At 41.3% G+C, this 142,150-nt stretch overlaps 3 protein-coding genes across 5 annotated transcripts; all 3 read right to left on the bottom strand.

The window, feature by feature from the left end:
- Positions 1–29,105: 29,105 nt before the first annotated feature.
- slc7a5 (solute carrier family 7 member 5) lies at positions 29,106–73,359 on the bottom strand. The gene is made up of 10 exons (XM_034205912.1): positions 72,519–73,359; positions 66,811–66,936; positions 38,528–38,633; positions 37,954–37,998; positions 37,725–37,848; positions 36,504–36,607; positions 33,904–34,000; positions 32,310–32,459; positions 30,905–31,082; positions 29,106–30,810 (listed from the first exon to the last, which is right to left on the bottom strand). The coding sequence occupies exons 1-8, from the start codon at positions 73,117–73,119 to the stop codon at positions 32,337–32,339; spliced, it is 1,326 nt and encodes a 441-aa protein (XP_034061803.1). The 5' UTR covers positions 73,120–73,359; the 3' UTR covers positions 29,106–30,810; positions 30,905–31,082; positions 32,310–32,336.
- Positions 73,360–89,681: 16,322 nt separating this feature from the next.
- On the bottom strand, positions 89,682–106,052 carry ca5a (carbonic anhydrase Va). 3 transcript variants are annotated; one of them, XM_034205903.1, is made up of 8 exons: positions 105,556–105,631; positions 101,895–104,084; positions 101,564–101,761; positions 100,356–100,474; positions 95,893–95,988; positions 95,724–95,786; positions 94,714–94,872; positions 89,682–94,245 (listed from the first exon to the last, which is right to left on the bottom strand). In XM_034205903.1, exons 2-8 carry the CDS (start codon positions 101,938–101,940, stop codon positions 94,081–94,083), a joined length of 846 nt encoding a protein of 281 aa, XP_034061794.1. In that variant the 5' UTR covers positions 101,941–104,084; positions 105,556–105,631; the 3' UTR covers positions 89,682–94,080. The 3 variants fall into 3 exon arrangements, with proteins under 3 accessions (XP_034061794.1, XP_034061792.1, XP_034061793.1); XM_034205901.1 differs by lacking the exon at positions 101,895–104,084 and having other exon boundaries at positions 105,556–106,050; XM_034205902.1 differs by lacking the exons at positions 95,724–95,786; positions 101,895–104,084 and having other exon boundaries at positions 95,845–95,988; positions 105,556–106,052.
- Positions 106,053–107,575: 1,523 nt separating this feature from the next.
- Positions 107,576–123,792, bottom strand: uba2 (ubiquitin-like modifier activating enzyme 2). Its single transcript, XM_034205932.1, has 17 exons — positions 123,492–123,792; positions 122,613–122,696; positions 122,399–122,469; positions 122,246–122,310; positions 122,044–122,144; positions 120,364–120,485; positions 120,128–120,195; positions 119,877–119,998; positions 118,131–118,230; positions 117,260–117,408; positions 116,997–117,090; positions 116,715–116,827; positions 113,970–114,125; positions 112,692–112,788; positions 112,030–112,135; positions 111,758–111,900; positions 107,576–108,735 (listed from the first exon to the last, which is right to left on the bottom strand). The coding sequence occupies exons 1-17, from the start codon at positions 123,630–123,632 to the stop codon at positions 108,506–108,508; spliced, it is 1,962 nt and encodes a 653-aa protein (XP_034061823.1). The 5' UTR covers positions 123,633–123,792; the 3' UTR covers positions 107,576–108,505.
- Positions 123,793–142,150: the final 18,358 nt, after the last annotated feature.

Below are 142,150 nucleotides of genomic sequence, written 5' to 3'. Positions count from 1 at the left end.
AGCGACAAAAAGAAAAGTCTTCAGCCTGGATTTAAAAGTAGTAAGAGTTGCAGCGGACCTGCAGGTTTCTGGGAGTTTGTTCCAGATATTTGGAGCATAATAACTGAATGCTGCTTTACCATGTTTAGTTCTGACTCTGGGGACAGAAAGCTGACCATTCCCTGAAGACCTGAGAGATCTGGATGGTTCATAATTTCCATGTAAAAAAAGTCACAGTTTGTTTTAAAACTGTTGATATATAAGACTATGAAAAATACGCAACTAGAAAGATTACAAATCCCAGAGTCGCGTTACACATTACATTCGTGTTACTCACCGAAACCTTGTAAAGCCGGTCCCGCATGCTGGCTCTTACGGAACCGACTAACTCCCCTTTTGTGTAAGTACAGCTCTCAACATGGCCAGACTTGTAGTGATTTTCACATTTTTTAATACTTTTCACTTAATTCTGAAAGAAAGAGGTGAAATTTGCTAACGTGACAGCCATCTTGGTGTTGGTGACGTATGCAAGACCAGAGATGTAGTTCATTGAGTGCTTCACACAAAAGAATGTGTTACTTCACAGTTTTACGACACATTTTTATTTTTTTGACTTGCAAAATTATCTTTTAAATTGACAAACATCATATTTGTAATTCGTTGCACAATTCAAACGGGATCAAAAGATAATCTTTCTCTCTCCATTGACTTCAATACATGATTTTTCCGAAATAAGGGCCCTTTCTCATTTCATCAAATCCCCCTCCTCGACTCCTCGGTCCTCCGGTAGTGACCCGGAAATGAATTTCAGCGTGCCATGTTGAAGGACATCTCATTTCTCTAAATGCACTTCGAGGATCGAGCGTCGAGGAGGCTCTCTGGAGGAGCTATAACCGAGGATACACTGATGGGTCCTCCACGGTCCTCCACGGCTCCTTCGTGGATGCATTTCCGGGAACAGAGATGTTTCAAAGAGTCGTGATGCACGGCCGGACTTATCTCAGCCAATGACAGCTCTGCATGCATCCCCTGGATATTATTTTATTAACTGCTTTCATCGCGTCATCCAGTCTCTGATAGTGTTACGTTATTATGAGAGTGCTCTGTTTGATTCTGAAATTGTATATATTTATATAAATATATACATATGTGTGTGTGTGTGTGTGTGTGTGTCCGCATCTGTAGCCTGTTATTGTCTCATTATACCGCACTGTGAATGAATTAAAAGTAAATATATAAGTCGTCATGAACACATCTGTCCATCAGACAGAGTGCTGATGTGCCTCCTGTCATCATTAATGGACGTCTCTTTAAAATGACCGCTCAGAGGAGAGGAGTTCTCATTTCTCTAACCGCCTGCTGCTTCCCCTCCTCTCTCCTCGGTCCCCCTCCTCGGCTCCTCGGCTCGCATCTCCTGTAGGCGGGACTAAGTCTTGAGGATAGGAGTCGAGGAGGGGAGTCGAGGAGGGGAGTTAGAGAAATGAGAAAGGGCCAAGGTCCCATCGAGGTCCCCCGGAAGGGGAGGGACTACGCCACTCTATAGTATCATCACTGAGCGATCCGAACTCGCTACAGGGGAAGCGAACACAGACATCACAACACGTAGGCTACCTTTACGGAGCTTTTACGTGACATTGTCTCACCATAGCTGTCAATCTGATCAAAAGACGTGTTCAATGGCATTAAAACGAGAAAAAACGCGGCTGAATCGGTTAATCCATAGGTTGATATTGTGACTGTAGCTTTGAAAAAATTATTTATAATCCATAATTCAATTTGTATGTAAAAATCGGAGAGTAAAAGTTAGCTGCTAATGGTAGCCACCAGAGTTATCGCAGCTTCCGGTTTTGGCTATGCGTCACTCTCACTCCTTATTTGGTAATGTATGTGTGTATGTGGGAGTTCCCCTCGATTCCATTGGCTTTGACGGTTAGAAAGAGATGTCAATCAGCAAAATCGACCAAGGGGGGCCAGAGATATGGAAAATCCACCCAAATGACCCCTTTTTTTGCTAAATCTCTCTAAAATGGTCAAATTTAACTTGTTTTGTATCAATCTTGATACAGGGTACTTATTATATGTTGTAGTTTGGATTCCTAAAGCTTTTAGACTACCATCCCATCATTCAAAGCTGGTTTTCACTATAAGTAATCTTTTTTTTTTGGACGGACACAATCATTTACATTTTTTTACTGTGTTCAATCTGAATTTACTTTAAAATAAAAACGTCTATATTGATTCTGACACTTCTACATCCAACTCACAGATGTAACGTTGCTTTGAGAAATAATATTATTAATTTAACCCTTTTAGAAGGGAAGATATGGTCATTTGTTCTGGGAATGTCATTTTCGAGCCTGAGACCTGAAAAACAGGCTCGGGCTTAACAGGTTAAAAGACAGAAGATGTGCTGTGACATGACAGTACATTACTTGCACTGCAGAAGGGGTGAACACATATCACGATTTGAGTGTACTCTCACTAGCAATGACTATGGTTGGTTAAATATTTAGTTACAGGAGGTATTGGATGTTAAGCACTGATGAATTTAAGGGAAAGGGGTAAAGAAAGGGTTTCTGCTTAATCTGAATACAAACCCCTAGACGCGACCTACAATGAGACGAACAGTATGAACCAGATTAAGTAGAAAGAGTGGGGGGAAGACAGGTAGAGGGGATGAAGGGGTGTAAGAAAGAGGGATGAATGGATGAAGCAAAGTAGGGAAGGAGTGATGGAGGTATGGAGGGATGCCTGAAGGCTCGTTTATAAAGTACTTAACCTAAATACATAGCAGTAGCATACCTATTTATTTTGATCCACAGCCTAATCTTTTACCTAACCAACCAAGAACAGTGTTTCAATTCACAACGTTAACAACGGTTATTTTAATCTCATAGAACTGATGTTTCCCTCTGAAGGTCATGAATGGGAACTTCCCTTTTAGGAGAGTGTTTTGCTGTTTTGTGGTTACGGCTCGATTTTGTTGCCTAGATTTCAGTTTATTTGCAGAACCACATTGTGACTTATCACAGTAAATGTCTTTCTGTATCACAACAATGAGTTTAAATAGGTTCTATAACAAAATGTTACTTACCAACATCATCTTAAATGAGTTGGATGGAAAACCTGTTGTATTACTAGTGTTGGGGTAGTAACTCTAGTTACATTACTTTTTGATTACTGTACTCTGTAATATCAACTGAGATGAAACATAAATCAAATGACAAATAACAATATAAAGTTAAACCTAATTTATGCCCAGATCAGCACAAATCCTTAATTTAATAAGGACAACACTGTACACAAGACCCCTGTTACCGCTCTTTGTTTGAACATCATGTTTTCTTTAGCTCAGTTACCATCCCAGCATAACACTGGTCCAGACATCCATGAAGTCTTGAGTGCAAGGCAAGGCAAGGCAAGTTTATTTATATAGCACTTTTCAACACAAGGCAATTCAAAGTGCTTTACAAAAAATGAAAGACATTAAGAAATAAAAAGAAAAGCTAATAAAATAAACAATAAAATAAAAAATACATGGATAAAAGTTACAGTGCAGTCTAAGATATGAATAGTTCAATTAAAAGCAGCGACAAAAAGAAAAGTCTTCAGCCTGGATTTAAAAGTAGTCAGAGTTGCAGCGGACCTGCAGGTTTCTGGGAGTTTGTTCCAGATATTTGGAGCATAATAACTGAATGCTGCTTTACCATATTTAGTTCTGACTCTGGGGACAGAAAGCTGACCAGTCCCTGAAGACCTGAGAGATCTGGATGGTTCATAATTTAGCAGGAGGTCAGAAATGTATTTTGGGCCTAAACCATTCAGTGCTTTATAAACCAGCAGCAGTATTTTGAAATCTATTCTTTGACACACAGGAAGCCAGTGTAAAGACTTCAGAACAGGAGTGATGTGATCCACTTTCTTAGTGTTAGTGAGGACTCGAGCAGCAGCATTCTGAATCAGCTGCAGCTTTCTAATAGATTTGTTAGTGAGACCTGTGAAGACACCATTGCAGTAGTCGAGTCTACTGAAGATAAAATCATGGACAAGTTTTTCCAAATCCTGCTGTGACATTAGTCTTTTAATCCTAGATATATTCTTTAGGTGATAGTAGGCTTATTTAGTAACTGTTTTAATGTGACTGTTGAAACTCAGGTCAGAGTCCATGACTACACCTAGATTTCTGGCTTTATCTGTTGTTTTGAACATTGCAGACTGAAGCTCAGCGCTAACTTTTATACGTTCTGCCTTGGCTCCAAAAACCATTACCTCAGTTTTATCTTTGTTTAATTGGAGAAAGTTCTGACAAATCCAGTCATTGATTTGTTCAATGCACTTACTCAGTATTTGAATTGGAGCATAGTCTCCTGGTGAAATTGTTACGTACATTTCTGTGTCATCTGCATAGCTATGGTAACTTATTTTGTTGTTCTTCATTATCTGAGCCAGTGGTAGCATGTAGACGTTAAAGAGAAGAGGCCCCAAGATGGAGCCTTGAGGTACCCCACATGTCAAAGATAGCGCAAGCTCCCGTTATGCAGATATATATTAAAGTAACAAGATCATTTCATGCTCAGTAACTGTAATGTGATTCCTGCTGAACCAAGTTACGCGTTACACTACTGCGTTACGGACAAATGTATTCTGATTACTGTAACATGTTATTTTGTAGCGCGTTACCCCAAAACTGTGTATCACAGATATTATGTTCTACTTTGCATGTGAGAAATGTTTGTGGACCTTAAAGTCCCCTATGTGCACAGTCAGATAACATGTGTTTTCTCTGCTGGGCTCTGAAGAATGATTCAATGTTTACTTATTCACACAGAGGCGCTGACATTTACAGAGCCTGCTTTATCTCATCGCAGCTTGTTTAACGGCGAGCTTGTAAATCAGTTTTGTTTTATTGGTGGCTGTATTCAGACTAGGCTTGAGAGTGAGAGAAGGTGTATTTCTTATTGTGTTGGCAATGTGTCAGTCATTATTATTATATTAATTGTGTGTGTGTGTGTGTGTGTGTGTGTGTGTGTGTGTGTGTGTGTGTGTGTGTGTGTGTGTGTGTGTGTTATGGAGCTAATTTCCTGCCAAAACGTGCTTTATGATTCACTAACAAACACAGTGTGGTTTTGCAGGAAATTAGCTCCATAGTGTGTCTCGTCTGCAATCAAGGAGATGTGTACACCCACGTGCGTTTATCTGCCAATAACACACCTTGAAGTTAATTATACAAAAATATGAGAGCAAGACAAAAAGATAAATTGGAGTGGTGATCATGAGTTGAACTACTAGGCTCAGATTCCCAATAGAAAACTAAATGCTCTAATAGTTTCAAACTGAAAAACCAGTCACACATGTTTTGTATTATCCTTGAACATGTTTAATCAGTGTTAAAGCAAAATGGGCAGAACACTATTTAATGATATATCTTGTCAAATGTAACTACTGGTCAAAGATGATCCTTTATAATAGCTTAGTATGTCTTGGAATTGTCTGCGATACAAGTTCATTTAAGTTCCTCAGCTTGTTTTCTGTGATTTAGTCTTCCTAATAAAAGTGGAGGCCTTCCTCTTTCATCGCAGACAGATTTACACGCCTCGTCTCACTGACCAAAGAAGCAATAAAACAAAAGGCCCATGTCTAAAGGTTCAACTGAGTTCAAAATTCAATAAGAAAAGTTTAACCGAAGATGGATTTCACTGAGGTCCAACATTCTCTCATAATTTTGTTAAAACTGTGGAATCCAGGTTAAATTCCATGCTTTATTTACCGTTAACAAAACAAAGAAGATCCAATAATGACTCCAGCTGGATCCACACAAAAAATCCAATAAATTCAATGAGTGTTGGATTGAAGCCAATTTGAGTTGCACCTCCACACCTCCACATACAAACACATACACACAATGGTATTTCTCCAACAGCAGTCTCATGATCAACTTTAACACAGACTTACTCATTACTGTAACGAGTCTGAAGCCTCTCTGTGAAATGTTTCAACAACATGCAACAACCTCCATGAAACGGAGATCCAAGAAAAGCAATTTCTCAAATACTTTGTTTTGTAGTTTCAATTGTTTCTTTGGGCTATTCTTAATGTGAGAGCTTTAATGGTTTATTGTGACATCACTTGTAGGTTTTTTAAATTTTATGAATGGTAAACAGTTTTTTAAAGGGTCATTTATGCCGTTCGTGGCTGGAGCCATTACATTTTTTTGATTTTCTGTTTGTTACATTATATTTTAAATGTTAGGGTTAGGGTTATCAGAAATGCTTTTGTTAATTTCTTTAAATTTGGCATTAACCTACACTTTGACTCAAAAGTTCAAAGGTCAAGGTCTCCGTAACCGTAATTCTTCTGAACGCAACATCTAGGTCATGTCAAAGGTTAAGTTCACTGTTTTCTCACTAATCAGTTTCTTTGGACACATTACAAACTCCTATGCTAATTACGACAATTTCCCACAAATGTGCTGGTGGCATGAAAGTTAGTAAGACCCAACGCAGAACAAAATGTAGTTATGTATAAGCAGTGTTGTGCTAGTTACTGAAAACCAGTAACTAGTTACCATTACTAGTTACTTCATTTAAAAAGTAACTCAGTTACTTTACTAGTTACTTACACCCAAAAGTAATGCGTTACTGTGAAAAGTAACGTTTTCGTTACTTGAAAAAAGGTCTCCCATTAATGCCCTTATAGCCTTCATTTCAGTACTGTTATTGCATTGGAGAATAATACAATCTGTTGATCAACTTCACATGCATTATATGCAATCTGGATTGCATCGATATTAGCTGGCTTTCCATTTTTGTATATTCTTTCTCCAGGTAGTTGGAAAAAGTTTTCCGTCCCATATGCCGTGTGCCGCCCGGACATGCTATCATGCTAACTAGCTCCCTGAAAGCGGGTGACTCCACTGTAGCGATAGCCTGCATGTGTTCTACAACATACTGTGCAATGGCTTCATCGACTTTTCCCTGGATAGCAGTCCTTTGGTTAAAATCCAGCCGCTGTTGCTTAGGTGGAGGTGGAGTGGCGTCGGCTGAGTCTCTGTGGTCTTAGCTACTAGCTTCGTCCCAGCATGTTGTTTTTGCAGATGTTTTAAGAGATTTGAATTACTGGTTTGGGCAGTAGATAGGATCTTTGACCCGCCAAGACACAACTTACATTTAACTAAAACGTTCTTTTCTTTGTGCTCGACAAAAGTGAAATAGTGAGAATATCTCCAGGTGGAGAAACTAGACTTGAGCTCCGCCGCCGCCATGATAGTCTTGTTAGTAAACAACACAAACACGCCCACAGCCCGTCTCCGCATGTGACACAGGAAGTATCTAAGTACATTTACTCAAGTACTGTACTTAAGTACAGTTCTCATCTCTGTTCGCCTGGCTGTTGACTATATAAAAAAACTAACGTAGTAACGCACCATGTAGTAACGGTAACTGCGTTACTGAATTTAAAAAGTAATGCGTTAGAGTACTAGTTACTGCCAAAAATAACGGCGTTACTTGTAACGCGTTAGTCCCAACACTGTGTATAAGCAAGCTATAGGTAAAGAAAAAGATGAGGAGGAACAGAGGAAGCAAATCCAAAAAGGAACACATAGGTTAAAGTCCGTCTTTTCCTAATCTCTTTTCCATAACCTCAGTGAAAAAACGTAATGGAGTTAAGGAAAGATATGGAGGATCATTTATCAGGACTTAGGAAAAGACAACTGTGGTGCTAAGAGAATCTGACTGCACTTACATTGGGCGACGCAATTAAGACAGGGGGTGCTCTTGATGCCGCAGGGAAATGCTATTTCATCCATCACGTTAAATGTTGCAGTCCTAAGGTATATTGGGACATCATTTTTTACTTTCCCTTCATAACGGTTGGTCCAGGAGAGGATAAGGGAAATGCGTATCAGTTAATATACAGTGCTTATTGTTAAGCCCCAAGGTCCCCCTCGGCGGGTCCTTTTTTTTACGACACTGTGTCAGGGGATCTTAATATTTAAGAATCTATTAATGTGTTATACCAGATTAACGGGAAGAATCTCAGCTAACTGACGATTTAAACCATTTTTACCAAAACAAAACACAAGTCTCATAAGAAGCATCTAAATGACCCCTGAGCGAAAAATGCTAACGCACTTTGGCAAAGAACTCAAGATAAAAGATACCCTTATTACTTATCGTAGCTGCACATACAAGATATCCGATTAAAGCTGAGGTTCCACAGATTATTTAGGTATATATATCATCACTGAGTGATCCGAACCCGTGACAGGGGAAGCAAACACAGACATCACAACACATACCTTTACGGAGCTTTTACGGGAGATCGTCTCACCATAGCTGTCAATCTGATCAAAAGACTTGTTCAATGGCATTACAACGAGAAAAAATGCGGCTGAATCGGTTAATCCATAGGTTGATAATGTTTCTGTGTAATATTTTTTTAATTTATAATCCATAATTCAATTTTTATGTAAAAATCGGAGAGTAAAAGTTAGCTGCTAATGGTAGCCACCAGAGTTATCACAGCTTCCGGTCTTGGCTATGCGGCAGTCTCACACACACACATTACCAATTAAGGAGTATGTGGGAGTTTTCCTCGATTCCATTCGCTCTGACGGTTAGAAAGAGATGTCAATCAGCAAAATCGACCAAGGGGGGCCAGAGATAGGTCAAATCCACCCAAATGACCCCAGAAGTGGGTTTATTTTTGCTAAATCTCTCTAAAAAGGTCAAATTTAACTTGTTTTGCATCAATCTTGATACAGGGTACGTATTATATGTTGTAGTTTGGATTCCTAACGCTTTTAGTCTACCATCCCATCATTCAATGGTGGTTTTCACTATAAGTAATCTTTTTTTTTTTGGACGGACACAATAATCTATATTTTTTTACTGTGTTCAATCTGAATTTACTTTAAAATAAAAACATCTATATTGATTCTGACACTTCTACATCCAACTCACGGATGTAACCTTGCTTTGAGAAAAAACATTATTAATGTAACCCTTTTAGAAGGGAAGATATGGTCATTTGGTCTGGGAATGTCATTTTAGAGCCTGAGACCTGAAAAACAGGCTTGTGACCCAAGATCGTGATGAAAAAGACCACAACATTCTAGAGAGTTTAGGAGAACAACAGTTTGATGATAATTCTCTGTGTTTTTGTCACATCAAACACCTTTCATAATAAATGTGGAAATATAAAAGTCTTGATTATAGCACTTTTGGCACGTTTCCACTGCAGCGGGTAGCTCGCTTTAAGCGTGCCGAGCCGTGCGGGGCCCGTTTTTGGTTGCGTTTCCACTTGGCCTAGTACCGGCTAGCGGGTCCTAATTCACAGTTTTTCTGGCCCCATAAAATCGTGGTTCTAGGGCCAGGAACAACCAGGCTGAGTTGGGCTGAGTATGCTAAACTAGAGAGAGAATCGCTGGCAATGGGGCTACAACTACAACAAGATGAACATATTTGACCGTGATTTAATTGTAATACACGTTTCAAAATTATGCCGAAGTAACAACAAACTGATACCGGTACTAACCGGTATCAGTTTGTTGTTACTTCGGCATAATTTTGCAGGCGAAAAGCCCTTTTAAAATGCGGGTTTTCTAAATGGAGCTTGGCTAAGCTAACGTTATATATGCTCCGACCGTCCACACTCACAACAACGGCCTATACAGACATAAATAAACCAGCGACTGTATTCGCCATGACACAGGCAGTCTGTGGTTTGTACTTGTTTAACTTTTGTCTAGTTTCTGAACAGATATGAAGAGCTGTGAGCTCTGAGTGCTAAGAGCTAACGGCTGTGTTGTTTTTCTGGGGCGCTCATTGAAGATGACGTCACGGCTCCGCCTACACTGCGTTACTATAGGAACTACCCCAGTTCCTAAACTGTAATGGAAGCGCAGCATTAAAGTGAGCCGGGCCTAATAAGGCCTAACCAAACCGAGCGAGGCCGTGCGCCAAAATGGCGCGTTGTGTCCAAGGTTTTTGGCTCAAATCTGGCCAACTCCACCTCATGACGTAGATCAAAAGGTATTGAAAGCTCCAGACAAAACACAAGAATAAGTACAAATGGAGACTCCTTTGTTGAAGATGTTGACCCAAGTCCAAGAACCTGCGTCAGGCCAAGTTAAAGATTGCTTCTCTGGGTTGTTCAGGGTTCAACATCCCGATCCTCATACTTTAACGTTACCATGTGGCTGTAAGTCTGACCTGGGTTCAGTCAGCCGATGCTGCACTAGATGCTCTGAATACTTGAGAGGATTAGTTTGTTTGATTCTTTGAACATTCATCAGCTGTGTCCCATGTTTACCTCAGCAACCGCCCTCACAGGGTCTGCCCTTTATCCTGCTCGGTTCACGGCCAAGACATGATCACATGATTGTTCACACTTAACAGCAATACTAAAACTCAATGAATGAAACACTGCTTGATTTTTGTGGGTGGGTATTTATGGATGTATTCATTTAAATTGATCCTATGAGGGAAAAAACTGTTTATTTTGGTCCGTCTTGATTTTCTTCTTTCCAGAATAAAAACTAAAAAGACATACAATGATCAGGAGGAAATAAAACATTTAAAGCAGCAATGTGATTTTTTCGGCCTTCTGAATGTCTCATCTAAAATTACAAAAACAGCCACTGCACAAGTCAGAAGCTCATTTCACATCACTGGAAGAAAACAAGCAGTGTTTGCTATCATCTCTACTAACTATTGTGTGATTAAGTTATTGGAAAATATATTTTGTTACAATGGCAACATCTGCTCAGTCAACTAACTCAAAGGCTTTGGCATTCGACATCCATTTAGTTACAAGCTACAAGTGGGAACAAAAGTGGGATTCAGGAATTTTCCACTGCCTGCAAGTCTTTGATGAATACTAAAGTACTCTCCTATCTGGAGCACTGAGGAAGAGGAGGAGGAGTGTGAGAGGAGCTTGTGAAGGCAGAGTAATGGTGCTTTTCCATTGCAGGGCCTCGCTCGGCTTAGTACGGTATGGCTAGGCCTCGTTAGGCCTTATTAGGCCAGGCTCACTTTATGCTGCGTTTCCATTACAGTTACAGTAGCTGGGGCAGTAACTATAGTAATGCAGTGTAGGCGGAGCCGTGACGTCATCTTCAATGCGAAACACAAAACCAACATCAGCCGTTAACCCTCAGAGCTCACAGCTCCTCATATCTGTTCAGAAACTAGACAAAAGTTAAACAAGTACAAACCACAGACTGTCTGTGTCATGGCAAATACAGTCGCTGGTTTATTTATGTCTGTATAGGCCGTTGTTGTGAGTGTGGACGGTCGGAGCATATACTGCGTTAGCATAGCCGATCTCCATTTAGAAAACACGAATTTTAAAAGGTGTTTCGCCTGCCGTCTGTCTGCAGACTTGTCAAAGCATTAATTCATGGTTTTTACTAACCGGTATCAGTATGTTGTTACTTCGGCATAATTTTGAAACGTGTATTACAATTAAATCACGGTCAAATATGTTCATTTTGTTGTAGTTGCCAGCGATTCTCTCACTAGTTTAGCATACTCAGCCCGGTTGTTGGCCCGGAAAGAACCTCGATTTTGGAGAGCCAGAAAACTGTGAAAAAGTGCCTGCTAGCCGGAACTACGCCTAGTGGAATCGCAACCAAAATGGGCCGGGCACGGCACGCTTAAACCGCGCTCCGCGCTGTAGTGGAAATGCACCATAAGACTTGAAAAGAAAAGCACTTACAGCAAAGTGAGGAGGGGAATTTTACAATTTCAACTTTGTTTATTCATTAATATGGCGCCCTTTGTTTATGTTTATTTAGGATCCCCATTAGCTTTTGCTCTTGACAAAAGCTACTCTTCCTGGGATCCGACACTTAAAACAATACAACAATACTCAACACAACAACATTCAAGACATAAGTCCTGACATCATTAACAACATCACCAACATAATCAACAATCTCATCCACTTTCAACATCAAACTCAGCTAAGGATGAGTGCACACACCAGTACAAAGCATGACATTAATTAGGGTTCACAATTCACAAGGGGTACATGGTCATTAGTAGATGGCACTTCAATCTCTTTTTGAAAGAGGCTCTGGACTCTATTTCAGCAAATTAGTTAGGCAATTAGTTCCATTCCTTTATACTGTAGCTCTACAAGTCACAGAAGAATTCAGAAGATTTATCCTGGGTTTAGGTGCCAGTAGATGGCCTGATGTAAGGCAAGGCAAGGCAAGTTTATTTATATAGCACCTTTCAACACAAGGCAATTCAAGGTGCTTTACAAAAATGAAAGACATTCAGACAAAGGCATTTAAAAACAGTAAAAGATAATAAAATAAACATTAAAAGAAAAAATACATGAATAAAAAGTTACAGTGCAGTTTAAGATATGAATAGTTCACACAGAAGTTCCACTTTACTGATGAACACAACGGCTCAGTTTCAATTAAAAGCAGCAACAAAAAGATAAGTCTTCAGCCTGGATTTAAAAGTAGTAAGAGTTGTAGCGGACCTGCAGGTTTCTGGGAGTTTGTTCCAGATATTTGGAGCATAATAACTGAATGCTGCTTTACCATGTTTAGTTCTGACTCTGGGGACAGAAAGCTGACCAGTCCCTGAAGACCTGAGAGATCTGGATGGTTCATAATTTAGCAGAAGATCAGAAATGTATTTTGGGCCTAAACCATTCAGTGCTTTATAAACCAGCAGCAGTATTTTTGAAATCTATTCTTTGACACACAGGAAGCCAGTGTAAAGACTTCAGAACTGGAGTGATGTGATCCACTTTCTTAGTGTTAGTGAGGACTTGAGCAGCGGCGTTCTGAATCAGCTGTAGCTTTCTAATAGATTTTTTAGTGAGACCTGTGAAGACACCATTGCAGTAGTCGAGTCTTCTGAAGATAAAAGCATGGACAAGTTTTTCCAAATCCTGCTGTGACATTAGTCTTTTAATCCTAGATATGTTCTTTAGGTGATAGTAGGCTGATTTAGTAATTGTTTTAATGTGACTGTTGAAACTCAGGTCAGAGTCCATGACTACACCTAGATTTCTGGCTTTATCTGTTGTTTTGAACATTGCAGGCTGAAGCACAGCGCTAACTTTTATACGTTCTGCCTTGGCTCCAAAGACCATTACCTCAGTTTTGTCTTTGTTCAATTGGAGAAAGTTCTGACACATCCAGTCATTGATTTGTTCAATGCACTTACTCAGTGTTTTAACTGGAGAATAGTCTCCTGGTGAAATGGTTATGTAAATGTGTGTGTCATCTGCATAGCTATGGTAACTTATTTTGTTGTTTTTCATTATCTGAGCCAGTGGTAGCATGTAGACGTTAAAGAGAAGAGGCCCCAAGATGGAGCCTTGAGGAACCCCACATGTCATATTTGTCAACTCAGATGTGTATTTACCTATAGAAACAAAGTTGTTTCTGTCCTTTAAGTAGGATTCAAACCAATTTAGAACTGTTTCCGAAAGTCCCACCCAGTTTTCTAGTCGGTCTAGTAATATATTGTGGTCAACAGTGTCAAACGCAGCACTGAGATCTAATAATACCAACACTGAAGTTCTGCCACTGTCTGTGTTTAAGTTGATGTCATTGAAGACCTTTACAAGAGCAGTCTCAGTGCTGTGGTTTGGACGAAATCCTGACTGGAACACATCCAAACAGCTATTTAAATGCAAGAAATTACTCAACTGTTGAAAGACTACTTTTTCAATGATTTTACCTAGAAATGGGAGGTTTGATATGGGCCTGTAATTGTTCATTACTGAAGCGTCTAGATTATGCTTTTTTTAAGAGCGGTTTAATGACTGCAGTTTTCAGGGCCTGTGGAAAAACACCTGAGTGAAGAGACTTGTTTACTATATGAAGTAGATCTGAGGCCATGCAAGGAAAAACATTTTCGAAAAACCCTGTTGGAATAATATCAAGGCAGCAAGAGGAGGATTTCAGAAGTTGTATAATGTCCTCTAGGTTTTTATCATTAATCTGATGGAATTGTGTCATGATGTCTGAATTGATATTAGGTGGACACAGAGACAAAACATTTGCTGTTCCTGATGCAGAGGCACTGACTGCTTGTCTGATTTTCTGAATTTTGTCAGTGAAGAAGGAGGCAAATTCATTGCACGCCCTGGTGGATAGAAATTCAGAGGCTACTGACACTGGGGGGTTAGTTAGTCTGTTGACGGTAGTGAACAAGGCAGGTGCGTTGTTTTTGTTTTTGGCAATGATATCAGAGAAGAAAGACTGTCGGGCAAATTTCAATTCCAAATTATAAAGGCCAAGTCTCTCTTTATAGATTTCAAAGTGCACCTGGAGATTTGTTTTTCGCCACCTGCGTTCAGCTTTTCGACACTATTTTTTCTCTGTTCTCACGGTCATGGCCTTTCTCCATGGAGATATTTTCTTCCCAGTCACTTCCTTTACCCTAGTTGGAGCAATGGCATCTATAATTTTTTTTATTTTTGAATTAAAATGATCTACTAGCTCATTTACTGAGATGTTAGCAGGGGCAAGTGTGGAAGAAAAATTCTGAGTAAACATTTCCCTAGTGTTTTCAGTTAAATATCGCTTTGTGGTTACCTCTTTTTGAAAAAAATTGTGAACAGAAATAGAGCTCTCAAAGAAAACACAGGAATGATCAGAGAGTGCAACATCAGTCACCACAACCTCAGAGATATTCAGACCCTTTGAGATAATTAAGTCCAGAGTGTGCCCCTTATTGTGCGTGGGCTCCGTCACATGCTGAGTCAGTCCATAGTTATCAAGAACACAAAACAGTTATTTTGCCCCTCTGTCCTGGGGGTTGTCAACATGGATGTTAAAATCACCAACAATGACTAGACAGTCAAAGTCAATACACACTATAGACAGCAGTTCAGTAAAGTCATCAAAAAAGCTTGCACAGTATTTGGGTGGTCTATAGATATTTAGGAACAGAGCTCGAGAGGAGCATTTCAGCTGAAGGGCCACATATTCAAAAGAAGCAAAGTTCCCATAAGATGTCTTCCTGCATTGAAGGGAATTATTGTACAAAATAGCAACTCCACCTCCTCTCTTATGCATTCTTTCCTGACTCATAAAACTCAAGTTGGGAGGGGTTGATTCGATAAGAACAGCTGCACTGTTATTTTGTTCAATCCATGTTTCCGTTAAAAACATAAAATCGAGATTGTGCTCAGTGATAAAATCATTGATTAAAAATGTTTTACCTGCCAAAGACCTGACATTTAATAAAGCTAGTTTAAGTTTGTTGAACACACTATCAGTCAGGTTTTTTGTAACAAGCCGTGGCTGACATGGAATCACTGCTAAATTTAATAAACTCACACAAACGTTTGAGCGCTTCCTGTGTCTAAGCTGATTCACCGCTCTTAATCTATTACCTATCAACACAGATATCGGCAAAGCTACAGGCAGGCAGGGCCCCGGCATGTCCTGGAAAGAGTTGAGAGTGCCATACGCCCTTGAGCCTGGACCCAGCATATATCAGTCAGTGTTTGCGTTTTTTACACACACATCCTTATCAGGCTTCGGAGACAGCAGTCTTGAAGGATGTTTTGGTCCGGATGAATGTGGTAGGCATGGTGACGGGGGTGTTGGTGTGCATCCAGGGGGAGGAGGTGGTTGACGTAGGCACGGTGACGGAGACGGGGGAGGTGGTGCGCGTCTCTGCTTCAGTGATTTTGATGGCCGTCGTTGAGGAGCGGGGGTAAAGGCCATGCTGCCAGCCCTGCGTATCGCCCTAGTTTGGTTATTGAACTCCAGGAAGGAATCGGTGCCAACCCTCTGTATCTCCTTCATGTGTTCAGCGATCTCCAGGAGGGTGGGCGAGGGTGAAAGGGTGAACGGAGAGTAGAGAGAGCTGTGGGGTGAAGGAAGAGTATCCTCAGAGGTGATAGGGGGGTGAAGAGCGGTGGAGACTCCTCCATTTGTCTGCCATAATCAAGACATTCCTCAGGCGGGTGCAGTGATAGATTTTCAAGGTTTTCTGAGCGATGTGTTGTGTCTTTCTCTTGTTTTGATTCCTCTTGTTGCTTGTCCTTGGCAGAGGGAACAGATTGATGACGCAGGCAGTTGAATATGTTAGAGATAAACAATTTCACTCCTGACTTGTTCAGGCAAACTCCATTTGCCTTAAAAAGATGTCTGCGGTCCCAGAAAAAGTTAAAGTTGTCAATAAAATGGACAGAATGGTCAGTACAGACAGTTGAAAGCCAGGTGTTCAGTGCAAACAATCTGCTGAATCTCTCCACTCCTCTTCTGACTGGCGGTAGAGGGCCACTGATGAACACCTCTGCATTTAGAGAGCTGACCGTTTCCAACAGACATTTAAAGTCTTTTTTCAGCACTTCTGACTGTTGTTTCACAACATAATTTGTTCCAATGTGCAGTACCACATTTGTTACAGTCTGATGTTCAGCCCCAATATGCAGGATCTTCTCAGCCAAGTCAGAGACCTTATCCTTGGGAAAACAGAGTACTTTGGTGTTGTTCTTACTACACAGACTTTTTACATCTCTTACAGCAGAGTCACCCACAATCAGAGTTTCAGGCCCAGTCGTTAGCTTTCCCTCTAGCCTTTTACTTTTGGAGTAGCTATTGGTCCTTACCCTGCTGTGTCAAGAGGACAGGTTATCCAGGTCATCAGATCGATAGTTACGGCTGTAACTACGGTTCTATGAGTCCCGGATGACCGACAGAGGCGGTGCTTTTAGCACTGGATATGTCTATCGCACGCATGTGCAGTTCGAGTACCTAATAACAACAAAGTCACCTGTGACCCACGTGACTACGGCTACATAGGCCGGCGTCACTAGTGGATCGGTTCCCAGAATCTTCTCGCGAGCACACAAGAATTCTGAGTGACCGGAAACTCTGGCGGTCATCCGGGACTCATAGAAACGTAGTTACAGCCGGAACTATCGTTCTATTTCGTCCCTACTGACCGCCAGAGGCGGTGCTTTTAGCACTGGATGACTATACCAACCATGTCATGAAGAATCCGAACACTTGCTTACCTAGCTGGAAGCAGCGGAGCTCGGCAACAGGACCACACCCAAAGGATGGGGAGTGGCGACATTGACCCGGTAGAACCTGGAGAATGTGCCAGATGATGCCCACGACGCCGCAGCGCAGATGGTCTCCAGGGACACCCCTCTCAGGGCAGCCCAAAACGTTGAGATGCTCCTTGTAGAGTGACATCTCACCCCTGATGGTGGGGGGCGGCCACTGGCCCCACAGGCATGTGAGATTGTATCCACAACCCAGAGGGACAGCCGCTGCTTGGAAAGAGCACAGCCCCTTCTCGTGCCGCCATGGCAAATGAAGAGCTGCTCTGACTGTCGTATATGGGCCGTAGCACCAATATACGCCTCTTGGGCACAGCAACTCAGGCGTGCCGTTCTCCTGTGGGACGTTAAAGCGCGCCAGCTGGATAGGCCGATTGGAGTGGGCTAGTGGAAGCACCTTGGGCAGGAACGCCACGTTCGGCCAGAGGGCAACACCCGAGCCATCGGAGTTCCACCTCAGGCATGTATCGCTCACGGAGAGGGCATGTAGCTCTCCAACTCGTCATGAAGTCATGGAAAGTAGAAATGCTGCCTTTAAGGACAGCCACTTAAGCTCCACCTGGGCCAGGGGCTCGAAGGGAGGAGATGATAGGGCATCCGGCAGCAGGGGCAGGTCCCAAGCCGGAGCCCTCGGGGTGCTAGGGGGATGCTGCCGTAAAAGAAGGACACCGACCTGTGGCACCCCGCCGTGGCACCGTCGACCCGAATATGTCGGGCAGAAATAGCAGCCACATAAATTCAGAGTGGAGTGAGAACGCCCACTGTCTAGAAGGGACTGCTGTCTGGGCAACAGCGTACCTGCTGTCCCAAGGAACACGCACATTCTTGCCCCCCAGTAGGGGTAGAAAGTGCGTGAGTGCAAGCTGCACAGCCTGAAGCTCTAGCACGTTGGCATGGCGTGCACCCTCCTGGGCAGACTACTGACCCTGAACGGTCCTGCCCTGCCGTACTGCACCCCACCCTGAGAGACCTGCACCTATGGTGACGGTCTCCTGGCGGGATGGGATGGCGCCCATGGGCACGCCCATCAGGAGATAGGCCCTGCCCCTCCAGTGTGACCGAGAGTGGAGGCAATGCTGCGACACCCTGACTTCCCTGCGCCTGTGCCACTTAGCGTCCAAGTGAAGGCTGTTCAGCCACATCTGCATGGGGCGCAACGCCAGCGGGCCCAAGGACCCAATGGCCAAGGCAGCCTGCCCAAGGGCCGAAGGAACTGAATATAAGGCACCATGTTGCCCGGCCCACGTGGAAGTAGGCATCCCTCAATTCCACGACTGTGCATGTGCTGTGGTCAGCATATAGAGTGGCAGCAAGATCAGGCCAAATCCGCCGACTTTCTTGCTCACGAGAAAGTACGCCGAGTAGAACCCCCTGGGCTAAGCAGAGGGTCTACTGGCTCGATTGCGTCCTTGGACAGAAAGACAGACAACTCTTGGGCCAGAGCTAGGGCCTCTGCCAGATCACTGACGACTGTCATTTTGGCCCGGCCGAAGGCTAGGGGCCGGATCTGCGGTTCGTACCCCTGGGTTAAGGTGAAAACCACCCAAGGGTCGGAAGTACAGACAGCCCAGTAACTGAGCTGCTGCTGGGAAAGCAGCCGACGACCGTCCCCGAGAGTCTCGGGGACGGTCGTAGGCCAGACCTGGCGACGAGTCTGCACCAATAAGGACATAACTCGTCCCCATTCCCTAGACATTAGGGCAAAGGCTTACAGTGATGCATCACTGAGGCCCAGCAAAGAAGGCTCAGCCGGCGCCTGCGTAAGAGAGGTAGAGAAAGCCAGTATCAGATGCGTGCCGCTGTGTCGTAGGCCCTACAGAGCAGCTCGTTTGTGACCCTGCACTGAGGTCGAGGGCACCTGGCATCAGGAGCCCGAATCGGCCCTGGTAACTCTCCAGCCTGCATGGAGCTCCCTCAGGTACTCCTCTGAAGGAGGAACAGTGGGAGTGAAAAGGGGCAGGGTTATGGCTGAAAAAGGCGCTAGCCTGAGCCGAGTCGGCCTGCGGAACCTGAAGCTGCAAGCGTACCAGGGCTACACGAATAATGGCCGCCATGAAGGCGTCCTCCGTGCCCTGCAGAGAGCTCTGAGCAGAGGAGTGGGAAGCCTCCTCCGGGGTGAGCGGGGCCCCGCCCCCCCCCCCCCTTCATAGAAGAGGTTTGTCCGGAGCCGCTAGCGACATGGATCAACAATCAAGCAACCAAGTCAAAACACAATGTTAAGACCAGATAATTAGCTTCTATGGAATAGAACAGCCCGCATAAAACCGTAGGCCATGGTCACAGTAGTAACCATGGCCAGTGCTTACATGGCCTAGGACCGTAGTTACAGTAGTAACTATGGCCAGTACTTACCTTACTCTCTGTATCTAAACAAAAAACGGGCAAAATATGGCACACTGGGCTTTCCATACTAAATTGAATGAGAGACGCAGCTAAAGCTGGGACTCAAATGCTAATGATAGCTCGGGCACAACGCCACAAGCAGAACTTTCAAAATAGCATAATAAGGGCAACTTTATGGGAGAGGAAGCGGGAACACTGCGTCGTCACCAGAAAGTCTAAGCCAAACAATAAATAAGACAGCAATCAGGACAACTTAGCTGGGAGAGGGTGCGGGGACACAGCCATCACCAGCAACAAGTTGACACAAACCTGTCCGTCGAGGCTCTGCACAGCGCACAGCCGGCCACAGCTCCTGGAGGACGCGTTAACAACCCTTAGCTCCGACTGTCAGTCGCGAAGCTGCACGCGGCCAGCTGCTTGCAGAGAAATCCCTCAGATCAAACGTTCAAACCTGAACGCTGTAGGCTACAAGAATGTAGCCGCGGTACTCTCGCGAAGCGAGAAGATGAAAAGGAACCGATCCACTAGTGACGCCGGCCTATGTAGCCGTAGTCACGTGGGTCACAGGTGACTTTGTTGTTATTAGGTACTCGAACTGCGCATGCGTGCGATAGACATAACCAGTGCTAAAAGCACCGCCTCTGGCGGTCAGTAGGGACGAAATAGAACTCCGGTTCTCGGTCAGCGGAGCGTATCTGTTCTGGATTGGCACACTTGGTGGTTTAGGAGGGTTTTTTGTATTTCTCCCTTTAGCAGCTGTCCACGGCTGTTTCCTAGTATGAATAGGGGTTGAAGAGGCGCTCTTGCTGGGTGATAACAAGGCAGGCCAGCCGGTCGCATCACAGATTTCAGAGCGCTGGGCTCTGATTGATTGATTGAAAAGTTTATTAATAGCTTGTATATTGGGTACAGTACAGTACAGCTCAAAACATACAATTGTTAAGGGGATGCAGACCAGAGAAAGACTTTCGTCTTGTTTACATCAGGGTCCCCCATTTCCAATTCATCATGTCATTTAAGACATATAAGACATATTTGACATACAGATGGCTTATTTACAATTTACATACAGGTGGTTTTTTTACATACAGATTGCTTATTTACAATTTTCATTTTAGATTTCGTTCTAATACATCCTAACCGGACATTTAAGACATACCAAGTCTACAGATATACAGTTAGTAACAGAGTCTAAAATGCGAGTATATACATAGATGGGGGGGGGGGAAGCTGTCCATTGAACGACAGGTTGAGATTTGTACCATTACCGGGGCCAGTTTTGCAATGCTCTCCCCCGAAGGTGCTCTTTAAGAGAGGTTTTGAAGGTAAGTATAGTTTTACTTTCCTTTACAGTTGTGGGAAGAGCGTTCCACCTTGATGTGGCATAATTGCGATACGTGTATTCCCCCTTTTTTGTGCCAAATCTGGGTTTCACATGATTTGTGGAGCTCCCTCTGGTGTTATGATCATGGTATTCCTTGACCTTTGGGAAGAATTTTGACATGTACATGGGTACCATAGAGGTGTAGTGGATCTTGTAGACCAGTCCCATTGCAAGTAGCTGTACTCTGTCGTCTACTCTAAGCCATCCTAGGTTGTCAAAGTGGGCAGAGGTGAGGTGGGTTCTAGATGAAAGGTCAAGCAGTAGTCTGACCAGTTTATTTTGCGATGTTTGAAGTTTTATTTTTAGCGCCTTGGAGGTGCTATGGTACCATGACGTGCAAGCATAGTCATAGTACCCTTGAATGAGTGCTCCTGCCAGAGTTTTCAGGGTGTTTTTGTTTACCAGAAAGGAGATCCGGTATAGGAATCTAGTTCTTTGATTGACTTTTTTTATTACATTGGATGCCATTTTGTCACAGGAGAGGTTTGCCTCAAGAATAGATCCTAGGTATGTAATTTCCTTCTTACTTGTGACAATAATGTCACCCACTGCAACTGAGAAGTCGTCGGATTTGCTGAGATTATGTTTCGAACCGAAGAGAATGGACTCTGTTTTACCCAGGTGTAATGATAATTTATTATCGGCGAGCCAGGTGCAGATTCTGCCGAGATCGGAGCTGAGGGTTTTTTCAACCTGCAACCTGTTCCTGTCAGAGACCAGCAGGGCTGAGTCGTCCGCGAACAGGAACAAGTTGCAGTCACATGCTGATGACATGTCATTTACATAAATTAGGAACAGTAACGGACCTAATATACTTCCTTGTGGAACACCACAGCTCACTGGGAGGGGGGGGGGACAGAGTACCGTTTACCTCCACCATCTGTTCTCTCCCCTCCAGGTAGGATTGCATCCAGCTCACCGATAGTTTATCAAAACCAATTGCTTTTAGCTTGTCAATCAGAATGGGGTGATTGACAGTGTCGAAAGCCTTTTGTAGGTCCAGCATGACCATGCCGCAGTACTTGCCCTCTTCCACCTCTTGTTTGATGTGGTCGCTCAAATAAAGAAGGCATGTGTCAGTGGAGTGGGATGTTCTAAAGCCAGATTGAAATTCATAGATTAGTTTATTTTCCGCAAGGTACTTTTCGACCTGTTCATATACTATTTTTTCCATGACTTTCGAGATGGAGGTAAGTATAGAAACAGGGCGGTAGTTGCCTGGGTCCAATTTGCTGCCCTTTTTGTGCAGGGGGGTTACTCTTGCAATTTTGAAGTCTTTGGGTACTTTTCCCTGTTTTATGGAGAGGTTAATTATGTGAGCTATGACTGGTGAGATGGCGGTTGCTGTGTCTCTGAGGAATTTGGAGGGGATATTGTCGTGGCCAGTGGCCTTGTTAGGTTGGAGGGCGCTCAGTTTAATGAGTACCTCTGCTGTTGTTACCCTTGCTAGACTGAAATCATCTTTGCGTACCCCTAGGTTTTTGTAGTAGGTCATGATGTGATCTACTCCAAAAAGCCCTGAGTGGGAGGGTAATTTATTTACAAGAGTTGTGGCTATGTTTGTGAAAATAATGTTCAAGTACTTGGCCACATCCAGTTTGTCTGTGATGAGCCTGTTATCTGTCTTTATGTTTAAGTTAGAAAATCTCGTTTTGAGTTTTTTACTGCAGCCAAGCTGGTTATTGAGTAACTCTGCCTGTTGTTCGTCCTCCCAAATCCCATGGAAATGATTTACTCTTCGGCCTTGCACCCAGAGGGTTCCAGGGAGGACTACCACTTGTAGATTTATAACCTGTAGATATATTACCCGGTACACAGCCCCCCTGTTCATTGGAATCCTTGTAGCTGCTAACTAGCTTTGAGTTAGCATGCCTTTGTCCATTATTTTGCAACACTGGTAAAGTGGTGTCATTCCAACCAAGTCCATTCAGTGTAGCTTGTCTAGTCTTATGGTCATGCTCGTCTCTTGTGTAAACTATTTGATCATAGAAATACAGTGTTTTTTGACATTTATGAGAAAAAGTGATAACACGAGATTGCAGACGTTTCTCAACCGGAAGCCATGATATAATTATATGCATAACTCCAATATGAGTGCATTTCGAACAGTGGAGAACTAGTCTGGCAGTCTTGTTTTGAGCTATTTGTCATTTCTGTATATTTGTTCTTGCTGCTGATGACCATTTGACCGGACAGTACTCAAGATGTGACAACACCAGAGACTGGATGACTTGTTTAAAAGTGGTTGGTGTTAGATACTTTGTACATTTCCTCGTCATAGCTATGCTCCTTCCCATTTTTGTTACGATACTGTCAATTTGCTTTGTCCACTTTAAACCAGAATCAAGAACAATGCCAAGCAACTTAGTCTCGTGTACCTGTTCCACTGGCTGACCAGCCAGTGTCAGGCTTAATTGAGGATTGCTGCTTAACATATGTCTGGATCCGAAAACCATTGCTTTTGTTTTTGCAATGTTTTAACCAGTCGTCAGTCGTCATTTGTGCAAGTGCTGTACTTGTAGAGTGACCATCTCTATATGCATGTTGGTAGTTCGTTGTCAGATTGTTACTGGAAAAGTAGTATTGAATTTGGGAGTATACTATTTTTCTATTAATTTACTTAACACTGGGAGGAGACTTATAGGTCGACTATTGGAACCAGCAATGGTTTTTCTTTTATCCTTGGGTAATGGGATAACCTTGGCTTCCTTCCAGATCTCATTTATCAAATGAGGCAATACAAAGTTGATATGGGTAAGACAGTAAAGACAGAAGGAACGGACATCATTTAAGGTCTGTTGGTGAAGCTAATATTACACCTGCCAATGTCTAATATACATAGAGTGATATATTAAGGACAACAAGAAACAGATTCTCCAGAATCCAGGCTGGGTTAACAGCCAACGGCTGTTTGGCACAAGTCCAGGGTTGAAGGAATCAGGATGTGGCAAGGTAACTAAAAATGACACAGTTGTTTTAGTTCATGTTTAATGCTTGTAATCTTTGGCACAGCACCATGGGAAACTAGTCAAACTTTAGTTTGAAGTGCCAAGTCCTGGGGCACAGCTTTTGACAATGACATTTTTAATAATTCAATAATAATTTAAAAGAGTAACAAGGTTAAAATAACTTGATTTCACTTAATTGCACACGTTTTGCGCAAATACATAGAATGTACAGGATGGCACATTTTATAGTGAGAGTACCGGTGCTGAATGGCGCACACTGTTGCAGGGAACCAACAACTTCGTTACCATGTATACCGAGTGTGTATTATATTAGTGACAATAACAAATCATGAATCCGGAAATGGATCCAGACAAACATGGATTTTGTTGTGTAATTTCAATAATTCAAAAATGGAGGTAGAGACTTTAAAATTGGACAACATAACGTTTTTGAGAAGTTCCCAAACCATAAAAAGCTGTCTGTAATAGTTGGTGCAGTTGTTGTATTTACCAATTTTTTCAAATAATGAATTAGAGAAAAAAAATGTGTACAGACTTAGGATGTGAAATTAAGGACATGTTTTGATTAAAGAATTCTACCATCTTTATCAAATCTGTGTTAATAAAAGCTAGATATATTCTTTGTTTCTGGCCACTAGGGCGCAGTGCATTAAGCTGTAAACAAACTGTTGACATGTGTACAATCTTGTAAAGCAATATTGTCTTACATGTGAAAAACATTTGCCTATTTGAACATGAAGCCCATCAAACATTAGCATTTGGCATTCTACTTTCATTTAACTTTTAAGCTGCTAAATGCTATACTGTGGTCCTTAGCTAGTAGCTATCTTTTTCAGTATCATGTAGCCTACTGAGCAGTGCCCTGTAATACGAATCAGGATTTGCAGTTAGCGAGGTAACTTCAGGGTTAACTCTAGGTTTCCGGTCCTGCGACGCTGGTTCACTTCTTACCGGGGTAGATCTCCATGGTAACTTATGCTGAACACCAAACCTGCTCCGGATCAACTCAGTGAAAGCACCTGCCACAACATAAGTAACCGGATCAAAGTAACATTACGTACAGTCCGCGGCAATGAGTGCAGACGTGAATGTGTCCCATTATCATTCATACAGAAATTCGAATCTGTCAATAACTCAGCTCAGAGGGACGTGCATGTCCCCTCGCTCTGAGTGTTCTCTTGAGGTGTCTTTCACTTATGTGAAACCCGTGCCTAAAGATGAGAGTAACACCTACGTCACTTCCGGGCAAAATGTACGGCCCTGTGTCAGTACCAGATGTGTTCGGGGTGTCACTGTCCAATCTGCAGCTCTGCCCGATCTGCAGTGCGCATGTGCGAGATGGTCCGCCATATTGGACAACTCCGGAGGGCAACCCAAGATGGACACTTGACACAGTGGCTTTTAGCAAAGCTCAAAAATAAAACGAGAGAGAGATGAGTTATTGATATGAGTTATTGTTATTACAACGTGACTTCACTATTATTTAACAACTCTTTTTATGGGGTTCTTTTATTTGGGGTTAAGTACATTGTCAGAATAAGTGAGAAATGAATTTAACTTCTGTTAGACAGCTATCATACTGAATACATATTTACTGTGAATGTGTGCAAAAATGTATGGCATATAGCTGTCTAACGGCCCGTCCACACAGCGGCGTGCGTTGAAGCTTCCAACGCTTCTGCCCATTCACTTTGAATGGGGTGACGTCACTTTTAGCCTAACTGCATCGTGGGAAGCGACACGGAGCGTCGCTGGCGTGACTCGCTGCAAAAGTTGAGCAATGTTTAACTTTTGACGCCTCGGTAGAAGCGTCAGCCAATCGAATCATATGCCAGTACAAGCTCTAGCCAATCAAACCGCTGCTTATGTGTCAGGGGCGGGAGATTCATGTGATTGGTTGTTGGTCGAGTGTCAGACACGCCCGCCGGCAAGCGTCAACGCACGCCGCTGTGTGGACGGGCCGTAACAGAAGTTAAATTCATCTCTCTCTCGAGTTTTCCATTTGAGCTTTGCCAAAAGCCACTGTGTCAATGTTGTCCTACTTGGGATGCCGTCTGGCGTTGTCCAATATGGCGGACCATCTCGCACATGCGCACTGCAGATCGGGCAGAGCTGCAGATCGGGTAGTGACACTGACCAAGCCCCCAGGAAGTGCGCCGGACTCAGATGAAAATATTCGTGCTGGCCAAACGGCGGTACTACACTTCCGTTTGGTTGCCAGGCCCGGAAACACTTTTTCCCATTGACTTACATGGGGAAAGAGTGGTCTGTAACTCGTTGGATAATTTTTTTTAAACTAAATAAACTACCCAGTATGAACGTTTGTATATCCCTTATTAAAAACATTCGTTCCTCAAGTTGTAAAAATGTGCTAATAACGTTATTCTGAGAGTTATTTCCCTCTGCATTATGAACGCGCATCTAACCCACGGGACCGCGCCGCCCGGCACATTCATGTTACGTGTCCCGACCAATCAGAGCACACTGCTCACAGGGAGGGTGGGGGCTGGAGCTATTGGAGCTATTGGAGCTACAACGAGCCGTTAAAGGCAGAGAGTGAAATTTAGTGAATACACGTAGTTTACAGAGATGCTGTTTGAGAAACCAATGTGAGTTGCGTTTATCTTTACCCATGGATGCACAATAAGAACGGACCCATATCGTCTTACTGCCATTCCACGGAGCTGTAATAATGGATATATTGCACATGTTTGCTGTAATTCATTATCATACTACATGGGCTGTATGATTAAATCTTGTACCGTAAATGTTGTATTAAATAAAGTTAATATTACCGACATTATTAACGTCCCTGTAGCTTCGTATTGCACTAAGAAGCTTATTGCACTGTATATAAATATATATATATATATATACAGTGCAATAATTATTTCATGCTAAATGAAGCTCTGTTGGATATCACTAGATCCTGTTACAGCGTAATATAAGTACATAACGATTGATGTGTACATTAGCATCATTACTAGCTAGCCGCTAGCTGCTAACTGCCGCCTCGTTCATATCAAATCCATGATAACAACAAGCCATTACCATGCTGTCATGAACGCGCGGTGCTGTTACGTGTACGCAAATTGACGTGCTTGATGTGAACGAGCATTTTGGTTAAAGTTGCGCATGCTCTATGAGTGCACATACGGGTACTTCTCAGGCATGCTGGGTAATCTGTGACGTTTCACTCTCTCAAAAGTTGGGCCATTTTATCATCATTCGCTAATGAGCAGCTCTCATAGGAATGAATGAGGCCCCGCCTCCCACGCTGTATCCATTTCTTATTATACATCCATGGTACTGACACTTTGCCCACTTTTGGGGGAAAACAAAGCTGTCATTTGAATGGCGGTCAATACAAATACTGAAGTTTTTGCCAATCCGATCAATTTTTTTTGAAAACCGTGGATTTTTTGATCTTCAAAGAGCTCGATTACGATGGCCAGTCAGGCAAACAATTACATTCGATCATTGGAAATCGACAATCGGTCTTGATATATGGTTAAATTAAAATCAGTAGGCGAGGCTGTAATTTCTCCAGCTGTTACTCGAGGAGGAACATAATAGTTGTATCATGCCAAAAAGCTGCTGTGTTGTTTATTGCACCTCAAACATTAAAAATAATCCAGAGTTCAGTGTTTCTGTACTTCCTCTAAGAAGAAAGGACAGTAAAAGAAGAGCTCTGTGGCTTCAGGCTTGATCGCCGTTCAAATGAAAGCGTTTCCCCCAAAAGTGGGCGGGGCCGTAAAGTCACGTAGATGTTACTCTCATCTATGAAAATCGATAGCCTACTGCTATATTTAACCATATATCGAGCCCGATCGTCGATTTCTAATGGCTTAATGCAATTGCTTGCCTGTCTGGCCATAGAGAACCGCAGTGACTTGTCCTAAAACCCGGAAGTAAGTTAGCATTTTTACCACGTCCGGCTCCAAATAAGGTCTGTGTTTGACACAAATTGAAGAGACAGATCACGTTTTGTTCTACGACATTAAATACATCAGCAGTGACCCCGCTGGTGATTTTTGAAGAGTTTACGTGTCTGAAAAACGATGGTTGTTAACAAGTGGCTGAATAGGACTACAGAAGTTGTCCAGGCCGTTTTACATCATTACACCGAACACGTAAAACACTCCCGCTAAGTTTGTTTGCCCTGTTCTGCTTGAAAGCAAGTACCTGCCTCCTGCAAACTGTTCAAACAAACACTTCAACTTGTACCATTTACAATCTGTATGTTTGAATATGGATCTTAAATTGGCGTGACGTTGAAGCAGCAACCCTGCTGTAGTTCCTTTATAGCATTTAGCTTCTTGCGACTAGATGTATGCTTCGAAAATTATAAAAGTAGGATAGACATGTGGATATTATCCGGCTGAACAAAACGTGATCCGTCTCTTAAATGTGTGTCAACCACAGACCTTATTTTGAGCTATTTTCCCAAATTCTATGGAGAAATTGCATTGCGTTTTTGACGAAGGAACCGGAAGGAGTTTACATCCGGGTTTTAGGACGCGTCACTGCGGTTCTCTATAGGAATCGGGCTCTTTGAAGATCCAAAAATCTCCGGTTTTCTTAAATTTCTGATCGGATTGGCAAAAACTTCAGAATTTTATATTGACCGCCGTTCAACTGACAGCGTTGTTTTCTCTCATCTAATGCCAAGCACTGATGTTATATCTTTATATTTAAGGCCAAGCTCAAAGTAAAATCGGTGAACCGCTCCATTGTTGTGGTTTCTGTGTTGCCGTAGCAGCCGAACTGACCAGGAAGTACATTGAGCTAAATGAAAAGTTTTGTGATAGATCTCGCAAAACATTTTGTATTTTATTTTTTTTTAAAATACATTTGTTTTTCTTCTCCATGTCCACTAGGGGGCTTCGTAAGATCTCGTTTGTTAGAAGCCAGATAACTCAGAGATATCCAGGGTCTGTTGAACTGGATTCGTAGTGCAGGCCACTCCACTGGTCAGGTAGTATTCAGCATGTTTATCTCATCTTCTGTACCAAAATGAACAAATATACTGTATGAGCCACGGGCCTGAACTGAAACGGATAATAATGTGGGCCATGAAACCAAAACAAAGAGCTAAAAGAAGCTAAAATACTTAAGGGAACTATAGAGTTTGCTAATGCTTGTTTTTGCTGGTTTGACACGAAGTGATTTTCATCCATTGTTGAAATTGAAAATAAATTATTTAAACAGCTTGAACTATTATTCATAACGATCACTACATTCTGTATTTTTTGCTTTTTGATTCTTATGCTGATTTTTTACTTGGTATGAAGCCACATTTTACATTTTAAATAAAGGGGAACAAGTGAGACAAATTATCCACCAAAAACAAAAGAACACAAGAGTTGGAAAAAAAACTTAAAGATTTATTTGTAAAGCACTTTTCACAAAAATGCCCTTTAAACAAATTAGAGGGACTAATAACAATAAACAACAAGTTTACTAAAAAATAAATAAATAAACTTTCTACAGTCCTATTCGGGTTAGTGTCCCATCCGCTCTGTGCGATGGCTGGAGTGTTAGAAAGGCTCTAGCTCTAAAACATACACATTAACCCCTCCTGCATCCACCTCCACTGCAGTCACTACGGAAACAGCGCCGCCACGGTAATGTGTACTTTTGGTCCGTTGCCAGGAGGAGGGTCGACATTAATAATACAGCACTAACCTTGTTATTGTAACTGTTATTGTGTGTGACAAAACGTATGAATGAAATAAAAAACTAGCAGTTCATACGAGGATCTGTAAATGTAGTGTGCTCCTTCTGTTCTTCACCCCCCCCCCTAAAAAAAGAAAGAAACATATCCTTCCTCTTTTATCTCTCTTCATTGACAGCAGCTTGTAGATGGCGCAATACAAGAGAAACTGACTGGGCCCACAATGTAACAAATCCCACACACACACACACACACACACACACACACACAGTAAGCCGGGCTCAGTACGCTCAGATATTGATCCCATACTGTAAGTGAAAATTAGATTGGTGATCCAAAAAATAATCAACAGCAGCACAAAGACCACATACTTTGAATTCTGACCCGCTTTTTGTCACAAGTCATGAAACAATTTTCCCAATACTGGTTTATGCACCTCTTTCAATCTGACCACATGATGATTTAAAGAGCAACCAGTTAAAAAACTGCATTACCCAGGAATCCTGTGAGGTGACATCAGTAGACTGCACATAATATGCTCAGGTTTACCAAGTTATGCTGTAGATAAGTTGGTAATGAAAAGGCTTTGAACAAAAACTTCTATTTATAGTTATTCTTCCTTCCTCTGAGGGATTTAGATAAGAAAACTAAGTATTTTTAATGTAAAAATGTGAAACTTCAAAAATCTCCTACAAGATGTGTAGTCAACTTCACTCTCTCCCTACAGCAGCATATAAAGGCAGACTAGAGCGCAGAGCTAAAACTCAACAGACAGACACGTATAGTGACAGACATGACACACTGTCGACAGAAAGCTTCATGAATATCAAACAATATTCAACTTCTACAGTACTTAAGAGCAAAAGTTGGCTCAAGGAGATTATAAGTGGAGTCTCGTTAGTGTTTATAAAAAAGTTCCTGGTTGCATGGATCTAGATGTATACATCTGTTTGTAGGTTAATACCACATCATGATCTTCGTGGCCACGTAAGGCACAACTTGCTAAAAACACGTTTCTGATGAGGGATGATATTTTACATGAAAAAAACACAGTTAATTCATTGAAATGCATAAAAACCTACCATAAAAGGAAGTTAGTGACAACAAATATCCGCATTAAAAAAGTCAGCAACATAACACAACAAAAAAAACGTTTAAGACAGCAAAGACACAGTAGCCTCAGACACTCGTCTTCATCAGGTCCTTATCAGCACCCTGCAGAGGGTGTGTGTATGTGTGTGTGAGAGGGAGAAGGAGTGGGTTGAAAGGGGTCAACAGAGGTCATCAACTGTGATGTCAGAGCCCCGAGGTCACTGTTGGTGCATCCGGAAATTCAGTTTAAGACCTCTGAGGAACTACCTCCATCACCTTCTGACACAAGGCTGTGGTCGAGACTGCAAAACACACACAAATGAAGTCGGCAATTACACACAAGTCACAATTTTCACAGTGTTAAACGTTCACAGGTGGGGAAGATGTTATACTCACAGATTCCATTCAACATCCACTTGGGTTTGCCCTTCCACCACACACCGACGAAGTAGACGGGAACTCCGGTGGCGATGATGCCGAAACCGATCGCACACTCCACTGGAGTCTTCCAGAAGGAGACGATGATGAGGAAGAGGCAGGCGAGCACGAAACTCACCGGCAGCAGAATATTTACCTGCAGGGAGAAGAGAGGGAAGACATTTCTGACTCTTCTCCAATATAATAGAACTAGATGGCACTTGACTAAGAGAAAGAACATGTATTTGATCATCATCAACATCAATGTATTTTTCCTGACAATGTATTGGCTACTTATAATAACCAACAAACCATGTTGTGAAGACTTTTATATAGATATTTAATTTCTACCAAACATCTGCCAAGTGTATTTCTACTCACTGTGTCAAAAAGCTTCTAGCTTCCTGCTTTTTGGACAGATAACTCTTATTTAACTATCAGTAAGAAAGAGAGTATGAGTATTTACCAACATTTTTAACTATTCCTTTTACAGCTACAAAGAGTGTTTGATCCATGGAGCTGTTCATCCTATACTGCACATTTTAGTTTTCTCTTTAAGAGAATGAATCCACTAGATTCATGATAAACAGATACTTTTAACCTTAAACTTTTAAAGAGATGGATCAGTAAATCTAATTGGGTGATTGTCTGGCATCTCGGCTCCAGATCTGTTAAACATCAGGAATGTGACAGACAAAGAAAGGAGAAAGAAATAGAGTGGGAGAGTGAAAGAGAGAGAGATGGATGTCAGCAGAGAGACAGTGCCTCCACTGTCCCACCACACACAAATACCCGTGTTCCCTCCTTGTGAGGCCCAACCTTTTTCAAACCAATAGTGGGGTTGTCACACATATAGTCACACACACGCCAATATAATAATCTATCCGTTTCTTTCACTTCACTGCCTCTGACAACACACAGTGTCGTGCCAGGGGGCAAATTAGTAGAATTAGGACAGCTATCATGCTCTGAAAGGACACACACACACGTGAAAGCTCACACACTTACATGTGAACAAAGTGAAACAATAGCACAATGATGTTCTGTGTTTTGGGGAGTCCTGCAGCAACTGGTTCAGTCAGGAGGCATAGTGCACTTCCTTTCCACACACACACACACACACACACACACACACACACACACACACACACACACACCACACACACACACACACACACACACACACACATCACACACACACACACACACACACACACACACACACACACCACACACACACACACATCACACACACACACACACACACACACACACACACACACACACACACACACACACACACACACACACACACACAGCACACACACACACACACACACACACACACACACACACACACACACACACACACACCTTTTCTCACCTTGATTGTCTCTCCAGCTCTGGCTTCTTATAAACGGAGCCACATCATCCCAACGATCGCCATGGCGATGCAGAGCCAGTTGAAGAAGCTGAAGAAGTTAATGACCGAGAAGATGTCGTTGGAGAAGGCGTAGAGCAGCGTCATCATGCACTGTAGACACAACAGGAAAACATTTTATTTAAATAACGGCTGCACGATATTGAAAAAAACTGACATCGCGATTTCCCCCCCCCCTGCAGTATATATTGCGTTTTTTTAACCTGTTTAAGCCCCAAAGTCCCGGCGGGTACTTTACTTTTTTTTTTCACGACACTGTGTCTCAGGGGATCTTAATATTTAAGAACCTATTAATGTGTTATACCAGATTAACGGAAATAATCTCAGCTAACTGACGATACAAACCATTTTTACCAAAACAAGACACAAGTCTCATAAGAAGCATCTAAATGACCCCTGAGCGAAAAATGCTAACGCACTTTGGCACAGAACTCAAGATAAAAGTACCCTTATTACTTATCGTAGCTGCACATACAAGATATCCGATTAAAACTGAGGTTCCACAGATTATTTAGGTATATAGTATCATCACTGAGTAATCCGAACTCGGACAGGGGAAGCAAACACAGACATCACAACACGTACCTTTACGTAGCTTCTAGGGGAGATGTCTCACCGTAGCTGTCAATCTGATCAAAAGACGTGTTCAATGGCATTAAAACGAGAAAAAAACGCGGCTGAATCGGTTAATCCATAGGTTTTTTAACGTCTCTGTATAAAAAAATGATTTCATTTATAATCCATAATTCCATTTTAATGTAAAAATCGCAGAGCGAAAGTTAGCTGCTAATGGTAGCCACCAGAGTGGCTGCTGCTTCCGGTCCTGGCTATGCGGCAGTCTAACACACACACATTACCAAATAAGGAGTGAGAGTGACGCGTAGCCAAAACCGGAAGCTGCATACACTGGTGTCTACCATTAGCAGCTAACTTTTGTGCTCCGATTTTTACATAAAAATGGAATTATGGATTATAAACAATTGCTTAAAAGCCACAGATACATTATCAACCTATGGATCAACCGATTCAACCGCGTTACTCGTTTTAATGCCATTGAACAAGTCTTTTGATCAGATTGACAGCTACGGTGAGACAATCTCCCGTAAAAGCTCCGTAAAAGGTACGTGTTGCTTCCCCTGTTGCGAGATCGGATCGCTTAGATACTATACTTAAATAATCTGTGGAGTCTCAGCTTTAAATCAGATATATTGTATGTGCAGTTTAGATAAGTAATAAGGGTATCTTTATTTTGAATTCTGTGCTAAAGTGCGTTAGCATTTTTTTTAAAAATGAATAAAACCGCACGTCCCTGCGGTGTGAATATCACGCATGCGCATATCGCGGTTATCGCCATGACACGGTATATCGTTCAGCCCTAATTTAAATAGATATCTACACATATCCCACAGAAGCATTAATGTATGCTTCATCACAGCTGTACATGTGTCTTGTGGTGCCGTTCTGGTTTAAAGAGATTTTTTCAAATTGTATTCAACTTGTGCTGTAAGGTATTGGTGTGAAAAATAAGGGTACATACAGTGAAAATGAGTGAGGGCATCGGGGTCAGCAGGGTGGGGTGGATCATGGACAGCAGATTGGGCAGGTGACCCTCCCGGGAACCCACGAAGAATAACCTGAGAGGAAGGAGAGGCATGCTTACTGAGTAGGAAGAGCAGGTGTCCTTATTTGAGCGTGCACAGCATTTTTGCAAACTGAGACATTTGATAAACAGTCGTCCTTTCGTGGCTTGATCCAATGGGTGTGTAGGAAGCTAGAGAGGGCTATCATCATCTCAGAAGTCAGTGAATCAACACATGCGGCTGGGTTCAAGGGTTTGCCAACCTGTCACCATTCTTGTTGCCTATATAACCCTACTGGCAAAAAACAGTACAAGCTACAGATATGACAGAAAGTATGACAAGCAAAAGAAGATGCAGCTGCAACAGAGTCTGGGAAAGGATTTACTCTCTGGTGAAGTCGGTGGAGGGCTTTTACCAGAAAGGTTTGTCAAATTTGAGGGTTTTTTTCAACTGCACATGGGGGTGAATGGGATTTTAAACAACACACAACATGAAAACAAGAGTACGTCTGGCTCATAAGGAACAATGTCGATCTAAAAGATAAGGTAACAGCAGCTAAAACAATAAAAGTCGCAACTACCTCAGTGCAGATTTGATCGGCATCAATATAAAGATAAATGAAAAGCTATAGGGGATTGATGTCCTGTCAGTCTCTTGGTGGACGAGTGGCAGGCAGCAAGCTTACACTTAAACTGGTATTTTCAATGCAGCATTGTCACTACTTTGACGATGAATGTTAACCTTATTATCATCACAATTTGGCTGTGACGAAGTGTTTCCCTTAGACGTACATGTATTGACTGTCCGGGATATCATCTTATTAAAAAAAAATTATTCTTATTTTCTTTTGCTAAAGTTTAGAAAATCGAAACTTAGATATTTTTTTGTTTGACGTGCAATATGTCACTTGGTAACTTTTAGGCATAATAAAAAAAAAAAAGTGTTCTGGCTGGATATGATTCTTTGTTTTCACCAGAAACTGGGCGGGGTTTATCTTTTGTGGTTAGATCAGGGGTGCCCAACCTTTTTTGAACCGAGAGCTACTTTTAAAGTTGCCAGTCTGCCGAGATCTACCAGTCCAAATAGAGAGGCGTAGCCATTACTGACAGCCTACCACCAGGTAAATACACAATTCTACTATAAAACTGACCTTTGTACGATGAATACTTCATAAAATACTGCAGATCCTTTATCTTACCTCTTTCTAATCTACACACATACAAGTATTTAACTGAAGTTACACAACAGTGTTGTTGATACAGAGTTGGAGTTTATTCACACATCACATACTACAGTGGGTAATGTTTTCAAGAAACATTGAACATTGCTGCCACATATAACACAGGGAAAAAAGAAAATACTCTGAACCCTTTCTTTGCCATTATATAAAAACAGTGTTGCTACAAAAGTATAAATTAGGCGTACTAATAAGACAACTCAGATCTGAAGCTACACAGGAATCTGCAGCCAACGTGCAATAAAAAAGACAACATTAATAGAATCAAACCCTTTTTTTGTTGCATTTTAGTAGATTATAAAAAGAAATGCCTTTAAAATAGGATGCAAGCAACACTAGTTTCTTAACCTGAATTGATAATAGACCATAATCAATTTAAACAGAACAGATCTTAATGTTTGCATTCTTATACCATGTTGTACAATAATTATAATGAATTAGTTCAAACAAACTAAAACTTACAGTTGATTAATAACGGTATCTAACTTGAGTTTTTATTATATCAAAAACCTGTTGAAATGCTACTGTTATTTTTACTGTCCCCCAAAAGCGCGTCGGCAGCCTCCAGGAATGCTTCTTTCACAACTTCGCCGTCTTTGAAAGACTTCATGTGTTTCGCAAGAACGTGACTGACACGATAAGATGCTATGGTAGCAGCCTTGCTCTTGTTGTTGGGCCTGGTGAAAATGGACTGCTGCACTGTTTTGAAATGCCGCTCCTAAATGACCCTTCTTCGATAAAGCCACGCTCGCATTGCAGATGAGACAGATGGACTTTGAATTGGAATAGATACAAAAATAATCATCCTCCCACTCGGAGTGAAAATTATATATTTTGGGCTTTTTTGCTTTTTTACTGTCACTCCTGTTGACACGGACAACAACGTCAGCGAAAATAGTGCACTGCCCACCAGCCACGCCCCGACACATGGGGTCACGCCGGCCAATCACAAAGCTTTGATGCGTTCAAGTGCATTATTCTGGCACAGGAACATTATGTTACAGGACATTAATGATAAAACAGAATGTTGTTGTTCTATTTTTAGACACATCTCGCGATCGACCGGTCGATCGCGATCGACTGGTTGGGCACCCCTGGGTTAGATGGACATTATATCGAAATCTAAAGAACCTCTCAGTATCACGGTAACATGTCCCACACACACACATATTCTGTCTCACATATTGCTTGTTGGCACTTGATCACTCTTGTATGAACAGATAAATGATTACAATCATCTTTTTGTAATATTCTGTGTGTGTTTATGCAGGTTTGTTAATCAATTCCACAAGCCTGGTTAGATAGTGTGAATGTATTTACCTGGATGATGTGAACAGAGAGCCGTTGACAGATCCAAAGCAGGACAGACCTACAAACACCGGGATGATCCACGCCATGGGACCCAGGTGCTTGTTACCAAAATCCTGCAGGACACACACATAAGTTAAGTAACAAGGTGCCACCTACTCAGGGAACATTCACACACATTTAAACATCATTTGCCATGTCATCGGAAGCAATTTGGGGTCAAGTGTCCTGCCCAAAGGACACATCGACATGTTGCCTGCAGGGAGTGGGGATTGAACCACCGACTTTCTGACAAAAATCTACCTCTTAATTGTCAGCCACTTCAGCAAAAATCATCAGTAGATTATACCCAAATACACCATTTTCATATTTGAAATATATGTTATGTCATATATTTATGAACGGATTACTGAATGGACTGAACATAAACACGCCCAAAGTGTCACGAACTACGGTGGTTGACAGTTGACAACACGTTATAACGGCCCAAAACATTTGCATTAGAAGAAACGCATTGCACTTAAAAAAAAAATAATAATAAAAATAATAATAATAATAAAAACACCCATTTGCCAAAACACATCTTCACCAACTTGACACACATGCGCATAAACAAAATGCTGATGCAAAAAAATGCTAATTTCCCCTCTTTGGTACGAATAAAGGTTTTCTGATTCTGAAAACCCTCAAAACACAGTTGGCCATCACGGTCACTAGAAACGTACCTAAAATGTTAGTTTTATCGGCTTATTTTAACAATGTGATTGCATGATTGCTTCCGATATATTTGAAGATCTGCTGTAAGCTAGCTAGCTAACTAAGTCATTTAAAAAAATACTGACAAATAAGAAACAGAATAACTCTGTGACAGTGTCAGATGGCCAACTTTACACACGTTTCTCCTAATGAAAGTGTTTTGTGCTGTTGTGGTGTTTTTGCACATGTCGGTCACCATACATTTGTCTCTATATGCTTTAATATATTTTTCCTTTTTATTCTTACATTTTTTTATATACCTTTTTTTCTAGTTTTTTGTCTATTTTACGCTTCTTAAGCTGTCATTGTGCTGTTGAAACAACTTAATTTTCCTGCTGGGATAAATAAAAGTAATTTAAATAACTGATATGTACATTTATCATTTTTACCAGCTTTAAAAAGGTAAGTTTATAGTAAATATCTGGAATATGGCATACTTTATACAGAGTAAGTAGCAGAAAGTAAGGGTGTACTCACCACAGCCACGGCCTCTGAGCCGAGCATCTCCTCAGGGGAGAGTGAGGTGAAGTATGCCAGGTTGGTCAGAACGTAAACTACGGTCACGATGGGCAGAGAGATCATGATGGCCCGGGGAAGGTTTCTGAAGAACATAAGCAAACATTCTTAGTAAAAACTCCAGGCTACTAATCAATGTTCTGCAAACAAGCCTGTATTTTATCATAAACGTATTCTTATGGATACCCACTTGTAAGGCTCAATCATTTCCTCAGTGACAAAATTCAGGTAGTTCCTGTAGGCAGAGCAGACAAAATGTTGAGATGCGGCCAAACAAACATAAAGTAAGATTACTAAACATCCTACCACCAAACATTCGCTACCTATTGCTTAGAGGTGTTGACACAAAGTCATGTGACTGTGATGTAGTTTGTTTATAGCCTGATGTTATGTTTCTATTTCCGACTATTGCATTTACACTTCAAAAATCATAAAGTGTTTTTTGTCGAGAGAGCCCTTGCATTGCTTACTTCTGGGTCGACCTACAAGAATATGTCATTGCTGCACCACTCAATGTTAAGTAGGCTTTTAAAAAAGTGAAAACTTTTAAAGACTAACCTATTTAGGCATGAATTGTGTTAAAATCAACACTTGTCTGCAAGCCTGAACACTGAATTGTAAAACCAACTATAGAAAATGTCAATTCGATATTTCGTTCTTACTGCCATGTGTAAACATTATCAGGACGTGGGACACTGTATAATGAACAGGGCAGCACAGTGGCTTGCATCCTGATAACACAGGTCCATTGGTGTGTAACTCACCATCCGCCGTAAGCAAACAGACCGCTGTACAGGGCGAGGCCGATGCTGCCAAACTCGTATTTGGACCCCTCAAAGGAATTCTCTGGAAGAAGACCGTCTGTGCCACCTGGAGAAGAACAGAGAGGAAGAGAATTTTTTTTAACACAAGATCAACTTTTAAGCTTTTGAGTAATATATAAACAGAAACATTGAGCTATTTATGTGATAATGTTCTGATGATGGGCTTCAGCTTTTTGCACTGAACCTATGAGCTCACTCTCCACCTGTAGTGGGCGTGGCAGCTGAGTATTCAAATAGACAGAGGAAGTGTTTGTCTTTGGGTTAAAATTGTTTATTAGGATTTTTATTTTTGGAAAGTTTACCAGAGTTTATTCTTCAATAAATCATTTTTGTCTGTCGAATTGAACAACATCTCCGTGCATGCTTTTTTGGAAAAGTGTGTCAGACATCTTCACATAACATCAGGTGGCTTCATAAAAATAAAAGATGAGGATTTGCCGGTACATGTAGTTCTGTCTGCATTATTGCTCTGCAGGCAGGTTTACCAACCAATGGGCCAATAAATGAACACACACCACACAGCCTTTGGGATTGAGCTTAAATCTGTCTGGGTATGTGGATCAGGAAGGACTGTAGAGTGAAATGAAGTTAAGACAGGCTGAGACGCTCAAAAAGGAGCCAGACTGTGGATGGACCTGAGGGGAACAACAGATCACACACGAGGCAAACAGAAGGGATGTTACACTAAATGTCATATATTTAAAGCTTTTACCTAACGCAACTTATAACAGGAATCCACTATGAAGATACAAACTCAAAACAACAAGAATCCTGCAATCAGCTGCCAATAAGCCACATCATTTCCGTGCTACATGCATGCATATGTTTTGGGGCTGCTCTGGGATTCTTTTTTCTTTTTGTTGTGTTCACCCGTTTTTTTTTTTTAACTTATGTGTTTCTTTCATTGCTTTTTGTGAGTATACTTTATTTAGAGAGACTACTCTGGATTTTTCATTTACCATTTTGTACTGTTCACCCGTTTGTTTTTTAAATGTATGTATTTCATGTTTGTTTGCATGTTTTATTTGCTCAGTCAAATTTTGCTTATTCGGTTTGAGCTCATATATTTCAAAAATATAATGTAGTGACAACACTGGAATGATCCTTAGCTTTCAATAAGCCAAACCATCTTAAATATATATTTTTTTTAAAAACAGTATGTGCTTAAATATTTGCTAAAATAAATGACAGATTTATGGTGTAAAAACTGAATACAAATGTTAAAATAATATACTAAAAAACATTCTTTAATAAAACAATACAAATGTGTATGAATGGGCTACAAGATATAGGTATTGCCTTGCTCAAGGGCACAGCCTCTGAGGATTTATAGCATTTTGGTCCCAGCCCCTCACATCACTGCTGGTTTGAGGGGATCTGGGGCCTCATTTATAACGCCGTGCGTAGGATTCACGTGGGAAGGTTGCTTACGTAGTAGAAATCCAAAAAATAGGTACAGAAATGTTCCGACATTTTCCGATTCACCAAACATTGCGCACCGGCGAGGAAAGTGCGTACAGCACTTCCTACGCCGGTTTCCCTTTATAAATCACAACCAACTCGAAATGCGGTGCAGCTTTTGCGGGGTTCACGTAACGACCATATTTGCCTATAAATAGTCAAAGAAACGCCCATTCATTCATTCATTCTGACTGACTGCGTGAAGAAGATCGCAGGAAATGACGACAGAACAGCTAAAAAAGACATCTCACACCGTGTCAGATTTTGGTTATTTTGGGGAGGTGGAGATAAATTATATTGTTTGGTGGATGCCGTTTGAACCAGAGTAGCAGCATGGAGGTCGGATCGTCACCAACATAAATAAATAAGTGGTCCGAAAAAGGTTCATGACAAAACAAATACACATAGCCTTCCTCAGGCAGTGTGTTTGTACCGGGGACAGGAGACCCCCCTTGATGAGAGACTGTAAGAAATGAAATGCAAAACCGCATCATTTATGAGAAAACATTTCATAACATTAACACAACATATTCGAGGTGGTTTTAAATAACATATCCGTATTTATTTATTTCTCCAAGTTATGTTTTTGAGTGCACTGAGGAGTCGCAAACAGGCGTTTGTTTAATCATTTTAAGATTATGATAAATGAGAGGTAACATTTTATTTATGGTATTATTTCCACACATCTCTCCATTCTTCCTTCTGCCAACGGTGTCGCAGTTTCTCGTCTCTCCCGTGTTTGTGCTTAGTGCGTACGCATGGGTTAGAGTTTGCGTGGAGGACCGCACATTTTCCCGTCAAGTTAGTATTTTATAAATCGCAAACATTGCGTAGAAACTGGCGTACGCCATTTTTTGAGCGTATATCCCTTTATAAATGAGGCCCCTGAGTACATTTCTACTGGAGCTGCCCCCCCTCCCCCCACAACAAGCTCCAACATTCTCAGACACAGCGACGGTTGCTAAACCAACACCCTGGAGCAGTGTTGGTACTGGGAGGGTTAGCTGTAAGCTGGTGTCCATGTGACTGCTGTCCTCACACCGCGGCCACAGCATCCCAACATCTGCTCAGTGCTGCTGAGCACAACAGATCTAAAATAACTTCTATCTGTCTTTCTTATGTTGTTCCTCTCATTTTAAAAATCACTTAATCATAATTATGGGATTAAGTGATTAATGTGCACAATCAGTTATTTTGCACAATAAGAAAAACAACTGATTGTGATTATTTTGCAATCGTGATAAAATATATTCAAATGACCATGGTGTGATTTGTACCAAACAAGAAATATGTGTAAAACAGGCATAATTCATATTCAATTATAGTTGTTCCTATTTTTTTTTAACATAGATTTTGATATTGCAATAGTCCATATTGCAAATTTGATACATTTTCGATTAATCGTGCAGCTCTAATTCAATAGGCTGCCTTTGTTGTTTCATCATGCCTTTATCCTGGGAAATTGGTTCAAATGTATTTGTCTGAAATAACAATGCAAACTTAAAAAATTACAAATTCACAAGGTTATATTCACAAAAATGAATGAAATCCAGATAAATAGGTAAACTGTATTAATAAACACTTTTTGGAGAACATGGAGAAATGTACCGAACTCTTACTTTTACATCTCTTCCAGACGGCGGAGTTGATAGAACCAGAATTATTTGTAACCACTGCTAAGTTGAATGTAAGTAAGTAAGTAAAACTTTATTTATATAGCACCCTTCTCAACACGGATGTACAAAGTGCTTTACAGTACAGTACACAGGACACAATTCAAAGTACAACTATAAAATGTAGAATAAAAGGCATAAAACAGCAGCAGGTAATACATAGGATAAAACATACGACAAAACACCAATAAAAAAGACAGCCACTAACTCACCTCCTCCGACGACCCAAAGGCCTGTCGGAACAGGTGTGTCTTTAACTGCCGCTTAAAAATCTCTATTGAGGCCGAGGTTTTTATTATCTGGGGGAGTTTGTTCCAAAGCCTTGGGGCCACCACCTCAAAGGCACGGTCACCCTTAGTCTTTAGCCTGGTTCGGGGCACCCTTAGGAGGCCTTGCTCAGAGGACCTCAGGGCCCGGGTTGTGATGTGCGGGTGGATAAGTTCATTGATGTAGGTTGGGGCTTGGCCATGGACAGCTCTATATGTGAAGACCAGTACTTTGAATTGGGTTCTGAGATGGACAGGGAGCCAGTGCAGGGCAGAAAGAATCGGAGTGATGTGGCATGTTTTTTTGGACCGAGTCAGTAATCTGGCTGCAGCATCTTGGACCTGTTGTAACCGGTTTATTGATGTTTTGTTGAGGCAGGAGAACAGAGCATTACAATAATCAAGCCGGGATGAAATAAAGGCATGGATAGCCATCTCCAGTTCTGCATTGGATAGAAAGCCCCTGAGCTTGGCAATGTTCCTGAGATGGAAAAAACAGGTACGGGTCAGAAGAATGTTCTTATATCTGGACTCTGAGGGTAACTTGTTCTTCTATAACAAACTAGATAACATGTTAATGCCCTGGCATTGGCAAATAGCTTTATATTTGATTACATTAATTCATGTTTAGGTTGAGATTTCCAATCAATATTTTAACTGCTACTGTGTAAAGGCCAATGCTGCTGTTAAGAAACACCTAATTTGTTTAAAGTGTTTGCAAACCAAATGTTATTGCACCTTTGTTCATATAGCAGTACTTTAAAGTGAATTAATTAAAGTGAGCAATACAATACTTTTGAATTCATTGTTGAATTTTGCGCATAACAAAATCTTGCGATTAATTGATTAATCGCTGCCCAGCACTAAAAACAACATAATGGTTTAGTTTGTTTTTCCTACACCACAGGTTTATTTACACACACACACACACACACACACACACACACACACACACACACACACACACACACACACACACACACACACACACACACACACACACACACACACACACACACACACACACACACACACACACACACACCACACACACACACACAACACACACACACACACCACACACACACACACACACACACACACACACACACACACACACACACACACACACACACACACACCACACACCACACACACATCACCACACACACACACACACACACACACACACAACACACACACACCATCACACACACACACACACACACACACACCACTAGGCTTGAGCTGTGATTTCAACGTAACCTTTGAAGCTTCTCATCATGGTTAAAACATTTATTGATGAGAACTGTAAGAACATAATTTAAGGCCAACCAACAATTCATCTCCTTTGTGTCACAGTAAGAGCCTCATTCCTTCTGGTGCTGCTTCCAGATCACCACAGTGGTCAGAAAACACTCAGATCCAGCCGGTCACATGATACTGGTGCCAGGCGTGAAAGTGAGACACCAACACGTGATGAAATATTTATGCGCCGTTCAGAACACCTGCACTCAAAAAGTGCATGTACTACGAACACAGAGTGAATGAAATCGACCGGAGTCCCCCTTTCGAGTATGTTCCAAGGAGTACAAAATGATCTTTTGTATATCGATATCTCACTCCGTGTTACCTTGAATTCTTTAAGATAACTTTGTTTTGTTTGCTGCACAGAAAGAACTGAGAAAATTCTTGATGATTTAACAGATTTAAGATTTAACAGATAGACTATATGAAAACATTGGATATTTGATTATTGTGAGTTTGTAAGCAGATGTTCGTTATAGTTTTGTTGTTTTTCACGGCACTCACACACTTAATTTGCACTCATCAGTTTAATTCAGCAAGACTTTTATTCTTTTACCGTTATTTAGATCATTGTTTATCCTAGAGCCATTTAAGAAAAAAACGTTTTCTTCCAAAAATTCAAAGTTACTCGGGATGAGTAATTCATATACAAATGGTTCAAATACTCCTTTAGGTTAGGACTGGTTTACTAAAAGAGACCGGGAGGATTAATGGAGTCAATTTGCTTTAAAAGTATGACTGTGTAACTCTGGATCTGTCCTAAACTTTAAAAAATACTCTTAACCTTAGGGATTACCATGTTGTTTATTGTGGGATTTGACAAACACAGAAATGATTGGTTGTTTAACCTGCCTACTGTGTCCTGAAGGAAAGGTAAAGGCAAAGGAATAACTTGGTGTGGCCTTGCTCTTGAAGGAAGTTCTCCATGTGTCAGAATAATAACCAAGAGGTCTGTTTTGGAACATTGTACAAACACACCTCAATGACGCTGCGCTAGTGTGTGACTCAACCAGCATTGAAAACTCACTTCAACATGTCAAACAGGACTAAAACATGAGGTAAGAGGTGTAACTGTGTGTGATTAAATAAACCATGGATATTGGATAGATAAAGAAGTAAAAGCACACTTGGTGAGCGCAGATCTCTGCAAGGGCCAATCATCTCCAAAATGTAGTAGTTTGTAGCTATTTCTTCTTGGCCCATGCAACACCCTTCCACAAAGTTTCATTAATATCGGGACAGGAGTTTTCCCGTTATCCTGCTGATAGACTTAAAAAACAAAGCAAAAACATAACCTCCTTTGCAGAGGTAATACAAAGGAAATCTCTGCAACACATATGGACTGTGACAGGGAGAAACTACAGTTAATTGGAGGTAAATTCAACAAAAGATCAGTGTGTGTTTTGTGTTACACTGTTTCTCAGTGCAGTGTTCAGTCAGGTTGACAGATCGACGGTTTACCGCAGATAATCAGATTACACTGTTCTCTAATCTGAGACAGCAGCAGACTGACTTTATGGGCCACACAGATAGCTAACGGTTAGCATCAGACTAACACGAGCAGAGTGTGTGTTGGGTTTATCTTTAATAAACTCACATCACCATGGTGCTAAAGGTGTAAATGATTGTATCCCCACAACATTATTCAAAATAAGAGACTAAGTGATTGCTTAGTTTGACATCATTAATGAAAGGGTCTCCTTAAAGATACTGGTACTAAATGTTTTAATAATGTCTATAACTCAAAGGGGACCTATCATGCAAAATGCACTTTCGTACGTCTTTTAAACATGAATATGTGTCCCCGGTGTGTCAGGGAACTCACCAAGTGTCAGAAAACACAACCCTCTCTCTTTTCCTCCGTACCCAAATCTCTAAAAACGGGGCTTTAACGGATCTGATTATTATTTGAATTTTTCTGACATCAGAAAAGGGGTGCTCCGCCTATAAGGGCAACTCTCCACCTATCAGGGGAATGAGAGACCGCTCGAAAGCGCTGGAGACGCTGTAGTACATATGCCAGGCCTGTAGGTGGCGCCAGGCTTGGAATTTCGTCATTTTAGGGGCAAGGCCATTTGGCCTTTGGTGTCACAAATGTTTTCAGGGCGCAAAGGCCACATGCCAGGGGACAAAGGCCATTGAAGGAAACATTTGGATTTGGAGCTTACAAATAAATAACTTCACTTTTTGATAAGAAAAATACACGAATGACATGGAAAACAAATCACTTTTTAATATCAATAATGTCAAACATTATATCATCCTATAGGCCTATGCCTCCTTAGTATTACCATATATAAAATAAAATACTCTACTTTGAATAATTACTGTTTGGTATGTTTTCCATCTACTGTGTCCCCGGTAGTGTTGTCACGATACCAACATTTTGGTTTCGATACCAAGTCAAGAATTGCGATTCCGATTCTTTTTCGATACTTTTCTTAAAAAAAGGGAAACAGTCTTAAATGTAATTATTGTGCTTTATTTCACACCAGAACCAGAACCATAACACAAACTTTTAAACAATGAGAACAATAAATTAAATAAATGACTAGAATTTGTATTAAATACAATTAAGCATCATCTATAAACAACTTTTTTGTTTTTCGCTTCTGGCGTCTTTTTTGTCAACAAGCCGAGGCGCAGCGGCAGTTGCACTCCCACTTGCAGCCATGCTTCTCGCTTTCTCACATGCTCTGGCAGCTAGCGCTGCACGAGAGAGGGGAGGCACTTAGAGCGTGCTTGAGAGGGGAGGGACTGCAGGCACGGCTGCAGTGCAGGGAGTGGAAGCAGAGCGCTGAACACACACGGCTCTTATTAAAACTGCGCTTTCTCACCGGAGTACTTTTCCCCGTCATTCTTAAAGTACCGATACTAATGAAATGGAGGAATCGTTTTTAATGGCAGGGTATCGGGGCTGCAACGGATCTGATTCAGACAGATACAGATTTGAAAATAGTCTGACGTCAGGAACGAGGAGCTCCACCTATATGGGCAACTCTCCACCTATCAGGGGAATGGGGGGTTGCCGTGGCATGGTAACAGCATGGTAACATGACTCTCGTAACTCGGCCCCCCTCGGCGTGGTCAGCTGCAGCTCATTTGCCACAGAATCAGCCCTTGTGAAGACAGGGCTGGAATAGAGCAAATAGCGAAAAGAGGCATGGCTAAAATGCATGATCTGTTTGGTATTTTGAAAAAAAAACTTCACAGACATGTTTTATATAGGTATGGCCCTACAATATATTATTCAAATATAGCATGATAGGTCCACTTTAAGTGGTTAAAGGCAAACAATAGAACAGTCTGGTAAGATAAGGAAATTACTGTATGTCACTTGCAATCTTTAAGACCAGGAAAAGACTCTTGCTCAATGATAGCCATAATCTGAGACTGTACCTAGATTTATATCACAGATTTGTATTTAACATTGATAGGACACTTTTTTAAACATCTTAGGTAACTAAGGTCATCATAAATCATAAGGTCCCAATTAGGGGTGTACCCGAATATCCGAATATTCGTTCGTTGGAATACTATTCGGGTTTGAATTTCGTTATTTATTTCGTTTTTGATTGAATTTATTGAAATCTCCAATATCAACGTAAGAGCTTGTGCCTCTTCGGGGGGTGCTAACACTTAACCATAAACTTTATCGTTTACTTTCTCTGTCTTTATATGTAGATATTACTTTTTCTCCATTAATCTCCGTCACGTTGCTTCCATAGCAACAACAACTTCCTGTCAACAGCGCTAATTCTCCTTCAAAATAAAAGCATGTCCATACAAAATAGGAAGCCAAGCCAAATTACACTTAAGACATATACAACTGCAACGAAAGTAACACACACAATGCAATATCCTTTTCAATTTCAAAGAACACAAATTGGGTTGTATACATTAACAAATAACTATAAAACAACAATACTGTAGAATAACAAGATGAATGCCATGAACAAACCGAAATACACGTGTTGAAGCGGTTCGCTGCTGATTACAACCCCCCCCCCCCCCCCGAATATCCGAATATTCGCTGCTGATTACTACCGAATATCCGGAGCCCGAAAAATGGTATTTGGGACGTCCCAATACGTAAATAAATAAAAAAGCAATGCAAGTCTGTTCTTTGTTGTTCAAATCTATCAGGTGAAGATATTCATGATAATTTAATAATTTAAACTGAGTGTTTTTTAAGGCGATCCCTGATCAAATCCTAAAACAGACCTGTGAATCACTCAGTCACCTCCCTCCAGCTGCTAACAGCAGCCGGAGAAGACGCCTCTCAGGTGAGTGTGTTAGAGTAATCACAGCCACACACCCAGTCTTTGTCTAAATCCAGATAATCTGAGGTGTTTCAGATAAACAGTTATTAGAGGCAATGTGGTGAAAAAGACTGGTGTTAAAGATTTAGAATTACCATGATGCTAAATATGTTAGCAAAGCTCCCTTTTTGAAATAGCGCAGTAAAGGACTAGAATTACAAATGAGTTGAACTCCTCTTTAGTCTCCAGCAACACACCCCACCCGTATGAGAGGAGCAGGGTTAGCATTACATTGATATGGATTAAGGTGAGTCAGAGAATAAAAGGTGGATACATCTCCTGCTTCTCATGGAGAAATAATTACCAGAGGGAGGATCAGGTGGAGATGATGAGGTTCTAACTTGATTTACTGGAACTGCAGTAAAAGAAGATTCAAAATAATATAAAAAGTTACACCCATTCTTCATGGGAAAATGAAAAATGTAGGGATGACACAAATAAGAAGGCAGTTTGTTATATTGTCAAAAGGGGCCAAAACTAAGGATTACCTTTATTAAACTGATAACTCTGCATTAAATATAGCCAAAACAGGTTTTAGGATTATTTTGAAAGTCACTACTATGATGAACATTGGCCATGAGGTAGACTGTAGATGTATAGTATGTGATTTTAAGAACTCCAATTGGATTTGTTTTTACTTCACCAAACTCCAATAATCCACTTTATCGGTGTGTTAAAATCTCTGACATTAACTTTAGAGTGGTGGAGGAATGAGTCATAAAACCTGTGAATTAATTGGCATTTTACCACTTCCGGTAAAGTATCGTCTCGCCACTAGGTCTGCAAAAACAATCGAAATGTTATCGAATTGCAATATTGACTGAAATTGCAGGAAGCAGAATAGAATAGCTGTACATAATAGCTACACACTGCTCTTAATATCAGGATGGGTCAACTGTAGAATCCTTAAACAATTTCCAAACTTGAGATGAATGAAATATATATCTAAATCATTGCTCATCACATTAGTTACAGACGGTTTCACTTTGATCTTTGTTCCTGTGCTTCTGATCTGTGAAACCACATCCTTCTATCACTCTATCTCTCCTTTTCTCTGTGAACAATACAAACCTCCCTCCCTCTCTCTCTCTCTCATCCCCACCTTCCCTTTCTCTCACTTTCTCCCTCCCTCTCTTTGGTCCACTTCTGAACAATTCTAGTCAGTGTTGAGCTCCTGTTTGCCCACCAGTCAGCTGATGAGAGACCTGTGGCCTCTGACATCCGCACAAACAAACCACAATGCGACAACAGTGTGTGATGGAGGACTGAGCTTGGATTTTGCTTTTTAATCAAGCATTTACTTCTTTTGTCTTTTAGCCCTAATGGGTCCTGGTTTGTATAATCTTAGTGACAAAAAGAGGGTACCATCACATTGAATATAATGCCAGCAGCAAGCTAAACGTTGTTTCATATTTTAACAAAACAGGAAGGTTTTAGGAGAGCAAGAAAGAATTAGAGAACTTTTAATGATGCCAGGAATTAAATGATGGATTACAGAAAGCTGACCTACTTCTGAACATGCAGCAGTTAATTAAAGTTCTGAAACAATAGACACAGTAGAGACAGTAAAACTGCCCTAACTATAAAACAATACTTGTTTGCATTACCTCTGTTCTGTATAAATCATGTACATTAATCATTCAATCTTCAAATGCAAAAGTAAATAATTTCCAATTAGTATTCAGTACTTGAATACTGTTTTTGTAAAGAGGACATATTATGCTAATTTTCCGGTTCATATTTGTATTTAGTGTCTCTACTGTGAGATGTCTCCATGCTTTAATGTTAAAAAGCTCTTTATTTTTCTCATACTGCCTGTGCTGCAGCACCTCTTTTCACCCTCTGTCTGAAACCAGAGCCCAGTCTGCTCTGATTGGTTAGCTGGCCACCTTTGTTGTGGTTGGTCATCTGCTTAGAGATGTCCCGCCCCTTAGCGTATCATGTACAATATGTTGGAGTGCTAGCCAATAGAAGCACGAATGTTACATACTGTGGTGATGTCATTGTGTTAGAGAAATCAACAAAGGAGTCCAATGGAGGCGTTTCAGGCAAACGCCTTTGTGTGTGGGAGAGAAACTCCCTCTAGAAGGAACATTTGGATTTTAGCCTTTCTAGACCGTTTACATGCACAAAAACCTATAGAACACACTACAGGGAAGGGAAAAGCCCCAAAAGCCTAATAGGGCCTCTTTTCCCTGTAACTGTTTGATGTTAAAGTGAGTGTCTCAGGAAAGCAGAGGATTCAAGTGGAATCTCACAGCTCGGCTAGGGTTAATGTCAGGTGTAAGGACAAAGGGTAAAAGGTCAAAGGGGAAGTCAGTGCTCCAGACATGAAATGTCTGAGCTCTACAATCCATGCTCAGTCTGTGGTGAACTCACCCTCAGTCTGAACCCAGTGACTCCTCTCTTTCAACAACAAATTAGTTTACTGTTGAACAAAAATACATCTCCAACTCTATTTGCTTTGTGAATATACTCATTCTGCAAGTCTTTTGCATCTCATGCCGACACATGTTGCTCAACAATGTGCTTGTACACTTCCCTTTTACAGCAGCTACACCCCAGCAGACAGGAAGAGAAGCAGATATAGGATGACAACTTGGCTTGGCCGTGCGCGCACACACGCGCGTGCACACCAGCGACGTGCAGTCAGGGGAGTCAGGGGAGGCAGAGCCTCACCTGTCATACTCCAATGTAACGGAAAAACAACTAAAGAAAAACTAAATAGTAATAGTAATAAAATGTCTCCACTGATCTGTGTTGTAAATGTGATTTGTGTATGATTCCAATCGCTTTTTATAGTCAAAATCAGCAAATTGGCCGAGCTCCGCTACAACTCCTACATGGGAGCGATGAGGAGTGAGGCAGGGACGAGCTCTGCCTCACGTAAGCCCACAGTAACTGGCTGGAGCGCGGGCACTAATGTAGCACGGGCACTTATTTTGTGAGCGCGCTCAAGCCAGTTACTGTGGGGTGAGGTGAGGCACAGATGAGCTCTGCCTCACCTCAGAATGCGTCACCCCACAGAAACTGTCTGGAAAGCGGGCCCTAAGCGCATGCCTGCACCATCTCACTGTATGTCACCAATGTAATGTTTGTAGATCCCTTTATTACATTTATCCTCGCCATCCATAGTCTCTAAATAACTTATTTCACGTATATATGATATTTAGGCCCGCTGGTCTCATCATACAACGGCAATGAAAAAAGCACCAGGAGAGGCAGCCATAACCTCTGCCGCACTGAAGGGAGCGCACGTGAGCCCACAGGTTCTTGTTGCTACTGTTATTCTACGCAGACGCAAACAACAAGCTAGACTTTTGAAACTAGAGGAAGATAAGGAGGACTTTTACAAAAATGTAATGGAGATTGTTGTCCAGAAGGATAGCATGGACTTCATCTTCAAGTCAAGGTAAGACCACAATTGTAATGAACATGGAATCTTACTAAGAAAGAACAATCCAATTGACCTATTGTGCCCCTGTTTCTGGACTAATTTTACTTCTAAAACTGAAAATTGAAATTTAAGTGAATATTTCACTGTTTATGTAAATTATGCCAATTAAAAAGAAAATAATGTAGGCGGAGCTTAGGGTTCCAAGAGGATTATTTGTAGAGCAGGTCCTCCCGGATATGTGTGCAAAATGTCAGGTAATTCGGAGTTACGGTGCGACTTTGTAAATTTATTCCGAAATGGGATTTTGATAGGTGGCGCTAGTGAGCAGGTTGGAATATTTAACCCATTGACTCCAGAATGTTGTAATTTTTACCGGTTCGGGTGTCCGTGCAAAATTATACAACTTTGTAAGCGTCCTCAAGCCCTCAAAAGCAGGAATGATGGCGACTAATAAGAATAAGAATTAAAACTGCGGTCGCACTTGTGCGCGCAGTGATGAGCGGGCCCTCGCGTCCGTGCGCCTGTCGGGGAGGGCAGCCGGTCGTCCCGGCGTCAAGCAGACGCGCGCGAGTCCTGGGAAATGAGCCGTTTGTCATTTCTATAATTTTCGCGTCCCAGACTCCCAGGTCCTCCGGCAGCGACCCGGAAACGGATGTCGGCGCGCCGTCTCGAAGGAAAACAAATGTCTCTAAAGCAGGGGTGGGGAACCTCCGGCCCCCGGGCCGTATACGGCCCGCGAGACAATTTGATACGGCCCTCGAGGTAACACACGCAAAAAAGAAAAAAAATTAAGAAATCTAGACCGCAAAATAATTAAACAAGCGAGTGCGTGTTTTTCCTGGCCAAGGTCAGGGTCCTTGAACACAACACGAGCCTAATGTGTCATCACGTGGTATATGTCTCGTCCGACAGGGGTTTAGAGCTGCCGGAGAGCAGAGCACCAGAACGCCGCTCCGGGCCGGGACTTCACAAATGTCAGTACCCATAAGGAGCCGTACACATGCCGCAGTTTTTGCGTGTCTGTGTCTTTAGTTGTAAGCCCAGTGGCGATCTGTTCATCTGTCATACTGATCATACAGTCAATAACTTTGTTGTTATTAGCATCTGGTTAGCTAGCTATGCTAACGAATATAAGAAGCTTTTTCTCCAACCAGTGAGGTTAAGGCACATCTTTATATGATCATTATAGTTATAAAAAAATAAGAGAATAAAGTAAACGGGTATAAAATACTATATGACAGTAAAAAAAAGTTGTTATGGGAGTGATTTGTAAAATATCCATAAAGAAAAAGAAAATCTGCTTCCAGTTCTGTTTCATATGGGTGTTGAGAGATGTATCCATAGATCTACTAATGTTGCTCTCAAAGTGCACCAGATTTATGCTTTTAACTTCAATATTTAAAAATATATATTCCCGGGGGAACATGCCCCCGGACCCCCCTAGAGGAGGTTAGGTCCCCCCCACTTAAATCATGTTCACATGGATAGGAAACTAAATTGCACACATCTTGTGTCCATATCTTTCTGTTTTGGTGGTCATGCCACAACTGTGCACGTGCATGCATGCGCGTGTCATGGTAAAATATCTGGATTAAGAGGTTGCTTTTTCTTTGCACAGCATGAAAGAAAGGCCAAATGAATGGGCTGTGATTTTAGTATTTTTAAGCAGACGTCAATAATTTGTACGGAGGATGTTGAAAAAATTGAAATGGCCCTTGAGAGGAAAAAGGTTCCCCACCCCTGCTCTAAAGGCTCGTCGAGGATCGATTATCGAGGAGGCTGTCTGGAGGAGCCGTAACCGAGGATACACTGATTTAGAGGAGAGAGGAGTGTCTCTAGAGGAGCTATAACCGAGGGTACACTGAAGTATTCTCCTGAGACGATTTCAGCCAACAGTGATGTTTAAAAGAGGTGTGACGCATGGCTGGACTTCTGTCAACGAAGCACAGCTCTGCAAACTGTTCCCGTTGTGATTATAAGTTATTTGAGATGATCAAATGTGCATCAGACTTTCTGCCCTTTACCGTTTGTTTACTCACTAATCACATGTCCCCTGGATGTTAGGCTATTTTTTTTCTCAACACAACTGCTTTCATTGTGACGCGATGTTTACAGTGAGAACAGCTGCTGAGGTCAGTGCAGAAAGCAGAACAGTGTGTATAATATATATCGCTCAATAACAAATGTAACAGGCCTACATTTCACACTTTATTTGTAGGCTTTAGGAGATATCTACAAATAAACAGTAGGGTTAGGGTTAGGGTTAGGGAGTGTCTTTTGTAATGAATATGCCGCCAGCAAAGGGCGTTGTTGGACTAACAGTAGGTGTGTGTGTGTGTGTGTGTGTGTGTGTGTGTGTGTGTGTGTGTGTGTGTGTGTGTGTGTGTGTCTGTGTGTGAGAGTTGATGTACCAGGCAGACAGGCAGGTCTCAGTAGCTTATCTGACATATAATTGGTCAAAAATGGTATATTCTCCGTTAGCCTACGAGCTCCCCGTTTGAGCGAAGGACTATTCCTTCTCAATGTAGCATGACATTGGATATGCGCTGAAGTTGTCCTGGATTGGAATTTTTCCGATCATTCCCCTAGAAGGAGTTTGCAAGAATGTGCTTAAAATGCATGAAAAACGCACATCCGACTTCCTGGGGGGCGGGGCTAATGGAAGGCAATTTGATATATGTGTGCAATCATAATAGTAATGTGTATACAGCGTTTCGTGAATATTGGAAAAACTATATGCGAGCAGTTTGGAGCAATTTGCGCCATGTGAATCGTCAAAAATGGTGTATTCCCTGTCAACCTACGACCTCCATGAGTAATTTTTCAAAAATGTGCTCCTCAATTAAGTATCCTATTGGATAGGGGCTAAACCTGTCCTGCATTGGATTTTTTCTGATCATTCCCCTAGGAGGAGTTCGCAAGAACGTGCGTAAAATGGCTGAAAAACGCACATTTTTCAAAATGTCCGACTTTCTGGGGGGCGGGGCTAATGGAAGGCAATTTGAAATATATGTGCAATCATAATAGCAATATGTATACAGCGTTTCGTGAATATCGGAATAACTATATCCGAGTAGTTTGGAGTAATTTGCGACATGTAAATCGTCAAAAATGGTGTATTCGCTGTGAGCTTACGAGCTCCACGAGTAATTTTTCAAAAATGTGCTCCTCAATTAAGTATCATATTGGATAGGGGCTGAACGTGTCCTGGATTGGAATTTTTCCGATCATTCCCCTAGGAGGAGTTAGCAAGAACGTGCATAAAATGGCTGAAAAACGCACATTTTTCTAAATGGCCGACTTTCTGGGGGGCGGGGCTAATGGAAGGCAATTTGAAATATGTGTGCAATCATAATAGCAATATGTATACAGCGTTTCGTGAATATCGGATTAACTATATCCGAGTAGTTTGGAGTCATTTGGAGCAATTTGCGCCATGTGAATCGTCAAAAATGGTGTATTCCCTGTCAACCTACGACCTCCACGAGTAATTTTTCAAAAATGTTCTCCTCAATTAAGTATCCTATTGGATAGGGGCTAAACCTGTCCTGCATTGGAATTTTTCTGATCATTCCCCTAGGAGGAGTTCGCAAGAACGTGCGTAAAATGGCTGAAAAACGCACATTTTTCAAAATGGCCGACTTTCTGGGGGGCGGGGCTAATGGAAGGCAATTTGAAATATGTGTGCAATCATAATAACAATATGTATACAGCGTTTCGTGAATATCGGAATAACTATATCCGAGTAGTTTGGAGTCATTTGGAGTAATTTGTGACATGTAAATTGTCAAAAATGGTGTATTCGCTGTTCGCTTACAACCTCCACGAGTGATTTTTAGAAAATGTGCTCCACAATTAAGTTTCATATTGGATAGGGGTTGAACGTGTCCTGGATTGGAATTTTTCCGATCATTCCCCTAGGAGGAGTTCGCAAGAACGTGTGTAAAATGGCTGAAAAACGCACATTTTTCAAAATGGCCGACTTTCTGGGGGCGGGGCTAATGGAATGTATTTACAAATATATCCGCAATTCCATGAGAAATGTCTGTGCCAAAATTCGTGAAGTTCTGAGAAACTATATGTGACTACCACACAATAGGGGGCGCTAGTGAGCAGTTTTTTTGAAAATGTACGTTTTTTTTTTTACATTCTCGAAAAGGTCCTGGGCTCTGACGTGTGTCCAAAGTTTTGCGTCCGAAGCTCATTTTATGCTATCGCAATTTAAAAATAATGTATAGGCCACGCCCACATTCTGCATTTGTTTCGACACTTTGAATCTAAGTTCGTAGTCGCCCCGAGAGTATGTGTAAAAAAAAAAAAAAAAGATTAGTCCATCCGCTCTTGAGTTATAAATTGGTGGTGTTTATAGTCCAAAATGAAAATGCTTTGGTGTGCATATTCCCCAAGACAGACTGAACGTTTCCACCAAAATCTGTGATGTTTGGATACATTGTTGATGAATGATGAGCATTTCTTTCTAAGCCCCGCCTTTTTGCGAGTACGTTTTAATTCATGGCGGAAATATTTATCGTTTGAACATGCTCATCTCCTAGGGTAATGTGTCGGACCCTCCACCGATGCTTTATACGAAGTTTGGTGTTGATAAACTGAAAATGTAAATGTAAGTGAATATTTAACTGTGTATGTAAATTATGCCAATTAAAAATATATATATGTAGGCGGAGCTTAGGGTTCCAATTGGATTATTTGTAGAGCAGGTCCACCCGGATATGTTTGCAAAATTTCAGGTCATTCAGAGTTACGGTGCGACTTTGTGAATTTTTCCGAAATGGAATTGAGATAGGTGGCGCTAGCGAGCATGTTGGAATATTTTAACAAATTGAGTCCAGGATATTGTAATTTTCACCGATTCTGGAATCTGTGCAAAATGATACAACTTTGTCAGCGTCCTAAAGGCCTCAAAAACAGGAAAGATGGCGACTAAAAATAATAATACCACCAATAACAATAGGTATCCTCGCACTTCGTGCTAGGACGCCGTTGGGTCCTAGCGCTCCGTGCTCGGGCCCTAATAATAATTGTATAATTAAGACATTATATATATTCTAACGGTTTTGCAATTTTCTATCATTTGTCATTGTTTGTTTCTTTTTGTGTGCTATGTTCAAAATAAACGTTTTGCCAAGTAAGATCCTTATTGGAAATGCAGCTATTACACGCAGGAGACTGTTGCACAACATGACAATTTTGTTAGAAGTCTACACTGAAACTTCATTTAGAGCCGGAAACACAATGGACTTAATCAAAATCGAGGGATCCGTGAATCCAGGACAATGATCGAGAGAGACCAGTAGCCTACGAGTTAGTCAGCGGAACTTCACAGACTCAGATTCGCAAATCCTGACTCACTGTGCAAAACACAGCAGACTCGTGCGGACTCAGAGCCGTAACCATATGGCAGCAGATCCAGAGATCCAGCAGACTCGTCCTCATGCACGAGTCAACAGCAGACTGAGATTCGCAAAATCGCAAAATGACCCTTTTTGTTTATGATCAACATTTTTTATTTAAGCAAAAGACACTGTGTAGCGGAGGTTAATGTAACGTCAGTTTAATATGCTCGTGAAATGCAACAAGTTTTCGGTTTCACCGGTAGGATTACTCTCTCCGTGGCGCTGTACGACCAATCATCTGAGCCGGCCCGGCTAAAGTAACTGGATGGCCTACCTGCCTGTCAGCCTTCCATCTGTGCACAAACTTATCTCGTGCCCTCATTGGTCATGTGCGCATTCGTGAGTGTGGGCTCTGTAAGGAAGTGGCAGATTTTTTCCGGTTGTGTATTTTCAAATTCTAGCGCACTCGAGCTGGTTTCTCCAAAATGACCTACCCCACCTTTAAGTACTGTTAATATCTTTACAGAAAATGCTGAGGTTTTTCATTTCACTCCTCTTTTAGCTGACATTTTAGCAGCTATTCATACTAAATCAGTTGTCCCTCCCCTGGTGCCAGGACCAACAGATCCATCTTTAGGCTCCGCAGCCCTGACCCCCCATAAGGCTTAACAGTCTTGCCATGCTGTCCATTGAAAGCCAGTTGGCTAGAAAGCTGGACTTCAAGGACTTGATCAGTGACTTTGCCTGTAAGAAGGCTAGGCGCTGGGGCTGGGCTCTTGGTGAGTATGGCTGAGCCAGGGCTCGTAATAACTGTTAAAGGGCAAGGCTATGGTAACGATATTGGATCACTACACACAAGATGCATGATGAGAAAAATACTTTTCATTTCCATTTCCGTTTTGTTGTCCGTTTACACTTTAATAGCCGCTTATTTTGTAGTTGGTATGTATATTTAATTAAAAAATCTGCTGCTTATGTTTTTTTTTTTTTATAGCATTTTATAAATTATAATATTGGTGTTAATGTTCACTTTATTTTTATTTAAGAGGTCATGTATATTTAAGTTATATTTATTTAGATTTTTGAATGTTCCATTCTGCAGCAGAATGTTGCACGTCTGCACAGTGTTATATGTTCACCACTTAGTGTCAGTAAATATTGTGCAGTTAGTATTGGACTACAAGATAGATGCAAGCCTGTACAGGTAGAGTTATTTAAAGCATAAATGAGTGGGTTGGGTTCTGGAGGTGTGGTTACAGCATTGTGCTTGGTTGGCGTGGCCTGGGCCTGGTGGTGGGGCCCAATGTGATATCTTTTCATGGGGCCCAAAATCCCTGGCGGCGCCCCTGCTCACTCCTGATGTTTTCGACTTTATAAAACAGCTAAAGAAAACCTTCAATGGTCCGACGACTCAAAGTGAATGGGCCGCGAGTCGTTGCTTGGTCAAACACACTGCTGGAGTGTTTGTGTTTCTAAAGCGTCTTGCAATTTATAAGTAGATTTCCAGTAAAAGCAGGCTGTGTTCTGTTGAAGAGCTTTTGTCTGCTCTCTGTGCCGTCCTCCAGTCATTGGCTACACTCCACGACATCCTGCGGCCCTAATGAGAGTTGGGCCCTGCTCCAGAGAGCCAAACACCGGCCTCTCCGCTCCCACTGATTCCCTGCTCTCTTCCAACAAAGACAACATTCCCTGTTCAGATCACACTGCCAAACTTTGATCAGATAAACAGTAAAAACAAGGGTTCAAATTGGCATCAAAAGTGCCATCATAGCCTTCTGGATTCCTATAGTTAAGGACATTTATAAAATAAATAAGATTTCTCTTTTTGACTCCTGTGTTGTGTTTGAGACTATTGCTTCCATGGTTAAACTACATACAAATTAGTGTTGTCACGATACCAACATTTTGGTTTCGATACCGATACCAAGTCAAGAATTGCGATTCCGATTCTTTTTCTATACTTTTCTTAAAAAAAGGGAAACAGTCTTAAATGTAATTATTGTGCTTTATTTCACACCAGAACCATAACACAAACTTTTAAACAATGAGAACAATAAATAAAATAAATGACAAGAATTCGTATTAAATAAAAATTAAGCATCATCTCTCGTGCCCTCATTGGCAATCAAATCATATGACGGTTTCTACACGGACCACTATTGCGGTAAGCATGTTGTAACTTCCGGTTGTTGTTGTCATCTCCGGGTATCCCGTGTGCCTGTTCTGTTGCTGATAGCTTATTATCTTAACTTAATCGATCGTTTTAAAACTCTTGATCACGGCAACTGCCTGACGTTGTAATCACACGTTACTACGGCTTAAGCACTCACAACTCTCCTTCTCTTAGCGACTGTAACTCCACAGTTGCCTACACTCTTTTCGGGTTTGCTAACGGTAGCTACTTTAGCTTGATCGTGTTATTTCCTGCTCTTCCTGTCTCATGTTTGGTTACTTCCCTACCTCCTTTACTGGTACCGATACATGTGTTAAATGTAGTATAGTTGTTAGGTTGGAGGCGGGAATCATAGCCATAGAAGCCCGGCTCCGCATCTTAGAAAGTAACTCAGCTACAGTAAAGCCCATGTTAGCATGTGCGGACCGGCAAAAGGTAGCTCCTATTAGCCGTCCCCCGGCAACTCCCGAGCAGCAGGGAGACTGGGTGACTGTTCAGAAGGGGCATAACGCGAAACCCGCAGGTCCCCAACAACCCGTTCACGTATCTAACAGATATTCCCCACTCAGCGAGACACCCGCTGAGAAGCCAACTCTGGTTATTGGTAGCTCTATTATGAGACACGTGAATTTAGAGACCGAAGCCTCCACAGTCACATGCATTCCAGGGGCCAGAGCGGGCGACGTTGAGGCGCATCTTAAACTGCTGGCTAAAAATAAACGTAAATACAGTAGGATTGTTATTCACGTCGGTGGTAATGATGTTCGTTTACGCCAATCAGAATGCACCAAACTGAATGTGGAGTCGGTGTGTAGTTATGCTAAAACAATGTCGGACACCGTAATCTTCTCTGGTCCCCTCCCCAATCTGATCAATGATGACATGTATAGCCGCATGTCATCATTTCAGCGCTGGTTGTCTTGGTGGTGCCCAGCAAACAATGTGGGCTTCGTAAATAATTGGACAGCCTTCTGGGGAAAATCTGGTCTGATGAAGAGAGACGGCATTCATCCTACTTTGAAAGGTGCAAATCTCATTTCGGCAAACATTTCAGGGCTCTGTGGACTTAATCCATGACAAACTGGAGTTGAGACCAGGAGGCGGAGTTGCAGTCTTACACGCTTCTCTGCGCTCTCTCCTAGGCAGTCATCCATAGGAATCCCGAACCCAATAAAATACCCAATATTAGCGGTGTGTGTGTCTGCCCAAGGACAATTTAAGTTAAAACCTAATAGAGGTGTCATACATAATAACCTAATAAAAGTAAATGTAACAACTACTACAGTGCAACAAAACAGGAATATTAAATGTGGTCTCTTAAACATAAGATCTCTAGCATCTAAAGCAATATTGGTAAATGATTTAATATCAGATTATAATATTGATATATGCTGTCTCACTGAAACTTGGTTGAGACATGAAGAATATGTCAGCATAAATGAGGCCACTCCACCCAGCCATATCAATACTCATATTGCCCGAGGCATGGGCCGAGGATGTGGAGTTGCAGCAATCTTTGACTCAAGTGGACTTCTAACAGAACTGCTCGGGTCTTGATAGATTGAGTGGGGAAGTTCATGAGATCTTTCTAGAGGGTTATCAAGAATAACTTTTATCCAATGACCTTTTCCCTCTCTGTCTGTGTCTGTGTATTTTCTTGTTCCGATTAACCCAGCCAAATCTTTTTTTCTTGTTTTGTATCTATATCTACGCCGGGATCCGGAGTCGAGGCTGATCCTCTTGCTGTAGTCCTGTGTCTTGGATCCTCTATCCCGAGTTCTGGATTAAGTCGTGGACGTTCGGGTCATGGCTGAACCTGTCTCTGCGGTCCTGCCTTGGGTCTCGCCATGCTGCTTCCCTGATGGCTTCCATAGGATTGTAGCTGACATCCTCGTGGATTCATCTTCTTATTACAGACACATGCATTTCCTAACATTCGGTCTATATGCTGTAAAATGTATTATCTCTTCGATTTACACACGGCATCTATTGCACGTCTGTCCGTCCTGGGAGAGGGATCCCTCCTCTGTTGCTCTCCCTGAGGTTTCTCCCATTTTTTCCCCTTAAACTGTGGGTTTTTCTCTGGAAATGTTTCCTTGTACGATGTGAGGGTCTAAGGATGGAGGGTGTCGTTTTTTCTCATACTGATATTCTGAACAATCTGTGCTGTTGTATTTGCTGTAAAGTGTCTCTACTGTAGGCTATTTTTATTATATGTACAGCACTTTGGCTCGACCATAAATCGTTTATAAATGTGCTATATAAATAAAACTTGATTTGATTTGATTTGATTCTTATCAGAATTCTCTGAGTTTGATCAACTTTGGTACTTAAAACAGATAAAGTAATTATCGTAGGTGACTTTAATATTCATGTTGACGATGATAAAAATAGCCTTACTGTTGCATTTAACTCTATATTAGATTCTGTTGGTTTTTGTCAGAGTGTAAATAAACCAACCCACTGCTATAATCACACTCTCGACCATGTTCTGACTTATGGTATTGAAATTGAGCAACTATTAGTCGAACCGCATAATCCTGCTTTATCCGACCATTTCTTAGTAACTTTTGAAGTACTGTTACTAGACTACAAAGCATCAGTCAAAAGCTCCTGCAGCAGAAACCTATCTGTTAGTGCTATAGCCAAATTTAAGGAAGAGATTCCACCAATACTTAACTCGATAGCATGTCTGCATGTAAGGGAGGAAACGTATACAAAATGTACACCACCCCAAATTGATCATGTTGTTGATAGTGCTACAGATGCGCTGCGAATAAAATTAGACTCTGTTGCTCCTTTGAAAAAGAAGAAAATAAAACAACATAGATTAGCTCCATGGCATAATGCTGAAACCCGCAAAATAAAGCAAAAGTCGAGACAACTTCAAAGGATATGGCGTTCCACTAAACTTGAAGAATCTCGTTTAATTTGGCATATTACTCTCAATGAATATAAGAAAGCACTGCGTAAAGCGAGAGCAGCCTACTACTCTTCATTAATAAATGAGAATAAGAATAATGCAAGATTTCTTTTCAGCACTGTAGCCAGGCTGACAGAGAGCTATAGCTCGATTGAGCCTTCTATTCCCATAGCACTCAGTAGTAATGATTTTATGTGCTTTTTTAACGATAAAATTGTTACTCTTAGAAACAAAATTAATGACCTCTTGCCTTTGACCAGTATAGTGTTATCAACAGCTCCCGGAAACGTAAGTTCTAATATTACACTAGATAGTAAACTAGAATGCTTTTCAGCCATAAACCTTGAACAATTAAATTCAATGATTCTCTCTTCTAAACCATCAACATGTATCTTAGACCCAATTCCAACTAAGCTGTTGAAGGAAGTTTTTCCATTAATTAGCACTTCTTTATTAAATATTATGAATATGTCTTTATTATCAGGCTATGTTCCACAATCATTCAAAGTAGCAGTGATAAAACCGCTTCTTAAAAAGCACAACCTCGATCCAGAGGTTTTAGCCAATTATAGACCTATTTCTAATCTTCCGTTCCTCTCAAAAATTCTTGAGAAAGCAGTCACAAAACAGCTGTGTGATCACTTAAAAAACAATGATTTATTTGAAGATGTTCAGTCTGGCTTTAGAACACATCATAGCACAGAGACAGCTCTGGTTAAAGTCACAAATGACATTCTAATAGCCTCTGACAAGGGACTTGTCTCTATTCTTGTTTTGCTCGATCTCAGTGCTGCATTTGATACTATCGATCATGATATCTTATTGCAAAGACTAGAGCACTTAGTTGGCATACAGGGAACTGCTTTAGGCTGGTTTAGGTCCTATCTATCTGAACGCTCTCAGTTTGTACGTGTCAACGATGAATCTTCCACGCAAACCAAAGTTAGCCATGGAGTGCCACAGGGCTCAGTGCTCGGACCTATTTTGTTCACATTATATATGCTTCCGTTAGGCAATATTATAAGGAATCATTCTGTAAATTTTCATTGTTATGCGGATGATACTCAACTATATTTATCAATCAAGCCTGATGAAATTAATCATCTAAATAAAATTCAAGACTGCCTCAAGGACTTAAAAACGTGGATGACCTTAAACTTTTTGATGTTAAACACGACCAAAACTGAAGTTATTGTACTTGGCCCGAAGAATCTAAGAAACAAATTATCTAAAGATATACTAACTATGGATGGCATTAATTTGGCCTCCAGTGAGACTGTAAGGAATCTTGGTGTTATATTTGATCAGGATTTATCCTTTAACGCCCACATAAAATCAATTTCAAGGACTGCCTACTTCCATCTACGTAACATTGCAAAAATCAGGTATATCTTGCCTCAAAACGATGCAGAGAAACTAGTCCATGCATTTGTTACTTCAAGGCTGGATTATTGTAACTCTTTATTATCAGGGTGTACCAAGAAGTCAGTCAAGTCGCTTCAGCAGATTCAAAATGCTGCAGCTCGTGTACTAACCAGAGTTAGGAAAAGGGACCACATTACTCCTGTTCTGGCTGCCTTACACTGGCTCCCTATAGAACACAGGATATAATTGAAAATTCTTCTTCTCACCTACAAAGCCCATAATGGGCAGGCGCCATCTTACCTTAAAGAACTCATTATATCCTACTGTCCTATTAGGGCATTGCGTTCCAAGAATGCAGGGTTGTTGGTTGATCCTAGAGTCTCTAAAAGTACAATGGGAGCCAGAGCCTTTTCTTATCAAGCTCCACATTTGTGGAATCAGCTTCCAGTTTGTGTTCGGGCGGCAGACACCCTATCCGTTTTTAAGAGTGCGCTTAAGACCTTCCTTTTTGATAAAGCTTATAGTTAGGGCTAATTAGATTCAGCCCCTAGTTTTGCTGATATAGGCTTAGTTTGTCGGAGGACATCTTACTTCTTCCTTCTCTCTGTCTGTCTATACCTGTGTACTCTCATGTTCCGATTAACCCAGCTTGCCCAAATTTCTTTCTTTTTGGTGTCTATATACGCTGGGATCCGGAGTCATGGATGATCCTGCGGTCCTGTGTCCTGCATCGCGAGCCCTGGATCTTGAGTCGTGGCTGTGGTCCTGGATCATAGGTGCTGGATGGATATCCTTGTGGATTCATCTTCCTATTATACACACATGCATTTCCAAATATTTGGACTACCTATGTTGCGAATGTATTATCTTTTCAATTTACACACAGCATCTATTGCACGTCTGTCCGTCCTGGGAGAGGGATCCCTCCTCTGTTGCTCTCCCTGAGGTTTCTCCCAATTCTCCCTTTAAAACTGTGGGTTTTCTCCGGAAGTTTTTCCTTGTACGATGTGAGGGTCTAAGGCAGGGGTGCCCAACCAGTCGATCGCGATCGACCGGTCGATCGTGGGGAGATTCCCAGTCGATCGCGAGATGTATCTAAAAATAGAACAACAATATTCTGTTTTATCGTTAATCTCCTATAACATAATCTTCCTGTGCCAGAATAATGCACTTGAACGCACCAAAGCTTTGTGATTGGCCGGTGTGACCACATGTGTGGGGGCGTGGCTGGTGGGCAGTGGGCACTATTTCGCTGACGTTGTCCGTGTCAACAGGAGTGACAGTCCGCACACACACAAGACCGCAATTATGGCAGAAGCAAAAAAGCCCAAAATATATAATTTTCACTCCGAGTGGGAGGATGATTATTTTTGTATCTATTCCAATTCAAAGTCCATCTGTCTCATCTGCAATACGAGCGTGGCTTTATCGAAGAAGGGTAATTTAGGAGCGGCATTTCAAAACAGTGCACAAACGCTACGAGACGGAATTCCCTCCTAATTCTGCCCTACGCTCCCAAAAGGGGAGGGGCCTGAAAGGACAGATAAATGCACAGCAGTCCATTTTCACCCGGCCCAACAACAAGAGCAAGGCTGCTACCATTGCATCTTATCGTGTCAGTCACGTTCTTGAGAAACACATGAAGTCTTTCAAAGACGGCGAAGTTGTGAAAGAAGCATTCCTGGAGGCTACCGACGCGCTTTTTGGGGACAGTAAAAATAACAGAAGCATTTCAACAGGTTTTTGATATAATAAAAACTCAAGTTAGATACCGTTATTAATCAGCTGTACGTTTTTGTTTGTTTGAACTTATTCATTATAATTATTGTACAAAATGGTATAAGAATGCAAATTTAAATTGATTATAGTCTATTATCAATTCAGGTTAAGAAACTAGTGTTACTTGCATCCTATTTTTTAAAGGCATTTCTTTTTATACTCTACTAAAATGCAACAAAAAAAGGGTTTGATTCTATTAATTTTGTATTTTTTATTGCACTTTGGCAGCAGATTCCTGTGTTGTTTTATTAGTAAGCCTAATTTATACTTTTGTAGCAAAACTATTGTTATATAATGGCAAAGAAAGGGTTCAGAGTCTTTTCTTTTATCCCTGTGTCATATGTGGCAGCACTGTTCAATGTTTCTTGAAAACATGACCCACTGTAGTGACGTGTGAATAAACTCCAACTCTGTATCAACAACACTGTTGTGTAACTTCAGTTAAATACTTGTATGTGTGTAGATTTGAAAGAGGTAAGATAAAGGATCTGCAGTATTTTATGGAGTATTAATCGTACAAAGGTCAGTTTTATACAAGTAGTAGTGTGTATTTACCTCGTAGTAGGCTGTCAGTAATGGCTACGCCTCTCTATTTGGACTGGTAGATCTCGGCAGACTGGCAACTTTGAAAGTAGCTCTCAGTTCAAAAAAGGTTGGGCACCCCTGGTCTAAGGACAGAGGGTGTCGTATTGTCATACTGATATTTTGTACAAACTATGAAGTCCACTGAGACAAATGTAACATTTGTGATATTGGGCTATATAAATAAACATTGATTGATTGATTGATTGATCTCAAACAACTTTTTTGTTTTATAAAATATAATTTTTTTCATATTATATTAACATGTACATTATATTACAGTAATATAAATAATTATTGACAAAATGCACAAAATAAATTACACTTGTTTGACTTAGATTTGAGGGCTTGAGCATGATGTAATTATGTTATCCATCACATTCGCTAACCTGTCTGTCTTTAAATTCTTTAAACAGCTAAGTCTGATGTGTTGGCTCCCTTGGTTTGCAGGGATCTGAAACATTTCTCACAGACAGGCCTCGTGGTGTCCGTAGGCTTGACCTCACTGTCAGAGATATAGCTGAAATACTTCCAAATTTCGCTTCTGGCGTCTTTTTTGTCAACAAGCCGAGGCGCAGCGGCAGCTGCACTCCCACTTGCAGCCATGCTTCTCGTTTTCTCACATGCTCTGGCAGCTAGCGCGTGGCCGCATGCACGAGAGAGGGGAGGGACTTAGAACGTGCTTGAGAGGGGAGGGACTGCAGGCACGGCTGCAGTGCAGGGAGTGGAAGCAGAGCGCTGAACACACACGGCTCTTATTAAAACGGCGCTTTCTCACCGGAGTACTTTTCCCCGTCATTCTTAAAGTACCGATACTAATGAAACGGAGGAATCGTACCGTTTTTAACGGCAGGGTATCGCGGTACCTTTCAAGTATCGGTACACCGTGCAACACCATTACAAATAATTTAAAAAAAGGTTTTTTTTGGGTGAGTGATGAATAAAGGCCTTTAACTAACAAATTCCTGTGAAGGATTCCCCATCAGAGTGTTATTACTAAATCTATAGAGAGGCGAAGTCACGCCCATCTACTTCCGACCCATGGGACCTTATTTCGGAAAAATTTTGTATTGTAGTCAATGGGGAGAGAAAACGTATCTTTCGATCCCGTTTGAATTGTGCCATGAATTACACATATGATGTTTGTCAATCTTAAAAAATCATTTCCATGTCAAAAAAAATCACAGTTTGTTGTAAAACTGTTGAAATATAAGACTATGAAAAATACGCAACTAGAAAGATTACAAATCCCAGAGTAAGTTAGTTAGTTAGTTAGCCTTGTAATTTGTATTAGCCTTAACATGAAGTAACATTAAGTAACCCAAAATGTTAAACAGTAAGAGTAGTAGTCATATTTCGTGAACCCACCGGTGTGATCATTCTATAATACACCGTTTAAGCCCGGATGCCCCCGGGGAGACATGCTAACGCTACATTAGGATCGGCGATCTTTTCTACTTCATGCTATCTGCACAAATAAATTGAATTTACCAAGAATACTAACCTTTATTATACTAATCTTAGAGGTTGCTTCCAGCCCACTTGTAGTGATGTTTATGACCCTTGTATGGAACCTTGTGAATGTGTGTTTGTGTGAATGAAGGTGTATGTGTGACGCACCTCGTCCAATGTTGATGAAGCCGATGATGATGATCATGCCCAGGGCCAGGAGCTTGGCTGCTGCAAAGAAGTCCTGCACTCTGGTAGCCGCCTTCACACTGTAGCAGTTTATAAAAGTCAGCAGGACTGCAAGAGAGGGAAAAAGACAGCGAGTCAGAAACACTGTAGGAAGCAGCTCTATGGTTGGTGGCTTCTACCATTAACCACATTCAATCCATCATGTTCAATCAATTCATCTGTGGAAAACTGTGCAGCAAACTTGTTTGTTTTTTTTATCGTGAAAACTAAGAACTATCTTTTCTTATTCTCTTAAACGGTGGTGCAAGAATAAGTCCTAAACCCAGAAATTAGTTGGCATTTCAGCACTTCTGGGTTTGTTCGTCTCAAAGTCAATGTTTTTTTAATGAGTTTCTGGGGAAATGCCTGAAATAAGGTAATTAACACAAGCTTAATAGTTTTTCACAATTTTTTCACCCCACTAGTGAATGTCCGAAACTTTTGCGCATCTTAAAAACAGCGGGTGCTAACAAGTGGCTAATTGAGACAATTAAACATCATCACACCAAACATTAGCCGCGTTTAGCTCAGCTGTGTTGGTGTGAAGTAATATCACCGTGATGTAGTTTGTTTATATCCTAACGCTAGCAACTTTCTTATTTATGTCTATTGAATTGACTCTCCTTAAATCATTAAAGTGGGGTTAATATGTAGAGATTATCATGCCTAATAAAACAACTAAGTAAAATAAACATGTGTTTACCACAGACCCTACATTTGTCTAGAATCTAAAGCCCAATGTAAAAATCGCATCGCTTTTTGTCAACGGAGCACTTGCAAAGCTAACTTCTTGGTCGGCCTACAAAAATTGGTCATCACTACACCACCCTATTAAAATAGCTTTTCACAATCTTTCCTTGAACCTTCTTTTTCCGCAAATATAAAGCAACGTAAGCCTCAACATGCTCTAAAGCAGTGATTCTCAAATGGGGGTACGCAGACCCCTAGGGGTACGTTGGAGTACTGCAGGGGGTACGTGAGATTTATTTTATGTTAATGAAAGAAAAACACATAATAATTAATGCATTTAAACAAACTACTAATAGTAGGTTAACTACTTTATTCAAAAGTTTACAGTAATTCTGGATAATATAATGCGAAATGTAAATGGGGTGCTCTCTTTTCCTCTCCCTCTCCTGACAGCCGGTCCGTCTCGTGCAGCTCGCTGAACCTGTAATAAGTGACCCGACAGTAAAGAATAAATATATTTATAACTAGTTTAGCTAGTTCCAGAGTGTATTTTGCTCCACTCACCGGTCCGTCACAGCGGCGGAGCTGTGACGGACCTGCTGCGTGTTCTCCGTCAGCAGCAGCTGATCTGATCTCTCTCTCTCTTGTCCGGTTATACTTCACTCGCGTCTATGTCCAAATCTATCAGATCTAGCTAGTTCTAGTTAATTATATGACTGCCTGCTTTTCAAAGAACCTAAACAATAAGCGTTGCTTGACAACGGCGTGTGGCCGCAAATGCATAATGTTTTTATGAGGCGTCAAAATCCCATGCTCATAAAATGCTAATTTTTTTTTTCTCTTCATTCCCCACGCCCCAAAATAAATAAATATACCAATTTTAGGGAAAGTAAGGAAGTTTGAGCAGTGTGGGTTTTATAATAACAGAGTTAAACATATTTCAAAACGCAAAGTATAATAACTGCAGTTTGCCTCCCTGTCAGAATGACAAAGATCCTCAGTGCCCATGAAGCCCATGAAGCCCACAAGCCCATGAAGTTTGCCATGAATTTAGTGATGGATTGTAAACATTTGAAATGTAGCATTTAAGTGTTTCTCAGTTACAAGGTTATTGTTTTAATAAATCAGACACTGATGGTGCAGCGCTGTACTGTACCTCTTTATATAGGCAAAACAAATTGTTTTTGCGCTGATCAGGGGGTACTTGGCTGCATTTTTTTTCAAAGGGGTACATTATTGAAAAAAGTTTGAGAACCACTGGTCTAAAGCATGCTGGGGCTGGAGGAGAATTCAAAGATTTAGAATTCTTGGTGGAATAAAATCCACCCCTCTTTCTTGTACCCACCATGTACAGAATTGGACACACACACACACACACACAACACACACACACACACACACACACACACACACACACACACACACACACACACACACACACACACACACACACACACACACACACACACACACACACACCCACACACACACACACACACACACACACACACACACACACACACACACACACAACACACACACACACACACACACACACACACACACACACACACACACACACACCACACACACACACACACACACACACACACACACACACACACAGACAGACACCACACACACACACACACACACACACACACACACACAACACACACACACACACACACACACACACACACACACACACACACACAACACACACACACACACACACACACACACACACACACACACACACACACACACACACACACACACACACACACACACACACACACACACACACACACACACACACACACACACACACAACACACTGAAGCAGCCCCATTTACTGGGCGCCATAAAAAGTGATTAACTAAAGCAGCAGGTCCCTTCAAAGCTCCTGAATCAGGTCGGGGGCCACAACAGAAAGACGAGGACAGAGCACAATGAGGCTCTGTGTTTGAAAAGAGACTGGGACAAAGTGAGAGCCTGAGTACAGTAAAGGGATGGACAGGCATTTCTTTATATGCATCCAGATTTACACAGGCATGCACACACACTCTGTGCTATCTATATATATATATCTATATATAGATATATATGTGCTTGTACATGTATGTACAAACATATGGCATATGTGCGAGCGGACCACAAGAAAACACACTGATCTCAATTACACCAGGCTTCCGACAGAAAACAGGTCAAATGGAACAATAACTCTCACCCAAAATAGAACCTATGGAAGCTGTAGATATATGTTGTGTGTGGAGATTTGGGTGACCCTTGACAACCCACACCGCCTACACTTCAGGCATGCACATGCACAACGAAGCGTGCAAGCCGCGAGTGAACACACAACACATCACACACACACCCACACACACAACACACCACACACACTACACACACACAGCACAACCACACACACAACACACACAACACACACACAACACACACACACACACAACACACAACACACACACCCACACACACAACACACTACACACACACCCACACACACACACACACACACACACACACCACACACAAACACACACACACACACACACCACACACACACACACACACACCTAACACACACACACACACACACACACACACACCAAACACACACAACACCACACACACACACACACACACCACAAAGATAATTGAGCCTCCGTCTACAGCTCTGTCATGTGTCTTAGTCAGGATTTAGCCTTTAGTCAATCTGAAGATTAGGTACTAGGGTTACTAGCAGGCACCCCATGCACTCACACACACATGTATATACACACACGCACAATGTCATGTGCGATCATGTATTCGGATAGAGATGCAGTGTGCAAGGGGAAAGAGGGGGTGTCTGTTGTGTGTGTGCGCCGACAGTCAAAAACAACCTGAGACTGGTGCTGATCAATTTAAACAGCAATAATCCAGGGTTAATCTTGTTAAGACTCCATCGAAATCAGGTTGAAAAACACTGACCATTTACTAGCATTTTAATTAAGCTCACAACTGAACTGCTACAAAAAATCTACCTACCCTAAAAACAGCAGCATAGTTTTGGTTTAAATTGGCTGCTTTGACTACATTATAAATGTTGTTTAGTTAAATTCTCATATGTACTGATTTGTGATAAGCTATTTTACACATAAAACCTAATTTTCATATTTGTTTCTGTTTTATCTTAATGTAGTTATCCTGAAATATAAAGCAGAGAACAATAGGCGCTTTCACACCGGAGTACTTTTCCCAGTATAGTTCCGATAGTTCTTGAAATGTTGCGTTCACACCAAAAAAATCCGGAACTACTTAGTTCATGACAACCTTTTCACCCCCTTTTTAGTCCCTGCTAGAGAGAAGAGAAAAAGGTTCCCATTTTTGATTGGCTGGGCGGATTGCAGACTCAGAAAAGTTTTGTGAAGCCGCCATTGTATAGCAATAGCATTAGGCCAGCGCACCAACGGCAAACACAAAAAAAAACATGGGAGCGGTGGAGATGAGGAGGTGTCGGCGTTCTGGCGATTTACTCGGAAGGCTTCAGTAGAAGCTGCTGGGAGTCCCAGCAGCTTCTACTGAAGCAAGTCCCCAACTCCGGGGACTTCCAGCCGGGGACTTTGGGTGGCAGTATACGCAGAACTAAAGAGTTCTGATTAACTAAGTACTGGGAACTAAGTACGGCAAAGTACTTGGTGTGAAAGCGCCTATTGTTATATGAGCATTTAGTAGCCTAAAATGTGTGTCTCAGGTAATAAATCTAATTACCCCATGAATATAAGAAATTAAATTATTAATAGGGATGCTCCGAGAGCCGATCGCATGACGTAAAATACATGATACTTTTCTCTGTGCGCAGCAAAACAAGCTCGCCAAAATGGCTTCACCGGTCTGGCATTATTTTAAGGTGTCCGAAAAAGAGAGTAAAATGTAAAGTGTGTGAAGCAGAAATCCTGCAGCTCCGCCGCTGTGAGCGGAGCGAAACACACAAGAGTTAGACCTAACACACTTAGCTATGTTATCTACCTCTGGAACAAGCTAAACTAGTTATACATATATTTATTCTTCACTCATTACTGGATCAGTGAGCTGCATGAGATACTGACAGGCTGTCAGGAGAGAGAGGGGGAGAGAGAGGGGGAGAGAGTAAAAGAGAGTGCTTCTGCTCATTTCTGCCGTGTTATTATCCAAAGTTAATGTAAATTTGAATAATGTACATCATTTGAATGTAATAATTAAGTTGATTGTTGTTTGTGGAGTTTTAAACATCACTTTAAATGGAAGATTTAAAGTAAATCTGCCATTTAGGCCCCGCCCACTCGATCGGATCGGCGATCGGCCGATACTGATTCCGGCCCCAAAATTGGCGATCAGAGCATCCCTAATTATTAATTAGATTTTTCACTTTGAATTTGAAGATTTTACCAATTAAACCTCTGTGTGTGTGCCTATCAAATTCACTTTTGTAATTTTGTTCATATTATAATACATTTAATTTCAAAACCTTTCCACTTTATGTTCTGTAATATTAAGAAACAAATCTGTTTTGAAAGTGAAAAAGAGATAAATAAAATAATTATAATAAAACGATAAAGTATAATATCACAAATTATAAATAACTAACTGAGAACATATGGGCATAACTTAATGAGACAAGTATCTAGTGATGATAGCTGATGAAATAACGCGGCATTGTTACCACTGTTGGCCTTCCATACCTGTGGCATTGTTTGGACATTGGCTCTGGCATCACCCGTGGAGCGTGAAATAACGCAAAGATGTTGCTGATGTAAACTATGTGAGAATTGTAGCAGTAGGTTATTAAATATGTCTGTATTAATATGTCCTGCAAAAATAAAACACAGGAAGTGTAACTCATGTGTTTTGTTTAGGCTGCCCACATCAATCACGTAAAGTTGCATCATCCCGTGGAGCATGGCTCGCATACTCACGGATGCAGAGGCAGGCCAACAGCTTGGCCCCGTTCTCCGGCACCGGGCACTCGGGGAACATAGGCTTCAGCAGGTAGGTGGCGAAAACGTAGGCGACGATGTACTGCGAGGACGGCCGAATGATGAGCAACTCGATCCAAAGTTTGAGGAAAGCCGGCAGGGAGCCGTACACCTCCAGGATGTAGGCATAGTCCCCTCCGGATTTACTGATGGTGGTCCCCAGCTCCGCGTAGCAGAGGGCTCCGACAGTGGAGAACACCCCGCAAACCGCCCACACTACCAGGGACAGACCCACCGAGCCGGCCTCCTTCACCACGCCGGTTGGGGTGACGAAGATGCCCGAGCCTATGATGGTGCCCACGATGAGAGCCACACCGTTATACAGGGTGATGGTCCTCTTCAGGGCGACCCCTCCCTCCGCTCTCTCTCCTCCCTCTCCTCCGGCGGTGTGGTTGGGGCTGCTAGGCTCACTTCCCGGTGCTCCTCCCCGGTTCGACTCTCCCGTCTCCCCGCCCGTAGACAGCATCTTTTCCGTGACCTGCTTGTCGTCCTCCTCCTTGTCCGCAGAGGAGTTCGAGTTTCTCTTTTTTAACCCCGACATCTTCAGCTGAGTTTCCTCTTTCTTGTTCTTGACTTGGTTGACACAAAGATTCCCGCTTTCCCGACTCTCGGTGTGTCGCAGGTCTCTTCTTCCTCTCTCTGTCGGTCGGGTGTGCAGTGTGATGCCGGCCGGGCTCAACCACGAGGAGTCCGCGGGTCTGCTAGTCTGACTCAGAGCAGCGTGCTTTCACGCTACTATGTCTGGGTACAAAGACAGGCACGCTGGCCCTCCTCCGTCAAGGCCAGCCCCTGCTTGGCGTGTACTTCTCATCAGAGCCCTCATCACTTCGTGGCTTTACCGCCTCCTTGCGGCTTAAAGCGGTACTACCCCTCACTAAATACCTAATCCCACAACTCCTGTCTGATTTGGATTTGAGGGACCCGTCCCTGTTAGGTATACTTTGGTGTTATCTCTACATAAAACAACAAAGAAGCACCAGCAATAATACAGTAGCGAGAGTAATTTAACACTAAGGGTTCATTTCAATTGTTCCTGTCAGACAGTCAAACCAGCTGAACTGGTTTCATTCATACTCTCTGAGGGAGAGAGAACATATCTGGCCCAATCCCCCTCCGAGAAAGATTTCATTTGCATTCCACCTAGATTCTAATCTTGGTTGAATATACAAATGTTGAAAGTGGGATACCAGCTTTTTATTGTGGCAACATTTTTTCTTTTTTGAGGACGCTTTAGTTCAATGTGTTGGCATATTAGAGTCATGGGACAGAACAACTTTGTTTCACTCAAATAATCAGAACTCAGTGTATGTAGGTACTACTAAAATGTTAACATTTTACATTTAAAATGCATATTAGACATTATCAAATGCAAGATGTTGGTGAGTAAAAGGAGAAATCTACAATCAGATCAAGATGTACTTCCTGTAAAACTGTGCTGAGTGGTTTTGAGCACGAAACGGTGTGAAAGGATAGAGGGTGTCGTTTTCTCATACTGATATTCTGCACAAACTGTGCTGTTGTATTTGCTGTAAAGTGTCTTTACTGTAGGTTATTTTCTATTATATGTAGCCTACAGCACTTTGGCTCGACCAAAAATCGTTTAAAAATGTGCAAATAAAACTTGATTTCATTTGATCATGGTGATGAGGAAAAGCTGTTTAAAGAGATATACGGGGAAGCGTTTCAGTTTGTATGTAAAAATGATCCCAGGCCATATTCAAACACACATATCATTGCATGGTAAATCAATGAAGCTCCACCAACTACATTCTATAGATTCTCTTCAGCGATTATACATCAGAGCAGAAGGCATCTGGGACAGGAGTGGCTGGATATAGGGCGAGGCTTCGAGTGTGTGGTTAGAGCGTGGCCTTGCATAGTGTCAGAGTTTTACATTGTACACGTGGTGGTGATGCAAGACAGTGTTCTTTACGAGTTTAAAGTGACAGACACACACACACCACATTATGCAGCTGCTATTCAACTCTGATAGTTGACTCAAACCATCTTAATGCCAATCTAACATACACACACACCCTGTGCCACATTGTGGTTGAAACTCAAAGTACTGTTGTTTCTTTCCTGTCACAAAAAAAACATTGTCTTATGAACCCTTTTTTACCAATGTGATGAAAAAAAAGTTCCTCAGTTAGTCATTTTAATGTCAAACTTTATCCAAATAATGACTAACTCTTGCAATATAATGACAAATGTTCACAAAATTGTGTCTTATTATATAGTATGTTTGAGCTACTTACTCTGTATTTTTGATAAAAACGTATAGTTTGAAATACTAACTCATTTATTTTTAAAGGAGCTCTATTCTGCTAATTTCCAGGTTCATATGTAGTGTCTCCATGTGACATGTTTCCATGCTTTAATGTTCAAAAGCTCTTTATTTTTCTCATACTGCCTGTGCTGCAGCACCTCTTTTCACCCTCTGTCTGAAACCAGAGCCCAGTCTGCTCTGATTGGTTAGCTGGCCGGCTCGGTTGTGATTGGTCCACAACTTAGAGGTGTCCTGCCCATAAGCCTATCACGTACAATGTGTTTGATTTCTAGCCAATAGAAGAGTAGTTGTTATGGGAGTAAACAATGGAGTCCATTACATTACATGACATGTTACTTGTTAGACGCTTTTATCCAAAGCGACTTACATACTCAGTACTGTGGACAATCCCCACAGAAGCAATTTGGGGAGAAGTGTCTCAGGGACACAACGACATGCTGACTGCAGTGGGACTCAAACTTGCTATCCTTTTATTCTAAGATCAGCGCATTAATCCACTGCGCCACACGCCTCCCTTGAAACTTTTGGATTTTAGGCTTTGCAGACTATTTACATGCACAAAAACCTAAATATGTAGTAAATATACTGTATATGTGATGCATACTGTATACTGTATCACACTACAGGAAAGGGAAAATCCCATATAGGCGTTCTTTAAGTCACTAAATCAGTATTTAAAGATAAGTTACTGATTGTTTTGAGAGTGTTCCCCTCAGCCTTTTTGGCTAATTGAAATGTCACTGAACATTTGTTGTAGCCAGCAAACCAAACAAGCATGGCCAACAACAGGTTGCAAGAAGAAAAGGAAATTGTATTGACAACCGTTGTGTAGGGGGTAAATAAGCGTCGACCAATCAGAGGGTTGGATCACAGTCCCTGCAGTCTACATTTCAAAGTGTCCTTGGGCCAGACACTTAACGCCAAACTGCTCCCTGTAGGCATGTCTACAGTATTGAAGTGCATGTAAGACGCTTTGGCGAGAAGTGTTTGCTTTATATATCAGTATGTATTCAAGGATGCATTTATAATGTAATGTTGGTATGGCTACCACACCAACAGCTGGAAATGATGAGTGGACATTATGTTGTAACACATTCTGGAATACTATGTGTATTTCTTTTATTCAGAGTTTGTCTTACATAAGACTTTATATTTCACAAACATGTTTTTTCCTTATGATGGAAATGTTTTTTCTTCAAGCTTTAGGTTTTTTTCCACTGCAGATTTAGAAGTTCTCAACTATTTCTTACTGAACTGCAGAAAGTAGCCTTTTGTGTATACTCATAATTTTTGAGAAAATTGCTACTTATTTTGAGACACTGTCATTTTTATGACATACTTGGTTATCATTTTGAGACACAAATGCAATATTTTAAATATTAACTCAGTATGTGAAAATAAGTTATTCATTATTTGAAGAAAGTTGCTCATTATTTTGAGAAACTATGTCATTCTTTGGTTAATTTTGGGATACTAACTTATTATTTTGAAATACAACAGTAAGTCATTCCTTTGCTATATTAAATCATTATTTTGAAATTCTAAATCATTATTTGGCGATACTAACCATATGCTCTACTCTACTTTTTTGGGGATATTATGGAATTATTTTGAGATATAAATCATTATTTTAGGTTCATAATCATTATTTTGATCAATCTTTATTTTCATAGAGATGTTATTTTTCAAATACAAATAATTTTTGTGATAAACATAATCATAATTGCATTAGCGTTTCTTGTTATAATAGCCTCCATACATATCTCAGTGGAATTTGACTATGAAAGCCCCTCTGTGAGACAAACACACAGGTCTGAGCTGCGTTCTTAATACTTCTTAAACACACACACACACACACACACACACACACACACACACACACACACACACACACACACACACACACACAGAGGACACACAGAGGACACAGACAGACAGACAATTTCCTTTGTTCAGACGAGGTGCACAAGGTCAACATGTATTGGCCAAATTCAGCCTGAAGCAGCATCTTCAAATCGTCTTTATTCATTTACAGAAAGCCTGAAGAATTCAGGACCATCTCAGGTCCACTCACAGATCAAGAGACACAAATATCCCATAATCCATGTCTGTCGTGTGCTCCCTGGATCGTCTGTCTGTGTCTGTCTGTCCAACAGTTATAGGCCCCCAAGAAACAAGGTAATACAAGAAGGAGCTTTTCTTTTGGCCCATGTCTTGGATGCTGAGTTTGTAACGTGCATTCTTTGGGACATGAGTGCATAGAGATAGAGAGATGAAAGTCCCCCGGTAGTCTAAGCCTCTTGCAGCATAACTATGGGCTGGTTCAAGTCTAGCCTTAGCAAGCCCTAACTATAAGCTTTATCAAAGTCTAATACTAACAAACGAGGGAATGCAAATCTAATATTAACAATCAATCAAATCCATCTTTGATTGAGATATTCTTCTGCGCAGTTACCAGTTCTGGGGCTCAGAACCACAGACAGCGTCAGCAACTATTGAGAGCGTTTACTTTATTAAATATTCCTTATTCTCATTGAAAAAATATAAATTTACATCAAAAAGATATCAGCAACTTACTGTTTGCTATTTTTTAGGACAAAGGGACAAATTCCCCCTCATGCTCTTTTTTGTCAAATACACCCAAGTTTAGACAGAAAATGATCATTAATCATCTTCATTAAACAGGATATTTTTGGCAAAGCATATTTTTAACGTTCTTTACGATTAATTGATCAATATATTTTGCATTCATGTGTGCAAGCATGGGCATTAACAGGCTTCTATGTTGGTATTGTTAGCTGGAAATGATGAGCAGGAATTATGTTGTAAGACATGCTGCAATGCTCTTAGACCAGGGGTGTCAAACTCAAATACACAGAGGGCCAAAATAAAAAAATCGGTAGTCTTTGGAGATTTTTACTATTGTAAACAGGTGTGAACAACTCAGGTATTTACACTTTATCTTAAACGTAACTGCAGAAGGTGTTCTGTTTTGTGTCATACAATAATCAGCAGGTTTCCCACAGGCACATTCACAATGGAAGCACAGTCTAGAGGCTGAGGCTGGGTGTCAGTGCTACTATTGTCTGATAATAAATATAACAATGACTTATACAATTCTTCACATGGGACTTTCTTACAAGCAAATATGAAAGGGTAAACGGTTCGGTAAACAAAGCTGTGACTCTGTGGAGTGGGCGTGGGAGAGCTCCTTTATTTGTTGCAGCTGTAGTAACATCCACTCCGTTTCCCCCTTCTCTCCCAGGGAATCTGGATGTAGGCTGACCCCTGAAGTCATCAAAAGCACACACATGTAAACAACCTTCCCCAACACAACATTTGGCAATAGCGCCAGAACTGTGTAGTACTGCTTAATATATCTTCTGATGTTTGTGGAAAGCCTGAGAGATGCATAGGTGGAAAGAGTAGCATTTTTTAGGCTACACGTGTCAGAGAGAATAAAGCTTTTGCCTTTTAAGTTTAACATGCTTTTTATCAGCAGCAAATGCTTTGAAACAGTATCAGTCAAGCAGGGGGTTGGACTGTGCTCGTTAATTCCCCTGTGAAAGACCCTTACATGGAAAAATATGTCCATTGTTCGCTCTGAGGTACATTTGAACATGTGATTGATTGCCCGTGTAGTGAGCTCTCCAAAGATACGCAGCTCCTTCCAGTGGATGGGTCTTTTCATCCTCTGTGGTATTGTGCCTATGTGCGTCTGATTTTATTTAGGACCTAACAGTAAGTGTCAATCGCCCAGTACAGATACAGGTACAGTATTACAGATACAGAGCGGGCAGACCAAGTTCTGGGGCTCAGTCACTACTGTGGCAGATGCAGGTTCAAATCCCTCTTGCAGTCCCTTCACGTATCATCCCTCTATCCCCCTGTTTCAATCTGTATTTAGTGCTTCTACTGTGACATTTTAGCAAATAGAAGCGTAAGTGTTAGTGATGACATTATGGTACAGAAGTAAATAAAGGAGTCCAATGAAGGCGTTTCAGGAAGTTTTGGCCTTTTCAGACCATTTACATGCTCAAAAACTTTTATAAACACACTACAGGAAAGAGACATTTCCAAAAAGCATATGGGCCTCTTCAAAATAATATTTGTAACTATTATTTCATATGGTGTTAAATCATTAGCTAGTTTTTATCTATTTTCTTATTTTGACTAAATGTAATACAAATACATATATCTTAAACTTTCTGTGTCCCTTGGTTTACGGTGAGTCTGAGTGTTTTGTTAGCTGGAATATATCAGACCTTACTGGGGTGCTAGTCTCCAGGTGAACTTATCGGTGTTCTATCTCCTTTAACCATACAGTTCCCCTCAGCGCTAACAGGTGTTTAGCATTTTACGGCTAACAGTTTGTTTTTTTACCAGCTGCACCTGTTCTGTTTTGGTTTAACCATTCTATCTGCGAATAGCAGGCAGTTGTTGTCAGCAAAAACTAGTACAATTCCGCCCAGCACCAAAGGCCAAACAGACAAAGGTAATAGCTAGTAGGTTAGCTAGCAGATAAAGAGACAGATATTTTCCTCAGGAGTTTAAAAAAAACAACTGAAAAGAGCAAAGCAAAAAACGCAATTAAAAATGAAGGCTGATATTCCTCCATGTCTGTTGGATGTGTCAACACCTCTTTGCTAGCTTGTTTGCTTGTATGCTAATAGCCTACCATTGCCCCCAGTAGCCAAAAAGCTATTAATGTGCTAGCCCTTTCGGCACTAGCGGCATGATGCATATCAACCTATCAACACGAAAATTCGGAATACTCATCTGCAAATATTTCTCATCAGAACTGTACAAGCTACCACACTTATTCATTTACTTTAACTAAATGCTCTGAATGATTTAGAGTTGTCTGGTAAACGGATACGCAACATCGCTTATTCATGTCGATTTCTATAGAGCATACCCTGCCTTTGACTTGAACGTTGAAAGGAACAATAAAGTTTGCTGTCTTTGTTCAAACTAAGGAGTCTGTGTTGTTGTTAATACAAGTAACTAGTAGGCTAGTGCAGGGTTGCCAACTCTCACGCATCTGGCGTGTGACACACGCTTTCACTCTCAATCTCACGCTCTCACGCTGCCCAAACTATTCTCACGCCAAAAACAAGAATACCGAAGACTAGAAACGGTTTTGAAAACTTTTGTCAGGTACTGATCGTCTTCCTAATAGAACATCTTTGATAATGTCTTCTGGCCAATCAGAATCAAGATAACGGCGTGGTGTTGTTACAGGAAGTCCCGACGGAGAATACTTTTGCTGTAGTAGGCCTACATCTCTTTATACATCGATACAACATTACGTGTTGATAGAAATCAACACGAAATGAAATAAGACCCCACGGTTTGATGATTGGTAGGTGCAGGGACGTGCACAGGTACGGGCTAATGTTGCCAGGGCAACGGCCCGTTTGGCCTTTTTGGCTGACCTGCCCCTCTGGAGAGAGCGAGAGTTTATTTTTATTTTTTCTGTTGTGGCCGAATCAACATGATCGAGGATCTCATTGTTTGACCTTAAGGGATATAGGCCTACACTGTGGCCCTAAAGCAACTGCTCCATTATCTGTATCAAATGCAGACATTGATGCCACCAAATGTCAAAAATAAAAATAGAAAGTACTACAAATAAACTGGAATTCATTTACATCTTAAATTATGAATATATATATACACAAAAAAAGGTTTACAAATATCCAACCTTCAAATTGCTTTTTTAAATCAACACTGCTCTGCACACTTGCTAAAGAACATTTGTCTGGAAATCTCAATTCATTTGTAGGGCTGCGTGAGTATGGCCAAAAGTATGGGAGTAAATCTCACTGTAAACTATTTAATCATCACCAAATTCTGTGTTATTATGACCGATCATAACTCAGCTTTATGCAGACATATTTAGCATGGTGTACAGGGCCGCTTCTTGGCATAGGCGACATAGGCGGTCGCCTAGGGCGCCAGATCTAAAAAAAACATTTTTACTGTTTGCGCTCATCCTAATTTTCGGCCTTGATGTAACAGCATTGATAATAAAGTCAAGGTAACACCCTTTTCACCCCGGGTTACACTTTTCATTTGCCCTGTACGATGGGCGCTGTAAGTGATGAAAGTGGGGGGTGTTGGCTTATCAGGCGTCCGCAGCTCACAGCCAAAGTGGGTGTGGGATCGAGCGAGAGAGATAAATGCAATTTATGTAAACAAATATTTCCAAGGCACTCTTTTATAATTATTGGGGTAAACAGGTTTGAAATAATTTCAATGTATACTATAGGACAGAAAACCAAAAATATCGTTTAAAACTTGAGATACAAAAATATGCATTAATAAATGTTAACTAGGTAAAATAAGATATGAATGAACAACACAAATTAAATAAGTTGCATTTATTTGCTATTGGCTATGGTAGGTTATTGGTTATGCTCACATACTTATTTGATTATTAAAATGTAAACCAATCTTTTTCATATGGGTGTTTAGAGTTGTACCCCCTAGGTCAGGTCTCTAGTAATGTGTGCTCAAAGTGCACCCGATTGAAGCATTTTACTTTAAATGTTCAAAGTACATTTCTTCCTGGGGGGGCATACCCCCGGTCCCCCCTAGAGGATGTGACGTCCACACCCCAATTCAAACATGTTCATACAATACCGAATACATTTGAAGCCTTTTTGATGTATATTACCAACATGTCAATACGTTTCTGTTTTTGTAGTATATTGGTCTTTTGTAGAGATTTTTCATTTATTCTTTATATATTCTATTGTGTATTCCTTGGGTACTTTTAGCTTTTCTATTGTACGATTGAAGTAAATGTGGGAAGCGTTTAACAACAGCCATTTACTTCAAAGATAGTTCGCAATGTTATTCTTATTTTTGTTAATCCTGGAAGAATGCCAGAAAAAAAGACATTTTCTTCAAGAATAAAAAAAAACATGACATTAGTAATTGTGAAAACAAATTAAATAAGTTGTTAGGTAGGAAACGGGCTCCGTGTTACAAGACGGGTCGGGGGTTTGGCGGTACCACTGCAGACTCTCTGCACACACACACACACCGCTGCAGACTCTCTGCACGAAGGAGCCACGGTGCTGCAGCTCCTGATCGGAGCAGAGACACACGTTCACTAAGCGGAAAAACGATATCCTGTCACAGAGATCTGCTATTTTAAATTTTAAAGTCAACACATATCGACCCTAAATAAAGTATATATTAAGAACGAGTGATGTTCTGACATTATGGCTTAAACAAATGACAAATGAGCGAGGGCGATGACGTCAGAGCATCGTTCTATGTGCCGGGGCTGAGCCCCGGACAGCCCTGGACAGCCCCGGCCCAATTTAACCCCTGGTTAGAGGCCCTATTTTATCAGTATGTCTGGACTGCACAGCAGTTACAATGGTCAAACTACATTAGAACAGAATTGTCCCAATTTTGTCTTTAATAGTTACTAACATTAGATATTTTAATGAGATATGGACCGCAAAACAAAAAATTTCCCTGATTTTCATTTTTGAAATTAAGTCACCGAATGCAAGTAGTCGCCTTAGCTTATTTTGTTATGAGATGTGAATTACTGTTCAATTTAGTTGATGTAATAATCATTTGGTTTCTTTTACATTAAAAAAAGGTCTTATATTTTTTTTTCGGGGGGAGGCCCTTTTTCCAGTTTAGAGCAATAGTCCCTCCAAATGTCTGTGCACGTCCCTGGATAGGTGTGTGGGCTGTCTTTCATTTTGACACAAAGAACAATGGGGCCTATCCACCCTTATCCACAATGTAAAGTAATTCACAGCCTCTTCCCTCTTCTCTCTGTGAGGAGCAGCAGGTTCAGCTTTCAGAACAAAGTAACAAAAAACTAAAATGGCATTAATTTTTTTTTAATATGTCGTGTAGTAATAGATTTATTTATTTTTCTTCTCAAGAGAGTACCAGAATGTGTATTTTATGTTAGTAGCCTATTTCAAAACTAAAACAAAAAAAATCCCCAGACCCCCCTGCAGGGGTTGGGTTTTCAGCATGTCAACTCTTTCACCTATGGGAACATTGCAGGATTGGCTCCAGGTCGCCCTTTTTATTTACTACAAGACAAATGTGCCTTTTTATTTCATACAGTTCAATTTGGATTGATACAGGGAAGTAATCTAAACCTCACGTGGCGTTTCACTGTCAAGGGGAGCGTGTATGTAATTACATTGCAAATACTGACATGAGCCCCACCACTGTATGGGTTAGCCCTACCATAGATTACCCAACAAAAATACTCTCTCGCAACTGCCGACCCGTATTGCGCAAGCGCAGATCTAAGATCCAGTAGAAATGATAAAAAAGTAAAAGTCTGCTGTTTATTGTTCTACTAGGCCAAAATAGAGTCAAAGAGTATATGAGAGTGAGAGTGTGTTAATGAATATATTTGGCAGTTTGGAGTAAGTCTGTAGATTTGTTTGTGTGTGTGTGTTTCATGTATAGGCCTCTCACGATAATTAATTTTGTTGGATACATTTTCCCGGAAATTATTGCGATAAACGATAATATTGTCGGCACCGTTGTATGACCATTTTAGACCACTGACATAATGATAATATATAATAATAATTCAAGTACATCCTTTCAAACTGCTTGTCATATCCTCATGTAAATGGCAATTTATCGAGTTCATTTTTATTTATCGTACGATACGTCAATTAATTGCTTATCGCGACAGGCACACAATAAAACAGTGGAAACAAACATGTGTTTGACTTTCAATAGTGAATGAAACTTTGTGCCTTTTATAGTCTGTGTCCAATATTGAGTATTTGTATATATTGTATATATATCCTATATATAGGCTATGCTAAGGTCCTGCTGCTGACACGATAGCAGTCATTTCGTGCGCATATGTAATTAAACCCATGATATCAAAATCTCACTCCAGCCAGGTACCCAAAGTTGGCAACCCTGGGCTTGTGGACGTTTTGACCATAGGTTTTGGTTTTGACGTAACAGTGAAGTACCCCAAACTTGATTGTTTAATGCCTTTATTCACTGTTCAAAAGCTAATAAAAATCTATCTTGGAACGAGGTTAAAAGCAAACATAATTGAGAAAATGCCACGATGTAAGAAGATAACCTTTAATTTAGATGCGTAGGAAACGTAATAAAACAAGACTTCGTTATACTAAACTTTATGCTTTTATTTTGTGTGTTATCCCTTTTTTATTGAATTAAATGATTCTTTACTTTGTTTCATTTATTTGGGTTATCTTTTACTCCAGGATACCGAGTTCTCTTTTAAAAAAAGGAGCAGAACAGATGCAAAGCAACCGTGAACTGTAACGCTGGTTGGTGTCAAGCTTCGGGGCCTTAATATTCTGCATGGCTGCCTCTCTCTGCTCTCATTCCCTGTCATCTCTCTTCTGTAAAGCCATTACAATGTGCCCAAACAGCAGAATGGTGCTTTAATGTACGCCAGTCCAACTCCATAAACCTTTTGCTGTATTTTTTGGAAAGTCTTGAAACATTATTTTGCATAAAATGGACTGTGTAAGTTATTATATCAGCAAATGACAGTTTGAACTACAGAAATGTGTACTAGGAGTTGCTACTAACTGTGCCTGTGTGTATAATGTTGTGAAAACATGGTGCAGCCTGTATGGACATGATCCAGTGAATGAAAGTGTGCTCACAAATGCCTCGCAGCAAAGCAGTTTAGCATTAAAGTCAAAACATAGATCATATGGGGGGGGGGGAATCCTTTGTCTGAAATATCTGAAGCAGCAAACATTCAGATCAGAGATGCTGAAGAGCAGAGATGAGCAAAACAGGAGGAAGAGCATCTGGCTCCGAGGAAGAGGGCCCCTCGTTGCATGTTCCTGTTTATATATCGGCTGCCTGTATGGAGAACTGGTGGGGTTTTTGGCTTGTTGATGTAAAGCAAGAACAGTAGGACAGCAGGAAGAGCAGTTCTCAAATAAGAAGCTGCTCTCTTCTTCATCTTCTTCTTTTCATCTCTCTGATTCATTGATGGCCAGTCACAATGGGGCAGATTAAACGCTTTATGTCAATGGACATCTATTTTTGGATATCATACATGAACTGCCGGTAGACCTGGTAAATGTTTTGTTAGATGTTCATCGAAGTTTTTTTGAAACACCCAAGGAGATATTTACCTCTTAAATAACAGTTCACCTAAAACAGTTTAAATAAATGGTGTCTAACCATTTTGAAAGCTTGCTCAGGTTTATTATTTAGTAGGCTTGTCAATGTTAAAGCTTGCGATTAATCAGGAAAAAAATGAACACTAATAATGACATTACCAAGTTTGACCCCGACTTCTTCCCACATTTTTACCATTATTGCATGCCACTGAAAAGTCAAAGAAAGCAGAGGAACTGGTACAAGCTTCATGTATTGTGCTGACTGGACACACACCACTGGAGGAAAGGCATTATGCTGAAGCATGCACAAGGTTACACAGGAGTGGGAGATACTGGACAACATCTAGGAACAGAAAGTACCTGCAGTATGAAAGTGGCAACAAGAATACTACTACACTAGCACTGATTTAGAAGTGTATACCTTGTGCATGCTTTAATTGACAAATTCATATTGTTAAATATTTTTGTTTGGAATGTTAACATTTGTCCATTTAGCACAAAGACAAAAAATACAGTGGAGGATGATGGGAACCAAAATATAAATGTTATAGTGGCGCTAAACGGTAATGATGCCAATTTATTGTCCACATCACTGAGGACCTGACATGGAATCATCACATAAACACCATCACTAAAACAGTTAGACAGCAGCTCTTTTCCTCCTTCAAAATGGACTCCAGATACTCTGCAACTTCTACAGATGCACCATAGAGAGCATCCTGACCTACAGGTGCACCATAGAGAGGATCCTGACCTTCTACAGGTGCACCATAGAGAGGATCCTGACCTTCTACAGGTGCACCATAGAGAGGATCCTGACCTTCTACAGGTGCACCATAGAGAGCATCCTGACCTTCTACAGGTGCACCATAGAGAGGATCCTGACCTTCTACAGGTGCACCATAGAGAGCATCCTGACCCTCTACAGGTGCACCATAGAGAGGATCCTGACCTACAGGTGCACCATAGAGAGCATCCTGACCTTCTAGAGGTGCACCATAGAGAGGATCCTGACCTACAGGTGCACCATAGAGAGCATCCTGACCTTCTAGAGGTGCACCATAGAGAGGATCCTGACCTACAGGTGCACCATAGAGAGCATCCTGACCCTCTACAGGTGCACCATAGAGAGGATCCTGACCTACAGGTGCACCATAGAGAGCATCCTGACCTTCTAGAGGTGCACCATAGAGAGCATCCTGACCTTCTACAGGTGCACCATAGAGAGCATCCTGACCTACAGGTGCCCCATAGAGAGCATCCTGACCTACAGGTGCACCATAGAGAGCATCCTGACTGGCTGCATCACGGCCTGGTACGGCAGTTGCACCACCCACAACCTTAAGGCTTTACAGAGGGTGGTGAAAACTGCACAGCACATCACCAGGACGGAGCTGCCATCCATGGAGGACCTTTACTCCCAGCGGCTCAGGAGGAAAGCCCTCAGGATTATAAAAGACCCCCATCACCCCAGCCACAAACTGTTCTGTCTGCTGACGTCTGGCAGGTGCTACCGCAGCATCCGGACAAGAACCACCAGACTCAGAGACAGTGCTTCCCGAGCTTGCACTATTGTTATTTTTATTGTTGTTTTTTTGTATTAACTTTTTCATCTCTTGTAAATTGCACTGTTGAGGAACCTGCGATCTGAGTGTTTTCATAGATTACATAATTACACCGTAGTTTTGCATTGTGATGACAATAAACCTTTGAATATTGAATATTTAAAAAGTAAAAAGATTCATCCCCTGGGGACTATGCACATACTTTCATGGCAATCTGTGAAATATTCTTATATATCACTATATTTGTTGAAATATTTCATTAAAAACCAAAATGTCCATATCGTAGTGGCCCTAAAAAAGAAATCAGAGGATCACCAATGTTAGCAGGGTTCATCCTCTGGCGACCATCAATGTTTGTACAAAATGTGTCTATCAACCAATAGCAGTTGAGCTGTGTCACCCAGCAACAAAGTAATGGACTGTGTCGTAACGTGGCTAAAAGTATTTAAAAACAAATAAATGCGTCACACTGTTGCACTGGGTGACAAGTAACTCATTCATTCCGGTAAACACACACACTAGTTTATATTGACTCAATCCCCCAGAGACCATTATGCCGCTGTAAATAACCACTAGAGCAGCAAAAGTAGCTTTAAATAATCCCTGCCATTTTCTCCTATTTTAGCAGCCTCTCATTCACCTCCTAGAAGGAACATGTTCATGCTCAGAGTCACATACAATGTAGAGTTCAAAGCTCCTGGACTCCAGTCAGTCTGTCCATTCATACAATCAAGGGAAGCCCAGTGCAGACTGAGTGTGTCCCGGTACACTCAGGCCCATCTCCCCGCAGCCAAACACAATAAACACCCCCAGAGGTCGGCTTCAATCGCCATCTCTTTAGAATCAGGTGGAGACCCAAATCACACCCGCCTGTTGTAACAGTGTATAAAAGAGTTGAAACAACCCGCCCTCAGGACCCCAGGCGTCTGGGTGGGGGTCATCAAACATCCCCCCCGCTGTGTAACGAGGCTTCAAAGAAATCGGGGGTTGAGAAAGAGGCACAATTTTTATTTTCAAACTCGTGGTTCATGCTATGAGAAAAGGAGGAACAATGAGGATGTACCATAGACTGTATATACTGTATAAGGGATGTACACATTTCTTAGAAAATCTGTGAACGTTTTTAAAGACTCCATTTGGCTTTTCAGGTTCGATTAAGTTCAAACAGCTGTCATTGAAATGACTATCATTACAGCCTTGTAATGTATGTACATGTATGCCCCCCCAACCAGTTAAGATGCAGTTGACTTCCATGTGTGTCTAAAATGCAGAGGAAGAAGAAGTATTCAGATTCTTTACTCAAGTAAAAGTACTAATACAACACTGTCCAAATACTCTGTTAAAATCCTGCATTGACAAAGATTCTAAAGTAAAAGTATAGAATTATGCAAAATGTATGTAAATGTTTCAAAAAATGTAAGTACTAATCATGCAGAATGGCTCTTAAAAGTGTTTTATTATTCTATATTATTATTTTCTAATAAACACATAATATTTGTCTTATGTTTCAGTTCTCCAATGAGGATCAAGGTTTGGAAAACATATGTAACTAGATAAGTGTTAAAAATCTAATTACTTAGATATTTGTAAACGATAATTAATGATCTCTCAGTTGGCTAGTTGACGAACCGTCTAAGCTGTTCTTTGTTTAAACTGTTGGCTAGTTTCATTTACAACAACATTTTACATTTTTTAGAAACTTTTGTTTTTTATGCAAACATCTTAACTTGAATTGTAAAAAAAATGTTGTGAAGTTAACATAATATTTGTCTTTCAATTGTAGTGGAGTTGAAGAATAAAGTGTCATGAAAAGAAAACACTGAAGTCAAGTAAATCTTCATTGTACTCGAGTAAATGTAGTTAAATTCCACCACTGCCAACATTTCATCACTTCATTTTATAGTATAGGGATATTTTTGAAAGTAACATTATTAGCGTGCTAATTCTTGATTTATGCCCAAACAAGTGTTTCGTTAGGTGACAGTGAGCTTGAGCTTTCACCACCGAAATCTAGTGTTGGAAGAAATACTCTGATCCTTAACTGAAAACAAATACACGAATACCATGGTCTTCAAACACTCCACTGCAAGTAAAAGCCCTGCTTTTAAAATGTTACTTAAAATAGCCCATTTCGGAATAAAAATAAAATACCGATGAGTTATCAGCTAAGTATCAACAGTAAAAGTACTTGTTTTGCAGAATGAATCTTTTCACACTATTATATTACACTGGTTAAATGTATGGTTAAATTATCCTCTTTTGACACATGTAAGAGCATTTCAGTTTGTCAATGTGGACCAAATGTAGGTAAGAGATATACTGTGTAGATTAGTAGTATGTGTTTCTTTCTATATGCAGAAACTGGTGTGAATGTAAAATTAATGTAGTGGAGTAAAAAGTAGTGTTGTAGTCAAGACCACCTTAACCGAGAGCAAGTCATGACCAAGAGCGGAGTGTACCAAGACCAAGACCAGACCAAGACTTTAAGAGGTCGAGACGAAGTCAAGACCAAGAACAAGGCAGGGCGAGACTGAGTCAAGACCGGAACCAACACTACATAATACACTTACAATAAAATGTGGAAGAAACCATATATTTGATCTGAAAGATCCACATCCAAACAGTACATATCAATTCAACTTCATCATATTTAATCAAAAAGTGATTTCATTTAAAAACAGTAAATTAGTAAAATGTGTGGTTTGTGTAGCCAAATCATCGAGAATTTCGAGTCCTATAGGTCCGAGACCGAGGACAAATGCAGTCGATTCCGAGACAAGACCAAGACCTTTAAAAAGTGGTCTGGAGACCAAGACCGGTCTCGAGTACTACAACACTAGTAAAAAGTAGGATATTTGCTTCTGAAATGTAATGGAGTGTACAAGTAAAAAAGTAGCGATAAATGGAAATGCTGTAGTAAAATACTTTTCACAAATTCAGAAATCTGATCAGATCATCATCGAGTCGGTGTGGATTTATGTGCCAAATTTGATCACATTTAATCATGTTGTTCCTGGGATATTGTATTCCCATGGACAAACTGAAAACATCGTTGCATAAAGGTGTCTCACTACATAGGAAAGCAAGTAAAGAAAACACACCGAGATATAGATCCTTTTCACATCACACATACTTTATTGTTATACACCATCTATATATATATATCAGTTTCTTTACAATCATTTTTACATCTATATCATGTGACACCTTTGGGTGGTTTTCAACATTCTCCCTCCACCCCTCTGGAGCAGGGAGAAAAACACATCATGGTTGCACAGCTGCCTATAAGGAGCCATCCAGGTGGAGCAAAGCATGCTGGGAGGGGAGAGGGGCCAGCTGAAGCCCCACGGGGCGGGAATGTCGGCGCCCACTAAACAAATAAACAGCTCAATATGTACTGCATACACCTGCTAAAACATCACACTGGGCTACACATGGCATGGAACAAGTATCCATGGTGTAATGAGAAAAATACAGCATCATGACGGAGTCCTATAATATGGTTAGAAAGGCGGACAGTGATACAAATCTGCAAAAAAAGGCAATGTAGACGGACATTTTCCCCAACATTTGCATTGGAATAATTGACATTGAATTCAAGTTTGAAAAAAGGCATTCAAAAAAAGAATATGAGTAAATGCCATGGAGGATGAAGGCAGTCAATGGGGCACAATTTCAAATACATGGTTGAGCGAGATGAAGGCAGTACTGAGTCCCTCGTCTCCATGAAACACTGAATGTGTAAGAAAAGAAAAAAGCAGCCATGAAACATTCCCAAAACGTGCACTCTTGTCAGGGTCTATCTAGCAAATCTGAAGCCTTTATAACAGCATCATCTGCATAAAGTCGGATCTTTGACATGCATTTGAAGGCCGTTCATTCAGAATATGGCGTCCACGGGGGCCAGGGGGAGAGGGGGAGAGGGAGCAGGGTTTGAATGCCTGATGGGCAGGAGGGAAGGAACGGCTATTTCTAAGAAGCTTAGGCCCCCTTTGGACTGTTGCATTGTTCCCTTAGGATTATAAAGACAGCCGGGACCTCCCACCCCTCCCCCAACTCAACTGTACGTCAACAGAGGAAACTAGAAGGAGCCAGATACAAGCAGGTTTCTGGATTTTAGTGCAAATTCCTCTTCTAAAGTAAAAGACGTATGACCAGGCATATCTGAGGAATTACAGATCATTCCAAGTTGGGTTACTCCCTGTAACTTTGTATCCGCCCTACTCTCTTTTCTTCAAACCAACCCTTCTCTCTCTAATAGCGCTGCATAGTAAGATTCACCCAGAGTACAGCAGCTATACTGGACAGGAGCCAAACAGGCACACTGCCAGACTTCTTTATATGATGCAAGATTGCATAAGATGCCCTTTCTATTCAAATGACAAAATCTTCATCTGCTTTCTTTTTTTCCCTGCAGAGTTGTTGGATCAAGTGAACAAGACAAAGGAGGGTTTGATTTATGTAGATGACCGTAAACCCGTCATAAGGTACATGAAGTGTTCGTTAAGAAGATAAAATAAAGCCGCAGTAAAGTAGAGCTTTTGATTTTTAGTAAAAAATACATTTTAAAAGTGGAAAATCAAACAAAATTCCAGCATCAGCAAAAAGAGCTTTACAGTTTTTTCCTTGAATCACCCTACTATCATTGTTTAACAATATGTGGTTTATAGTGGCCTTTAATTGAACACCATTTCCCATACTCCCATGGGTCGGACATGTCTGTAATAACAGTATACGCTGTACGAGATTTAAACCGGCAGAGATAACACAGATTTTGTTTTAGAGATGCATAAAAACAAGTTATGACGATGGAAGTATTTGTGCAAACATTTCTTGGGTGTTACAAACTTGTTTAGCTCTTATTAAAATCACGAAGGCTTGGAATTGTAGTAGCCGCTGCTAATAGTAGATGCTAATTTGAGTTGTGTAAAAGAAACCATTCATTTCCCCCGAAAGAAATGGGAGATTACTTTTAGTTGGGAAGCAGTGAAAGCCAATATAAACAAAGTGCTTGACAGGCGTTGTGATTCACGAGGAAATTGTAGTCAGTTGGTCCCACTGCGTCACCTCAGTTTGACTTCAATTTAAAAAGATTGAAGACATTTAAACTACTTCCGAGATTCTACGTTACAGTAAAATACTTGTAATTATTTCCCGAACCACAACAGTAACTTTTCAATTTGTTCAACCATCTCACTTGATTAATCTCAGCCACAAACATTAAACAGACAGATGTGAACAAGACAGCATTCAACCAACCAAACCAGAGACAGCAGTTCCCTCCAGAGATAGCCTTGAGAGGACCTGAACAGCTAGTTATCCACAGGTTCACCCAGTGGTTCCCAACCTGGGGGGCGCAGCGCTATTGCAGGAGGGGCGCGTGAACTTGGGAAGAAGTTGTAAACAAACATTGTTTGCTCGTAAAATCAATAAAATGGACACATTTTTAACACAACCGGCAGTTAAAAGAAAAGTGGACGAGCCCACGACATGCCTTTCAGCTATAATGCCAAAATCAACAAAGTATGATGAGGCATCCATCTCCCTTGACATCTAACGTGTTCGGTGCGGGGATCTCTCTCTCTCTCTCGCCTGTTTGTTTGTAGCCTTTATTTAACCAGGTGAAAGCCCCTTGAGATCAAAAGATCTCTTTTTCAAGGGTGAAGATCTGTGTGTGTGTGTGGGGGGGTGCACAGACTCGCTGCAGCACCGTGCACACAGAGATCTGCCGGAGGACAACAGAGCATTCAAAAGTGACAATCTACAGAGCTCGATGTGGTCAATGCTCGTTTGCCATAAGTATTTTCGCGGAAACACGAGCAATCTGTCCATCAGCTGGCCAAAAGGCATCATATTCATACGGAGAAATGCACCGTTTTCAACTTCCTTAACTCGGAGTTCTGTTGCCCCAATTACGTGTAAGGTGGGAGAAGTACTCAGATCAAGTACTTAAGTAAAAGTAGTAGACTGCAGGGTAGCTTGTGAATTTACTCCAGGTGTAACTAACGTCTGATTTAAGAGTTGATTATATTTCACATCATTCATCCACATCTGTGAAGTAACTAAAGGTATTAAATACATGTAGTGGAGTAGAAGTACACCATGTACCTCTGAACTGTAGAGGAGCAGAAGTACAAAGAAGCAAAAGTGGAAATACTTAACACTTAAGTACCTCAATATACAGTACAGTACTTGAGTAAATCTACTTACTACCACCACTACAGGTAGGCCTATGTTATGTGTGCCAGCAGCCCATAATCCACACTATACATAAAATGAATCAATGTGAATTCTGTTTCTACTTTGTTTAGTTTTCCCCCTAAAAAACAACTTGTAAAAATACTGTTAAAGAACCCGATCGATAAGCAGTATTTGTAATTGTTTCAATTAGGCCTCATTATTCACAGTGGAACAGGATCATCTTCCAATACAAGCACTTTTGTTCACGTTCAATCCATAATAAAATATAACATTATAGTTGGATCTTTTTATCTTGTTATAATTAGCAGAGAAAATGTAATGTTTGTACAACTATATACAATTCAATCTACCAATCTCGGTGGGAATCGGATTAGGGGGGGCTCGGAAATGTTTCCAATTACACAAGGGGGGCCTGACTGAAAAAGGTTGGGAACCGCTGGGTTAACCAATTCCTCTACCAGTGTCTGACTCCTGAAGTCCTGTATTGGTGAAACTCATGGCAGTGATTTGGAATATTTAAGGCACTGTAGTTTGAATACTTGAAACTCCTGTAAAAAAGAAGAGAAAGAAAGAAGGATATTGGGAGGGAACGGCTTCTCTCAATCAGCTTTTTCCTAAAATGCATGTATGTGCTACAGTGACCTGGCATTATTGTGTGCGCAAAGTAATGGTTCTTTTAAAACCCTTCCGTATGTGAGGGATGTTTGAACGTCACATACTGTAAGAAACGAGGGTTTCTGAATGTCAGATGTCCTATACACAGTATCATCTCTTCATAACACTTTTAAAAACATACATTCTAATCATCTTATTAATGTATACATGATAACATCTACGATAAACCCAACAACCCGCCATACAGGATTAAAAGCCCTTGATGACTTTAAATCTCCTGGGCTTCCTGCTGTATCATTGTATGGATATAAACATCACAGAGGAAGTGAGAGGTGTAGCACAGACTGCGGCCAGCACATGGTGCTGCTGATTTGTTTCCTAAGCTCGTTCTACGCTGAGCTGCAGGTAAAACCCACATGTGCTGTAACTAATGGACTGTTAATGTAGAATAAATAGGATTTCTGTTAAAGAAAAGTCAGTTAAACAAAGTATTTCCCCCACAGCAACCATCCTTTCTTGCGATTTAGTCTGCACCAAAATCAAAAATGGTTTGTATTAAAAAATAAATCCATTTGCAGTAAAACTGAAGATCCTGTGATGAAACGTCATCAAGCTTAAAAAGGAGTAAAAAAGGAAAGCAGAGTCCGGGCACAGAGTAACGGTGTGTTTTACTGTGTGTTCTGGCTCCAGCGGCGTCAGTGTTTGCCCTCTTCAGCCGACGGCGCCTCCTGCAGGAAGGGAGAGAAGGAGGAGCGCACGGTGCGGCCGCACTGAGACTGCTGCACGCGGAAGTTGTTCACCATGCCCTTCTGCACTTCCTCATCAGCTGCGGTGAAGAGAAGGCTGCGGAACACCGCCAGCTGAAGGAGGAAAAGACACAGTCAGAAAAACATAATATACACAGGCTCATTTAGCTCATCCTGTTTGTAGAAGGGTGCACATCTTAAGGAACAACATGCTGCCGTGCAGGTTAGTACAGCTCAGTGTTACTCCCTTCATTGTTAGAATAGTTGGGCACACCCCTTGATGGTCAGGATTGTTGCAATGCTCTACTGAAAAGGACCGCTGATAAGCTTCTTCATTTTTACCTTGAAAATATAACCGCTACTGAAAGAAACACTTAAGACCACCAGAGAGAAACATTAGCATTTAGGTTTCTTGACTCCTGTCAAATGTAAATAATGAATCTTCTTTTAGCTCTGTTTCGGTCTCTCTGCCAACTCCTGAGGAAAAGATGTCTCTAAATGCTGCATTATGTTCACCATGTTTAAAACATAAAGAATGGACATGCAAGAAGTAAAGATATTTAGTTTAAATCTCACACACACCTGGTCATGGCTGACTTCGATGTGCTGCTTCATCACCATCCAGGTGACGGACTCAGTGAGAGGGGGGGTGGTCAGAGAGCCGTGGTAGGTCCAGTAGTCGTCAGTGTTGCTGGGTAACAGACAGGCTGGGTCGAACCGGTTAAAATCCACTACACTGTTCTGCAAACACACAGAGACAACAGAAGAAATGATTTTAAGGTTACGGGCATGAGACACGCAAAATCATAGCAGACACATACACTGTGCACACAGAAGTTCTTATATTTAAAAGATAAAACACTATACTATTCATATCTCCTGTTATACTCATTCAGGTATCCGTGAAAAACGTCATTATCATTACAGCACAGGCGGTAACCATAGAAGAATGAAGATATTATCTAAGTAATACAATCATCATTATCCAGTATAAATATGCCGTATACAAATGTGGCATTTCCTTTTATCGGGCAAACAGCCTTATCAGACAATATTAGAGATAAGCAGTGTAGTAGCAGTGATGTGAAAGAAGGGCAAACATGTACAACCAACAACATATAAACATATATGAAGTACATTTCTGAAAATAATGTATTTTCATTACACACTAGTAACTCCTAGGCTGTTTAAGCATCAAGATCGGTCAATTCTAAACTGGTAGATTCATTAATAACAATTAATAATGTATTGAATCTTTCGCATTATAGTTCCTGGTATTTGAAACACTGACACTGTGCTTGTGCAACACGCAATGTCACACAGGTATTACATCTCAACGGTTATTCAAAGACGGATCCAATTGGTCTATTATGGATAGGCCAACAGGAATTAGATCTTTTTAAGTTTGGGATTTTGCTTGTGAATATTGTTCCTGGGTGTCTTTACTGAACCACCAGAGGGCGCAGGTGTTACCAAACCGTATCAGATTTTTTATAGATTTTATATTGGTCAATATATCTATATAAGGCATCAGAATGTTATCTTCAAAAAGCAGGAATGTGGTGTGTGTGTATTTGTGTGTGTGCATTAACCTTGTGTCTGATAGCAGGCAGGGCGTCTACCAGCTTCTGCAGCCCTTCGTGTCTCTTTCCCACCTACACAAGGATCAGACTCATTCATCTGTCAGTTGAAAGCTGCATATGCAAAACACACCAGGTTATCGAGTGAAACATGTCTGCGTTCCATGTGTGACGTGTGCACCTTCAGAAAGACTCCAATGACAGCCAGCCCGTTTTCCTCCATCACGGCCTCCTCAAACAAACTGTATTTATCAGAGTTCCAGTGCACCAAGTGGAGCTGTGAACACACGCAGGTCACAAATACATCATCAGAAATCAGCAATCTTAAAATAAGAAGTAGTAGCATTATAAAGAAAGTGAACATATTAAAGTAGTGAAAGTAGCAGAGAGTAATAACAACATTTAACTGTAAAAAGTATATACACTGCACAAAAGCAGTGTTGCAGATTACAATTCTGTGTGTGTGTGTGTGTGTGTGTGTGTGTGTGTGTGTGTGTGTCTGTATCCTATAGCCTTGATCTTTTAAACCCTAGCCCAATCATTCTGTCCCAACTGAAAGCTAAATAAATGGAGAATAAATGAAACAGAACAGGCAATAACAGCCCAAGCTTTTCGATAAAGAAACATACTGTATAGCTATTGTTTAATTTCACTTGTGGGGCTTTACATGAAGAACCTTCATGACCTTTTTCATTCTAAAACATACCTAAAATACCATATATTTAGGACAAATTCAGTGCATGTGTAGAAGAGCAGCAGATCTGTTTGTGCATAAATCAAAACTACCAGTCAAAAGTCGACTATGACTAGGGCTGTGCGATTATGGCAAACATCATAATCACGATTACTTTGGTCAATAGTTGATATCATGATTATTAAAAACTATTATCCATTTACTTTGAAAACATCCATTTATTGAAAAAATAAATGTGAACAGTATGTTTTTAACAGTTGATTACCCTGAACTTTAAGTAGAATTCAACTGAATTTAAAAAAAAAATAATAATAAAAAAAACAATTACATTTTTTATTTTTAATAAAATTAATAATTGTTTTATTTCTATTACGTTGTTTTCGTAATCGTTGCCATCCAAAATCGAGATTAAAATACTATTAATTGAGCAGCCCTAACTATGGATGAATAAACTAAAAAACAAACATCTAAATAAGTCATTTTCTATAAACCGGGCGGGTACGGAAAAATACATAAAAGTAACCCAATTAGATTTACCCACAGCACTAATCATTTGCACAGTGTCTTTGACAGCTTCAATGCTGTCAGACAGGACCGTAACTTGATCCTCTGCACACACACACTTACACACACACACACACACACAAAGACTGCTGAGTGATGACAACTATGACACGGACACATTCCCATTGCTACAACAAGAGCTTTGCCGAGGAACACACGCAGTTAGTGCAACCTTGTGTTACATAAGTGTCCTAAAGTTAATGGAACAACGTGAAAATAGATATTCGGTGTTCATATGTGGGGTTAGGCAACATAACTGGTTTCATGTCCCTCACACTGAGAGAAAAATAAACAGTCTGTTTGAATTTGGATTTATTGATATAAAGGGAAATGTAGAAATACCGCTGGTTTAAAAGACATGCCTGAATCACAACTCTCAGTATTTTTCCAGACATTTCCAGAAGGACACATGAATAGAAAATAAATGAGATCGTAAGTCAACACCTATGATGTTTAAACAGCATAGTGTGACATTTTTTTTCTTTCTTCTTTTCTTTCTTAGGAGACGATTTGGGCACTAACTGTTTTTTTCTTCTCTCCATTATTGAAATAGCTGTGTTTTTAAATACCTATCTGACTTGTTCTCCTCTTGATGACCTGGTCACACACACCTGGCATATACGTCACAGCGCATTTGTATGTACAAATGTTTTAGAAATGACATGGTGACATACTATCTGTGCTGCAGTACCTCTTTTCACCCTCTGTCTGAAACCAGAGCCCAGTCTGTTCTGATTGGTTCGCTGGCCGGCTCTGTTGTGATTGGTCAACCGCTTAGAGATGTCCCGCCCCTTAGCCTATCCCGTACAATGTGTTGGAGCGGTAGCAAATAGAATTGCGAGTGTTACGTAGTGGTGTCACTATGTTGCATAAGTAAACAAAGGAGTCAAATGGAGGAATTTCAGGCAGCGGGGGGGGGGGGGGGGGGGGGGGGGGAGAGAAACTCCCTTTAGAGGGAACACAGGGATTTTAGCCTTTGCAGACCATTTACATGCACTCAAACCTAAATCACACACTACAGGAAAGGGAAAACAAAGCATAGTAGGGCCCCTTTAAGTGTCTTGCCAAAGAGGTGGGCATCGAACCGATGACCCTCTAATTCAGGGGTGCCCAACCAGTCGATCGCGATCGACCGGTCGATCGCGGGGAGATTCCCAGTCGATCGCGAGATGTGTCTAAAAATAGAACAACAATATTCTGTTTTATCGTTAATGTCCTGTAACATAATCTTCCTGTGCCAGAATAATGCACTTGAACGCATCAAAGCTTTGTGATTGGCCGGCGTGACCCCATGTGTCAGGGCGTGGCTAGTGGGCAGTGCACTCGTTCGCTAACGTTGTCCGTGTCAACAGGAGTGACAGTCCGCACACACACAAGACCGCAATTATGGCAGAAGCAAAACATATATAATTTTCACTCCGAATGGGAGGATGATTATTTTTATATCTATTCCAATTCAAAGTCCATCTGTCTCATCTGCAATGCGAGCGTGGCTTTATCGAAGAAGGGTAATTTAGGAGCGGCATTTCAAAACAGTGCACAAACGCTACGAGACGGAATTCCCTCCTAATTCTGCCCTACGCTCCAAAAGGGGAGGGGCCTGAGAGGACAGCTAAATGCACAGCAGTCCATTTTCACCAGGCCCAACAACAAGAGCAAGGCTGCTACCAGAGCATCTTATCGTGTCAGTCACGTTCTTGCGAAACACATGAAGTCTTTCAAAGACGGCGAAGTTGTGAAAGAAGCTTTCCTGGAGGCTGCCGACGCGTAATAAAAATAACAGAAGCATTTCAACAGGTTTTTGATATAATAAAAACTCAAGTTAGATACCGTTATTAATCAGCTGTAAGTTTGAGTTTGTTTGAACTAATTCATTATAATTATTGTACAAAATGGTATAAGAATGCAAACTTAAATTGATTATAGTCTATCATCAATTCAGGTTAATAAACTAGTGTTGCTTGCATCCTATTTTAAAAGGCATTTATTTTTATAATCTACTAAAATGCAACAAAAAAATGGTTTGATTCTATTAATTTTGTCTTTTTTATTGCACTTTGGCAGCAGATTCCTGTGTAGCTTCAGATCTGAGTCGTCTTATTAGTAAGCCTAATTTGAATGGCAAAGAAAGGGTTCAGAGTATTTTCTTTTTTCCCTGTGTCATATGTGGCAGCACTGTTCAATGTTTCTTGAAAACATTACCCACTGTAGTATGTGACGTGTGAATAAACTCCAACTCTGTATCAACAACACTGTTGTGTAACTTCAGTTAAATACTTGTATGTGTGTAGATTAGAAAGAGGTAAGATAAAGGATCTGCAGTATTTTATGGAGTATTCATCGTACAAAGGTCAGTTTTATACAAGTAGAAGTGTGTATTTATCTGGTAGTAGGCTGTCAGTAATGGCTACACCTCTCTATTTGGTCTGGTAGATCTCGGCAGACTGGCAACTTTAAAAGTAGCTCTCAGTTCAAAAAAGGTTGGGCACCGCTGGTCTAATTGGTCATATTTATGTTGCTCAGCAGCAAGCAGTTGAGCTTTTTTTAAGAAACAGCGGGTACAAAAAAGGCTACAAAGATGCTGCTGATACTATATATATATATATAGCTATTCTAGGCCATTAGCTGTGTCCAAGCACAATGGTATCCCTCACTGCTAAAATGAGCTCATCTGTTTCAATATAGCTTAAACTCAACCGTGTTGTTCAGTTAGGAAATGCAGTGACTTTAACACTGAGAGAGTGGAAGAGCTGACGAAGGAAATGAATGGAAAATTCCACTAGCCACTAGGATCATGTATGTGGTCTTGTGCTGGCAGGCCCATAACTCCAACTGGTCATATGGGCCCACCCATTTTCCGTTAGCGTTATACTTCTGGTGACTGCATTTATGCTACAAAAACCTTATTAGTGGAGTAAATATGTGGAGATTATCCTGGTGAATAAAACCTGAAGGTTTCATAAACCTGTGTTTTCCAGAGACCTTATTTTCTGCGATGTTTCAAAACCCAATGGAAAAATCACATTGCTTTTTGTTGATGGAGCCTCACGGTCCGGCCCACAAAATACATCATCACTGCACCACTGTTTTATACTGCAAAGTGTTCTTATTATTGTGTACACCCCCTGGACATGCTCACAATATTGCGAGGCAGATCAAATAAATGCCTAAAGGGTATGAAATATGATTGTAATAAAAGTGAATGGATATGCTTCGTGGGTTCTATTTATTTTTGAATTAAGTTATTCTACAGCAAATATCCTTTTCTTATCGGTAATATTACAGAAGTATTCTGAATCAGACCTCCCTGCAGGAATGATCTATGTTTGGTGCTCACTACCTGCTGTGTGTTAATGTATTGTTGCATGATACAGCACGGTACCTACCTCTGCAGAGAACAGCTTCCTGTCTACGGTGTGCTCCGACCCCCAGGCGTTGCTCTCCCCCCAGTGGAAGTGGAACTGGCACAGCCGGTATTTGTCTTGCAGAGGGCCTCCTTTCACCGCTGCACCAGAAAGATATTCGGATCAGAACATACGGATCTGTGCACCATACTTTGACTTTACGGGCGGGTTTGCCATTTAATTGTATATAATAATGTTAAAGGCCAATTCAAACCCCCGTAAGGTTTGTGGTTTGACTGTTGCTCGTGGTAAATAGGCATCTACTAATCGGATAGTGAGCCGTTTGATCCTCAGTCAACATTTCAAAGTGTCCCCGAAAATGTCTCTTGAAAAAACTGTCAGCTAAAAGACAAGTAGTGTACATTTTAGAAGAAACTTAAAATTTGAGAGCAGCTGTTGACCTAGAAGAAACAATGAACAGCTTTCACAATCCTTTTAAAAGAACATAATGCTCATCATCCAAAAGAATCAAATGTCTGTCTAGTATCTGTTTCCTCCTCCAAATGGAGGAAATGATCCCACAGCTGCTGAGGAACAGATTCCATCCAGGACATATTGTATAGCAGAGACAATTATCTCCTATTTGGCAAGGACTTTTCATTACCCCTGTACATTCCAGTAATATTACCGACAGATAAGGAAAGGAAAGATAAGGTGGTATATTAAAGATTGTACTTAAAGTACCCGCTGGCATGCCTTGATCCCTCCATTGTTTCCTTTGTGTTTAACTGGTGATAAAACGCTGTTCTCAACATTGTTAACCTGTTTTGTTCCCTCACTACCACACTAAGCTCTTTATGCACAGACTGAGGGCATGTGGCACCTTTAAAAAGCATTTGTGATTAGTTTGTATGCTTTGGAAAGTTATGTAGAGTTTGGAGTGGAGCCCAGTGATTAACATCACTTTAAAGATAGAATATGGTAGTTGTTGAGATCACGGGAGTCACATGACAGTCACCAGACCTATTCTGCTTTTTATCAACAGCTTTAAGTGTAGCATTGATGACAGGGTTCTCCAACACACAGAAGGCTCTTTAAGGGGTGGATAATCCTTTCTTGTGAATTAAAACATGCATTCCCCATACTGAAATGTCCTTGAATCAGATTAAAAGGGAAGATGATGTAAATGTTAACACATCTTGAGATGTTTTAAGACGATTTAGACCTAGCAGACACAGAAGAGTACTTACTGGACTTGTCTGTGGTGTCATCATATTCCACCAGGAAGGAGTAGCCGTTGTTCCAGATCTGTTGGCAGGTCTGCGGGTCGTAATCAGTGACCAGAGGCTTCAGCTCCGAATCGTAGACGCTCTTCCGGATCACGATGTCGATGGGAGACTGGCGATCGCCTCCTGGTATCGCGAGGGGTTCCTGCCACATGGGATGCACTGGAGGAGAGAAAGGAGAAGAAGTCAATTCAAGAGAAAAGTCATATTGAATAAAAAAACAGCCAGGACTTCTTCTTGTTCGTGTCTGCTGTTCAAGAAGACACACAACAAACTGAAAAATGATGACACCTACTTTTCATGTTGTGCTCTGCTGCTTCCTTCATTCTACAGCAGTCCATTTTAAAACAAACTCTTTAATAAATATTAGAAAAACGACTCAGTGCTAGACACACAGGTCCGTCTTCTTCCTTGAGCTGTTTAAAGGAACTGAATGAATATGGAAGAAGTGAGTAATAGTACTTCCTTCTAGTCCTCTCAAAAGGAAATTACAAAATAAGAGAGAAGTGGGCTGGCTGTACAGAATCTGACACGCGGAATGTCCTGGCACGCCCAGGCCCCAGCACCCCTCCACAGCGGGGGAATCCGACCGGGACCTCTGGCCGGTCAAACTGCCGGCTCGGGCCAATGTCTGTCAACGTCCTGACTCCTAATTACACCAAACTCCGCTCACTTTCCTTTCCTCCCTCCTTCTCATTTCCATTTCTATTATCCTATGAAATCCACCAAAAAAAATATTACGGTAAAAATGGAGTAAAAGGTTGTACATTCTACAAAAAAATCCTTAAGGTGTTGTTGTCAAAGGGCACAAAGGCAGCTCAGTCTTTTGTTTTCATGTCCATTCATCCGTCACAGGGCTTAAGGTTTCCACTGAGAGCCGAGCCTTCGTCTTCATCAGATTTCAGCGGCTCCTCCTGGGAGAGTTGGCTACCGGACTCTGCTATTGGACAGACATAAAATAACTGCTCGCAAAGCCGATTCATGCTCGTTCGCCGGGTGATAAACCAGCCGTGGCGTGTCAGTGTCATGGTGTCACATGTCCTGATAGCGCCACATGATCCCCAGATGTGTGTAACTAGCTCTGAAACACCAGCTGAGTCTACAACAGCCACAATAACCAGAAACTACGTTTACTTCCTCCACTAAACATCAGCTCTGCTGGGCCGATGATCAAGATGCTTGTTCACTCAATATAGTCATGACAAAAATCTAAAATAGCACTTTCTAACCGCCAGTATCACCACTCTGAGCCATGCCGTGAGCAACCATAACCATTCAAGCAAAGTGCAGATTAGGGCTGCATGATGAGGAAACTATGTGATGAAGTGAATAGCTGTATTCAGTTCTGCCTTTGTGCTTCTTTTAGTATAATGTTCAAACAAAAAAGCGTTTGTTGAATAAGTCCATATCTTGCAAGGATGACTAAATATTCTTCTTTTTATTATAGTTTTTTGATATCCTCATTAACAAAGTTTCTATGCTTTTGTGGTGAAGAAATGACACGGCCATTAGCTGCTTCAATCATTTAACAACGTTCTTAATGTGAAACTGCATCAACAAAATGTTGGCTTGAAACATTTAATACCACAATGATTAATGAGTCAGAATTGACAAAGAAGAGACCTACAAATAAATGTAAATTAAAAAAATGCTTTTTGTCTGATTGGAAGCAGAGAGTGGAATGTGTTGAGCCATTTAGCACAAGGCTTTGGTTTGAATGAGAACACTCACATTACTTGACACCATTTTCCAAAGCCTGAGTTTGAATTTATAATGTTTTTATATTCCAGTCAACTGCTGTTAACAATGATTTTCAAATCGGTTCAGTAGGAACATCAAGCAGGCAAACAAGCAGACATATTTGAACAGTCTTCAATGCAAAACCATGCAATGACAATGTAAGTTTAAGAACAATTCCAAAGGACAATAATTGTATGTTCATACTTTATAGTCTGGATTCTCCGGTTTCCAACTAATGACAGGCAGGTTAGGCTAACCGCCGGCAACTCTGAAATGCTTGAATGCGTGTGAAAGGTTGTAAAAGATTCAGTAGGTGCTTTGTATTATTAAACACAAAATCATATACAAATGAAATATGCTTGCTATATAGCAGTCCTTCTTGTTGATTTCAAACATAGCCCACAATGACACAAAACACCAACAAAAAAAAAGTGCAAAATAAACGTTTGTGTCCAACAGCCAAGAGTGCGTGATGCAAATAGCCACATGCATATTTGATCACCAGTTATCTGGTAAATGGTGATCATGTTGTGCCCTGCACCTAAACGTGTTAAAGGGACGGTAACTATAGTTTAAATTAAGTATGTATATGCAAAGCCCACGGTATAGAAATGTAATGAAAATCAATGGCTGACTGAGGATAAGAGGTGCTCAGACCTTACACCAGGCATTTTGAAATGCTGACATGCCTCTCTACATCAGGGACGCACAGACTGTCCCTTTCCTGTAAGTCACATGTTGTTACCTGGGGAGTGGGGAAAGCAGAAGGCAAAAGGTAGGCCAAAGGATTTAGAAAAAACACATTTCTATTGGCCAACTCATAAGCCAACAATCCATAAAGCCTTGGACAGAGAGTGCCCAATACTAAAACCTTGTAAAAGTTAAATATGAACTCTGTTTATGATTATGGTTGAACATTAAAGCTCTGCTGCACTGGCGTATTTGTTTCATCTTTTCATTCTTTTTTTGTCACTGGGTGTGGTGAGGAGGTTGTTAGGACTTGTCGGACGAGCTTCGGAGTGAACAACATTTTCTAAAGGAGAATGACTCATGTCTAATGCATAACACACGAAAGACTTGCTCTCCATGTTTCATCATGACTTACTGTGCTATAACTGCACTAATAAACATTTGATTTGAACATGTTATGTTACGTGTATCACATGATCTCGGTTCTGTGCACTATAACCAGAGACATGTGGACAACAAACCTCAATAAGGATTTGTACATTGAAGATGTGACGGAGTCAGTAAAGTCATAAACTAATAAAAGTGTGAGGTAATTTTTTCAGATTGCACACAAAAATAATAATAATTGGAAACCAACTTTCCTGACACCAGCGGTGAAATCTAATAGAGTACATTTACTCATTGTACCGAAGTGCTGAGTCTTTTCATGTTATGCTACCTTGTACTTCTATTCATCTACTACATTTTGGAAGCCAGTATTGTGCTTATTACTCCTCTAAATGTATCCGACAGCTTTTCATTATTTTTTCCAGATTCAGATTACAAGTGAATACAAAATATTACAATATTGTAAAAAATCATATAAATAAAAGTTTCAAGCAGCAGTACTCGAAGTAATTCAAATGAGCTCCAACGTAACCTGCTTAGATAAACACACTAATGTATCAATAATCCAGTAATTTAATATATATTATTATTATGAAAAGGGCCAATCTACTTTACTAAAGCAAGTATACTTTTGTACTTATTGCACTTTTTTGGTAAATACAAATTGTTAAAACTGACTACTTTTCCCACTTCTACACACAATATACATAATGCAGTGGTTTGACATACTGGCCCCCTATTTAGGTGAAAGGGCTTCAAATGGGCCCTATACATAAGGACAACCATTCCTGTTCGGAAACCCTGGAGCCTGGTCTATCTCACACACAGCTGAGTCAACACACTGATCCGGGGGACCAGCCCGGGCTTTCCAATGCTCCTAATGCACGTTTTCAGATGACAACAAAAGTGACCATTAACTGATGTTATGTGAGCAACAATGATCGGGCCCTGTAGGCTTAAGAGACACAATTCGACCAAAAACCACACCACTTCCATGCTTATACACAACCTGCCACTGTTTACAGTCATATCCGACGTTCAAATGCTCCCTTTGAAGGCAGTTTGATAATGAGCTGCTGTGTTTTTACGCTCGTAAAACATACCCCTTGTGCACAGCTAACTTATATAATAGTACTTACTCTGTGACAGCACGTATTTGCTGGAACATGCCGCGAGGTTGCATCTCCGGACGGGCGTTATCCGGTGACGGTTGGCGTGTCTGAAGAGCTGCCGGTGAAGCTGAGAGGCGAAAGGTCTTATTACGGATGACAAAGTCACCATATTGATAAAGCTAACGTGAATAGCTTTGCAACAAGCGGATGCAAAACTTGTTTTTTTCCGCGCGCTGTTTTATTTGACGCTAGCTGTTAGCACTAAAGTTAGCTCGGTAAACAGTCTGTTCACAACAAAACTATCTTCTGCTTGTTCTGCTCGCAGTCTGCCCTCCTACCGTGTGCCCGGGAGGCGGGGGAAGGGGCAGGCTTTTCTTTACACACATTCAAAATGTGACCGCAGAAACCCTGAACCTGTTTATCCTAAAGCTATGGCGTCATTTCATCGGGATAAATAGCGTCAGTGACGGACCAAATCGATAAACGATAAGATTGCCCGGCCGTTAGAAACGGTTTGCTCCGCAGCGCTGAAGTGAGAGGAGGGGGGCAATAGAGTTGACCAATCAGAGGCCTGCATCGAGGGGCGTAAATGGTGATGATGATGATGATGGACAGATTAAATACAGACAGGTGGGATCTGTTTTTATCCAAATTAATTGTACATGTACATATTCGACAATAGTTATCATCAGCACAATACCCTACTGTTAGTTGCAATTATTAACATGACCTATTATTAACAATAATCATTTACATCATAAAGGCCTTTTGTTTTTTTATCCATTTTAGCCAAAAGTTGTTTTTTTATCTTTTTAATTCCCTTGTTACTTTCCAAAAATTGTTTAATTATTGTTTTTTTAACACTGCTTTCCGATTGTGGTGTGCTAATTAAATTGTCAAATTACAGGACCATGTTGCTTTTAATTAAGTACATCATCTGTAAATATGTTACATTACATGTTAAGGTGCTTCATTCAAAATTGTACAGCGGGTAACGTACATAAGTATTATTACAATATTACATTGAAGTATTGCAAGTAGTTGAAATACATGATGTTAAGGCAGCTGTTAAGTGTAATGGTGTAATACAGACTGGTGGGGTAGTTTATAATATGTGTAATATTTAATACAATCATAATTAGATTTTCTGATAAAGTAATTACATTTTTACATTTGTTATGTATCGTTGAATGAAGAGCAAGTAAAGTCATGTTTTGAAAAGAAAAGCCTGAGAGTATTTTCTGCGTTGGTCCATGAAACGTACTTGTGTTTACCATTTTTAGTTTTGTTTCCATTGTGAATTTCTATTCTGTATTTCATCTAAGTAAACAATTTATCATCAAGCTTGTTTATCGTAGTGTGTATTGTGTGGAGGGATGTAGTGTTGCATAAAGGTTACTCTTCTCAAGAATGTGACGCTGTACAGAGCTGACCACATGACTGACTTGAATCCCTGAAACTAGCAAATAGATCAGAACAACAAGAAACAGACTTGTGATATTAGTGTTTACTTTGACTCTTTCTCTGAACCTTCACATAGTCACGATAAACAAGCGCTTATGGCATAGAACACTTTCCCTCTACGGTTTATAATATTAGGATGGATATGTAGTATAGTAAAAACATGCCAAATGATTGGGATTTCTTTACTAAAGGGGCTCTATTCTGCTCATGTTCATATCTGTATTCTACTGTGACATGTCTCCATGCTTTAATGTCCTCATACTGCCTGTGCTGCAGCACCTCTTTTCACCCTCTGTCTGAAACCAGAGCCCAGTCTGCTCTGATTGGTTAGCTGTTGGGATTAGTCATCTGCCAAAATATGTCCCGCCTCTAAGCTCATCACAATTTGTCAGAGCGCTAGCCAATAGAAACAAGAGTGTTACTTAGTGATGTCATTATATTATGAAAGTAAATAAAAGGAGTCCAATCGAGCAATTCAGGCTTTACAGACCATTTACATGCACACTACAGGAACGGGAAAAACACAAAAAACATAATAGGGCCCTTTAAATTGAAAGTGAGTCAAATAAACAAGACTACATGCTGCATTTTGTTGAGTTTATTGTTGGTCCAGTGGCATTAGCCTTTCAAAAACAAGTCAGATCACAATGAAATATGAAATGATGGACACTGAAACAGGAGATGGACTGGAGAAGACCGCAGGAGCTCAACTGCTGTGCATTGTGCAAGAGGTTATCATGTTAATTCAGTGAAGGAATCCTCTACGGTATGAAAGCAACCACTGCTTCAGGTCAAACCACTTCTTTCTTAATGCTTCTTTGCTTAAAAAGAACCAATTTATGCTAATACAAATGGACTGTATAGTGTTAACATTAAACTACTACTAGCCTGTATCATTAGCCTTCAGGATACACCTAAACTATTTTTTTGTCCCTTTTATTTCCCTTTCCTAAAAGCTGGACACCTCATTGTTGCATACTTTTGGAAGGCATGATTACGAAAATGCATCCAAAACATCTTACCTCTAGAAAAGAGGTAGCAGACCAACAACCCCCCTGAACATCATGGCCGTTTTCCATCTGTATCTCCCCTACAGTAGCACAAGCTGCAGAATCCTGGGTCTCACCGTCCCTTTACAACCAACCATTACAATCCAAGAAAATGTTTTGGGTTTTTGTTACCTGACCACAAAAACACCCTGACTGAAAAATACAGTACGTTTATAAAAAAATACCAAAAACAAAATGTATTTTATAGGGACCAGTGAATAATATGGATAACAAAAGTTTACAGTTTTTTTCAAAACATTAAAAAATGTAAAGTCTATTTACAGCATCATGTCAGAACGGCTGGAGTATGAAAGCACAAACACAGAGTTGGGGGGTGGAGGTGTCGAAAGATGAAGCAGGGCAGTAAATTGTTCTTCATAAAAGAGGTGTTTTATTCAAACCTGTCAGTCTCGAGTCAAAACGGTAAGCGTTCAAAGAGTTCTCAGTCCTTCAGGCAGGAGGGGTTAGTCCAGAGCGATGATGTCATCGTCATCATCATCATCATCATCATTGGTAGGGGCAGCAGCTGCACCCGACTGGTCCATTCGTAAACGTTTGCTGGAGGACTCTCCGGTTTCTGCGTCTGAGTGCCTCCTTTTGGTGGCGCTGGATGGTGCTGCTGCTGCTGCCGAGCTGGACGACGCCCCTTCCTCGTCAGATTCAACGATCATGATGTCATCATCGTCTGCCGGAGCTGAAAGGTGGAGGACAACAGTGTTTACAGATGGTGAAGAAACAACTACTATTTGTTTCCACCAACACCAGAATGCTCAAAACAAACAACTAATTGCGATAGAGAGGTGCAGTGTCGAGTCCTAAAACCCGGAAGTGAGTTAGCATTTGACCACTTCCGGTTCTCTCGTCTCAGAGTCAACGGTTTTTTGAACATGTTTTTGGAAAATAACTGGTGACTTTTGAAGAGTTTACGTGTCTGAAAAACGATGGTTGTTAACAAGTGACTGAATAGGACTACAGAAGTTGTGGAGGACGTTGTACGTCATTACACTGAACACGTAAACACTCCTCTACCTGCCTCCTGCAAACTGTTCAAACAAACACTTCAACTGGTACCATTTACAATCTGTATGTTTGAATATCGATCTTAAGTTGGCGTGACGTTGAAGTCGTGCGACCCTGCTGTAGTTCCTTTATAGCATAACGTTAGCATTTTGCTTCAGGCGATTAGATTTATGATTCGAAAATGATAAAAGTAGGGTAGACATGTGGATATTATCCGGCTGAACAAAACGTGCATTTATCAAACAGGTTCGTTTTCCACAGACCTTATTTCCAGCTATTTTCCAAAATCCTATGGAGAAATCCCACTGCTTTCTGTCGAGGGAACCCGAGCGCAGCTTACTTCCGGGTAAATACGTCATCCCTGCACCACTCTATTGACGTCTTCATAAAGTACGTTTTGTAGATCCACAGCAATTATTTTCTGTTGTTGTAGATCAGCTAAAGACGACTTAAGACTCAAGAAGAGGCCATGCATCACGCCAAGCTTAAATCATCCTATGACAGAGCCTCAGTACAGGCAGTGTCAAACTGCAGTCCTCCACCTGCAAACCTGTACCACCTTCTGGCAAGGAAGGTTATTTTAGCGAGTCTATGAGTTGTTTGGTCTATAAAAACAAAACAAAAGAATATGCAGATACGTTTTTCGCAAAACCCAAGATAACATGCTCAAATGGCTATATTTCTGTTAAAGAGATGTAAAAAAACAAAACATTTACATTTAAACCACTGGAATCAGATACTTAAAAAAAAAAATACTAATCAATGTATATTTTCAAGTAAAAAAAGGCAGCTCCCCTAATCTGAATGGGACCAGTCCGTGTATGCATTGAGGGTGATGGCACAGAGGAAAAAATACATTAACCAAGGCCACCTTGAAACTAGCATAACTTCTTTCTTGAATGCAATGGAAGGTCAGTGTGAGAAAAAGTTTTAGAGAGTACTTGTCCATGGACAAGTGAGTTTGGCAATTTACTTGTCCGAATACATGTTTCACTTGTCCAGAATGGACACAAATTGGGGCCACTGGAATCTTCTTCTTCGTCATCGTATTTTACATTTTCCAACGGTTTTTACGACACCGCTCAACGTAAGTGAGCGGTAAGATTTTACTGCATCACACATAGGGTTGGGTATCGTTTGGATTTTAACGATTCCGGTTCTGCTTTTCGATTCCGGTTATTTTCGGTTCTCCATTCCGGTTCTTAAGAGGGTAAAAATAAGTCCCATGACAAACTGGGAGAAAAATATATTTATGAAAACATTAAGTCAAATCTGTATTCCTATTTACAAATCACTTCATACCGTTTAATTTCTTACGGTTATTGAATACAATTATATAAAAATAATCTCTGCATTGTTTAGTTAGTTCTAAGTGGTGCAGTTTGAGAATGTACAATTGGCCCAGTGTCCTCTGATGTTACACTGCAACCTGCCTGTGAGACAGAGTCCAACCACACATGTCCAACACATAGGACATAACCTAATAATAATAATACATTATATTTATAGCCTATAGGCCTAGCGCTTTTCTACAACTCAAAGACGCTTGCACGCTTACCCATGTCCTGCAATACACATGCTGCAGCTGCCCAGCTGCTCACTGTTTGTAAAAGTAAATAAATAGTATTTTCATTTCAATAATATAGCTACTTTCTATACCCTGCTTCATAAACAATAGTGACATCCCTGTGCTCCTCGGAGTCTGGGGGGCCGGGGATGTGAGGACAGCGCGAGGACACAGACAGGGAGGCTGCTTTACTTCATAAAGGACATGGTGGTCAATATTAACAACACAGGAGCTAAAACGCTTAATAACCTTCATTACGTGTTAGAGAAAGAACATAAGAAAGTTTGACAAGGATGAGGCTGTTACACGGGCAGCGGATCCGCTGTGTGTAGAAAGAGAGAGAGAGAGAGAGAGAGAGAGAGAGAGAGAGAGAGAGAGAGACGCTGAGCTGCACCATGATACGGAGCATAGAGAGAGAGAGCTGCTCGGCCTCGCCTCCTGTCCTCACAACTCTTATTAATCTCGGTACCGGACAATTGTTATTTGTTCTTACTCGGAACTGAGTTTTGCTTCCCAACCCTGCCACTGTGCTGCACCGTCTGCACCTGCACCGTCGTTCTTATTATACATCCATGGTCCCGCCCCGAACAATGGCGGACACAGACAATTTGCGAATGACTTCTGCCTTTTGTAAACTGAATGTATCAATAATTTGTCAATAAATGAGGGCGAAAAACGTCACTTGTCCGCCGGACAAGTCAATTGAAAGATCTACTTGTCCGATATCATAAATAACACGTCCCGGACGGTGGGACGTGTACTTTTTCGCACACTGAAGGTGTTGGCCAACCAAATTGGAGAGAGAGCAAATTCCTAGTTGATTAGTTTGTAACATGAAAGCTTTATTTGACTGTTTACCTTGCCATTGTTACAGTAAAAGAGAACAAATCAGCATAACTTTCTAGAGTTGTCAATTGCTATTACAAAGCACTTGCAGTGCATTGGTTTTTGATAGGACTTTAGATTCACAGATATGGTTCTTATATCTGCACATAAAATAAAGGCCCGTACACACACTCACTGGGAAAAAAATGAAATATAGCTTATACATTCCTGCTCAGTGAATTTAACAAAGACACTTAATACCATATTAAACTAGAAATAAATGAAGTGTTCGTCTCATGCTGACCTTTAGAAGAGGTGGATGGCTGGGCAGAGTCCTTGTTGCCGTTAGTGACGCTGTTAACCTCTTCCTTGTTTGGCTGAGGGGGCGGAGCTTTGTCCGGGGCTTCACCTACGACTTCAAACTCCACATCCCGCTCCAGTTCCTCACTGCCAAAGAAGACAGACTTTAATAGTTATTCTGTTAAGTCACCATTCAAAGCAAATCAGGCAAATGTAACACATTTGCCTGTTCACAATGCATTTCATTCATCAAAGCACATTCACAGAGGGACATACGTGTGCAGGACATTGACGAGGAGTGTGTAGTCTTGGAGGAAGTCATCGATTTGGAGGCGGCTGCCATTGCGGATCCCGAAATGGGCGAGAAATTTGTGGTTGTTGGCTGTGGAGGACAGAGAGGAATGGTGTTACACCTACACCTAAAAACATGTATTTGTAGTTCTTGACATGTAGGCATAATCCATTCTGTCATACAGGAATACCAAATCATTTAAAGGAAATCAAACCCAAATACATTTCCAGTTTTTCATCATCAACTGAATTTGATGTGCGTTCTTGTTACATTTATAAACAATCCACAACTCTCAAAAAAATAAAAGTTGTTCTTGTTTCATTACTCTGAGCATCATTCTCTCTGATGAGCATCTCACTCATTCTGTCAGTGCCCGGCTACAGGATGAAATCCAGAACTGCTCTTTTTATTTTATACATTTGAAATGACAAACTCTTCTTAAACCGAGCATGTAGACACAGTTGTCTAATCACACATTAACAGAGATGCTAAATGTTTTTATTTGTTATTTCCTCTTTTCCTCCCCCTTTTTGGACAGAATGTGTTTTTAGATTATTTATTAACAAACGCAGCCAGACCGCCCTCTGTTGTGGAGATGAAGAATTGCTGCATGTGATGCATTGCGTTGTTCCCGCTTCCTCCTTACCGTCTGTCTCTCCTTCCTCTGAGGAGATGAGGATGGTCCCTTTCCCGTCCTCTATCTGAACATCTGGAGCCACCATGCCGAACCTCTCCTTTAGGATCTGATTAAAGCAAACAAAATCCAGTCAACCACAAGTAGGGCAATAATAAACATTTACAGCAGATACATTACACCATCTAGGCCAGGGGGGTCAAACTCAATTTCATTGCGGGCCACATTAGCATTATGGCTGCACTCAAAGGGCTGGTTGTAACTTTAAGACTATATGAAAATACATATAAATATTTAATATATATATATATATAAAATATGTATTATATTACATTTTTGCCTCTGCATTGGATTATTATCAGATAGGGTAATAACTACGTCTGAAAGAAGAAGTCTGGGGCAAATAATTGCAAGTCTCTTCAGTGCGCATGTCACAATATGATTTAAAAAGAAAAGCCAAATTCTGAAAAAAAGGCAAATTCTAAGGAAAAAAAGTCTAATTTGAGATGCATTGTGGGACATGTAGTTTATTGGCAACGTGCTTCTGTAAATCGGCATGTAACCGTATAATAAACATATTATATTCTTTGCAAGCTCTTGTGGGGCCACAGAAAATGAATTCACGGGCTGGATTTGGCCCCCGGGCCTCGAGTTTGACACCCCTGATCTAGGCAATTGTTACAATTCAACAACAATAATTCCTCATTCGATAAACACAATGTAATGTAGGTTATATTCTCAATGATTCTCCAAGCTGTAAGACTGTTCTCCTGAGCTCACCACTCGCATATGTCTATAATACACTGTTTATCTATACATTCCAAATATTTACATCTACTTTATATATTGTCATCCGTATACAGTATTTATTCTAATGTACAGCATTTCATTTTACATTCCATGTTATCTATAGCTATGTTCTATGTACATACAGAAGCTGATTTATTCTTGCTAAATGGTATGACTAGATTTTATTGCACATTTTTTATTTCTTATTTTGATGTGTATTTTGTGTGTTGGCAGGGCCTGGTACTTTTTGAGAGATGCCCCATATTTGGGTCTTACAAAAAGAAATTGAGAATCATCCAAGAGCACAGTAAGAACATCTTGTGTAGTGTGGGAGCTATGACCTGAAGAAATGTTCCGTTTGAACTGAAGCGGTGGAAAGTTGTAATACTTTTAATAAACAAAGAGTTGGCATAATTTAGAACTCAGTTGTGTTCAAGATCTTTGTGGATAAATGACAAAAGCACCCCTTCATGTTGGTGTAAAACAGGTTCATCGTATTACCCGGTCCTGCAGACAGAGGACAGTGGTTTTGTGGACGTTCAGTTTGACCGTGACTTCGGGTTTGCTGGCGCAGACGTAGCAGTTGGCGCAGGGCGGATCCAGGATACATGGGACCAGCAGCTTCTTCCTGAGGCTGGGACACTTATTCAGGAAGATCTGGACAAGAGGGAAGAAAGACCAATGTGAAAGGTGGAAAAACACAGAGCTAGTAGTAAGGAATATATTGCTGGAAGGCGGAGTACGCCAGAGGTTTTTTTGGCAGTTTGTCATTCGATGTGATTATTTAATGATCTGCCGACGGAAAAAAGCAAGAACTAAAAGGAAAATCTTAATTTACGTCTGCCTATGGAAGACTACTCAGCCACAGACTGCTTCAGCAAGGGGACGCATTAGCAGAAAGAGGCCAACAATGGCAGAGATATTGGGGGGGGGAAAACAGGGATTCATCAATAACACTAACCAGCCGATTCAAGTTGATTACGTTTTATTATAAGGTAAGTGTTAATCTATCAATGTATGCAAGGCTGCCAAGTGTGTCAAATATAAATAAAGAATATAGCTGTTAACAAAGCACTGCGTGTACAGTTTATTTATCAGTGAACAAAATGCTACTGCTCCGCAAGACTGCCTTCAGAAACTGCTGATTAAAGAAAACATAGTTAGCTCTGAAGTTAGCAACAACTCATGCTTACTTAAGGTAGGCTGCACTTTAAGGTGGACCAACCACTGTCTTTTTAGCGACAAGCCGCTCCTTTCGGTCTCGCTCAGGTTTTCTTTCTTAGTTCTAAACCGTTTAACCATTAGCATAGTGTAGTTAAATAAACATGTTTTAACCACAGGTGACTATTGCGGCTTTCACACCAGCGCTTTTCCCTTTCTAGCTCCGAGCGGGAGCTTTTCTGGTTCAGCTCCGGTTTCCCTTTTCTGCTCCCGCTCTGTTCACACCGCCCAGAGCCCGACTGGTGCTGCCGCTGCTGCGTCATGACGTCACCGTTTACATCGCTGATTTGCTCCCCAACGCCATTACGGCGCTCACAACAACGGGGAACTGCGTCGGGTCGATGATCGTGTTGCTTTTAATCACACGAAGCCAGAATAAATTAAATAACGACTTCTCCAACCTTATACTTTGCTCCAGAGTGCCGTGGTTCATTGTTTATTAATGTGTTTCAGCAGCATTTACCAACCGCTGCAGTGTTGGCTGCTCTTCCACGGGAGTTTATTCTCCCGTTAGCTCCCGGTTAGCTCACACTGCAGCGGCCGCTCTAAAGTATTCACTGTCCGACTCACACAAGCAGCTGATACATATCCCCAGTTCCCCTTAGCCTAAGTGAATGTGTGTCAGTCTGAATTGACGCTGTTTGGCATCACAACGCTGTTATGAAAGTTTCTCTGGTATAAAATGAGTGATGTTAGCATAGCAACCGAAGCTAAACTGACTACTTGCTATTGCTATCCTATTGTGGCATAAACCGTTTTCTACAGGCACATTTTACCGGCGTATTTTTATTATGATTCTACTTGTGATAGTCGGACACGACAACCTGTGCAGCCCATGTATTGATTCCATCCGATAGCTGCTATAATACAAAACAAAACGTCTGCCTCTCTCCACAATGATCAATAACAGTGAACGGATGGTCAAAGTAAGGTACAAATAAACAGAATCACACGAAGCCTGGTTAGTGTTGCCTGACTTTATAAAGTATGTTTACGGCCCGTACACACAGCAGCTTTTGGCGATTTGTCCACCGCTTCCAGCGCGTCTCCGCCCATTGACTTTGAATGGGGATGACGTCACTTTCCCTCGCTTGTCGCCGAACTGCATTGTGGGGGGGCGAGGCGAAGATTTCCAGGATGTTCAGGATTCCAAAGTTGAACAATGTTCAACTTTTGAGGCTGAGCTGGAAGCGACAGCCAATCAGATCCGTTTATGCAAATCTGACAGTTCAAGCGCTAGCCAATCAAACCGCGTGCAAGCTGGGAGAACCAGACCGCAGTTCATTCTATATTCCTAACAAAACTGGAGGAGAAGTTAGTTATTGCGGTAGCAAATCACCCGGTTCTTTATGACCAGTCCCTATTTACTTACCGGGATACAAACCGGAGGAACCAGGCATGGAGGGAGGTGGCAGAGGCAGTGGGTGAAACTGGTAGGTTTTCGCTTGTTTGGGGATTTTATATCCAGTTTACTTCGTTGCTAGTTTACTTCGTTGCTAGCAAGCATAGACAGTATCATTAGCCAGCATGGAATGTAGCATAAAATAGCACCATAGACATTAATCTCATAAATGTTCAAAATGTTAAAAGAAATAGTGGAGAAGAACCGGGGTTTTTTGCTTTGTATGTCGGGGGCGGGAGATTCATGTGATTGGTTGTTGGTCGCGAAATCCCCAAGCTTTCAGACACGCCCAGCTCCAAGATTTTCAAGATTTTTGAAAATCTGCTGTGTGGACGTACCGTTATAAGCACTACTGCTTGTAGGCAGGCATGACAGTCGACCCATGTTCAGGGGAGGAGGGTTTAGTTTCCTGCACGCCTCGACGTAAGAGAGACGTAAGCGACGCCACCTCTTAGCTCCGAAGCTCTTGCCTCTAGACCGACAATTTTTTGGAGCTGGAAGTGAACCGGATTCCGGAGCTAAGAGCCGGCGCCGCTGCGGTGTGAACAGGAAAAAGCGCTGGTGTGAAAGGGGCATATCTTAGGCTGTGACATTTGACTGGACTAACCAGTTCTGGTACTCACCGTGCGACAGGACTCCAGTTCACCAGACAGGATCTTCAAGCTCTCCAGCACAATGAGTCCAGCGATGATAGCGTTGGTTGTAGCGATAGCTGGGATGATGTTCCCTGCCATGGCTGAAACAAACAAAGACAACACTTTGAATTAGGGGCATCTGAATGTGCACTACAACTATAGAATGCAGTTAAGATATGTAAAACCAATTAAGAACATTTTCATTATTAAATCAAACGAGGTCATTTCTACATTAATGATTTGATTCCAGATGTGAGACAATAAACGTACACTTCACGTCGAAGCGACTCTTCGTGTTCATGCTGAAGATGTGCATACGAAGGTTGGCTGCTGCTGTAACAAAGTCCATGGCTGGGGCGTCGTCCTGAGAACAAGAGGAGGCAGTGAAAGCTCATGTATCTGTGTGTCACTAACATTTCAGTATGGCTGTGTATTGAGACGTGAAGCTGATATCATATCGACCTATATAGACGGGTGTATGTTACTCTATGGTTTCTCAAATAACTTTTCATTAGTCTGTGTTTGTGCGTTACCTTGTCCCACACCAGCTCGGCTCCTTCTCCTTTCTCCTGCAGCATTGTGCGGAGGGTCTCCACACTGTGCTGGAACATCTTACAAAGACCCCAAACACTCAGAACCTGCTGGTCCTTCAAACCTGAGCCCACAGACTCCTCCTTAGGACCTGCACACCAACAAGATGGATGAACATAGGAATGTTAACAAATTAACGCCAGAGACAGACCTCTGATGTTGTTGGAGGTGTGCTTGTCAAACACAGAACTAATATTTTCCCTCTAAAATGATTATATTAGCAATTGCAATATCAGTAAAAAATGATTGCAATGACTTCTTTTTGCCAGCCCTATCTGAAAGTACAAACACAAACAGACGTAAACCCCATTTTAAGCATGAAGTCACCAACTTAAAACAGCTGTCTAGTTGGAAAGTTAACATCATTTGTGAAATGCTTCAGAAGATCTCCTTTTCTGCAGCATGTGGTACCGTTTTTATAAAAGCTTTTTTCTCTGCACATACATTTAATAACAGATCTGGTTCCATGTTGTTTGTGAGGGAAAACTCTTCTGCTCACCCTAAAGCTAAACTAGTTTGCATTCCAGATACATGCTCACTGTTTTCCTGACAGACAAGTTGTTGTTCTTCAAGTAGTTAACATGTTTGGCTTTTGTAACGCACAACACTCACACCTATAGCTGCTATGCCATTCCACGTTTCTTATTTTGATTGTGATCATTTAGGATTTTGGTTTATTGCTTAACATGCAACAGTCACTGCCATTTTTGGGAGAACAGAGGTTCTCAACCAGGTGGAATGAGCAAGCAGCAAACAAGCCTCTAACAGGTAGTTGTCAAGTTGCCTCTGACATTGATATGTAAACAAACGTACCACTGTTCCTCAGCTGGTGCCAGTCCAAAGGTGTCGGGGCTTTCCTCTTCTTCCACAGCTTGTCCATGGTCAGCAGGTAGCTGATGTCGTCTTTGAAAAGCTGGGGAGCAAATCAGAACAAAGCTTGTTGCTGTATTGGTATTAACCACCTGTCTTGCAGAAATGCTGTATGTAAATATTAACAATAAATCGGCCGAGACAACTTTGAATCCACCGCTCGAGAATCTTACTAAGTTTACTATCACATGTGGGGCCAAATTAACCCATTCTTTGTTCATTTGTAAACAGGGTTCTTACACCTTTTCCAAAGTCAAATTCAAGCACTTTTCAAGCATTTTCAAGCATCTTACAGCTGTTGTAAATTACATATTTATACTCAAATGATTATTTCCCTACCTCACATTAAATGAGATGTTCTTTATGCAACCAAGGACTGTTGACCTCTGGGTGAGTGCTGCTTCCTACCTACTGGACTAACAATGGCTAATCCCAAACTGTACTGCTTTTTCCTTGCGTTATTCGCCTCCACTACTATCATGTGTGATTATGAGGTCTCTACACAAGATGATTACGTTACATTCCACTGTCATGTACGCACAAAACAAACTAGGCATTGTGACTCACTGCTAGCTCTTGGCCGTGCTGATTGTATTACTACTGATGATATCGGGCAATGTGCATGTTCATCCTGGACCTTCTATTGTATGTAGCCCAAGTTCTGACCTGTGCCCTGATGTCAATCTTTGTCACAATGATCTGAGTTTCCCTGACTTCTGCTTTAGCTTTTCTACATGTAAATGCTAGAAGCATAACAACAGCCGGTGTTTCTTGTGAGTGGTTCCCCGGTACACAAACACAATACAAACACACTCGCGAGCTTCCCCCAGACCTGTAATACAAACGAAAATGTGTCTTCGCGTCAATGTGACTGATTTCGATAGAGCAAGTCACATTTGGTTTAGGTACGAAACATACTACCAGTAGAAATACTGTGCTTTCAAAATCGCTCTGTGTCGAATCAATAGATTATATTTCGTGACTATCACACGAAATGCCGTGAGTGCTTCATCCTCTGAACACCACAGGATGGCGACTGTAACGCACATAACATAGGTACGCTCCTCTGAAATGATTGTCCCCTGCAATTATTATTATCACTCAATCGAGTTAGCTATTCAGCTAGCTAACGTTAGCTTCAACAAACGTAACATGCAACGTTAGCCTAATCTAAAATGCTCTACTACGGCGTACCTTTCATGTGGCTCGTCAGCGCAGACTCTCCCATCGTTATGTTGCAAACTTTGCAGGAGGCTACTCGTGGGCTTGACCCTCGTCTTAGCCATGGCTTGTATTTGTCTTCTGCTAGCCAACGCTCGTTGAAACTGCAACCTCCTGGCACAGTCATCTATCACTCATCAGAATGCCCAGGTCACACGTAACACAAACACTTGCAGGTCGCGCGCATAGCGCAGGAAGGCCGCAGCGGAGCTGTTTTATGTAGAAGTGAAGCAATTAAGCGCGCTCAGACTTCTTTATTTTCATCTAAAAAGCGAAGTATAGCATTTACAATGTCAAGCACTTTATCCCAAATTCAAGCACTTTTCAAACCTTGAAAACACCTCATAAAATGTCAAGCACTTTCAAGGATTTCCAGCACCTGTACGAACCCTGTGTAAAGTTAAAGATATATTTTGCGTGTCCAATAAACTTTTTCAGGGGCTGCAATTGAAATGTTTTGACTGGTACCTTGTGGAAGAGTTTAACGGAGTCGTATCCTGTGGAGCGGGCCCATTCCTTGGTGGAGACTCGCTTGATGTCCCCGTCCTTTTCTGAGGCTGTGGCGCGAGCTGCTGTGTCTTCAGGATTCCCTGTTTACAGAACACATTACACACACATATGTTAAAGTAGGCTAGGTGTGTATTTCCTGCTGTATCACTATCCATTCTGTTAAAATAACAGATATTGGGAAAAAAATGCATTGCCAAGCTCTCACTCACATGCAGCCTCTGGGTCCGCTGTGTCGGGTGACACCTCTTGATCTGCGTCCTCTTCACCAAAAAGCTGACTATAGTGGCAATAAACAAACCGAGAGAAATGACAATAAGAATAAAGCATACTGGTCTATATTGTTAAGAGCTAGTCTAGTTAGGTTTTATAGTGCAATGCATCTATGTCGGAAACCAATTCAACTTTAATGATGCTTGTTCTTAGTTAGAATGAGATTGAGTGTTACTTGAAGAGGTACTTGGCCCAGACAATGCAGTGAATGGGTTCAGACGGCGTGTTTCTGATGGTGCATCCTGGGAAGGTTTTCTGGGTGGGTTTAGGTTGGCACTCGTAGCACTCAGTCAGTCCCTGAGGCAGCGGAAAGGAATAAAAGAAGGAAAAAGTGCGACACAGACATAGTGAGAGGCAGTATAGTTGGTGCTAGGGCTGTGCGATTAATCGTATTTTAATCGCGATTACGATTATGGCTTGCGACGATTATGAAAACAGCATAATTGACAAAATACGATTATTTTGCTGGGTGCGCTTTCGCCCCTCCCTAAAAGCCCACTCGGCCACGTGGGAGTGACATGTGTTGTGAGTGTTCAGCGCGAGCGAAGATGTCAGAACAAGAGCAGCAACTAGTTAAAAAGAAGGGTAAAACTATTTCCACTATTTGCAAGTACTTTGCCATTACATTCCACATCGCTAAAGATATGTGCCCAGTTAGCACTGTTAGCAACCAGGGCTTTAAGCAACTTGTCAACACGTTGGACAAGCGTTACGCGATGCCGTCTCGGTATTATTTCAGCAGGTCTGCGCTGCCTGCACTATGTGACAAATGCCGTGGGGAAGTTGAGAGAGATGTGGCTTCAGCTGACTACTTTGCGACCACAACGGACCTATGGTCTAGCCCAGGGGTGCCCAACCAGTCGATCGCGAGATGTGTCTAAAAATAGAACAACAATATTCTGTTTTATCGTTAATGTCCTGTAACATAATCTTCCTGTGCCAGAATAATGCACTTGAACGCATCAAAGCTTTGTGATTGGCCGACGTCACCCCATGTGTCGGGGCGTGGCTGAGGGTCTTCAGTACAGGTGGCAATATCGTCCCCTGCCTGCGCTCATCTCTGAAACCAGACCATGTAAACAGGCTGGTGTTTCTTGCAAAACATCTTTAAGAGATGACATGAGCAGCCCTACCAGCATTTACCATGGTGGCCAAAACATTTTTATTTGGTCTTAAATTGTAGTTCAACATTTATTTCCTGTTACTTCTGGACCATGACGGTGGGCCAGCCTTCAACGTTTAACTGAGTGGAATAATGAATATGTTTTACCAAAATGTTGGCTATATGTTAAGGAGTGTTCAGTAGGTTGTGACAGTGCACTGCAACATATTGGATTTAATTTATTTTGGTCTAATTTATTTTTATTTATCATATTAATAATATATGTTTAGTATGGTTTTGGAAGTGCGCTCCAACATATTTGTTGATCTTGTTTATTGGTAAAATATTATTTGTTTTAAAGTTCAATAAATGGTCAATGAATAATCGTCAAAATAATCGTGATATCAATTATTGACCAAATAATCGTGATTATGATTTTTGCCATAATCGCACAGCCCTAGTTGGTGGTCATCATATTTTAATGGATAGATTTTGGCGATTGAATTTACGTTTTATAAATAATATAGCAGTGTTAATGTGAGAAGATTATCCTGCCGAACAAAAAATGTAAGTATCATAAACATGATTTTTCTGACAGAACAAATTTTCCGCACAATTCTAAAATCCAATGGAAAATCCCCTTGCTTTTTGTCAAGTAAGCAATTGCTACTTTCTGGGTCTACCTACAAAAAGACATCACTGCACCACTCTGTTGATGTCATTACAAGTAAAAGAATGAAGTGCATGTTCTACCTTCTTGATGACTGTGACTTGTCCAAGGTATCCGGCTGTGCCACTCTCTATCAGAGGGATGTCTGCTGCCAAACACATCCTGTTCACATGGTTACGAGCCGCTATGGAGACAGAAAGTGTTTTATTTTCCTCATTATTTGAATGTGTTGGCAGTTAGGAGGAACACACTATGTGTGGGAGGTGAGGTCACATGAGAACATACCTCTGTTATCCAGAGCATTCATCACCAGGATGAACTGTCTGAAGAACTCCGTGTTGTAGTCAGGGCTGTTGGGAGAAAAAAAAACACCATCCGTTTCCAAACTCTTTAATTAAGTTTACAAATTAAATAGAACAAGAAACAAAAGGAACTCACTTCATGATGCTGTCATGATAGGCAGTGATATTTGCAGTGGGACAAAACGTCAATGCACTCTCCTTGGCCACCTGCAAAACAACACAAACCAACTGAGCAAGAGAAACAGCACACCAAAAATGTTTCAGACTACGGTGTAGTGTTACAGAAAGAATGCATTTCGGCATTGTTTTCTATAACGAGCAGCGACAGAGGTTCATTGAGGATCTCATACCTGTGCTTTAGACTTGCCGACATGCTTCTTCTGGAAGAGGAACTGTCGGTTCAGGTTGCTGACATCAATTGTGTCCAAGTCAATCTGCAAAAATCAATATGGTTGTGATGTCATGTGACATATCAGAATCAGGCAGCTACAATGTACCTGTCAAAGCATTGGATGTAGCAATTTGTTTTGATTTTATTTTGGACAGAAATATGTCTGTGCAGATAGACAAACAGGAACAGTTCCACTAATAAGGGCCTCTAAACTTCTTAACATTCCAGAATAGGGGCTGCACAATTAATTGTATTGAAATGGTGGTGTTTCCTGAAATGCTGTGGTGTTTCCTGAAATGCTGTGGTGTCTTGCACTTCAGGGCCACCGTACTTTCTGCTCATTTACTGAGAAAATTAATAATGGTGAGAATGTATTAATCAATATTAATATTCAGTGTACCGGCACCCCCCAACGACACATAATCTTCAAATGTTTCTAAACACTTCTCTCTGATCCAGTGGGTCAGAAATACGCAACACATTATGGGAAAAAATAAGAATAAAATGACCTGACGCATATAAACAAAGGGGCGTCCAAATTACAGTGCATCTGAAATAAGTTTACTAGCTAACTTAGCACTGTTAATGGCGCCAAATGCTTCAGTTGAATATGCTCCACCGGTGTCCATATTTATACAAATTAATGCGGGAGCATGGACACCTAACTGTTCACTGGGGTACAGAGGGGTATCAAGAAACCACCACGAATGTATGTGTTACTTCTTGGAATGTCACGACCCGGCAATTAGCCTCAGCCCGAAAAACCCCAGGCGCTGTCTGGGTAGCACAAAGACCTAGCTAGCTAGCTAACATACACACAAACACAAGTGAGACGGACCACTTCGATGTTCTTGAAGCCGGTGAGGACGAGGTTCTTCAGGAGCTCGCAGCCGATACCTCCCGCTCCCACCACCAGCACCTTGCAGGTGGAGAGGGAGTCGGCGAGTTCTTTTCGGAGGGGACCCACCAGTTGGACCATGTTGAACGGCTAGAGACAGAATCCGAACTTGCAGCACAGAGGGGCTAGCAGCTAGCTTCTTCTTCGACAGAACCGGAGTCCCGCCTACTTCCGGGTTAATTAACTTCTTCTGTGGTGTTCAAAGCTCCCTCTTCTGGACGGGTCGCAACCAGTCTATGGTCGCAACGAAACGTAGAGTGCGTTTGTTTGGTGTTGAGATGTAGGTATTATAAATAAGCACATCCGGAGTTTTCCTATCAGTAACCAACGTAAATGCAATGGGCATACTTTGTACTATTTTTTTCTGTATAGCCTACTACATTGTTGCTGCAACAATTTGAATAGACTATTTTACATGCTGGTATTAAATAATTTCACACAAATTAAATGGAGACAATAAAAACTTGACATAAAGGCACGTTGGATAATCAAATAACTTTAATTTAAGAAAAATAATAACATAAATAAAAGACAGCAAAAACTGAATTAAATTAAACATCCATGATGATATTATGGCTGCACCCTTCCAACATTTGCTCTAGGGGTCATCATATCATTTCAGGTAATAAGCTCTGAGGAGAGACTTTGCATCTTTCTTTTTTATGTGTCTTCTAATCAACTAAGGGTTGCCAAGTCTCAGGAAATATCTCAGAATTAAATATGAAATATATATCAGAATCCATACCTTGGATTTGCAAAAACACCCGAAAAATCAGCTTGAGAGAATAACAGAAGGAATGTCCATTTTTTGGGGGGCTAGTTTTATTTAGTAAGGAAAAGAGTACAACTAGATCCTTTGCCATGGTCACTTAGTCCAGTGTTTTTCAAAGTGGGGGCCCCGACCCCCCAGGGGGCGCCAGGGAGGTCACGCAAAGTTTGAGGGAAACAGAATTTTTTATTTAAAAAAAAAAAAAAGGTTTTCTTTTTTTAGATGTTATAAATAACTGTATATTAATCAATCTATGTGTCCTTTGATGCCAATCTTTTAATATTTTTTGTTTTTGAATCACACGGACACCCTTCAAGCCAATCAGAATCGAGCTGCCGCTACTGAGAGTGAAAATCTGCTCAGCTTTTGGAGCAAGTGAGAGCTAGTGAATGTTTCGCTCTGCAGCTGGATGAGAGCACGGATGTAGCAAATGTCACAGAAATGCTTGCATACATCAGATTTATTTCAGAAGACAACTTTGTTGAGGAAATATTATTTTACAAAGCACTGGAAGGTAGGACCACATGAAGAGACATTTTCCAAGTTTTAGATGAGTACATCATCTCAAACGGACTTGACTGGTCTTGTTGTGTGGGTGTGTGTTCAGATGGGGCAGTGGGGCTGTGACAGGCAAAGAAAGCGGAGTGACAGCTTTGATCAGGCAGAAGGCCCCAAATGTAGTGGCAACACACTGCATGCTCCATCGCGAGGCACTTGTACACATCATTTTTTTTAAAACAGGGGGGCCCCCGCCAGAGGATAATGCTATATGGGGGTCCTTGGCATGGCAAAGTCTGGGAACCCCTGACTTAGTCAATACGTGTTTTAATCAATAACTATTTGACATCACTTGTGCACATGTAACACCATATATATGAGCTACAGAGACAATTTATTTTCGAAGGAGTGTATTTATTCATACTATCTACTATTAAAGCAATTGTATACACTATTTTATGCAATAAGAATCTATGAATTTGAAATAGGCCCATTCATTTGGGAAGACATCCCCTCACATTATTATGTTTACGATGGATAGAAAGGTGTATGAGGCAATGATAATACGCCCTATAGTTACTGACAGTGTCCAAACATGTCCAATAAGGCATGTTTACTCTGGGTCACTATAGTTCATGTGCTCTTGTGCAAGTGCACAATGTTCACTTGCACATGTGCACTGCACATGTGCAAGTGAACAGAGTCTATTATGGTCATGATGTTGATATCTCAGTTTTTACTCTAAAACATATTTTTATGGGACTACCATGAAATCTACCATGAAAACCTTATGAAATTATGTGATTCCCTGATTATGAGTTCACCGGCTGGGGTATTCTGTATCCATGGTAAAAACCAAAGTCTGATGACGTTTTAATATTCTGCCTTACTTTGCTATCTTAGTGTAGTTTAAAACTTGAATTGGGGGGTTTAAAAATCAAAATGCCACTGAACAACAAAGTAAACCTGTATAAATAACGAGTACCTACAGTACATACATATAGGCAGTTTAAATATTACACAGGCTTTTATGGGGGCTTTAAAGTATTTTCTGATTTATGGTTTTAATCTGTAGGCCATAGAAACACCCTACATTTTTCGCTTAATTCTGTCTCTGTAAAACAAAATGGTTAATTGTGAAACACAATTTAAAAGGTCACAAGTGTTTTTCAATGTTATAATGATTTTGTTGTACCTTATACTATGTTACTTTATTAATTATTACAATTTCTACATAATAAAGTCTGAAAGAAGTGGAGTTTACGCCGAACTTGAAAGCACCATAAATTGACTGGAAAGTTCTGGCAGTCCGAATACTCCTGAATGTGAAGTCAAGTTTATCCTTTTGTTTAAATTATCATGCAAATGTTTTACAATCAGAGGTGTAAGAATTATTCAGACCTTTTACTTAAAGGTGGGGTAGGTATGTTTGAGAAACCAGCTCGAGATACACTTTTTGTTATATTCCATGGAATGCTCTTAACATCCCGATAGCAATGAATATCTTAAGTGCTTTGACAAAAAATCCATTAAGAAATGTAATCTGTGGAAGCTGTAGTACTGTAAAAAGCACGACCAATCATCTGAGCCGGCCGGGCTAAAGTAACTGGATGGCCTACCTGCCTGTCAGCCTTCCATCTGTGCACAAACTTATCTCGTGCCCTCATGGGTCATGTGCGCATTCGTGTGTATTGGAGGAGGGGCTCTGTAAGGAAGTGGCAGATTTTTTACGGCTGTGTATTTTCAAATTCTAGCGCACTCGAGCAGGTTTCTCCAAAATTACCTACCCCACACTCTCAGAAAAAAGGTTACGAAAAAGACCTTAAAAAGGTACAAACGCTTGTCACTGGGGTGGTACCCTAAAGGTACAAAAAAAGTTCAAAAACTATGGGTACAAAGTTGTACCCTTGTACATTGTACCTTTGTATGTACCTCAAGGGACAAATATGTACCTTTTACATAGGTACATATAAATGTACCTTCTGAAATGGTACAAATGTGTCTCTTTAGGATACCACCCCAGTGACACGGCTATTTGTACCTTTCAGGTACACATTTGTCACTTTATTGTACTATATTGTACCTTTAAAAGTGAGCATAGGTTTTTGTAAGACAAAACAGGCAAAGATCAGAATATATTAGTTTAATCTCATTTAATCAATATCAAAACACGTTATCCCTCACATCACTCCTATCAGAAAGTCAGCACATAAAATAAATGGCAACTTGCATGCTACAACAATAATCAATAAAAGCATCAATTCATTTCCTACGACCGCTGAAAAATGAAAATGAAAATACATTTTCAAATATTCACCCATCAATATAGAAAAGCTTCACAACACTTTTGATATACTGATGACCAACAACCCGTCATCCACATATCAATGGGTGAAACATTCACCAATACAATGAAACACATTTTCATAAATACAGCAATCTATCAAAGCTTCACAATTCTCATTGGTTTGAAATATTCATCAACAATTTGTAATCCACTGCATAGCTATATACAGATGTGAAAATATGACCAATCGGTGTCATACTGGTCACCCAGTCAGTCACCCAGTCTGAGTCAGTGAGTCACCCAGTCTGAGTCAGTGAGTCACCCAGTCTGAGTCAGCAGTGAGTCACCCAGTCTGAGTCAGCAGTGAGTCACCCAGTCGGTCAGTCAGTCAGTCAGTCAGTCAGTCAGTCATCCAGTCAGTCAGTTAATCACCCAGTCGGTCAGTCACAATATTACTTGGAAATATTCACCAACAATTTGTCATCCACGGTATAGCTATCAAGAGGTGAAAAATGGATCTCTTGACCAAACATGACCAATCAGGGTCATACTGGACTTGGTATGCATGGAAATGTTAAAGATATGGAATCAGCATTTTCCCACACAAAACCCATTTTGTGTCCACGTTTAAAATGTATTTTACCCCAAAAATCAAGGGAATTTCCTCAGAATGAACTGTAGCAATAATGAAAATGTCCTTTAAGGCATACTTAACAACATTGTGTAATAAAACCTCAGATACACATTGAACAACCTTGCCATTAAAATCAATTCCTACAAAGAAAATTGTTGAAATTGTATTGCTTTTTTTACCTGTTATAACAAAGGAAAACCTCAAACTCTTATGAAGAGGAGAAAAAACAATGACAATGGCTACTTTGAAATAAAACACGGAACCATGCAGGTCTTTTTGAGTCCTTCCCTTAATTGTGGAACATTTATAAAATAAAAAGTAGCCCACTTTGAAATAAATAAAACATATAGCTGCAGCCTAATAGCTTTAAAAAGAGTAAACGTAAAAATAGGCCAGTTTGTATTTAATTATGACTTCTGTCCATCTCAGTTTGTTGTCATCCTCTTCTGTTTTTTTCCTCAGCTACGTACAGCAATCAACGATCGAGCCTGAACATAAAACAAAACTACTCAGCTCAGGTTCTAGAATGTATTTTTTGCAAAATAATAGCCTATTAAATGATAGTGTTCTCACCTGTTAAATGTGATTTCTGTTTCTGAACATCACTGCTGAGCTTCTCTATAGGGGCTGTAAGACGTGACTTTGATCTTCAAACAGGACTGCAGGCTGCCATCTGTGAGGCGAGAGCGATATTTGGATTTTATGTAGTTCATGCTGGAGAAAATCTGCTCGCATAAGTATGTGGATCCAAAGATGGACAGGACTCCAAATGCATACTTCTTCATGTTCATATAAGTGTCGGGAATGGCATTCCATGTCTCAAACACAAGTTTGTCGGGTTTGGGGAGGATTTCCAAATCGCTGCATTTGTGCTCCCGAGCGAGAATAGCCTTCTGACGGGCGACATCTTCGAGATCAGCTGTCAGGCTTTTGAACTTGGACACCCATAACTCTTTATCAGCTATGTCGGCCAGTTCAATTTCAAGATTGGGTTGACTTACTCCTGTGAATGGTGACATGTTCAGCAAGGATGGGTCGATGTCCAGGGGTGTTACGGGAAGGATAATGTGTTTTTTTCCTTTCTGAACTCACTGAATCTTTGTCCAAATGCCGTCTGCATTGTGATGATCGCACGCTGTAAGTACTCACAATTTATGTGGTTGTGTGCTTCTTTGAACTCTCTCAGGGAGGGGAAGTGAGAGAACGTACTTTTCTGCACATCTCTGGCAAACACTGTCACCTTGGGCTCAAACGCCAAAACATCCTCCAGCATCTGAAGGGCAGTGCTTCCTTTTCCCTGGAGACTTTTGTTCAGCATTTTAAGGTGACCTGTCATATCCACCATGAAGTGCAACTTTTCCAGACAATCTGGGTGTTCCAGTTCTGGATAAGTGAGGCCCTTGCTTTCCAGGAAAGGTTTCCTTTGATCTAGACAAGCAGCAGACCGTTTCAGCAACTCTCCCCTGGACAGCCACCGGACTTTGTTATGCAGCAGGAGATCCGAATATGCGCTGTCGACTTCATCCAACAATGAACAGAACTGTCGGTGGTTTAACCCTTTTGCCATTATTTTGTTCACTATCTGAGTGACAAGGTCCATCACCTCCTTGCATTCGGGGGGGAAATGTTGTAGCGCACAGTGCTTCTTGGTGCAGGATGCAGTGAAACGTCAGCAGCTCTCGATCCAGCGACTTCTGAAGTAAAGTCACAAACCCCTTCTGTGTTTCTCTCATACTAGGTGCCCCATATAGTATAGGGCTGCTCGATTATGGCAAAAATCATAATCTCGATTAAAAATCATAATCTCGATTATTTGGGTCAATAATTGATATCACGATTATTGAAAACGATTATCCATTTACTTTGAAAACATCAATTTATTGGAGAACATTTTTTACAGTATGTTTTCGACAGTTGATTACCCTGAACTTTAAGTATATTTTAACTGAAAAACAAAAACAAAAAAAAGTAATAATAATAATACAAAAATAATCGTTTTTTTCGTAATCGTTGCAAGCCATAATCGTAATTGCGATTAAAATACGATTAATTGAGCAGCCCTAATATAGCACTGCCACCATTTTCTATATACTGTATTTACTGACTCAGTTTTAAGTGTATACAGGCTGATAGGAATAAACTCAATGAAGATCGTCTGACAGAAGTCGTTATGCTTTCCTGGTTATTTTCTGGTGCTTGGGGTGATCTATGATGCCCAAACTTTTGCCTCATGTTTCGAACTACCTCGTGGTGGACCAGGGGCATCCTTTCAGCTTTGAACCGCCGTTTTAAAGACATATGCCAGGTGTTCTAATCAGAGGAGACAACATTTTAAATTAACCCAAAACATTTTCGTGAAACTCATTGAGTTTAAAGAGAAGGCAGCAAATGTTTGGCCACTACGGAGCTGTTGAGCTAAAGGGGATTCTTTGTCAGTAGATGGCACACATGTATTGGTCGCACTTTCATAGCTAACAGACTGTCAATCAAAAGACGTCATGTGCACAGATATGATAGACAGGTGGTTCATCCAATCCCCTGCCAGGTATTTTTGAAAGTGCCTGCCCTTTTCAAAACAGTTTCCCATAGAGTCTTCCCAGTTGGTTGTGTGAAACAAACAAATCAGGCATATGTCAGGTTATGGAAATCAAAACATATATCGTGATGTAACCCAGATAACACCTCATTAGAAAAATTTCATTTGTAAATGAGCTCTCGAAAAGGCTTGTGTCCTTAATCGAAAATGCTATAGGGGAGATAACATCTGTCAATTCAACAAACCACATTGGACTATAAAACCATGTAAAAGTAACTTACATATCCATTTCCCTCCATATCCTTCAGGAAAGGATACCTGAAAATCAATGCTTTGGCCACTTTAATATATTCAGAATTTATCGGATACCTAGAGAAAGCAGGACGAGAAAATAAGTTAAAGTGGACCTATCATGCTATATTTGAATAATATATTGTAGGGCCATACCTATATAAAACATGTCTGTGACGTTTTTTTTTCAAAATACCAAACAGAGCATGCATTTTAGCCATGCCTCATTTCGCTCTATTTGCTGTATTCCAGCCCTGTTTTAGCAAGGGTTAATTCTGTGGCAATGAGCTGCAGCTGATCTCGCCCCCCTGCAAAGGAGGGGGGTGAGGCACGAACGTCATGTTACCATGCTGTTACCATGCCACGGCAACCTCTCATTCCCCTGATAGGTGGAGAGTTGCCCATATAGGCCTTCTCGTTTCTGACGTCAGAGATATTTCAAATCTGTATCAGTCGGTATCAGATCCGTTGCAGCCCCGTTTTTAGAGATTTGGGTACAGAGGACAAGAGAGAGGGTTGTGTTTTCTGACACTTGGTGAGTTCCCTGACACACCGGGGACACATATTCATGTCTAAAAGACGTACGAAAGTGCATTTTGCATGATAGGTCCCCTTTAAGTATTTGTATGATCACAATACTGTAGAAGGTATGCTGACAAATATTTACAATAACAATATTTAAATTGTGTATTGTGCCATCGTCTCATGCAATATCCTCACGATTTTGTGTCTATCAGTGGACACTTTATGGCATGGTTGTTTTGCGTCCAGTTTGGTCTGGATATCTGGGGAAACTCCCATATTCTTGACTGCAGGACAAAGAGGAATGTGATTAGCAAAGGACAAAAAAGCTAAAAAATATGTGAGGACATGTGATTATATTTAATCACATTATCATGTTATGGCTATTTTTGTGAGTGATATTTGATCATCCATGTAATCAATACCCCTTCCCATTCAACCACACACTCCCATGTCATTGTAAACACATGTTCCTGCTTCCCATGACTGATATTTGTATTCTAACGAAAGTGTCAACCATTTCCCCCCTGATTAGTTAATACATAATAATAATAATAATGCATTTTATTTATATAGCGCTTTTCACAACTCAAAGACGCTTTACAGTATGAGGGAGGGTAGACAAACAAAGACAGGCAAACAAGTAAGTATAGTAAAATAAAAAATAAAAAGGCAGTCAAGAGGAAGTTGATTGAGAGGGGGGGGGGGCTTATGGGTAGACAGAGTTGAAAAGATGTGTTTTGAGGCGGGACTGAAAGACTGTGAGGGACTCAGAGTCACGGAGATCTTGGGGGAGGGAATTCCAGAGCCTAGGAGCTGCCACTGAGAAGGCTCTGTCCCCAAAGCTGCAGAGTGTGGATGTGGGAATGGATAGGAGTCCGGCTGCGGTGGACCTGAGGGACCGTGGGGGTTGATAAGGAGTGAGAAGGTTTGTGAGATAAGGGGGGGCCAGATGGTGGAGTGCTTTGTAGGTGAGGACCAGAATTTTGTAGTTGATGCGATGGGAGACAGGAAGCCAGTGGAGGTCTTTGAGGACTGGGGTGATGTGATGCCATGATTTGGTATGCGTGAGGAGACGTGCAGCTGCATTTTGAACCCGTTGGAGTCTGTTGAGGGATGTAGTGCTGATGCCGTAAAGAAGTGAGTTGCAGTAGTCAAGGCGGGAGGAAATGAAGCCATGGATTAGTCGTTCGGCTGCGGGGCTGGTGAGAGAGGGTAGGCTTTTTGCAATATTGCGGAGGTGGAAAAATGAGGTTTTGACTGTTTGGCGGATGTGAGGTTCGAGGGAGAGGGTGGGGTCAAAGATTACGCCAAGGTTGCGTGCCTGATTGGAGGGGGAAACAATGGTGCCATCGATGGTGAGTGTTATGTTAGTGACCTTGCTGAGGGTGGATTTGGAGCCGATAAGGAGGAGTTCTGTTTTGTTGCTGTTCAGTTTGAGGAGGTTATGTTGCATCCAAGTTTTAATAGCTGTCAGACAGGAATCAATGTGGGTAAGGGGTGGGTTATGGAGGGATTTGGTGCTGAGGTAGATCTGAGTGTCAGCAGCATAGCAGTGGAAGTCCAGGTTGAAGTGGCGGAGTATCTGACCGAGGGGGAGGATGTAAATGATGAAGAGGAGTACTGATCCTTGAGGAACGCCTTGGCTGTGGCAGAGGAGTGGTTGGGGAGGAAGATGAAGTGGGATCGTTCAGTGAGGTAGGACTGGAGCCATCTGAGTGCAATACCTTCAATACCAATGTCCCTGAGTCGGGTGAGCAGGATGTTGTGGCTCACGGTATCGAGGAGGATGAGAATATTGAGGGAACCAGTGTCAGCAGAGGTGAGGAGGTCATTGAGGACTTTGACGAGTTTCTGTACTGTGGTGAGGACGAAATCCAGACTGAAGGGGTTCATAAAGCTGGTTGGTTTGGAGATGGCAGTGAATTTGTTTGGCTACAATGCGTTCAAGAGTTTTTGAGAGGAATGGTAGGTTGGAGATGGGGCGGTAATTAGTGAGGGAGGAGGGATCAAGACCAGGTTTTTTGAGGATCGGAGTAACGGCAGCAGTTTTGAAAGCAGAGGGGACGGTTCCATGGGACAGCGAGGAGTTGAAAAGGTTAGCAAGATAGGGGCAGAGGACGGGGAGGCAGGACTTCAGGAGAGGAGTGGGTAGAGGGTCAAGGGAGCAGGTTGTGGGATTTGAGGAACCGATCAGATGGAGTATTTCAAGTGGGGTAACCAGGTTGAACTGGGAGAGGCGGTGCTGGGGAGAAGGAGTCAGGAGGTCAAGGGAGATTGGGGGATAAATGGTAGCGGTGGAGGTTGGGGTAGATGCTTGTATATCAGATGGAGCTGAGAAGGAGTGGTTAATGGCGTTAATTTTGTCTGCGAAAAACTGGAGGAATGAGCTGCAAGTAGCGGAAGTAGAAGTAGGGAGGTTATCAGCACGGGGTTTGAAGAGCTTGTTAACTGTGGAGAAGAGGGTCCTGGGGTTACGGGAGGGGTCAGTGAAGATGTTGGAGAGGTAGGCAGATTTAGCGGCAATAAGAGCATCTTTGTATGCATTGAGATGGAGTTTGTAGCTTATGTAATGGACTGTGAGGGATGATTTCTTTGAAAGACATTCAAGTTGGCGGCCTCGCTGCTTCATTTTACGCAGTGCGGGTGTGAACCAGGGAGAGGAGGTCTTGAAAGTAACAGTTTTATTTTTGAGGCGGGCTAAAGTGTTGAGGGAGGTGAGTAGGGTGGAGTTGAGGTGGTTGAGCAGATCATCAGGTGAGCTGAGGATTGCGTCCAGGGGGAGATTAGACGATAGCAGTTCGGGGAGATGGTTATGGTCAATGGAGTGTAGATTATGGAAGGTGATGTTTCTGGGTGGGCAGGGGTTTTGGGTGGGGGGGGCAATGGTGAATTGTATGAATTTGTGGTCGGAGAGGGGAAATGGGCAAGGGTGGAGGTCAATCACTGGGAGGTTGGTAGAGCAGACGAGATCAAGAATGTGTCCTTTGTCATGGGTGGGGAAGGTGACATGTTGGGTGATAGAGAAATTGTCCAGTAGGGTTGTGAATTTGGATCCCAGCTTGCAGGTGGGTGAGTCAATGTGAATGTTGAGGTCACCAAGTAGTAACAGACGTTGAGAGAGGGATGAGGCAAGTGTGAGGAATTCAGTGAAATCGGAGAGGAAGGAGGGATGAGGTTTAGGAGGCCGGTAGATGAGGATGACTGTCAGTGAGGGAGGGGCTTTGAAGGCAATGAATTCAAAGGATGATACTGAGGGGAGGGTTAGTTCTGTGATCTGGATGTTCTGATTGTGGATTACAACAAGGCCACCACCACGGCGGGAGGGGCGGGGTTTAGTGATGTATTTAAAGCCAGGGGGGGATGTTTGGTTGAGGGAGAAGAAGTCATCGGGCTGTTGCCAGGTTTCGGTAAGCAGAAGGAAATCAAGGGATTTTTCCAAGATTAGTTCATGGAGGATGAGGGCTTTCTTGTTGAGTGATCGGATGTTAAGGAGGGCAATGTTAGTTGAGTGGGAGGGGCGTGGTGTGGTCACAGGCTGAAGAGGTAAGAGGTTGTCCAGGTTGACAGTGCGGGGAGGAATGTGAGATGGGGGGGGAGGAGCGGAGAGGAGGTGGAAGGAAGTGTGTTATTATCAGTTTTTGGTGGTTGAGGGCGGTGGAATCCACTCCAGGTATTTGGGCCAGCTCTGAGCAGAGGGCAGTGGAATCCACTCCAGGTATTTGGGCCAGCTCTGAGCAGAGGGCAGTGGGATCCACTCCAGGAATTTGGACCAGTTCTGAGCAGAGGGCACTGGGCAGTAGAATCCACTCCAGGTATTTGGGCCAGCTCTGAGCAGAGAGCGGTGGAATCCACTCCAGGTATTTGGGCCAGCTCTGAGCAGAGGGCAGTGGGATCCATTCCAGGAATTTGGACCAGCTCTGAGAAGAGGGCAGTGGAATTCACTCCAGGTTTTCGGTACAGCTGGGATTGTAACGGACCAGTGGTGGGTGTATAATATGGAGTAATAAATTCGCTCAGATGACATGACAGTTGTGGGACATGGCGGTTAGTCGACCAGATAGATGTTATGGATGATTTTCCGGACTGGGAGTAAACAAATCTGCGTTTGGAACCTCTATGGACATACCTCGGTCTGCGTAGAAGCCCGAGGCAATTGATGACAGACAAGCTTAGAGGAAGCGCAGAAAAGTTATTGAGATTAAAAAAGTTGGGAGACAGTATCGTAACATCGTAGTGCCGCGGTAGGATGCTAGCGTTAGCACAGCGCTGGCTATGGTTGTAGACCAGCGGCGCTGAAAGTGGAGCTGTTGGCAGTAGTGATGGGAATTCCAGCTCTTCTTGGTGAGCCGGATCATTTGGCTCGGCTCACCAAGAAGAGCCGGCTCTTTCGGCTCCCTAACGGCTCTTCAGTTTACCACTTATTATACCTTTTAATTAAATCAAATGTAGCCCTGTTTTGACTAATGATGTATATATGTGTACACATATATCACTTAAATTATTCAATACATCCTTTGTACTGAAGTATTCAAAAGTAAAAATTACATGTTTAATATAAATGATTTGCTGTGGCCAATTGTTTTCATTGCATTTACAGACCTGTGCAACTCTCTGATACCACCCAATGAATGCATTGACTTGCTTGTAGAACCACGCTACACAAAACAGATAGCAACACCTATAAAAACTATTTTAAAAAAGGGGCTACTGTATCGACCTATATAAAGTATATACATATAGTTTTTTTTTTCAAAATAACAAAAATATCCTGCATTTTAGCCATGCCTCATTTCGCTCTATTTGCTCTTTCCAGCGATGTTTTTGCAGAGGGCTGATTCTGTGAGCTGCAGCTGACCACGCCCCCCTGCAGGAGAGGGGAGCGTGCTCTGAGATCAGCTGCTGGGCTGTCAGAAGAGGGGGAGAAAAAGAGATCTCCGTCCTCCGTGTTTTATTCTTTTAGAAGTAAGAAGAGAAGTAATGGGGCAGAAACCCTCCTTTTTACGCAGCGGTCCAGACATAGACATCAGACGGCGACACATATTCAGTTGCCAGTTACTTTGGCATTAGGGCAGGGATATCTAGATACTTTCCAAGGTTTGACATCATGAATTGTGCTACTTTTAAAGCAAGCAACGATGTTTTCAAATCTGTAATCAAAAATCTCCTCAAAAACACTATCGAAGCAGTTCCTGCCGTTGCTACGTTAGTTCAAACCTATGGTTCAAACAGTAACAACGGACTATTTTTCTTAGCGGATGCATGTCAATTTAAATCAATACAACTATTTTTTAAATCAATAAAATCATTTTCTAAATCCATAAAAGCATTTCCATTAATATTGGGAGTCATGTCGTTACTTTGTTGAGAATGTGGCCATGTAATAAGCGGGATAATGTGCACATTGCACATTGCATAATGTGCCTTCATGCCGATCTAGATCCCTCCGCAAAAATGGCTCGTTCGCGGGCGAGAGCCGGGTTGCATTCCAATAGTCCATTTAGCTTAGGAACCTTCCTAACGGAGTGAAATGACTCGGAAGTACGTCCCTGGCAGCCATGATAAGTGCCGTTCCAATTCTCCAAATGAAAGGAAAGGAGGTTTCAAACTTCCTTTATAACCTCCTTTAGCTTAGGAACCACTGGACCTCCCTAACCAAAAGGAGAGGAGAAAATGCTGCCCCACAATGCATTGCAGCCGCAGCATTTGCCATCACTCAACAGTCGGCCGTTCACGGAAACAACCGATTATGACCGAGAAATGATATCATGAAAGTTACGGTGCTTATTAAGCATTTTAAAACGTATGTGGTAAGTTGCCAAAGTGCTTTTTTCTGAACGTTCATCAGTATTATAATCAAAAAGAGAAATATGAACCTTAGTTTTTACTGAAATGATCAAATAAAGTCAACATTTCACAGTCTTTAATGAGCTGTGTGGGGTTTGTTCAACTTTTAAAAGATGTTTGAATGGTGATATACACAGTGATAGATGTTAAGGACTAACGTTTATAATAAATACATTTATGATTTTAAGATATTTTCATACAATCATACGTATTGGGATCATTTGTATTAATGTGGACCGGAGGGAGAGGGTGACGAGCATAAGTTTCACTTTCCTTTTTTATTTCAATTCCAACTTTGGTCATGAAGAATATGTTTCTCTGTTGTCCACGTTCATAAAGCATAAAACAACAGCATCAGAGCACGGTGCAGAGTCTCTAGATGAGTTTACAGTAGTCCGTGGTTCTTATTAAACATCCATGTTGTAGTCCGCTGTATAGAAAACTGTAGTTTCCATAGTTTCCCCACAGCATCAGACGCACATTCATGACGTCCGCTGGCGCATCATAAACACGTCGGATAGTGAAAGTGCATTCGGATTCTCTAAAGTACTGCGGTCTCTTCTCCTAAATCCTTTTGAATTCTCCTATCCACTATCCCTTAACCCCGTGACGTTTCACTCAGAGGTCAAGGAATAGGAGATAGGGTTATAATTTAGGAGCTGATTTTTGGATTATCGGAACGCAACCCCAGAGTCAGGGCCCACGGGGAGGGGCAGGATGAAGAGTGGGGCTGGTTATTTGATGGATGGAGCAGCGTTAGCAGGTGGGCTACAATGGCAGGTGTAGCAGGGTAGAAAACCAAAGCGTCCGTCAAAAATGGCAATCGGGTGTAACAAATATGTCCAGATCAGAACACAAAAGCCACAGAATAGTTAGAAAACTATAGCAGTAGAAAGTGGTCAGAAACTCTTAGATTAACACAAAGAAAGACGAGATTTTCGGACAGAGAAGCGGCGAACAGTCAGCGCCAGCGTCCTCTCACGCCGTGAGATAATAGTCCAATGTCAAGTCCATAGTCCAACATAGAAGTAAAGCTAAGACATGAAAGCTACAACAAAAGTTATCGTAAAAAATAAAAGCAGTTGGTTAGTATTGAGCGTTCAACAAGGTAATGTCACTGCCATGTTGGAGAAAGACAGTCATTTGGCAAGATCTCAAAAGTCAGCGTTGTAGTTGGCTCTGGCTCCTTAAGCTGGCGTGCAAATTGTAGGAATTTTGCTTGCTTTTTCAAGGAACCTTCAAAGAGGTATGCGACCATCGTCTCGGTCAGGCCATAGGAAATTGCTTCCCCGTCCACATCATTATCTGAAGACACAAATTATGTTAGCAAATCTCAAAACACTTTTCAGAATGTAATCATTCCTAATCCATGCAGACATTATGTCGTTCCACATTCAAGTGAAATCCAAGGGGCTTGGCGATCTCATTGTTAGCAGTGCCAGTTCTAGTCAGGTTAGCAATACAATTTTGAGTTGATAATAGCTGAGTTTCCCAGGCTGATTTTTAGTCCCAGTCTGCCTCTGCACGTAATCAACATACACTAGCACAGCTGTAAACTATGGCTAACGCTCTGCTAGCTACATGGATGGCTAGCTAATGCCCCTTTCACACCAACACGGTTCCAGGGATGCAGTCGAATAGTCCATTTAGCTTAGGAACCTTCCTAACCGAGTGAAATGACCCAGAAATCCCTCAGTGGCAGCCATGATAAGTGCCGTTCGAATTCTCTAGATGATAGGAAAGGAGGTTTCAAACTTCCTTTAGCTTAGGAATCACTGGACCTCCCTCACCGAAAGGAGAGGAGAAAATGCTGCCCCAAAATGCCTTGCAGCCGCAGCATTTGCCATCACACAACAGTCGGCCGTTCACGTAAACAACCGATTATGACCGAGAAATTATATCATGAAAGTCACGGTGCTTATTAAGCTTTTGAAAACGTAGGTGGTAACTTGCCAAAGTGCTTTGTTTTGAACGTTCATCAGTATTATAATCAAAAAGAGAAATATGAACGTTAGTTTTTAACCCGTTGCTGCAGATACACGCTTTACAACATCAGGAAGATACGTCCCCAGCTGACTCAGAAAGCGACTCAGGTTCTGGTCCAGGCTCTCGTCATCTCACGCCTAGACTACTGCAACTCCCTCCTGGCTGGTCTACCTGCATGTGCCATCCGACCTCTGCAGCTCATCCAGAATGCAGCGGCTCGTCTGGTCTTCAACCTTCCTAAATTCTCCCACACCACTCCGCTCCTCCGCTCCCTTCACTGGCTTCCGGTAACTGCTAGAATCCACTTCAAGACACTGGTACTTGCTTACCATGCTGCGAATGGATCTGGCCCTTCCTACATCCAGGACATGGTTAAACCGTACACCCCAGCGCGTGCACTACGCTCTGCATCAGCCAAACGACTCGTTGCGCCCTGGCTGCGAGGGGGACCCAAGTTCCCATCGGCGAAAACACGTGGGTTTGCTGTCCTGGCTCCAAGATGGTGGAATGAGCTCCCATTGACATCAGGACGGCAGATAGCTTGCACATCTTCCGGCGCAAACTGAAAACTCATCTCTTTCGACTCCACTTCGAGCGTTAGAACTATTAACGAAGCACTTTTATACTAATAAAGGACTGGCTTACCTAAAGCCAGTTGAGTAGCACTTGAAATGTTTGGCTCTATGAAACCTGATGTACTTATATGATTCTGTTTTCTTCAAGGTTGTGTCTTCCTGGTCGAATGTACTTATTGTAAGTCGCTTTGGATAAAAGCGTCAGCTAAATGCAATGTAATGTAATAATGTAGTTTTTACTGAAATGATCAAATAAAGTCAACATTTCACAGTCTTTACTGAGCTGTGTGGGGTTTGTTCAACTTTTAAAAGATGTTTGAATGGTGATATACACAGTGATAGATGTTAAGGACTAACGTTTATAATGAATACATTTGTATTTATTTTAAGATCTTTTCATAGTTCATACAATCTTTGGGATCATTTGTATTCATGTGGACCGGAGGGAGAGGGTGATGAGCATAAGTTTCACTTTCCTTTTTTATTTCAATTCCAACTTTGGTCATGAAGAATATGTTTCTCTGTTGTCCACGTTCATAAAGCATAAAACAACAGCATCAGAGCACGATGCAGAGTCTCTAGATGAGTAGATGAGTATCTTATACTTGAAGTGGTATTACTGTACTTAAAGCTGCTGCTGTGGTATTTAAGTTATTTTTGCTCAAGCATGTGCAAACTTGTGTCTCTTTTTTCCCCTCAGCTGTTAGCTGCAGTACCAGTAATTGCAACCTACTAAGAATAAACAGCAGCCAGAGATCCTCAAGTAAGATTTCTTGCCATATTACAAGTTTTATCAATTCTCAATATCCTATGTGGTATTGCTATGCAAACAGTGAAAGGATATGGAAATCATCAAGAGGTGGCTAACATATTTTTTCTGCTGACCCTGTCCAGAGCAGTACATTGCTTTGCTTCCAGGTGGTTGCTCCTGTCTGCATCTCCAAGCTCGGGGCATACCAGCCATCAGTGGCGGACTGGCCATCGGGACGTTCGGGACGAATCCCGATGGGCCGCTCGGCCCACTTCGGTACCGGCAGGGGCGGACTGGCCATATGTAGAATCACAGAACGGCCGGGTCGGTTTGCTGTTTTTAAACGGCATTAATGAAGTTGCGCTAACAGGTGACAGAGATCCACCGTTTCCCAGTCCGCCCCTGCCGGCCATCATCTACTCTAGGTAATACACTGACTATAGATAAGTACTGTACCTTTATAAAACCCCACTTTAAACACCCAAACTATCCCTTTATGATGTGACATTTTCTACACTGTTAACATTAGGAAACACTTAAGAAAGAAAAGTAAGCTGCAGGAGCTGATCATTCCTAAAATACAATTGGCCATATGATCACCAGTAAAAAACAACAACAATCTGCACTAAAAAAAAATTGGATTTATAAATGTTTTGTGACTTTTTCCTTTGTGTACCTTAAGGGAGTTCTCCCCTGACAGCTGGACACTACATGATAGCAGAGGACCAGACCATCGTCAGTGGCAGTGTCCTGAATGTTGTCGAGGCCCTGATACTGATGTTTGCAGCATATTACTGCGTCAACATCAGTTATCGCTCAGAACTGGGAGCTACCCTGGAGTTCTTGCAGAGGTAAGACTTGAATTGTGATTATTAAGTCATTCCATCTTAAACCACAGCGTAGAGGATTGTGCACATTTCTGAGACACGATAAGTGCTCCTGACAATACAAGATAATCGAGATAAAAAGATTATTGTGCTGCATTCTGTTTCACATTATGCTCTCGTTTTGTCTTGGGTTGTAAATTCAGCGTACCCCTTTCCTTTGCAGTGGTGTGCTTTGGCTCCTCCCTAAAAGCCCAAACTCACTCTTAGCCAATCGGTGGTATCAGGTATTCAGCTCAATGAAAATGAGCGAAAGAGGGCCTTTTGTCGACAACAAAAGAAAACCAATTCAGTTATTTGGAAAAAGGAATTGTTTTCAAGGAGTCCTATTGAATAGAGATTCAGGTAGGACTGTATAAGGGAAGGTTTCACTCGGAGTGACTGACGGCCCGTCTACACTACAGGCGTCAAAAAAAGCTTTCAACGCTTCGCCCATTCATTTGAATGGGGTGACGTAGGATATTTTCAAACTTCGCCGAACTGCATTGTGGGTAGCTTGGCGAGGCGTTGCAAGCGTTGCGAGCCTCAAAAGTTGAACATTGTTCAACTTTTGAGGCTCGATGCTTTCTCGAAGCTGGCGTCAGCCAATCAAATCCCGTTTTTGCAATTCCCACCAGTACAAGCGCTAGCCAATCAAACCGCGTGTATGCTGATCCCGCAGGTCTTGACTATTTTCCATATGTCATAAAATGGAGGACAAATTAATCATTGCTGTGGCAAATGTCCCAGTCCTGTATGACTGTACTCTGTTCACCTACCGGGACCTAAACCGGAGGAACCAGGCATGGCGGGAGGTGGCAGAGACAGTTGGTGAAACTGGTAGGTTTTCAACTGTTTGGGGAGTTTATATCCAGTTTACTTCGTTTTAGCATTGAATGGACAGCTAGTAATGTAGCATAATAACATAATATATATTAATATAATAATAAAAAAAACATTATAATAAGCATAATATATAACATAACATATAATACATGCACAGCTATCAAGCATAGACAGTATATTTAGCCAGCTAGTAA

Source organism: Gymnodraco acuticeps, unplaced genomic scaffold (genome assembly GCF_902827175.1).
Source record: "Gymnodraco acuticeps unplaced genomic scaffold, fGymAcu1.1, whole genome shotgun sequence".
In the NCBI taxonomy this organism is placed as follows: Eukaryota; Metazoa; Chordata; class Actinopteri; order Perciformes; family Bathydraconidae; genus Gymnodraco; species Gymnodraco acuticeps.
The sequence above is the reverse complement of the archived record's forward strand: the minus strand, read 5'-3'. Positions and strand labels throughout refer to the sequence as shown.

Coding starts and splice junctions, on each gene's coding strand:
- ca5a (XM_034205901.1), bottom strand. CDS start 105,697: ATGGTGACTTTGTCATCCGTAATAAGACCTTTCGCCTCTCAGCTTCAC. Junction 101,762..105,555: donor CAAATACGTGCTGTCACAGA/GTAAGTACTATT, acceptor TCTCTCCTCCAG/TGCATCCCATGTGGCAGGAA. Junction 95,989..100,355: donor GGAAGCTGTTCTCTGCAGAG/GTAGGTACCGTG, acceptor GTGTGTTCACAG/CTCCACTTGGTGCACTGGAA.
- slc7a5 (XM_034205912.1), bottom strand. CDS start 73,119: ATGTCGGGGTTAAAAAAGAGAAACTCGAACTCCTCTGCGGACAAGGAG. Junction 37,999..38,527: donor CTGTTTGCTTACGGCGGATG/GTGAGTTACACA, acceptor CTCTGCCTACAG/GAACTACCTGAATTTTGTCA. Junction 36,608..37,724: donor GCTCAGAGGCCGTGGCTGTG/GTGAGTACACCC, acceptor TGTGTCCTGCAG/GATTTTGGTAACAAGCACCT.
- uba2 (XM_034205932.1), bottom strand. CDS start 123,632: ATGGTCCAACTGGTGGGTCCCCTCCGAAAAGAACTCGCCGACTCCCTC. Junction 122,311..122,398: donor TATCATGACAGCATCATGAA/GTGAGTTCCTTT, acceptor TTCTCCCAACAG/CCCTGACTACAACACGGAGT. Junction 112,136..112,691: donor AGAGGAAGGAGAGACAGACG/GTAAGGAGGAAG, acceptor TGTCCTCCACAG/CCAACAACCACAAATTTCTC.